The sequence below is a fragment of the Talpa occidentalis genome, unplaced genomic scaffold (assembly GCF_014898055.3).
Source record: "Talpa occidentalis isolate TD23 unplaced genomic scaffold, MPIMG_talOcc4v2.1 talOcc4.5, whole genome shotgun sequence".
In the NCBI taxonomy this organism is placed as follows: domain Eukaryota; kingdom Metazoa; phylum Chordata; class Mammalia; order Eulipotyphla; family Talpidae; genus Talpa; species Talpa occidentalis.
The window spans coordinates 63,923,367-64,067,545 of NW_023604861.1; the positions used below are offsets into that span (position 1 = coordinate 63,923,367).

The 144,179-nt window shown below is 37.7% G+C and overlaps 2 protein-coding genes across 5 annotated transcripts in view; both read left to right on the plus strand.

The window, feature by feature from the left end:
- Positions 1–2,091: 2,091 nt before the first annotated feature.
- MICU2 (mitochondrial calcium uptake 2) lies at positions 2,092–80,296 on the plus strand. Its single transcript, XM_037527342.2, has 12 exons — positions 2,092–2,323; positions 20,025–20,166; positions 33,741–33,772; positions 33,860–33,935; positions 49,249–49,296; positions 50,236–50,318; positions 57,397–57,456; positions 63,115–63,212; positions 68,211–68,382; positions 75,070–75,178; positions 75,604–75,761; positions 78,292–80,296. The coding sequence occupies exons 1-12, from the start codon at positions 2,114–2,116 to the stop codon at positions 78,394–78,396; spliced, it is 1,293 nt and encodes a 430-aa protein (XP_037383239.1). The 5' UTR covers positions 2,092–2,113; the 3' UTR covers positions 78,397–80,296.
- An 18,647-nt stretch (positions 80,297–98,943) lies between these two features.
- The window catches only part of ZDHHC20 (zinc finger DHHC-type palmitoyltransferase 20), a 76,570-nt gene continuing 31,334 nt past the window's right edge, over positions 98,944–144,179 (plus strand). For 2 of the 4 annotated variants that reach the window (XM_037527343.2, XM_037527344.2), the window contains exons 1-6: positions 98,946–99,114; positions 125,822–125,848; positions 128,201–128,304; positions 134,348–134,468; positions 142,450–142,519; positions 143,861–143,893. In XM_037527343.2, coding sequence (XP_037383240.1) covers positions 98,997–99,114; positions 125,822–125,848; positions 128,201–128,304; positions 134,348–134,468; positions 142,450–142,519; positions 143,861–143,893 — 473 coding nt within the window. In that variant the 5' untranslated portion in view covers positions 98,946–98,996. Of the gene's footprint in view, positions 99,115–120,096; positions 120,142–125,821; positions 125,849–128,200; positions 128,305–134,347; positions 134,469–142,449; positions 142,520–143,860; positions 143,894–144,179 lie in introns of those variants that run through there. The other 2 variants (XM_037527345.2, XM_037527346.2) reach the window with 2 other exon arrangements.

Sequence of the window (144,179 nt, forward strand, 5' to 3'; positions counted from 1 at the left end):
TTAGCAATACACTATCCTTTTAACCATGGATTTTGGAAATCAAGAATAAGCTATAAGGTAATATATCCAGGATAGCAAAACAAAACCTAGAAGTATTATAATCACCAGGGGACAGAAATAAGCTAGATCTCAATAATTTAAAAAAGAAATATGCCAAAAAAAGAATATGCCAAGAGTTAGCAGAGTTGAAAAACTGGCCAGAGGTCCACAAGGTCAAACTAGATACAAATAAGCAGGAAAACCTGGGGTTAGACAGGCTGGTGCTGTGGAATAGTAGAGATTCAGTTGAGCTTATTTGTGATGAGAGGGCAGGCATACGCCAGATCTTGAAGGTGACAAGAGTAGTTAACACTACCACATGCCAGGCAGTGGTAGTCGCATCCTATAGGATGTCTCATTTAATCCTCCAACTGCAAACCATGAGAGAGTTGCTCATGGTTGCTCGTGGAGACTCAGGGAGATTAAGTAAATTGCCCCCAAATCACAGTGATCATTCTGGTAGAGCCAGACTCAAACCCTATTGCCTGCTTACACAACAATGGGACCCAATTACTTTACTTTCAGCCTAGAAGGTACATTGAAAGTGGTTTCCGAAGCCGGGAAAACATGAGAACGCTCAGAGTATGGATACATAAAGGCAAGGTGGTTAAGAAAAACCAAGTAAGAACTAAGAGCTGCTCATGATCTAATGACCCAAGGAAATAGATAGTCAAATTAATTAGTAGGGCATGTTTTATTTATTTATTTATTTTGGGGTTAGTTTTACAAAACCTCAATGTGATGATGACTTTATGCTCAGGACTCTTGGCACCCTCGCCTTTGCCTCTAAGTTACTGTATGTTCAAGTAAAGCTTAATGGCTAAGGACAATTCAGAGACTGACAGTTTACTAAGTAAACTTATTCTGAAAAGTAAAGGCCTAGAATAGCAGATAAGAGGTAAAGTCATCTGCCTCAGTGAAATTATTTCTTAAAATCAATGGAACTGCCAGCACTGAGGTATGGGCACTAGGAAAAACATGTGGGGCCCTGATGATAGGAACATGGGGTAGGTGTGTTGGGGACTTCTGACTTGGTCCCCAAATGGAATAGATACCATCAAACACATTATTGGGACAGAGTTTAAATTCATCATTCAGCAAACAGTGATTGCCTATAAGAGTATATTAGTCTGAGTTCCAAGAAAATGTCATCGAAAGTAAGGATATGATTTAGCAGAAACGAAAAGTGCTCTAGAACATGAGGATTAAAAAGGATGAGTAAGCTAAATTAACTTTTTTTTTTTTTAATTTTCCAGTTTCATAAGATGAAAAAGTTCTGCAGTGGTGATGGTTGTACATGAAAGTAATCAGTGCCACTGAGCTGTAAATCTAAAAATGACTCAAATGGTAGTGCTATGTATTTCTTTCCACAATTTAAAAATAAAATGTTAAGTTTCCTTAGCTGCTAACGTGAGACAATTAGGAAAACAGTTTTTAAAAAAACAAGAGTTGCTTTCTAGATATTGAGCGAGCTAAGATTTTACTTCAAATAGCCTGTGAGAAATGTCTGCAGCTTATGTAGATTTCTGAATAGCATGATCTAAATACAGTTTTGTTCTTAATGTGGGTAAACGTAGGGAATTTGGAGCAAATCTAGTTTTCAGGAATATGCTGATTTTTTTCAATTCCAAGCTCCAACCACTTCAGGGGTGGCATTCCTCTCAATATGCTCATTGGAAAGGCGTATCACATGCACTATCACAGTTGCCAAGAGAAGTGCCCAGCTCACTCTCGCCCAGTGCTTTCCTCTCCAGAACCCCAAGCGCCCATCAAGCACTGGAGTCCCCCTTCCTGACCCACAGGATTACACGATTCTCTTGGAGAAAAAGTGGTAGCCTTCGCTCGGATTAGGGGGGCCTGGCACGGTTGTGTTCAGATTCTCTTCCACGCACCCCGTTCCCCAAAGTCCCCCTGACCGGCCCCGATAGAATGAGGTGAGACTAGAGACCAGGCAAGGGTCGCTGCGGGAGGTAGCTGCCTGGATCTCGCGAGAGCTAAGAACGCGCGAGAGCTAGGAGTTTCCCCCGTGGGAAGCAAGACGAAGCCGGCTCTACGATGGGGCGCTTCCGCGAAGATGGCGGCGGCGGCGACTCGAGGCGCTCGGCTGGCGGCCTGGGGCGGAAGCCTGCGCCGGGGTTTCGCTGCCAGCCGGCGGGCCTTCCCGGTCCCCGGCCCCTGGGCGGCAGCAGTGGCCGGCGTGGCCCTGGCAGGAGCAGGAGTGGCGTGGCACCACGGCCGTGTGAATAACGCGGCGTCCGAGGGCAGTCTCACCGTCCTGGCACAGGTAGGGACGAACCCTTCCTCGTAACCCCAGCCAGGCCCTCCGCGTCCGACGCTGGGAGGCGGGGAGGGGTCTCCCCCCGGCGGCCCCAGCTCTTTCCCCGGGACCAGGGTCAGAGCTCGCGGAGAAAGACCACCGACGGGTGGGCAGTGCACCTTCCTCGCCGCCATCCCCAGCGCGCGCCAGAAGGTATCAGAGGCGGGCGACTGGGACCCCGCGCCGGCAGAGCACGAACAGTGGCGCTGAGCCTGGGCGTGTCTTAGCTTGACTTGCGGAGTTCTCGCTGCGCGGGCCCTCCCGCTCGCCCCGTCTGTGCTAGTGCTGCTCGCTTCTGCTGGTAGTGCACGCCCAGTTAACTCACCCGGAACAATCATTGCTAACCTTTACGATGAAAACCATTACGGCTGGTACTTGGTATAGCTTGGAAAAGTCCTCATAGAAGACCTTTTTAATCAAAAATCTCAACCATGAAAGTTAAACAGTTGATAATTTCCGAATTTTGCTATTCGCTGTAGGAACATTATTATATGATCATATAAACCTTGGAAGTCTGCACTTAGTAAAAGACTTTTTTCTAAAATGTTCATGTGTTAAAGGGTAAAGGTCAAATTCTTTAGTTCGGTATAAAATTGCAACGTGAAACCTTTGAAATTGTAAGAAAGCTCTACTTTTAAATATCTCGTGGACATTTTAATTTGAATAAGCTTGTGAATGTTTTTGAAAGGCAAATGCAGTATTTTATGTTTTTTAGGTTATACCTTTGTAATGAAAAACTGAAGGAACCAGTAAGATACAAATGAGAGGAAACTGTTAGGGGGAAAAGGATGTCCTAAAGCTAATTCCATACAGGCTTTGTAGACTCCACCCCTGACTCCAGACCAAAGCCAAAAGACACTGGGAACTCCAAATCCCATCACCACCAAAGGGAAGGTGGCTGGAACCTGAGGGTGGGGTTAAGCAGCCAGGTGTGGTATAAAGCCAGATACGTGGGCTTTGGAGGAGATCCCCCATTTTGACTCCCCGCCAGCTCGCAGAGTTCGGCCAGCTCTGAGAGTGCCTTTGGGTTTCCAGGTCTGCGGATCGGGTAGGACTCATTAAAGATTTTATTTCCCTATTTTCTCCCTGAGTTATACATTTCCTTAATTCCCTTTCCCTTGTAAATAAACCTTTTATTAACCTTTTGTGTGTGCCTGTAGTGGAGTATTAATAAGTCCCTTTTAAGCGCGCGGGTGAGGACCCACAGCCAGGCAACCCGTTTTATTTTATATCGGGGTTGCCCTATAACAAAACCAGTACTTGTGAATTAAAATTTAAATATTGACCAATAATATTTGTATTGGATCAATCTTCTAGATTTGTAGGGTTATGTCAAGATGAAGCAGGAAATTTCCCAAGTCTGCTGGTTGCTGAAGTGGAGATGTTGCTGGGTGTACTGCACTGCTTGTTCGCAGTGGTAGCCCTGGCTACCTTGAACCCCCTTCCCGAACAATAAAGAATGCTTATGCTGTGATGGATGGGATACCAATTTTCCTCATACAAACTGTATAAAACCCTGCCATTTTTACTCTTGGATGCTCAGCCTTTTGGGAGCTATCCCACTGAGCTCCCAGGTGTGACAAGTAAATTCTCTCTCTCTCCACCTCTGAGTGCTGTCTGATTTCTCTGGGAAATTGCCTTAACAAAGAAGTTGAATTTATTATTCATCTTTGGTTTCTCTGGCTCTGTTTTCAGTCACTTAATTCATCCTGTTTAGGAACCTTTGGTTAATCTTCCTAAGAGTATCACTTTAACCACATAATGTACTGTTATTCAGAAACTTAGTGCCTCATTCTGCCCATAATAGCATACACTTTGAAAATTCTCTATAGTTACACCCTGACCTGTAACTATTCAGACACATCTTCCAGTCAAAATGATGCACTGCTTGTCCTGTAAATGTGACTTCAGGGCCTCCCCTGGTGGCGCAGTGGTTGAGCGTTGGGCTGCGAAGCTGCCCACAGCCTCTGCAGCGCCTGGTCAATCTCTGGCTGCCAGCAAGTGTCCCACATGGCGAGGCAGACCTCTCCTGTCTCGCCCGCTGCTCCCCTCAGCAGTGTATTTCCTTAGTCTGCCTGTTCTGTTCCCCGCTCTGTCTCTGGTGAATTCTCTGACCCTCCCGCACTTCTGACTATACCCAGTGCTTGTATAAATAAATAAATATTTTTTTAAAAAAAAGTTTGAAAAAAATTGACTTCCATTTTCCCTCTCAGCAATTTGTAGATTCTCATTTAGGTTCATCCATTCCTGCCCACTTCTACTCTGTGTTTTAATTTTCTGATCTGACACTAAGGAACCAGTCAGAAACAAATGGAGAGGAAACCAGTAAAAACTACAGTGGTGTAGTAGTTTGAATTTTTTCCAGCTCTCTCCTTACTCCCCAATGTTTGCTACTCTCAGCCTAACTAAAGTAATATAACTTTTATTATTGCCAAATTTCCTTTTTTTTTTCTTTTATAAGATCTGTCAACACAGCATATGCTTGATCTGCTGTTGGACCAATTTAAAAGAATGCTTCTCATTCTTTCGTCATCACGGTTGATTGAAGAAGAACACACATTCCTCTCAGCAACAATTGCTGGTGCAACAGGAATTGAGAGAATCTATAGTTTGTAAAACTCCCTCACCTCAGTCATCAGATTCTGATAACACTTCCTTAAGTTAAAAGCCTATTAGTCCTTCCAGCACCACCACAATCACTGCCTCCACTTTGGAGATTTGGGTACATAATTGAAAATGACTGAGTTAGTTATATACCGTTTCTGACATAATTTTACTTTATGTATTGGTGCAGTTATTTAGTATTGCAAAATGATAAAATCTAATAATAGTACTAATGTCTTTCATTTTCAGTGATCACAGTAAGTGGTTTTTCCCCAGTAAAAATAGTGAATTTATATCATTTAAATCCTACCAAAAACTTGCATTTATGTAATGGAGACAGCTTCCTTTCTTTAACCAGCCCTTGCTTTCTTCTCTCAACCCTTCATAGAATTGAAGAGAGTTAGAACCTTGGTCTGGATAAGACTTGATAAGAAATATCAAGATATTTCTTTGATAAGAAATATCAAAACTGGGCCTCCCCGGTGGCACAGCGGTTGAGCGCTGGGTTGCAAAGCTGCCCGCGGCCTCTGCGGCGCCGGTTCAATCCCCTGCTGCTCCCCGGCCACCAGAGGAGGGTCCCACATGGCGCGCAGACCTCTCCTGCCGCCCGCTGCTCCCCTCAGCAGTGTACTTCGGTCCTTCTGCCTGCTCTGCTCCCCACTCTGGCTCTGGTGACCCAGTGCATGTATAAATAAAACAAACAAACAAATAAATAAAAACATGCCTCTATAAAAAAAAAATTAAAAAAAAAAGAAATATCAAAACTGGTTTATGAATACATTATACGTGTGTTCACTGAAGTAGCACTTTTAATTTCCTTCAAGAACTTTCCCTTTGGGGCCTCCCCTGGTGGCGCAGCCGTTGAGGGCTGGGCTGCGAAGCTGCCCACAGCCTCTGCAGCACCGGTTCGATCCCCAGCCACCGGCGAGGGTCCCACATGGCGTGCAGACCTCTCCTGCCATACCCGCTGCTCCCCTCAGCAGTGTATTTCGTCGGTCTACCTGTTCTGTTCCCTGCTCTAGTCTCTGGTGAATTCTCTCACCCTCCTGCGCTTCTGACTGTACCCAGTGCTTGTATAAATAAATAAAATCTTTAAAAAAAAAACAACTTTCCCTTTGCATTAACTTGGTTGACTGGTACAGAGGCCCAGCTTTAGCCTATTATGACTTTTGATATCCCTTCCTTACAGAGTTTAATCATTCATAGACGTGAGAGGTCTGCAACTCTTCACCTTCACACTTAAAGCCATTGTGGGATTATTAATTGGTCTGATTTCAATATTGTGTGTGTAGGATAAGGTAAAAAAGTATCAGGCTTTTCTTTTTTTAAAGATTTATTTTTATTTATACAAGAACTGGGTACAGTCAGAAGCGCGGGAGGGTGAGAGAATTCACCAGAGCCAGAGCAGGGAGCAGAGCAGGCAGAAGGACCGAAGTACACTGCTGAGGAGAGCAGCGGGCGGCAGGAGAGATCTGCGCGCCATGTGGGACCCTCCTCCGGTGGCCGTGGAGCAGCTGGCGATTGAACTGGTGCTGCAGAGGCTGCGGGCAGCTTCGCAACCCAGCGCTCAACTGCTGCGCCACCAGGGAGGCCCAGTATCAGGCTTTTCTGCTCTCCCACCATTAGGATTGATGATGGATCCCTGCAGTCCTGAATGCACGCCTGATGATGGGCACCTGTAGTAGGGTGTGGGCATGCATAAGTGGGTACACCTGGGCTAAGACTGGGCTTATAAGGGCGGCTTCACGGGGACATGAAGAAAGCAGAACCAAAAGAAGCAGAGACCACCAGAGAATGCCAGAGAACCCAGATAGAGTGAAGACTCGGGGACTGGGAGGCCTGCCAGCCTCCTGACCCCCCAGCACCCCTGCCTGCCGTGTACCTGGTTGTAGGGTAGGTAAAAGGTATCAGGCTTTTCTGCCCTCCCACCATTAGGATAGATGAGGGAACCCTGTGGTCCTGAATGCATGCCTGATGGCAGGCACCTGAAGAGGGTACACCTGGGCTGAGAGACTGGACTTTTAAGGGCAGTGTCACAGGGATGCCAGCAGCAGCAGAAACCAAGAGAGAGAGAACGCCGGAGTGCCCAGATAGAGTGAAGACTTGCTGGGGGCTGGGAGGCCTGCCACCCTCCCGGCCCTCCAGTACCCCTGCCTGCTGTGTACCTGGTAAACCCCAATAAAAGCCTGCAAAAAGCCACTGAGGGCTCTGACTCCTCCTTTACCCGGTCTTCTGGATATTAGAAAACCTGCTCAATGGTCCTTCCTGACCCTACAATTGGCGTAAGTCGGCAAGATGATCCATGCAGACGGGTATGGAGCCCTCCGAAAACCTTGAGGGACTAATGGGTAACAGACTGTTTGCCTGTGACGACGCTGGAGGCGTCATGGCGGCACAGGAGATGGACAAGGTCCGGGAGCTGTGGGGTGAGACCTTGCGTGAAGGAGACACCCGAGAGGACCAGCCAACAACCCCTGAGTCAGCAAGAGTCATCAGCGAAGAGAGGACCACGATTTGGAGCTCGCCAGTGCTGATGCAGGGAGAGGCCAACAGACTTGGACTAATGGACTTGACTGATGGACTGACAATCCCGCCAGAAGGTGGAGGAACTTTGGCAAGTTAAGTTTTTGGGACCCTGGGGGAGGATGCTACTGTTTGTACACCCCAGGACATGAGAATCTGGGGGTGGCCAGTGGGCCTTGGTGACCAAAAGCAGCCTGTGTATGCCCAGCAGCTAGGCAGAGGAGAAAAGCCAACTGAGAAGGCAAAAGCTGGTGCTGATGCTAAGTTTGGGAAGCCCTGAGTGTCTGCTAAGCACTAAGCTGAGGAAGGCCAGTGAGTCTCATAAAATCACCTGTGGGTGATGCCCTGCTTGTTGTCGAGTGAGGGTGAGGAGCTGAGGAACCCGTCCTTGGGGGATGGGTGGGGAACATGGCTTGGGGTGGAACCCAAGCCGAAAAGGGGACCCAAGAGAGGCCTCGTGGAGTTTGGATCCCCGACCTATGTGCTTGTGCAGGGAGTTGGCCTGAGTGCAGGGGTCTGCGTGTTGCATTGGTGGCTATGAAGGCCGAATGTTGGAGCGACCGCAGACAGAAACTCTGAGGGGTGACGATTACCTCCAACTGTATAGAATCGCCAATCCCAGAGTGAGTGCATCCTGGGGGTGGATGCCGTGTGTGGCTTGTAGCCGAGACTACAGCCAGAGAAGGCCAGGAAGCCTGACAGCTCCTGGTGTGTTACAGCAGATGCCGTGAGTGGTTCCCCTCCCTCGTATGAGCAGTGCCTTTGGCAGCAGAAGTGGTGGCTCATCTGCTGGTACCAATAATTGTCTTTTGCCACTAGGTTGGGGCCCTGCCTGGACTTGTGTTCTGTTGTATTTTGTTGTTATATTGTGATATATTTGCTTTTGTGGGCCATGGCTTCATTGTTTATGTTTGCTAAGAAAATTGTATATATGTAGATTGTATGGCAGAAAACCCTGGGGGGTAGACTGTAGGGTAGGTAAAAGGTATCAGGCTTTTCTGCCCTCCCACCATTAGGATAGATGAGGGAACCCTGTGGCCCTGAATGCATGCCTGATGGCGGGCACCTGGAGTGGGTACACCTGGGCTGAGAGATTGGACTTTTAAGGGCGGCATCACGGGGATGCCAGCAGCAGCAGAAGCCAAGAGTTAGAGAGAACACCGGAGAGCCCAGATAGAGTGAAGACTTGCTGGGGGCTGGGCCACCCTCCCGGCCCTCCAGTACCCCTGCCTGCTGTGTACCTGGTAAACCCCAATAAAAGCCTGCAAAAAGCCACTGAGGGCTCTGACTCCTCCTTTACTCGGTCTGCTGGATATTAGAAAACCTGCACTGTGGCCATCCTGACCTTGGACTGGTAAATCCCAATAAAGCCTGAAAAGCCACTGAGAGCTCCAGGACTCCCTCCTCCTTTACCCTGTCTGCTGGAATCATAGAAAACCTGCTCGGTGTCCCTCCTGCCGCTACAGTGTGTCTCAGAAAATAGGGAGACCTGAGGAAAGAGAGAGAGATCGTTACTAATTGGTTGGTAGAGCCATCAGAATATACACATAAAGTGATGTATTCATTAAGGTGGCTGTCTTATCTGGAAACAATTTGTGGTGCTCCAAAACAGCTATAATAGTGTAGCGGTGGGAATGGCACAGTGTAGGAGCTCTATGATCCCAGCAGACGAGCAAAGGAGAATCCTGCAGCCCTCGGCTTTTTCAGGCTTTTATTGGGATTTTACCAGTTACCAAGCAGGCGTGGGGGGGGAGGTGTTTAACCAGGAGACTGGCAAGCATCCTAGCCCTTGGCAGTTCTTCACTCTTTCTGGCCTCTGGCGTTCTCTTGTGGTCTCATTCTCTCTCTTCTGCTTCTCTGTTCTCTCTAACACCATTATTAACCTTTAAGCTCAGAAACTATTTTTTATATTCTGCAATATAGCATTCTGCCCAGTATTTATACAAAATACTGTATAAGTTCTTATTAGTGGAATTAGAGTATCATAACGCTCCTGTGCACATATTATATATTGTTCATTCTAGCTGCCCTTATAAATAAAATATTTAACATACTTAAAGTCAGGGCACCTCTAAGAGTCAGGGTGTCTTACAATCCTTTTTGACAGGTGGCAGTCGTGATCTAGTTGTTATTGCCTCAGAATGTGAGGATTTGGTCACATTTCATTTCTTAAATTGACAAAATTCATTACATTCATTGTTTGACAAAATCTTAGTCTTTAGGAGAAGAGAAACTCAGGACATAGAAATACCTTCCAAAGAAACATGAAATAAAAAGGGTTTCCCTCAGATCAGGAAACAGTAATTCCCTAGTGTTCAGGACAGGTGAAATACAGACAAAGCAAGCTAAGAGTGGTCAGGAAAAGATGCTATAGATGCTTACAAAGAGATGCTGTTTGTAACTATTGTCAAATCATGGTAGGTAAACTAACACAATTTGAGGATTAATAAGTAATATTAGGGGATCTTTCTGAATAGATAAAAAGACTGGCTTAAAAGTCCAAAATCTTATAATTTACTTAGTTTTATAACCTACCTGGAATTTAGATTTGAGACTTGTCCAAGAAAAAATATAGCGGAGTTTTCTAGTCATTCCTTCATATTGTAAAGCTTATTTGAGATCTAGATTGAATTTCATAGGATCTCTTCTATAGTTCTGTTACTGAAATCTACTATAAATGCTAAATTTGTTATTTCATAAATTTGACTAGGTGCCTTCATGTTGAAAGAAAATAAAATGCTCCCAATTCTAAGTCTGACTTTGAATCTATGAGGGACAAATCAAGATCCATAACTCATTGAAATTTCATCCACCTTAAGACCACATTTAGTTATTAATATTTTACTGTACAACTACCATCTAAAGTACTTATACATAACATTTAACTTTTATTTATCATTTTACTAACAATAATTTTAAGAAATTTTTAAAAAAATCTTAGCACAGTCCTTGACTCATCCTGGGTACTCAGTAAATAATTGTTGAATGAATAAGCGAGTGAGGGAATGAATGAACAAATAAATGGAGAGAGTGCCCACCTAAAGCTGTGTTTAACATGGCTCAGTGCAGTTTAAAATTAGCATGTCTCTCTCCCAAGCGTCAGGCCACCTTCATTGTCTTTTGCACATTTGCAGTTTTACAGCATTTGTCACCTGTCACTGAGTAGTGGCTAGTTAATTTACAGAATGCCCCTTCGTTTAGATTTGACTGATATTTCTCATGACTTAAGCATTTTTGTTAGGAATAACACTAAAGCCATGCTGTATTCTTTTCAGTGTATCATATTATGAGGTACACAATGTAGATTTCTACTGATGATTTTAATTTTTATCATAGGGAGATACTTTGAGGCTTTCCTGGGCTTTTTCTTCTCTCATTGTATTTATTTACATTAGTTTTTCAGTAATTTATATGTTTGGATTCATGGATTCCTATTTTACCCAAAGGTTTTAATTCACTACCATCATAAATCTGACTAGATTTCGGTCTTCCCATACGTAACCAGTCTCTTGAAAAGTTATGGCTTGGAGTTGCCATACCCAGCTACCATTTCCCCCAGAAAAGGGGAATGAGGGAGAGAGGGACTGCAGCCAGCTCTTCTCTAATTGATATAAGAGAGCCTTTAGCAAAAATAACAGATGGTTTGCCTAGGCTATGGTAAATTATAGTCTCTGACATGTCAGAGAAATAAAGGGAAAGAGGCAAGTGAATACCAGGAAAAGTAGATTCTAGGAAGACAAAGGTCCTAATGCTTTTCCTTAAATTGTATTTAAATGTTTATCCATACTGACATTGATGCTGAAGTGATCTAAAATGGCTTATAAAAAAAAATACCAGATGGTCTCACTTATAGAAGGAATATAGGGGATCAAGGGGAGAAAATGATAACAACAAAACAAAAATAAACAGACAACCATAAATCAGAGACATTCTACAGGGGAGAGGGAGGGATCAAAACGAAGGTGGGAAGAGCACAAGGACTATGGTGATGGTGCACGGGTGATTTGGTGGTGAAAATTCTATGGTAACTACACCTGAGAAAAGAAAGCAAACATTGTAATAATAAAAAACAAATAAATTTTTTTAAAATGCTGCCAATTATAACTTAAATTTGTTAAAAGAACAAATACAAGATGAAGTTATTTAAAAGATTATGAGTGAGACCATCTGGTATTTTTCTTTTTCTTTCTGGCTTATTTTGCTGAGCATGATCCCTTCCAGCTCCATCCACGTTGCTGCAAATTGCATGTGTTTATCTTTTTTGAATGCTGAGTAATATTCCATGGTGTATATGTACCACATCTTCTTGATCCAGTCATCGATTTTTGGGCATTTGGGTTGTTTCCAAAGCTTAGCTATTGTAAATAGTGCTGCTATAAACATAGGGGTGCAGGTGCTCTTTGGAATTGATGTTTCTGTATCCTTTGGGTAAATACCTAGGAGTGGAATTGCTGGATCATATGGAAGCTCTATGTTTAGTAGGTCAAGAAATCTCCACACAGCTCTCCATAGGGTTGGACCAGTTTGCACTCCCACCAACAGCGCAGGAGAGTTCCTTTTTCTCCACATCCTCGCCAACATTTGTTGTTGCTAGTTTTTTTAATGTGTGCCATTCTCACTGGTGTAAGATGGTATCTCATGGTAGTTTTGATTTGCATTTCCCTAATTACAAGTGATGTTGAACATTTTTTCATATGCCTGTTGGCCATTTGCATTTCCTCTTCAGAGAAGTTTCTTTTTAGCTCTTCTGCCCATTTTTTGACAGGATTATTTTCTTTGTTGTTGTTGAGTCTCATCAGCTCTTTGTAGATTTTTGTGATCAGTCCTTTATCATTAGTGTTGTGTGCAGAAATGTTCTCCTAGTCGTTGGGGTTTCTCTTTGTTTTTGTTATTGTCTCTTTTGCTGTGCAGAAGCTCTTGAATTGGATGTCGTCACAGCTATTTATCTTTGCCTTCACTATCACTGCATTGGGTGACGTGTCTGTAAAGATGTATTTGATGTGCATATCATGTAGTGTTTCACCTATATTTCCTTCTATGTATTTTATGGTTTCAGGTCTTATGTCTAGTTATTGAATCCATTTTGAGTTGATTTTTGTGTATGGTGTGAGGTAGTAGTCAAGCTTGACTCTTTTGAATGTAGCGACCCAGTTTTCCCAGCACCATTTATGGAACAAACTTTCTTTGCTCCAATGCATATTCTTTGCTCCTTTGTCAAAGATTAGTTGACCATAAATCTGTGGGTTTATTTCTGGTTTTCAATCTCCATGAGGTAGGAGAGTACCTTGCCTTCTTTTTCGGTTTATTTCTAGTTTGATGACTTCATGGTCAGAAAAGATGGTTGGTATGATTTCGGTCTTGGTGTATCTGTTGACGTTTGTCTTGTGTCCCAGTATGTGATCAATCCTGGAGGATGATCCGTGTGCGCTTGAGAAAAATGTGTACTCAGATTTTTTTGGATTTAGTGTTTTGTAGATGTCTGTTAAGCCCAAGTGCTCTAGATACTTATTTAGAGATTTAGTGTTTTTACTTATTTTTTGTCTCGTTGATCTATCCATTGTTGATAGTGGTGTGTTGAAGTCTCCCACTACGTATGTGTTTTCTCTGATGTCTGTTTTCAAAGATGAGAATAGTTTTCTGATATATTTTGTTGCTCCTTCATTTGGTGAATATGTGTTAATGAGTGTTACTTCTTCTTGAAGTATTGTCCCCTTGATCATATGTAGTGACCGTTGGGGTCTCTTTTTATCTTTTTGAGTTTGAAATCTGTTTTATCTGATATAAGTATAGCTGTTCCTGCTTTCTTTTTTTGGTCCATTTGCTTGTAGGATTGTTTTCCATCTTTTAACTTGGAGTCTATTTTTATCTTTTGTAGCTAAATGTGTTTCCTGGAGCCGGCAAAAGTTTGGGTTTTGTTTCTTAATGCAGCCTGTGACTCTGTGTCTTTTTATTGAAGAGTTTAGTCCATTTACATTTAGAGTTAATATTCATATGTTAGCATCTGTATTTGCCATTGTGTTTGTCTTTCCTTTGATTTTATTTATTTATTCTTTTAATAACTTTTTTTTTTTTTTGGCCTTCTTTCATTGTTATTCGTCCCTCTGAGGTTCTGGCTTTAGGACTCCTTGTAGTATTTTTTGGAGTGGGGGTTTAGTCGTAATGAAATTCCAGAGTTTCTGTTTGTCTGGGAAAGTCCTTATTCTTTCTTCATAGAGGAAGGAGAGCTTTGCGGGATAGAGTATTCTTGGTTGGCATCTGTTTTCTTGGAGTCTGTTGACTATGTCCCTCCACTCTCTCCTTGCCCGTAGTGTTTCTTCAGAGAAGTCTGATGTCAGTCTGATTGGTTTTCCTTTGAATGTTATCTGTTTCGTCCTTCTTGTCAGCTTCATTATTTTTTCCTTTTCTTGGATTTTTGGGAGCTTTACTATTATGTGTCTTGCTGTATTTTTCTTTTCATCATGGAAGTTTGGTGTTCTTCTTGCTTCTTGTTTATCAATTTTCAGCTCCTTCACGTTTGGGAAGTTCTCTTCAATTATCTCCTTGAATATTTTCTCTGTTCCTACATCTCTCTCTTCTCCTTCTGGGATTCCTATAACACTTTTATTTCCTTTCCTCATGGAGTCAGATAGTTCCCGAAGTCTTTTTTTTTTTTTTGGTCTTTTTCCTTTGTACTTCTCTTTCCTTTTCTGTTTTGGTTCTTTTTATTTCTGTATCTTCAAGAGTACTTATTCGTTCTTCCATTTCATCTATTCTGCTTTCATTGCTTTTCCCAGAGTTCTTTAGTGCCTCCATTAATTCTTTGATGTCCTGCATTTCTTTTACTTCCCTCTTTAGGGACTCAGTTTCATTCTTCTGATCGTTAATTATTTTTCCCTTATCATTGTTTTTCTTTATGACTTCTGTCAGTTTTTTAATCACGGCAATTTTAAATTCTCTTTCTGAACGCTCAGAAGTTCTTCCAAGTTACTGTCCTTTCAATCTGGTAGGTGGTTTTCTTTTTGTGGTGTGCTTTTTTCCTGAGGAGTTGCTGGGCTGCATGTGGTTTTTCTACTTCCTACTGCCTGTTTTCTAATTTGCCGTATTCCTTGGGACACTGTGTTGCTAGTACTGGCCGGCATTTTGGGCGAACTTCGCAGCTCACCTCTGGCTCCTCCGGGAGCCTTCTGCTGGTTTTAGGCAGTCTTTACTGGAGAAATGTCCCTGTTCTAAAATGGCGATGCAGGACGCACTCCCTGCATGCCCGGTCTGCCCTGGTGTTGGGTTCCCGCTCCCCCTCTGGGCTCGGACAGCAGGCCAGAAGGGGCCTGGCATGGGCGAACTTCCCAGCTCACCTGGCTCCTCCAGGAGCCTTCTGCCGCTTTCAAGCCGTCTTTACTGAAGAAAGGTCCCTGTTCTCAAATGGCGATGTCTAGAATTAATTCTTAACACATAATTGAGCCAAATGAAAAAAGGGACAAAAACTAACTATATTACATACATAGCTTTGTGAGATTTTTAAATTACAGTCAGAAGCTATAAGTGGTTTTTTGTCTTTCCTTTGGAAAGATATGCAGTGAAAATTTATTTAAGCTCATGGATGGTAGCCAGTTGAATACTGATGGATAGATACACCAGCATACCACGTTGGTTTTAGAGAAATCATGTTAGCCATGAACAAAACTAAGTTTGATATCTTAAATTAGTACAATATTTGTTTTGTACACAGACCAATTGATAATAAAAATATAGTATCAACTAAAGTTTTAAATTGAAATGTTATTTTTTAATTAAGAAATTGAAAATCTGCGTCTCTTGTACGCTCTTGATATCTTTCTATTTAGCTGAAGCTTTTAAATTGTTTCCATCTATTTTTGTTTTAGATAGGATTTTGTTTTTGTGCAGGCAACATATTACTGTTGTTAAAAAAAATAATTCCTATCTTTGGCCAAATTTTGCGTAAGGTTTGATAGAGTATGGGTCTTAAGGAACTTGATGATAGACATGAAAACTGTCAATATTCATCCACAGACCTTAAATTAAAAACTATTTTCACTGTGATTTTCCTTTAAACTGAGGAAGGTTATAAAGGGGAACTTTTGCTGGGCTTTGGGGATATGGAAATATGAATGGATCACCAAAATGTGGTGGGAGGATGGGGAGAAAGCAGTGCAGTGTTATATGAAAGAATCACTTACTTTCTTTAGTCCCCAACTACAAAAAACACCTGTAGACTACACATGTTCCCCCAAAAAGGGATAGGAGGAAGGAGAGAGAGATTCTTTAATCCATCCCTCCTTTGTATCATACTGTGTCACATAGGATACACTATCCTAAATACTGCTATTCTTCATGTCAGCCTTTATTTATGATTCAGCATTCTGATAACAGCACTTTCCCCAGGCTTACTTGAAGTTCTTGGTTACGTATGAGGCAGCCTTTTTGCATAGATGTGTAAGGTTACAAGTGTTAAATCATAACCTGTCTCCCAAAAGCTTCCTTGTTCCTACTGCTATCCTTCTCAGCTGCCCAAAAAAGAGAGATCACAATCAGATAAATATACTGATACCAGACCTGTTATTAGTTTTCTGTGTAAATTTAATTATATAATCTTGAGACATGTTAGTCTAGTACTTATCTTGAAAAGTTGCAAGTCAAAATGTCATGGTTGTAAATAACATTGGAAAAATTTTATCAGAACTTGAAATTATCTTTGTGGGACACCTATGTTTACCATATGCTACTAGTTCCTTTCATATTTCTGTCTACTACTTACTATCTTCTGTTATGCCTCCCCCACTAGAAAATGAGTGCCTCTTCATTTTTCTCATTTATCTTTAAACAATGCTGGGTCATAGGCAGCATGCAATAGTAGTTGATTTATTGATGTTGAATATTTACAGAAAGAGTTCACAAAGTATTTCATTTTCTGTGTAGGCAAATAAGCTAAAATAATTCTGAAAATTTTATCAGAACTTGAAATTTATCTTTGTGGGACCCCTAGATATTCTTTCAATTACACCACAGAAAATCAAGGACAGTAAAGCAATTATACTTTAGCCAGATTAAATAAAGGTCCCAAACTAGTAAGGTTTTACTTAACAGTTTGTCTAATGATTAGTAAGGTTTTACTTACAGTTTGTCTAATGCAATGTGGATATATACTTTAGACGTATTGAAAACATTGTAATCTTTTCCCATTTTCTTACTGAAAAATGTAGAGAACAAAGAATGCTCAAAAAAGAACCGAGAAGTAACTTTTCTAATTTGTTATTTCATGGATAAAAAATAGTACCCTAATGGTAAAGCACCTGTTGCTTTAGAGGCAATAAACTAGTGAATTGTTTTAAAAGAAGTCATCAACTTTCAAAGACCTCTTTTATCCATTTCATATCACTGTTTGCTCTTAATTCCTTTGTCACATTTTTCATGCATTACAAGTAATCCTTGAAATCCATGGAGCATTTTGTATATAACCAGAACCATGTGGAAGATTCTCACGTGTTCAATAGAACTCCAAATCCCAGCATTTCTTCTGCTCCTTCCTTCCCACATATTAAGTTTTAGATGCAGATTTGAGAAGCAAATAGTCATAGTAATAGGAGGAATTCATCCCCACTTCCATCACTTTCTACCTACCAGCACACTCTTGGGTAGGTTTTGGATAACAGAGAGCCGCCAGCAGGCCCTGAATGGCTCTTTGATCTCACCACTGCATTCCATACTCTTCCTAGCTTCCTAAGGAGCTACTTGCTCAGGCAGCTGCTTACTAATGCCAGTCCACTGTTATTTATGTGTAACAGTATATATTTAGCCAATAGAGTGGATTTGTAGAAATATCTTAGGAAGTAGCATTATTCAGATAAGGGTTCTGGTTAGTAATTCTCATTCCACTCCCACGAAAATAGTCCTCTCGAACTACAATAAACAAGTTGGAGTGAGGAGAGGCAAAACAACTTTCTGCAGTATTTCAGGCTGTATAGCTTGACTAAGTTGTCCCTCCTTGTTCTGCTTTTACTTCCCCGTGCAATGTTTAAGGGCTATACATATCTTTTAAGGATAATCTTAGAAAGGATGGGACCAAGGTGGTGGAATAGGGAGAACTTGTGCTTACCTCCTCCCATGTTCACAGTAAATCTATATCTAAGTATGGACTAATCTACACAGAAGCAAACCTCAAACCCAACCAAATAAAGCTTCTATAACAGAATAAAAAGGCAACATAGGGATGGCTAGGAGAGAAAGAAATATGTTCACACTAAAGATGAAACCACATCATAGGGAATACGTGGCTAAGGTGCAGACTTTACCCTGGGGAACTGGGGAAGGACAGTACTTAAAACCTGGCATCTAAACCCTATGATCAAACATAATGGAGACAAACTAAATTCCTAGAACTCCTGCATTGAGGACCAGAGGAAATTAGCACAGGATGGCCAAGGAGAAAGTAGAGGTTAAGAACGTGCCCTAAATAGCCTGTGAGCAGACTCCTTTGCCCTGGAACCACATAATTACACCATTCTGCAGTGCCAGGGCCTATGGTTAAAGGAATCCTAGATACAGTGTTGACCTGGTAGGTGAGGAACACTAGGGAATTATCCAGAGTTAGTCACTGGTAGGCACCAACTTGGGATCCCCTTGCAATCTTGCTAACAGCAGAGTGGGCACCATCTTGGAACCCACCTTTAATACTACCAGAGTCCAAGGGCAATCCTTGATTAGAGCTCCACCCACCCACTGGAAGTGGCCCAACCTACTGCAGAGCCAAAAGACAAGAAAATCCATCCCAGACAGATGAAAAGAGCCCACCCTTACTAGTCACTACCTGCTTTCTGGCAGTAAAACTATACCCCTGAAGCTATGTGAGCACCCCAGACATGTTCCACAGGATAGCCAGCTAACAAAGGACGCAGCTGTCACCTGCTACTCTCCTCTAACCTGCCAGACCCTGCACCCTGCCAACCCATATGTGAGCTCTGCCTCAGCTGCCCCATTTCATTTCATTTCATGCCATCAGCATGACAGGCTTTGGTCCCTGCATGCCTGCAGCAAGGCCCCACTTGAGCTACCTCAGCCACACTCTGGAGGTCCATCTCTTTGTCTATACCACATCAGTCATAGGGCTTCTGAAGTACATACTGCAGCTACTATCACCAGGAACCCAGCTAGCTTCCGCAACCTAGGATTGGTAGAGTGCAACCCTTCCAACCTGCCTAGCAAACTGAGGGCCACACTACCAGTAGCTACCCACCTACGTGAGTAGGTATCATATTTAATCCTCATTTTACAAAAAAAAAAAAACAAGTCTTGTCAAGGTTAACCAATTTGCTTTGATCAACGCAGCAGTTAACTTCTTAGCAGCATAGGCATATAATGTTCCATTCTCGATCACTGTCCTATACTAGTGCCTTTAAAAATTTAATATGTTAGGGGGCCTCCCCAGTGGCGCAGTGGTTGAACGCTGGGTTGCAAAGCTGCCCGCAGCCTCTGCAATACAGGTTCGATCCCTGGCCACCGGGTGAGGGTCCCATATGGCTCACAGACCTCTCCTGCCGTCCGCTGCTCCCCTCAGCAGTGTACTTCATCATTCTGCCTGCTCTGCTCTCCCCTCTGGCTCTGGTGAATTCTCTTACCCTCCCGTGCTTCTGACTGTACCCAGTGCTTGTGTAAATAAATAAATAAATCTTTAAAAAAAAATTTAATACATTAGGAAAATAGAGAAAACAATGTGGGTAATAAGAGTTGAGGTAGTTTCATGAAAAGAGTGGGATGTAAGCCTGGCTCTAGAAGTAACAAATGGAACTAGAAGTAGTCATCCTTATTAATAAGCTGAATGTCTTATTCATTCATCCTTCTGAAATCAATAAGCATCTTTATAACCACTACTTTGAGTTATTCTTCAGGCATTTTGCTCGTATCTTCTTCTCTAGGGTCTTTTTCCAGAGTTTTGTTTTGCTCTTTCATCTGGGGCATGTTCTTCTGTTTCCCCATTTTGCTGCACCATGTGGGTAGCTCCCTGACCAGAGATCGAACTCGTGCTGCAGTGGCTGCTGATAGCTTCATAGGTTGTGTCTTAACCCCTTGTGCCATCAGGGAGGCCCCACTACTGTGTCATTAATACCTAAAGCAGTGCTATGTAGGATACTCAGTAAATATTTGTTAAATGAATAATTTAAAAGTTTGGAAGTTGTTAGCCCTAAAGGCTAAAATTACTCTTTCAAGATTATTTTATAACCAAAGAAAACAAACTGGCAAAACAAAACAAAAATAACTCTTAGGCTCTGAAAACTGGTTGTTACCATCAGAACGGGGAGGGGGGCGGGGGGAGGAAAGCAAGGAGGGGCAAGGTGATAGTGTATGGGAATGGGTGCTTTGGTGGAGGGCAAGTAAAGCATGTGCACATGTTGAGGTGTGAAGTTGAACTCCCAAAATAAATAAATATATATGTATAGTTGTAAACCAGTAGCAAATCAGTAAAATTTTGATGGGAAGGAGAGAAAGATCATTTTAGAAGAAACTGAGTTGGAGGATAAAAATTCTTAAATTACAATCTTTTTGCTTTTAGAAAAATGTCTATGGGAAAATGATAGGAGGATCATCTCTTCGTAAACAGCGCTTTATGCAGTTTTCTTCATTGGAATATGAAGGAGAATATTATATGACACCGCAAGACTTCCTCTTTTCAGTTATGTTTGAGCAAATGGAACGTGAGTTGATTTTTTAATTTTTAAGTAAAAAAATCAAATATTAGAGCTAAAAAACCTGTTTTTCTGAATTAGTAGCCACTTTTTGCTTTATTATCATTATAGTTACCACTTATTAATTTAAACTTTTGTTTAAATTAATGTGTCACAAATGTAGTTATCTAAAAATATGTATTTATCTTTAAATACTTGTTTTGTATGTGGGTTTTTCTAAAGAGACAGGAAAAAAGATGAATTTTTAAATGTCACTAAGTATATTATTAATTATAAATAGAACAATTTATCCAGGATGTTGGTTTTTGGTGGGATTTATGTTTTAAATTGAGCCAAAATATGAAACTAGAGTAATTAGGAGGGCCAGATAATGGAGTCATGATGCCATGACTGAAAAAATAGAATACAAAGCAAAAATCCACTGTTGTAATAATATTTCACCCTTTCTTGATCTTTTAGCACTCTCTACCCTTTATATAAATATATTTCTGAAAAAAGTAGAATGAAAAATAGAAGCAAAAACCCCAAAACACTTATTTCATAATTTTGTTCTGTATGCCCTCAACTTTGCTATTCTAATTCCAAATGATATCAGAAATTCTTAGTTTTATTACCTAAACTAGTCTTTTTCATTTCACAGAGAGTAGCTATGCCCCTGTCCTCTGCACCCTATATTATAGAAATGTTCTATAGAAATGTTTTAGGAAAACTTCTTGGATTGCTGACACCTTTCTTTCAAAGTATGCTGGAAGTTCTACCCTATACTAGCTATATATGGGACAAGTAAAATGGGCTAAGGCAAGGTGAACAGTAAGAAATATGTATAGATTGAATGGAAAAAGACTGAGGACTCTTTAGAATTAATGTTTGTATCCTTTGGGTAAATACCTAGGAGTGGAATTGCTGGATCATATGGAAGCTCTATCTTTAGTAGGTTGAGGAATCTCCACACAGCTGTCCATAGTGGTTGGACCAGTTTGCACTCCCACCAGCAGTGCAGGAGAGTTCCTTTCTCTCCACATCCTCGCCAACATTTGTTGTTGCTAGTTTTTTTAATATGTGCCATTCTCACTGGTGTGAGATGGTATCTTGCACCCCTATGTATATAGCAGCACAATTTACAATAGCTAAGCTTTGGAAACAACCCAAATGTCCAAAAATAGATGACTGGATCAAGAAGATATGGTGCATATACACAATGGAATATTACTCCACATTCAGAAAAGAAAAACACATGCAATTTGTAGCAACATGGATGGAGCTAGAAGGGATCATGCTCAGTGAAATAAGCCAGAAAGAAAAAGAAAAATACCAGATGGTCTCACTCAAACAGGAATCTAGAAAACCTAAATAAGGGACCAGAAAAAAGAATAACTATAAGAAAAAATCAAAATCAACAAACAACTATGAACCAGAGACACACTTTGGGGGGGGGGCAGGGAAAGGAGGGATTGGGGTCAAAATCAGGGGGTTGCAATTGTATGGGGAATATAAAAATATAAAATACAAAGTTTCCACATTAAAAAAAAAGACTGAGGACTTGGGGGGAGCATTATTTATATTGAATGATAACTTGAACAAAAACAAAATAAATGATTATTATGTGTTCTAAGGACACTAAGTTCACTAGTCACTAGAACTAGAACCAAAAGATTACTTTGGGGAATAGTAAGTGATCAAATTGAGAACCCTATGAGGGCCAGATTATATAAAGAATTTCAGTGACCCCTATTCAACCACCACAGAAATGTGTATTTCGTGGAGATGGATGACTTCATCCTCAACCAATGAGGTAGAAATGAAGGTTTATGAGCCAGAAAATAAGAAGGTAAAAATATATTTAGATTATTTTGGTACATCTTTGGAAGGAAGTTTGGAAGTATGTATGAAAAATCTTAAAAATGTTTACTCCACTGATAGAGTGTGTTCATTCCTACAAATTAGCCCAATAATTGCAGAGATACAGAATGATTTCTTTTTAAAAGTAATATAACCGGCTTGTACTATTCTCACACAAATGAAAAAAAAGAAACCTGAAAATCAGCAACTCTGCTTATATTCATTAAAGAATGGAGACCACAGAACACACAGACATAAAAACTGTAGATAGATACAGAGAAACAGAACATACCTGGGGCAGAAACCACCACTGAAGCCAGCATCTGCTAGGAATATTGAAAGAGTCATAGGCACTAGCTACTGGAACCTGAGCATAGACTAGCTTGAGAAAAAAAATACTATGAAGACCTAGCACTGATGGGCCTGTATACTTTTTTGTGTTTTACCTGAAGTAGCCCCATCACCTTCTCCCTGTGAAGGTTTAAGAAAAATATGCTTCCAGTGTGGGGAGGGGAGAAGTAATCATTTTATTCTCGCAAAGGCCTGCACAGAAAGCAAACTATATTACCTAAGTCTAGCCATTTGTGTTTTACCACAGCCTAACCAAATTGGGGGTGGAGGAGTGGGTAGAGTAGGCAGGTAGGAGGGAAATACCCAACGCTCCAGCCTATTTCAAATAAGGGGGATAATTGAAAACCCTTGTGAAGATCATAGCCCAGCAGCACAGACTCACAGACAAACATACTGAATTGTGGGATTGTAGAATATCTCCCCTACCCACACATCTCACAACACATCATTAGGACTCCTGTATAACAAGAGTACAACTGAAAGAACTTAGTATCTCAGACATTAAGAAGTCTCTAGAGAAATGAAAATTCAAGGGATGCAACAATTTTAGTCTCTGACACCTACATTACCAGCAAACAATAAACACACCCTAGTGCTTGCCAGATACAGTCTCACACTAAAGGCCTGTTTAATTCAGTGTTATCTAATATATCATATCTGACTCTAAACAACAAAAAAATCAAGTGGCATGTTAAAAGGCAAAAAGCACAGTCTAAAGAGACAAAGCAAACATGTATCAAATTGAATATAACAAATATTTTGTAATTATCAGAATAGAAATTTAAAATAAGAATGATTAATATACTTAGGGCCTGGTCTTTGTGTACCCCACCCCAGACCACCCTTCTGTTCAATGAAGTGTGAGTCTCCTAGATGCAATATGTATTGGTCTCTATTATCCAGTGGATATTTCAGTCTCACCCTTAGCTATGGTACTCTTTTAGTTTCTGTCTGGTTAACTGTTATGTGTTTCTCTTGGATGGGAAGCAAGGAACCTATTCTATAGCCATTTTGATGATGTCATCACCTACAGTGTGTCACTCACTCTGTCATTTGATTGGAGAGTTTACATTTATGGTGATTATTGAAACATGTATTCTTTACTACTGTGCTAATTGATTTTCCTAGTGTATTAATAGTTCTCTATTCATTTCTTTTTTTTCTTTTCCCTTCATGTTTAATTTTTTTTTTTTTTTTTTTTTGGTGTGTCCAGGTTCCCTTTTCATTTTCTTTCTTTTTTTTTTAGATTTATTTATTTATTTTATAAGCACTGGGGTACAGGCCAGAGGTGCAGGAGGGTGAGAGAATTCACCAGAGGCAGAGCAGGGAGCATAACAGGCAGAAGGACCAAAATCTACTGCTGAGGGGAGCAGCGAGCAAGACAGGAAAGGTCTCCCCCGCCACGTGGGTTGCTCCCTGGCGGGCCAGGAATCGAACTCAACCCGCTGGCGCCACCGGGGAGGTCCCTCCCTTTTCATTTCTTTTGTATTTTTACTATAAGTTTTTCCTTTGTGGCTGCCACGGTTTCAAATATAAAGTCTCAAGTCTGTATTTTATCTGTATTGCATTGATAGCTACTTATATTTGAATGTATTTTGGAACTGCATTTTTGCTACTCCCTCTTCCATTTTATATATTTAAGGTGTCGTATTGCCCCTTTATGTTATATAATTTCCAGAACTATGTATTTATTGTAACTTTAATTAATTTTATTAGATTCATTTTTTAATCTTCACTTTGCTTAAAGGTGTGTGGTGCACACTTTTTCAGTTAGTGTATCTTTTAAAGTGGGATGATATCAGTTTAGATGAGTCCCTTTAGCATTTCTTGCAGTGCTGGTTTAGTTAAGAACAGTCTGGTAGAATCATGCAAAAGCTGGATTAGAGAAAGTTTCAGTGAAAATGGGAAAAGAAGGAAAAAGTGCAAAAGTAGACACTGAGCACTTCGGCATAAAGGGAAGGAAAGAGATGAAGCAGTAGATAGAAGTGGAAGTGATCAAGAAAGGAAATTTTTTAAGATAGGAAAAATAAAAGTATATGTGTTGTCAGATGATAGTGGGAAACTTGACAGTGTAGGAAGGAGAAGGATGAATTTCTAGAACAAGAGTTCTTGAAAAGGTGAGACAGGAGTGAATCTAGAAACACTATGGAAGCTTTTCATTAGAAGGAGCACAGAAAGCTCCTCCAAAATAGCAAGAATTCAAAGCACACTATATGATGTGAGCTGGTAGAATTTATCTGTCTCTTTTTTTCCTCAGTGAATTAAGCAAGACCATCAGCTGAGAGTGTAGAGGAGGAAGGCTATTTAGAGATTTGCAAAAACAGTCCTCTAAAACAGTAAGAAAACTAATGAACTAAGAAATATATGAATGTGAATAGCCTTATTAAAATCCCCACTTGAGTTTATTATTTATATATTTAAAATGAGTCTGATCAACGTGACTCGTTATTTTTCTCAGTCTTCTTCAGCTGCACAAGTGCTGGCATGGAGTAGGGTGAGTTGGCTTTGACCAGAGTTGTAGGTTAGCCAGGAGCACATGCCAAAATGAAATAGAAGTGAAGGAATTGGTGTGTATGCATTGGAATGATTATAATTGTTGACCGTAGAAGATATGCAGGTGGGAAGTTATGACATAAAGAGGTGAGGGATAATGAAAAGATGATGGTATCAAATAGACTCATAGGTTGGTTGGAATTGGCATACATAAGTGAGGAAAAAAAATGAACAATACTTTTATATAGTATAGTTGAGAGTACAGGTCTCTGAGTAGCACAGAAATGTAGAAATGGAGTTTGAGTACTGTAGAATGTAGAAATGGAGTTTAAGTACTTGCTCTGCCACTTAGAGTGTGTCTGTGAGCAGGTTTTTAAGCTCTTTGAGTGTGGATTTCCTCATTTGTAAAGTGGGAATGTAATATATCTAAATGTTAATGTAAAGATTCAGTAATATAAATAGTGCGCTGAGGATTAGGACATAAAAAGCTCTGAATCTTTATCTACTTTATTATTATTTTTACTAAGGAAAATGTAAAGATATTGGCAGTTATATCTGAATCCTCCAATTGTCAGTGATTTTCATTTTTTACTTGTATCTTTGAATGATGTTGCAATGAGCATTTTTATTCCCACAATAGGTATTTTCAGTTGTAACTCAGGTTGTTTCAATGGTAAAAACTGAAAACCAAAAGTTAATGAGTTTATGTAGCTTTGGAAAACCAGAAGTGTTTGGAATGAAGTAATATGGTGATTTTTGTATCTGAAGCACTCTTTCCTAAGACACAAAAAGCATATATCTGTAGCTTTTGTTTATATATCTATACTCCATAATCATTACTGGTAATGCAATGTGTCCACTGTCTGAAAACACCTTGAAAGTTTTTTTTTTTTTTTTCATATCCAAGAGTCCTTTTACAATACAGATTTCATTATGAGTGAGGTCGCATTTTAACCCTCTGTTTAATGACATCTTCATAACAGCAAGGAGTAAACAAAAGTGGGTCACAGTAAAGATGTTACAAAGTTTCTGGGGAAAGAGAGAAATAAGGCCAGTAGGATGATATCAAGGGAATTTTGCCCCATGCTGCTCATGTACTTTACTTCTGTATAATGCATGCCCTTCTTTTCATTAAAATTTGTCACAATTTATTACATAGATTTTGTTGATTATAAATAAGCTAGATTTAGATTAACCCATTGGCATTAACAGTTTATTCTGAAAACTCTGAAAAGGGTTAAATTAGGGTAATCATTATTTTCCATGATACATATACCAAAGTTGATTGTGTGAATTCATGTCTTTGGGGATTGATTTTAGACTTTTGGAATTCCATAAATGAATATAAAAATTTAAATCATTAGTTAAAAATACATATTTCTTATCTTTTCCACTATTATAACTGTTTGATTTGAGACTCCCAATATCTGTTTGATTAGTCTCCTAATATCTGATTGTTTCCTGCTCTGTAAAATTGGTTGTCATTTCATTCTTTTTAATCATATGTGATAACACGGAATTTCCCAAATTTGATCGCGAATTCACATGGCACACTTTTTAAAAATTTTTCAAGTCCTACCTCTGCCTCCCCTGATGATTTTAATTTAGAAGGTTTGGAATAGAGCAATGAAAACAATAACATCCTCTCCCTCTATCTACCTTTCTCTCTTATGTTCCTATATTTTTAAGAGACTTTTCCCATGTGATTGTTTTAATCACAAAGTTTGAAAATTATTTGAATAATACATGTGAAGATGTCTTGGAAAGTGTTGTATCACTATATTGAGTCAAAGGGTAGAAATAGTGAAACCAAACTGACCTGAAGCTAGTTCTTTCTCTACTACTTCATTAGACCTATTGTGACCTTGGGTAAAATAACTAACTCCTCCTCTCTCTGTTTCTAGATCTGTAAAATAATCACATCTACCTCTTAATGTTATTGGGATAATGCAGTTAGAGAATGTAGGGAAACAATGCATAAGATATAATTAATATTCCCAGTTAAAAAACTATAATTGAAGATTAAGGACTTAATCTACCAAATCCACTCTAAGATCTGTTCAAGTAAATCTTAGCAGCTAAATGCTTTAAATGAAGAAGTAACACATTTTTTATTATAGAAATCTATGATTATTTTAGAAACTGAAATACTACAAAGCCAACTGCAGGAAATAAAGTCAATCATAATTCTATCACCAGCATCGAGAAATAACCCAACATTAACACATCTTTTTCTTACAAATTTGTGTTCACACTTTATATACTATTATAGCCTTACTTTTTCTTCATAATGTATATGATTATTTCCTTGTCAGTAGTTTTTTTGTAAAATATAATTTTTATAATTACACAGTTTTGTGTTTGTAAAATACCATAATTTAAAGTTTTCTTTAATATTTCATTATTTTGAATAATTCTGTAATACATACTCTTTTTCATGAATCTTTATTTTTGAAGTGTATTTCCAAATTGCTCAATATACTAGCCAGTAGCCTGCTAGGATATACTAGCTTAACTGGGCAATTTATTATTGATTTTAATAATAAATTGTCTTATTTAAAGAGAAATCTCTTTTTGTATTCTTTTACTACTATTAAATCAATTTAAACAAAGTGTACTTAATTGTGACTTTGTAGAATGAGAGGATGTTCCAAGCAACACTGAGGTTCAGTTCAAACCCCAGCCCATTTTCATACATCTTTTTGTGAATAGTTTTTAAAATCTGTCTCTTATTAACTCAAAATTAGGGCACAGACTGCACCATATTTCCTCCTACTATTTCGGTTTCTCCTCCAGTAAATTCTCCTCCAAAAACTCTCTGAATTTTTTTAATTTTTTTTAATAATTATTTGTTGAGGTAACATTGATTTTCAAATCTGTATATGTTTTAGGGTTATAGGTTCATACCTCTACAAATGTGTTATACCAACCACCACCAATAACCTGATTATTCTTCACCTACCCACTTTGGGACTCTTACCCGTTTTGACCTCACCCTCCCCTCTTTTGATAGCATTGAGAAAGATGTAAAAAAGGCCCCCCCAAAAAAAAACCTGGGGGAAAAACTGACTGCCACTATACACAATAGCAGCATCAGCCTAACAGAAAGGGATGGGAAAACCTAAAAGTGAGCTGTTTAGAGTGATATCAGGACTTTACAAACCACAAAGAGGGAGGAGGGGCTGCAGTGCAGAGCCCCCTACAGCTCTTGACTAGGTCACATGTGAACATTGGGATTCCTAAGACTTGGCATTACACTGAATATAAAGGGGTGCATTGCTGGAGAGCTGCAGAGGTCGGAGCACACAGACAGAGAGGACTACTGACTTGAATCTAAGACTCATAATAAAGAACAGGTGTAGTGCCTCCCCTAGTGGTGCAGGCGTTTGAGCGCCGCACCGTGAGGCTGTCCACAGACTCCACAGTGCTGGTTCTCCTGGCTGGCCAGCGAGGGTCCCACATGGCAAGGCAGACCTCTCCTGTTGGGCCTGCTGCTCCCCTCGGCAGTGTGTTTCATCAGTCTGCCTGTTCTGTTTCCCGCTCTGTCTCTGGTGAATCCTCTTACCCTCCCACGCATCTGGCCTGTACCCCAGTGAGGTGAGTGAGTGAGTGAATGAATGAATGACATTTTTAGTTTGAATCAGGTCCAAGCCCTTGAACTTCCCTCTAGAAGAGGTTACAGCTGAAGCCTGGTTGAAATACCTAAAACACCTGCCACCCCCAGCCCCAGATTGAGAGATCCACACCTTCTGCCCCCTAACCCAAAGGAATAATTCATAACAGGACGTTAAATTTTTGAGTCCACTGGAATTGATCCTTTGATGCTCCTTGCTCCCTTCCTCTTCTATAACTGTACCCCTTCATCGACACCAGTACCAGTCCCCCAACTATTCCAAAAGGTGTCTGTAGGGTAAAGAAAATATCAGGCTTTTCTGCCCTCCCGCCATCAGGATAGATGATGGATCCTTGTCCTGAATGCATGCCTGATGGCGGGCACCTGGAATAGGGTGTGGGCATAGGTAGATGGGATTCAGCTGAGCTAAGACTGTGCTTTTAAGGGCGGCGTCACGGGGACGCCAGCAGCAGCACCAGTAGCAGCAGTAGAAGCGGAAGCAGAAGCCGAAAGAGAAGCCGAGAAGCAGCAGAACGAACGCCAGAGAGTCCAGATAGAGTGAAGACTTGCTGGGGGCTGGGAGGCTGGCAGGCCTCCCTGCCTGCCATATGCCTGGTGAACCCCAAATAAAAAACCTGCAAAACCACTGAGGACTCTGACTCCTCCTTTACCCGGTCTGCATGGGATCAGAAAACCTGCACTGTGTCCTGTCCAGCCCTTACAGTGTCAAAACAACAGTTGAAAATATATTCCTAGTAAAATCCATAGAGTCAAAATGAGAAGATAAAAGAACATAGTAGAAATGCCAGAAAAAAGACCCAGTGTAGTGGCAGGAAGACACAGTGCAGGATCTCTGTGATCCGAGCAGACTGGGTAAGGAGGGGTCCTGGAGCCCTCAGTGGCTTTTGCCGGCTTTTATTGGGTTTACCAGGTACATGACAGGCAGGGGTGCTGGAGGGCTGGGAGGGCTGGGAGGCCTGCCTGCTTGCCTGCCTGCCAGCCTCCCAGCCCCCAGCAAGTCTTCATTCTTTCTGGGCTCGCTGGCATTCTCTCGTGGCCTCTGCTTCTCTGCTGGTGGTGCTCTTGCTCTTTCTTTCCCTCGCTTTCTCTTTCACTCTTCTGTTCCCTCTGCTGGCGTCCCCGTGACGCCGCCCTTATAAGCCCAGTCTCAGCCCAGGTGTACCCACTTACATAGGCCCACACCCCACCCCAGGTGTCCGCCATCAAGCATGCATTCATGATTGCAGATCCATCATCAGTCCTAATGGCAGGAGGGCAGAAAAGCCTGATACTTTTTTACATTACCCTACACCCAGAAAGGAGCCCAGATTCAATAACTGTGTTGTAGACACATGATAGGAGGGGAACTTAGGGCAACAATCCTGACAATGCTGATGGAACTTTAAAAAAAGTGGAGGGGGCCTCCCCTGGTGGCACAGGTGGTTGAGCGCCGCACTGTGAAGCTGTCCGCAGCCTCTGCAGCACGGGTTCAATCCCAACTGGCCGGGGAGGGTCCCACATGACGCGGCAGACCTCTCCTGCCTCGCCCGCTGCTCCCTTCAGCAGTGTATTTCGTCAGTCTGCCTGTTCTGTTTCCCACTCTGTCTCCTGTGAATCCTCTCACCCTCCCATGCATCTGACCTGTACCCCGGTTCTTTTATAAATAAATAAATCTTTAAAAAAAAAGTGGAGGGAGGATATAAAACAAAATAATGATAATGAAAATATGAGGCAGCCATATTCAAAATAATGAAGTTAAGAAAACACTATAGCTGATTTAAAAATATAATTAGGACCTTGTAAAGACAGGAACACAGAGTGCAGGTTTTCTATAATCCAGCAGACCGGATAAAGGAGGAGTCAGAGTCCTCAGTGGTTTTTTGCAGGTTTTTTATTTAGATTACCAGGTACACGGCAGGCAGTGGCGCTGGGGGTCTGGGGCTGGCAGGTCTTCACTCTGAGCTCTCCGGCCTTCTCTCAGCTTCTGCTTCTCTTGCTTCTCTCTCGGCTTCTGCTAGCATCCCCTTGACGCCGCCCTTAAAAGCCCAGTCGAATCCCATCTACCTATGCCCACACCCTACTCGAGGTGCCCGCCATGAGGCATGCATTCAGGACTGCAGGGTTCCGTCATCTATCCTAATGGCGGGAGGGCAGAAAAGCCTGATATCTTTTACCTTACCCTACAGGCCTTATACAATAGCAGGATGGCATAGAGCAGGTTCTCTATGAACCTATGCAGATGGGTAAAGGAGAGTCCTGGAGTCCTCGGTGGCTTTTTTCAGGCTTTTGTTGGGATTTTTACCAGATACACAGCAGGCCCTCCTCGTTCCGGAGGGCGAGGAGGCTGGTAGGCCTCCTAGCCCCTGGTGAATCTTCACTCTTACTGGGTTATCCGGCATTATCTCGTGATCTCGTTTTCTTTCTTCTGCTTCCCTTTTATTCTGCGCTCTCACTTGTTCCCCTTCTGGTAATACCCATGACACCGCCCCCACAAGCCCCAGTCTCAGTCCTGGTGTACCCACCTATGCACGTCCACACCCCACTCCAGGTGCCCGCCATCAGGCATGCATTCAGGACTGCAGGAATCCGTCATTAATCCTAATGGCGGGAGGGCGGAAAAGCCTGATAATCACTTACCCTACAGGCCTCAATAGCAGATAAACAGAAGCAATGAAGAGAATTAATGAGCTCAAAAATGCAGTGCTGGAGAACAAAAGACTAGAACACAGTAGAGGAAAAAAGAATTTTAAAAAAATGAAAAAGGGTAACAGCTCCCTGGGACAACTTAAAGAGAAGTAATATCCTATATCGGGGGACCACAGTTGGAGAAGAAAACGAAAAAAGCATAGGAAACCTATTTAAAGAAATAATCACCGAAACCATCTCAAGCTAAGAAATAAGCCAGAAGTTGTGATTCAAAGGGCCCAAAGAGTTCCAAATAAAATAATATCAGACAGACATACACCAAGACACAATAATAATAAAGCTGTTGAAACTAATGAGAAGAACAGAATATTGTAAAAATCTCAAGAGAAAAAGGTGTCAGTGCAAAGCAAGCACAGGGACAGGCAGGTTCATTGTTGATTTGGGCAAACAGAGAATTTCAGAGCCTTCGGTATCTCTAACATGCCTTTTTCATTTTTTTTAAGATTATTTATGCATACAAGAACTAGGGTACAGGACAGAGGTGCAGGGGGTGAGAAGATTCACCAGACTGAGTGGGGAACAGAACAGGCAGATTGACCGAAATACACTGCTGAGGGGAGCAGCGGGCAAGACAAGAGGTCTGCAGCACCGTGTGGGTAGCTCCCTGGCAGGGGTTTGAACTCGTGCTGCAGTGGCTGTGGATAGTTTCATAGTGCTGCAACTTAACCCCTTGCGCCACCACGAAGGCCTCTCTAACATGCCTTTAATGCTGAATCAGGGGACTAGACTCAGAAGCATACCAGCAAGCAGGGCAGCAAGGAGCAGCCAAGCCTCCCAGCCACCACGATCTCTATGTGCTCTCTGGCTTCTCTTCTTTCTCTCACTTTCAATTTCTCATAATCTCAGGCAGAAAAGAGCCTGAGTTACTCCATTTTCCCTACAAAAGGGGTCACCTGTAAGGAAATCAGACTTTTCAGCAAAAATATTACAAACATGAAGGGAATGGAAGGAGAGCTTTGAAACACTTAAAGAAAAAAAGATTTCCATCCCAGAGTCCTTTACCCATCAAGATTAACAATCAAAATAGAAGGAAGAGTAAGGAGCTTTATTGAAAAGCAAAACTAAAATAATTTGTCAACACCAAGCTGCATGTGAGGAAATAAAAAAGCAGTTATTATAAAGCAACAGAGCAATGAATATCGAGGCAACAGACACCTGGAGAGAATGTAGAGGAAAGGAACCCTATTACACTTTTGGTAGGAATTGCTTTATGGAAAGCAATCTGGATTTACCTAAAAAATTAAAAATGGAAATACCATGTGACCCTGCAATCCCACTCTTGGGGTATATCTATAGAATATGAAACACTCAACGGCAACAACAAAAAAACCACATGTTTCACAGCAGCATTATTTACAATAGCTAGGATATAGAAGCCACTTTCAGCAGACTTATGAATCAAGCTTTGGTAATATACACACCATGAAGTACTATATTGCTGTAAGAAAGAATGAAATGCAGGGGCCTCCCCTGGTGGTGCAGCGGTTGAGTGCTGGGCTGCGAAGCTTCCCGCAGCCTCTGCAGCACCTGTTTGATCCCCAGCCACCGGCAAAGGTCCCACATGGCGCGCAGATCTCTCCTGCTGCAACCACTGCTCCCCTTAGCAGTGTATTTCGTCAGTCTGCCTGCTCTGCTTCCCGCTCTGGCTCTGGTGAATTCTCTTACCCTCCTGTCCTTCTGACTGTACCCAGTGCTTGTATAAATAAATAAATATTTTTTTAAAAAAAAGAAAGAATGAAATGCAGCCACTTTCAACAAAATGGAGGGAATTTGAGAGAATTACGTGCAACAAAATAAGTCAGAAGGATAAAAACAAATTAGAAATTCATATAGCAGAAAATTAGATGATGTAAAATACTTTCTTAGATGATGTAAAATACCAGTAAAATACATTAGATGATGTAAAATACCAGTAAAATACTACTGGTCATCAATAAATATCCTGAGGGTTCTGAGGTTAATGGGGGTTGAGGGAGGCAAGGAGACACAAAGGATGATGATTGGATAAAATAAATTAATAAAAATTTAAATCATAATAATAAAGAAAATGACTGAAAACCTGAAAGAATCTTAAATCTCAGTTATTCAACAGGAAAGCATTAAAGGTAATATCACTTTAGAATGGACAATTTTGTTGGCTAGCCTTTTAAATTGGATAAAACTGTATAAGTTTATAAGAACCTTTTAAGATTTAGAAAAGTAGCTTTCTGAAATGTGAACTTGCAAGTTTTTAATTGGTGAAAGCAGAAAGAGACAGCATGGCAAGAAAGAAGTTCTGTTTGACAAAATTTATTTACACTACAGACAACTAAAGTAAATCAAAGATGGCTTATAAGTGTTCATATGTCAGAAACAGGGTATGAAAAACTGAAATTAGATCTTACAAAGAACTACAACATCTTTGGTATTTATACTTAAAATTCTCTGGCTCATAACTTTGCTTTAAAGATATTAGCTAAAATTGCCCAATATACATATAAGCATTTAGTTGTTTATTTTTTCTTTAAAATGGTTTTCTTTCTTAGTGGAAATTGAGTTTTACCAAGAAGTATAGCCACTAAACAATGTTTCTTTGCTGTAGGTAAAACTTCAGTCAAGAAGTTGACAAAAAAGGTAAGCAATGTATGAGGATTTCTCTCTTAAGGTAGAAAATGAACTTTTATAAGTTAAATTGAAAATTTTTAATATGTGTATTCAAAGGATATCGATGGTGTACTGGCAGGAATCTCAAAAGCTGGTGGTGGAACAACCTTTTTTAGAGACCTTGGAGAAAAAGGTGAGTTTGACTTGTTAGCTTTCTTCTTACGTGTTTTATTCAACTGAAGTGTAAGAAATTATGAAATTTGCAAGTTTATGTTAGAAAATACAGAGAATCTATATAGAAAATATAGAACATATTACTTAATAGGTGTTTCTCAATCACAGTATTCATAGTGTAGGCAACAACTCTCTAAAAGTCTTTAAGTAATTACAGATAAATTAGTAAAATGTTCATTTTAATTAAAACCTGCAGAGGGGGGATGATGAAAAGTATCTACAGTAAGAAGAGAAGACCTCAAAGAGCATCCAGGAGACTGCATTTAATGGATTAGAAAAGGAAGATGTACTATGAAAGCGACTAAGGCTGAGTGATTTAAGAAGTAAAGGAAAATGTTATCACAGAAGCCAAAGGAGAAAGTGCTAAGGGAATTACCAATGTGTAAATAAACAAGTAAGTTAAGTGGATTGAGTAAACTAAGGACAGAGAAATGTTCATTAGATTTAGCAGGGAAAAAGTGTTTTAACATTTCAGCAAGTGCAGTGTCAGTGATGGAATGGCATCTGAAGCTGAGTTATAGAAGGCTGAGAAGTGAGAAAAGTGCAGACCACTTGTGAGACAGGAGTGTGAGCAAAATGAATGAGAGGGCAGTTCTGGAAGTGAAAACAAAAGACCAAAGGAAGGTAGGTTTATTTTTGATGAAGAGACTTGAATATGTTTCTTGTTACTGAGAGGGAGAGGTGGGAAATTACAATTCAGTTGGATTTTTCTTTCTGAAGTAAGAAAAGTTGGGGAGAGTTCTTTAATAATTTTGACTTTGTGGGGCCTCCCCGGTGGCGCAGTAGGTTGAGCGCTGCACTGTAAAGCTGTCTATAGCCTCTGCAGCTGGGTTCGATTCCCAGCTGGCTGGAAAGAGATCCACATGGCGTGGCAGACCTCTCCTGCCTCGCCCGCTGCTCCCCTCAGCAGTCTTTGGTCCATCTGCCTGTTCTGCTCCTGCTTAGTTGGTATTATTTTATAGTCATAATTAAATTCACTCAGTGGTAATGCTGCCATGAATTTTAGAAGGAATATATCAACTTTTTATCAACATTTATACAAAAACTTGATATTTTATCATTTTTATTTTTTACTAAAATGCTTCCTTTTGATATGAACTGTTTCTAAGATATACGGATGAAAGTTCTGCCTCATAATGACTGTTTTATTAACTTAATGTTTAACAGCTTGCAACTAGGGTTTATTTTTCCTTTGCCTTAACTAGATATTATTTAAGATGAATTCATTGAATGTGTCATCATTATTATGTATGTTTATATATAGTTATTTCAAAATATATTAGCTGTAAAATTATAGTTCATTCAAGTAAATAAATATGATCATGGCAGCATTGATCACAATATTCAATTTTTAAAATTTCCCTGCCCTACTAGAGACTATAGGAATGTATCTCTAATACCATGTATGCTATGCTCTGAATTATGAAATTAATTATTAAAATTAGTAGAAATCATAAGGAAGCATATGCTGTGCAAGTAACAATTTAATAATTTTTTGAAGGCACTGTTTTCTTTATATAACAGAACAGTAATTCAATTCTAAATCTGGATCTGCTGGGCCTCCCTGGTGACGCCAGGGGTTAAGCATGGCACTGTGAAGCTATCTGCAGCCTCTGCACCATGAGCTCGATCCCCCAGCCCGCCAGAGAGCTACCCACATGGCGCAGCAGACCTCTCCTGTCTCACCCGCTGCTCTCCTCAGCAGTATATTTCAGTAGATCTGCCTTTTCTGTTCCCCACTCTGTCTCTGGTGAATCCTCTCACTGCTACCCCCCACCCCCCTGCACCTCTGGCCTGTACCCTAGTTCTTATATGCAAAATAAATAAATCGTTTAAAAAAATAAGTCTAGATCTGCTTCTGCAGTTGCATCTTTCCTCTCTATCTTTATTAGTACTATTAGAATTAGAAGTACTGTTCCTTACAACAGAAATAATATTGCCTTTCCATATTTGTTCCAGTCCTCCTCTGTAACCTTCTCGACGTCTCCATTTTGATGTTATTCCCTCTCTCTAGCACATTATCAGTTTTTCTTCTCCACTGTTTCATTCCTATATTATGTAAACCTATAGTTCTCATTTTTAAGTAAAAGGAATTTATCCTTTGACCTACATCTCCCACCAGATGCCGCCATACTTTCTAATCTCTTTTCATAACCAAAATCTTGTTTTGTATTCATTTCATCATTTCCCACATATTCTTCAGCCCACTTCAGTCTGGCACCTATCATCAGTGGACACTGCACTTGTCAAGGGATCACTAGTGACTTCCTTGTTAGCAGATCCAGTGGAGATGTTTTATATGCTCAGTTTACTTGACCCCAGCAGTATTTGGTACTATAATATTATCTATTCTCACCTCAAAAATGTCCCTTATTTTCACTTTGTGACCCCATACCTTCTTCTATTTTTTTTTTCCTAACGTCCTAATTGCTTTTCTCTACTTCCTTTGATGAATTTCAACTAGAAACTCCAAAACTGGGGAGATCAAACAATACCTCATTCTATTGAGCAAGTCTGAAGGCAGGAACTAGCCAGAACTAAAAAGAACAGTGAGAAATTCTATATGCACAGAAATTAAGGTTTAAAGGAAAGATTTAACAAACTTTGAGGAGAAGGAGGCTCCCTAGCAAATGAAGGGCTGTATTTTTGAGGCCTGACGTATTATGTGAGAGTTGAAATTTCAAAAAGCAGCGAGCAAACATTCATTTTCTTGGTATAAAAAAGATAAATGAGTAGTAGTAGAGCTTATGTAAAATAGACTAAGGGAAGCCTTGAAAACAACAGTGAGACAGAAAGTTATTCAGGTTTCCAAACTGCTTAGTCTTAATTCTCCAGAGAGGAAAGAAAAAAAGAACCTATAGCTTTTCTTTATTCATTTCTTTTTTTTAAAGATTTATTTATTTGTGCATACACGAACTGGAGATACAGGCCAGAGGTGCGGAGGGGTGAGAGGATTCACCAGAGACAGAGTGCTGAGGGGAGCAGTGGGAGGGACAGAAAAGGTCTGCTGTGCCGTATGGGTCACCTCCCTGGCCAGCGATCGAACTCATGCTACAGAGGATATGGATAGCTTCACAGTGCTGTGCTTAACCCCTTGTGCCACCAGGGAGGCCCTTCTTTATTAATTTCTTGAAATTGAGACCATCATTCTTTTCTTTCAGCCTCTGCTTCCAGCACCAAAATTTTGAAGCAGTTGTCCATATTGGGAGAGGAGCTAGGAAAGCTGTTCTCACTAGAGATAGTCAGAGGATTCTGGTAGAGTGTGGTCACATCTCCAAATTGTGGTTCTGGTCTCCAGAAGAAAGATTGTGAATCTCTCTATTTTTACCAGCTTCGCTGCTTCTCTACCATAAGAGAGATAAATATTTGTTTTCCGTGGATATTGAAAAAGATTATCAGTAACTTTTTCCCATTAATTTTTAAGTTACAGATATAGAAGTATATATACACCTAATTATCCCAGCAAGTAAATAGATTCATCAACCTACTCACACATTTTCCTCATTGCATAGTTCTTCCTCCCTGGTCTTTCCAAAGCTGGAAGATTATTTATATTTTCAGAATGAGCCAGGGGCAGCATATGTTTCTAATATTTCTTGAAGAATCAGAAGCTACCATTTCTTGATTATTGTAAAGAAAAATCTATAGTTAAGGACTATTAGAAAAATATACATAAAATGAAAGTCCACAGCAAGAAGTTTGATTTTTGTTCCTTTAGGTAGGCTCCCTGAGGATATTACTATGAGAAGTAGAGGAAAGAAAATGACTAGAGAGGGAAATAAGGGTTCTTTAAGAGGAATGAGAAGGAATACATGAATGCAGGAATAAATCGTATTTGTTTCAAAGAATAAAAATTTTGCATTGAACAGCTACTGGAAGAAAATTCAATCTAACTTGCTATCATTTACACAGGAGCTTTCATTAATAAAGGACTGATAGGAAAACCAGGACTTAATGATGTGACTTAATGATGACAAGAACTAAACAACTGACAGGGAAATGAGGCAGAACAGCAGCACTGAAGATTTAGAAGTATCATGAAAGGGCAAAGAAAGAACTCTGTTATCTCACCATTTGTTAAATGCTGACTTCCCTTAACTTAGGCTTTCCTATTCTTGCTTTTATTCCACTCTAAGGTTCCCAACCCTGATCCTTTACAGTCTCCATCCCTCTGCCAATATAGTTTCTTCACCACATTCTACATGGAAGAAGAATTGCTAAGGTTGGGAATACTTCATGGGCTGAATAGTTGGAACTTCATAATAACTGGGTTACTTGGAATTTTATACTTCTTTAAGATCTGTTTCTAGGGTTATAGTGGGAATAGCTAACTTCTGGTACAATTCCTTGAGATCAGCGTCAACAAAAGATCTTCTATTATTAAGCAAATCTGTGTGCCACAAATTTTCTTGATTTCTGTGAAACCACATTGTCCTAATTGTCTTTGTACCTCTCTTTCCTCTTGCTGCCCATTCAGTATTTCTGCTTACTAGGATTCTGTCCTTCACTTACTACTCTTCTCCTTTTAACTTCTTTGGTTTTAGCATCTACCATACTGATGGCTCTCAAATACCTTTTCATTTTTTCCAGCCTAGCTTTTCTCCTAACTAGTAATACTTTCCACCCTGCTCATCAAACCCAGGAAATATCTTTTTTTTTTTTTTTTTGTGGGACCCTCGCCGGCGGCCGGGGAACGAACCGGCGCTGCAGAGGCTGCAGGCAGCCTCGCAGCCCAGCGTTCAACTGCTGCGCCACCAGGGGAGACCCAGCCCAGGAAATATCTTTGAATCCTTTCTCTGTTTGCCTCTCATCCTTCATATGGAAACAGTCTAATTTTGCCTCCTAAATATTTATCTTACAGGAAACAAGAAGAAATCTTGAGGAAGGACTTAACTGCATTTTTTTTTTTCAGTTTTTCTCTAAAATACATGAATTGAGGGCCTCCCCGGTGGTGCAGCGGTTGAGCGCTGGGCTGCAAAGCTGCCGGCAGCCTCTGCAGCGCCGGTTTGATCCCTGGACACCAGAGAGGGTCCCACATAGCGCACAGACCTCTCCTGCCGCCCGCTGCTCCCCTCAGCAGTGTACTTCGGTCCTTCTGCCTGCTCTGCTCCCTGCTCTGGCTCTGGTGAATTCTCTCACCCTCCCGGGCTTCTGACTGTACCCAGTGCTTGAATGAATGAATGAATAAATAAATAAATAAATAAATAAATAAATAAATAAATAAATCTTTTTAAAAAATGCATGAATTGAAATGTACATTTAAAACTTTAAAAAACACTAATGTGAATAGCTTATAGAAAATATTCAACAGTTTTTTTCATATATACTTCTTTATTGATATTAATGAAGTCATTTGAGGAAAAGAATGTAAACTGTAGGTACCTTTGAAACAAAATCTCCCTTTTCCCACATAGAAGAACTATCAAAATTTATACTGTATTATAACCAGCTAAAGGTAATATATTATTGAAATAAGAAAATTCATCCATCATGCATTATTGTAAAGATCAGTAAATTGTAAGTTATGAGTTTATGTATTTTTCAACTGTCCATGATTCTCAATATAGTAACATCCTCAAGGATGTACTAAATATAAATAATATATGTTGAAATATACAAATATATTATGATAGATGTATAATTTCTTTTGGGGAAATAGACTTCACAAAATTGTATTCAGTAGCAAGTTCTATTTTAGAATGATTCCAAATTTTAAATATTTCTAGAAAATGATAGTAGCAGAATTAATCATCTCCTTAAGTGTCCCTTGGATTCTTTGACAAATTTTTAATATAAATTGAAATACGTTGCTATTTGACATGCAGTTTTGAGGTACTACAATTATTTTACAACTAAATGCAATAAATATATATTCAACTGTTTCTCCTATAAATATTCTGAAATGTCAGTTTTCTGTAAAATCACTTACAGAGGGCAGATGCCTAGAATATAATTTAGAGCTATATTGTTTATAATATATCTTAAGAAAGTAGGGTGCTATTATTACGCTATTACATTCTGTTTATTCTAGTTTTAATTTATGTCAGTATTTCAAGAAAGACATTGGAATTTTCTTTTTCAAAAAGTTCACTTGGTATAAAGGACATATACCTATGCCTATAGAGAAAAGAAAACTGAAATCTCCTTTTGGCGCCAAGCCAAGTTCAGCCTAGCTATTTGGCCATTTTTTCACATCACTATATTCCTTTGAAAATCAGGAAAAAAGTCTATTCTGCACTTTTTTGAGTCTGCTAAGGGATGAAATACTTTGATCCTTTAACTAACATTGGAACACTTCTCTCAGGTACAAGATATGACAAAACATATTTAATTTATTCTTGCTTCAGATAAACACTGAATTTTTAAAGGAAAAAAAAAATCAGAAGGCTTACTGTAGGCTTTTTCATTAAAGAGAAGTACACCTGCTCCAAAATAAAAATGAATAAAAAGTAATGCAAAAAAAAAATTGTAAGTCACTAAAAGCATTTTTAATTATTTTTACATCATTGTTCATTTTAAATGAACAACATTTTAAATGAACACCACTCAGGTGTAGTCCCCATGGGGTTTCCTTCACCAGTGCACCCATGCACCATCACGTCAGTCCCCTATACTCCTCCCTCTCTCGGTTTGATCCCTCTCCCTCCTCCTCCTCTGCAGTATGTCTCTGATATATGATTGTCTGTTTTTGCTTTGGTGTGCTTTGTACTGTTATTATTTTTTTATACTGATGTCTTATTTGGTTCCCCTATATTCCTTTTATAAGTGAAACCATGAGATATTTTTCTTTTTCCTTTTGGCTAATTTCACTGAGCTTAATTCCTTCTAGCTCCATCCACGTTGCTGCAAATGGCATGAGTTTATCTTTTTTGATTGCTGAATAATATTCCATTGTGTATATATGCCACATCTTCTTAATCCAGTCATCTAATTTTGGACATTTGGATTGTTTCCAGGTTTTACCTATTATAAATAGTGCTACAATAAACATAGGGGTACAGGTGGTCTTTTGAATCAATGTTTTTGTGTCCTTTGGGTAGATCCCTGGGAGTGGAATTGCTGGGTCATATGGTAGCTCCATTTTTAGTAGACTGAGGAATCCCAGACAGCTTTCCATAGTGGTTGGACCAGTTTGCACTCCCAACAGCAATATAGGAGCGTTCCTTTTTCACCACATCCTCGCCAACATTTGTTGTTGCTTGTTTTTTTGATAGGTGCCATTCTTACTGGTGTAAGGTGGTATCTCAGTGTGGTTTGGATTTGCATTTCCCTGATTATAAGGGATGTTGAACATTTTTTCTTATGCCTGTTGGCCATTTGCATTTCTTTTTTGGAGAAATGTCTTTTAAGTTCTTCTGCCCTTTTCTTGACTGGATTGTTTACTTTGTTTTTGTTGAATGATGTGAGTTCTTTGTATATCTTTGTGATCAGTCCCTTATCAGTTGTATGCAGTGCAAAGGTTTTTTCACAATCAGTGGGGTGTCTCTCTGTTTTGGTTAATGTCTCTTTTGCTGTACAGAAGCTCTTCAGTTTGATGTAATCCCAAGTATTTATCTTTTCCTTGACTATCTTTGCTTTGGGTGATGAGTCTTTAAATATGTTTTTGAGATATGTCTTGTACTGGTTTACCTATATTTTCTTCTATATATTTTATGGTTTCAGGTCTTATATCCAGTTCTTTTAGCCATTTTGAGTTTATTTTTGTGCATGGTGAGAAGTAATGGTCTAGTTTTGTTGTAGAGCAACCCCGATACAAAACGGGGTGCCTGACTGTGGGTCCTCACCCGCGCGCTTAAAAGGACTTATCAATGCTCTACTGCAGGCACACGTGAAAGGTTAATAAAAGGTTTATTTACAAGGGAAGGGGAAATGAGGAAATATACAGCTCTGGGAGAAAAGTGGTACACAAAGTTTTAAATGAGTCCTACCCCATCCGCCGATCAGGAATCCCAAAATGGCGCTTTCAGAGTTGGCCGCCAGCCAGGAGCGGTGAAGCCAGGAGGCGAGCTATCGCGAGCCAGAGAGAGAGCAAGGCCCACGTGTTTGGTTTTTATATCCAACCTGGCTGCCCAACTCCACCCTCAGGTCCCAGCCACCCTCCCCTTGGTGGTGATGGGATTTGTCTTTCCCAATGTCCTGATGGCTTTAGTCTGGAGTGGGGGTGGAGTCCACAAAGCCTGTATGAGATTATCTCAGGACATCCTTTCCCCCTAACAGTTTCATTTTTTTTTTTCAAGTGGTGGTCCAGTTTTCCCAGCACCATTTATTGAACAAACTGTTCGTGTTCCGTTTCTTATTCTTTGTTTCTTTGTCGAAGATCAGTTGTCCATATAAGTGTGGTTTTATTTCTGAACTCTCTGTTAGGTTCCATTGGTCTGTGTGTCTGTTTTTGTTCCAATACCAAACTGTTTTAATTATTATGGCTTTGTAGTACAGTTTGAAGTTTGGAAGTGTGATACCTCCTTTCTCCTTTGTTTTCATCAGTAGGGCTTTGGCTATTCATGGTTTTTTGTGGTTCTGTTATAGAGCAGCCCCAATATTGAATGGGATCCTGACTGTGGGTCCTTACCCGCACGCTTCAAAGGGACTTATTAATAGTCCACTACAGGCACACACAAAAGGTTAACAAAAGGTTTATTTTTAAGGGAAAAGGAAATAAGGAAAATATACAACTCAGGGAGAAAATAGGGAAATAAAGTCTTTAATGCGTCCTACCCGATCCAACGACCTGGAAACCCAAAGTCACTGTCAGAGCTGGCCAGACGCTGCTAGCTGGTGGAGAGCCAAAATGGGGGAACCCCAAAGCCCACGTGTCTGCCTTTTATATCAACCTGGCTGCTTAACCCCACCCTCAAGTCCCAGCTACCTTCCCTTTGGTGGTGATGGGATTTGGAGTTCCCAGTGTCTTTGGCTTTGGCCTGGGGTGGGGGTGGAGTCCACAAAGCCTGTATGGAATTAGCTTTAGGACATCCTTTTCCCCCTAACAGTTCCATATGAATTTCATTAGTATTTTTTCTGTTTCTTTGAAGAATGTCATTGAGATTTTTATTTGAATAGCATTGAATCTGTAAATTGCTTTTGGTAGGATGGACATTTTAATAATGTTAATTCTTCCAATCCATGAGCATGGAATGTCTTTTCATTTCTTTGTGTCTTTTTCTATTTCTTTTAACAGTGGTTTATAATTTTCTTTGTATAGGTCCTTCACCTCTTTTGTTAGGTTTATTCCCAAGTATTTGATTATTTTTTGTTTCAATCATAAAAGGGATGGTTCTCTTGATTTCTTCTTCAGATTGATTGTGTATAGGAAGGCTACTGACTTTTGTGTGTTGATTTTGTATCCTGCTACTTTACTAAACTGGTTGATTATTTCAAGTAGTTTTTCTGTGGCATTTTTAGGGTTCTTTATGTATTTTATCATATCATCTGCAAATAGTGATGGTTTTACTTCTTCTTTCCCTGTTTGGATTCCTTGTATGTCTTTCTCTTGTCTTATTGCCCTGGCTAGGACCTCCAGTATTATATTGAAGAGCAGTGGTGATGCATTGTTGATGCATTGTTGGATTCTATTGGCAAGGATTTTGTTGAGGATTTTTACATCAGTGTTCATTAGGGAGAGTGGCCTGTAATTTTCTTTTTTTGTGCTATCTTTGCTTGGTTTTGGTATTAGTGTAATGTTGGCTTCATAGAACGTATTTGGTAGTATTCCTTCTTTTCAATTTTTTGAAAGAGTTTGTGTAGGATGGGCACTAATACACTGATGAGTGTTTGGTAGAATTCATTTGTGAAGCCATCTGGACGTGGGCTTTTGTTTTGGGGGAGTGCTTTGATTACTGCCTCAATTTCGCTGCTTGTAATTGGTCTGTTAAGGTGTTCTATTTCTTCTTTGTCCAGCTTTGGATGATTATATCATTCTAGGAATTTGTCCATCTCTTCTAGGTTGTTGAATTTGTTTGCATATAAGTGTTCAGGGTAATCTCTAATTATTCTTTTGATTTCTACTGAGTCTGTTGTGATTTCTCCTCTTTCATTTGTAATCCTATTTATATGTGTTTGCTCCCATTTTTTCTTTGTGAGCCTGGCTAGAGTTTTGTCTATTTTGTTTATTTTTTTCAAAGAACCAACTTTTGGTTTCATTAATCTTTTGGATTTTTTTTAATTTCCATTTCATTTATTTCTGCTTTGATTTTTATTCCTTTCTTCTACTGGCTTTAGGATTTTTTTGTTTTTCTTTTTCTAGCTCTTTGAGTTGTGAGATTCAGTTGTTTCTTTGAGTTCTTTCTTGTTTCTTGATGTAAGCCTGTATTGCTATATATTTTCCTCTTATTACTGCTTTTACTGGAAAGTGGAAAAGTGGTGTCCTCCTTGTCATTCAACTCAAATTATTTATTAATTTCTTCTTTGATCTCCTCATTAGTCCAATGGTCTTCCAGCAGTGTGGATTTCAAGCTCATGAAGTGGGAGGGTTCCTTATTTTCTTTTCATGAGTTATTTCTAGTTTGATGCCTTTATGATTGGAGAAGATTGTTGGAATGATTTTGATCTTCATGTATCTGTTGATATTTGTCTTGTGGCACGGTATGTGATCAATTCTGGAGAATGATCAGTGTGCACTTGAGAAAAATGTGTACTTGGATTTTTTGGGGTGCTGTGTCCTATAGATGTCTGTTAAGTCCATGAGTTCTGTGTCTTTATTTAGGGCTCTAGTGTCTTTGTTTATTGTTTGTCACGTTGATCTGTCCATTGGTGAGAGTGGAGTGTTGAAGTCTCCCACTATATATGTATTTTCTTTAATGTCTGTTTTCAGAGCTGATAATAATTTTCAATTATATTTTGGTGCTCCTTTATTTGGTGAGTATATGTTGATGAGTGTTATTTCTTCCTGATGTATTGTCCCCTTGATCATAATGTAGTGTCCGTCTTTGTCTCTTTTTACCTTTTTTAATTTGAAGTCTGTTTCATCTGATATAGGTAGAGCTGTTCCTGCCTTCTTTTTTGGTCCATTTGCTTGTAGGATTGCTTTCCAACCTTTTGCTTTCAGTCTATTTTTGTCTTTTGTGGTTAAATGTGTTTCCTGGAGACAGCAGAAGGTTGGATTTTCTTTTTTAATCCAGCCTGCTAGTCTCTGTCATTTTATTGATGAGTTTAATCCATTTACATTTAGAGCTAATATTGATATGTTGATATCTGTATTTGCCATTTTATTTGTCTTCTTTGTAATTTTATTCCTTGCTTTATTCTGTTCTTGTTCATTCCTCTGTTGGTTTTGTCTTTAGGACTTCTTATAGAATTTTTTGGAGTGGAGGGTTTCGTTGTAATGAATTTCTGGAGTTTCTGTTTGTCTGAAAAGATCCATATTTTTTCTTCATAGAGGAAGGAGAGCTTTGCAGGGTAAAGTATTCTTGGTTGACATTTGCTGTATTGAAGTTTGTTGAATATGTTACTCCATTTTCTTCTTGCCCGTAGTTCTTCTTTGGAGAAGTTTAAAATTAACCTGATTGGTTTTCCCTTATAAGTTACCTGTTTGTTCAGCCTTGCCTGTTTCATTATATTTTCCTTGTCTTGGACTCTTGCAAGCTTTACTATTATGTGTCTTGCTGTAGTTTTCTTTTCATTGTGGTAATTGGGTGTTCTTCTCACTTCTTGTATGTCTATGTTCCTCTCCTTTTTGATGCTTGGGAAGTTTTCTTCAGTTATCTCCTTGAATAATTTCTCAATTCCTTTGTCTCTCCCCTCATCTTCTGGAATGCCTATCACACTTACATTTCCTCTCTTCATGGAGTCTGATAATTGTCGAAGAATGTCTTCATACTTCTTCCTTTGCACTTCTCTCTCCTTTTCTCTTTTGGCTTTTTTTATTTCTGTGTCTTCAAGAGTACTGATCCATTCTTCCATTTCATCGATTCTGTTTTCATAGCTATTCCCAGAGTTCTTTATTCCTCTAGTAATCTTTTAATCTCCTGCATTTCTTTTCTTTCCTTTATTGAGGTCTCAATTTCATTCTTCAGTTCAGTGATTATTTGTCTCAAATCATTTTTTTCCTTTTCGTTTCCTTTCTGCTTTTTAACCATGACGATCATTAAATCTCTATTTGAAAGGCCAAAAAGTTCCTCCATGTCATATTTGAGCTCTGGTGACTGTTTTCCTTTTTATCGTGTGTCCTCCTCCTGCAGAATTGCTTGGTTGTTTATACTTTTCCTTCTTCCTGCTGTTTGCTTTCTAATAAGTTCTATGTGTTAGGATGTTGTGCCACTGGTGATGGCAGGCATCTCTTTGGGGTGCTCCTTCAGTGGTGTCAGAACCTGTTTACTACACCAAGTCCAGCACTGTATGCCAAAACTCCACCAGGGTGTTGATGCTGGGTTGCTTGGAATTGTCCCTTACAGTTCCCTCCATCTGTGTTTACTCAATTCCAGCAGGGAATCAGCCAGTTGGTGATTTTCTTTTCTGGTCACTAGATGGCACCAGAGACCTGGACTTGCTGATCTGTGCTTTTTCCCAGTGGTTCTCTGAGAAAAGGATAGGGAGGGGAGCACCTCAACACAGGCTATTGTTCAAGGTGGGTGCTGTGTCTGCCCCATGTTCATCTGGTGCTGTGCCCATAGCTCTGTGGATCCCATGCCCTGAATTCTGCGCTCTAGTCTCAATTCCAGGGCTATCAGATTCACTAGATGGCACCAGAGACCTGTACTTGCTGACCTGTGCTTTTTCCCAGTGGTTCTTTGAGAAAAGGATGGGGGAGAAGAGCACCTCAACACAGAGCTATTGTTCAAGGTGGGTGCTGTGTCTGACCCATGTTCATCTGGTGCTGTGCCCATAGCTCTATGGATCCCACGCCCTGAATTCTGTGCTCGTCTCAATTCCAGGGCTATCAGATCCAAAATGCTGGCTGTCACCTGTACAGTGCCCACTGTTATGGGTACATCCCACACCCCAGATCGTCACCTGGCTCAGGTCCAGAATGGGGTCTTTTTCCACACCTTGTTTCCCTTCTTACCCCTGTTTGTGTGACCCACCCCCTCTCAGAGCATGAGGGTAGTTTTGTGATCCCTGGCTTCCAATTATCAGGAAGTTGGTGAATTTGTTCTGATCACTAGTTGGCACCAGAGATTTTCCTAGTATCCTTCCAGAACTGTGTTTTTTTTTCCCCTTGGCTCTCTGGGGAACAGAGTGGGTATGGTGTGTAGTGACTCAATGGCGTGGGGGTGCTGTGTCTGCCATCTGCCCCACTATCGTGGGGATTCCACGCCACAAATTTCATGCCCCGGTTCTCAGTTCTGAAGCCCTCAGATCCAGGACGTGGGTGGTAGCCCAGTTCAGTTTTGCAGAAATGGCGGCTTTTGAACCCTGCTCCCATGCCCAGGCGCCTGGTTTTTGATTACTCAGTGAGGGTCATTCACCTCAGTGTCAATTCCCATGCATCTCCCCACAAACCTAGGTCACAGCGAGGGGACCTGGGCAGCTACGATCAGCCTCTCCTTTTCGAGTGTATGTGCTTTTCCACACAAGCTTACCTGCTGGCCTTTGGCTATTTGCAGGTCTCTCCTCGGAGTCCTTACCTTCCTTTAATGGCACCTGGAGCCGTTCACTTACCTCCATGGTGTTTCCCACATTGTTCTCCACAGTTCCCATTCACAGGTGCAGTGCCTGCAATAGTTCCTTTCCACTCAGTGTCCCACTTGATCTCTAGTTTTCTAAAAGCATTTAAAATATACCTTCTATTATGTCCTGCATTCAGTCCATGGCAAGGTGCTAATCCACATATGGAGCAGCAAACCTCTCCTGTCTTGCCCTCTGCTCCCGCTAGCAGTATATTTCAGTAAATCTGCCTGTTCTACTCCCCATTCTGTCTGGTGAATCCTCTCATCCCCTACAACTCTGGCCTAAACCCAAGTTCTTACACACAATAATAAATAATATAACATAACATAAACCTGAAGTCACTTATAGCTGAAATACTGAATTACCTAGACATAAAATCCTTACCTGAACTACTTTTCACTCTGAGATTCTGTTTTAATTGGAGCTGTTAGGGAATATTCTTCCTACATGAAAGGATAAATACTTACTACCTTTACCCGCTTCACATTTTTTTCCCCTGGTATTATCCACATGAGCATTATTTCAGACAATCACTTTTTAAGTTTCATATTCAGCCTCCTCTATCTCCTGTGGCTTTCCCACTTACAGCATTCCATCTTAACTGAAAATTTTACCCACTAGTCATAGACCATTTTTGGATTTACTGCCTGTATGACGTACATACCTGATCATCTAAACTGTGGAAATGATTTCATCTTTTGGTGTATTCCTGTAACTCTTACATTCATACCCCTCATTGGTATTTAGCATTTTCTGTAAACATTTGTATTTTGGCCTCCTGATGGAAGTATACAGCACCATCTATTAAGAGTTCTTGTCAAAAATCAATCTTGAATCTGGGTGCCTCTGGTTCTAAGAACCAGTTTGTAGGAAATTTAGCAGTTAGGCGAACATGTAAAATGACACAGAGTAGATACAGTTAGCAAAACTTCTAAGAGTGCAATAAACTTTACATGATAAATAACCAGACTTCTTCAACAATTAAGAGGGCGGGTGAAGAATGAAAAGGCAGGACTATAGATTTAAAAAGACTTGAGATACAGGGCTAGCAAAAGAAAAATTTTAAACTTGTGAATCAATGTACTTCCCCATTCCTGCACTAATTCTACAGGAATGTAATTATTTTCTTAAGATAGTCAACATCTACCTCCAAAAGTGAAGATGGGTCATCCTATCTAAACTCCATGTTTGAGGATGGGGAAGAAATGGTTTCCCAAATGAAAATCAAGTTACTGCTATAGGGATTTGATTATTTCATTTTAAATGATAGAATTTGAATTTTGGTATATCTAAATCTGAAAATCAGCTTACTGCTACAGAAAACTTTGGATATCCAAATGTGTTGTTATACTGAACTTATAAGTTTGTTTCACTTGAGATAGTATGAATAATAAAATTTAAGTAGAAATTATGTAAAAATTATGCCAGTTATTGGATACCTCTTATTTGCTGGTCAGCATCCATTCCCCTTATTAATAATAGTAACCTATTAGACTTTTTTTTTTTAATATTAGTACTGTACTTCAACTCTCTATTATAAAAGTTTTCTTCTGTACCAAAGAGAAGTAATTTAAAATAAAAATGTGGGTGTGTTTTATTAGATGTTTTTGTATAGTATCTATATATGACTTCTGAAACATTTTCTGATGATTTTATTTTATCTCTTTTAGGGCTAATTTCATATACTGAGTATCTTTTCTTGCTTACAATTCTCACTAGTAAGTATCCTGTAATTTTTTTCAAAGATCATCTGGAATTTTCCATTTTTACCAAACAAGATTTTGCAAGTTTGGTATTTCTGTGTTTATTATTGAAAATATTGTTGGTAGTTTAATTTCTATATCTGTAAAACAGTAGTATTAGATTAGATTATCTCTTTAGGTCTCTTCTTCCTCCTTTGAAGTAAGGAACCCCATAACTTTGTCTTTTAAAACAAAAAAGTTTGATCAACCAGACTTAGCCTTCATTTAGGAATATTTAAAAACTCTCACCTAATAGTCTATAAAATTTTCAAACTCAGTGTCATGAAAATCAAGGAAAGATTGAAGAACTTTCACAGCTTAGAGGAGGAAAAGGGGACATAATAATTCCATGCATCATCATTTCTTATATTTGATTCTAGAGGTGAGTGACAGAGGAAAACCATCAAATTAAATAGACTATAACTTAGTTAATAATGCTATACCAATGTTAATTTCTTAGTTTTTGTAAAGGTACTGTGGTTATGCAAGATCCCTATCATTAGAGGAAGCTGGGTAATGAGTATATGAGAACTTGTATACTATCTTCATAACACTTTTGTAAGTCTAAAAATATTTCAAAATTAAAAATTTATTTTAAGTCTTACTTTGAGGAAGGGAAACAAAAAGTAATAGTCAATATGAAATGGCTATGGTACTATAATGATTACAAGAAAGTTCCTAGTAGAGCTAAAGAAATTAAGTTCTCAAATTAATTTTGCTTTGACGGGCAGAACACTTAATAGCAGAACAGCACACTATTGGGAATATACCACCCTTTGAAAATTGTTATAAGAAGAGATCAGTTTTTTCTCAGTTCAGGCATTTACTCAATTTCTAGAAGCTTATTTCAAAATTTGAAGATTATAGATCTGCAAACAATTTATATTTAAATTGTTCATATTCACTTGATTGCAGAACCTCATTCTGGGTTTCATGTTGCTTTTAAAATGCTGGATGCAGATGGTGATGAGATGGTTGAAAAAAGGGAATTTTTTAAGGTAAGTAGATTCTAGTTATTTTTGTTTTATAATAATGGCACCTAGATTTCTGTGTGATAATTTTATTTCCATAAAAATTGAAATTATATCCACTGCTTACATATATCATCTCAAAAAATTATGTATACATTTAAAAACATTAAATTGTTTTTATAATAAAGCCTTGAGGAAACTGTTAGGAAACAGTGCATAAGATTCTGAAAGGAGAAATAAGGTTAAGCTTCTACATTTTTTAGTTTTATTTTTATGATTTTAGCTAATAAGAATACAATATAAATATCTTCCTAGATATGTTGAAAGTTATTCATATGTCCTCCACCCCCCCCCAAAAAAAAATGAATGAGAGAAATAAAAACTTCAGCATTTATAAAGAATAAATAGGGGGGACAATAAAAAAAAGGGCAGGGGACATAAATAGGCACATCTCCAAAGAAGACATACAGATGGCCAGCAGACACATGAAGAAATGTTCATCACTTACCATCAGGGAAATGCAAATCAAAACCCAGTGAAATTACTGCCTCACACCTGTGAGAATGGTCCATATAAAATAGACCAGAAACAGTATGTGCTTACAGAGGTGTGGAGAAAAAGGAACGCTGTTGGTAGGAATGTGTAGTGGCCCACCCTCCAGGAGAGAGTGAGGAATTGACTGCAAAGATACATGCAGGAACTCTCTGGAGTGCTAAAAATATTTTAGGGCTCAATTAGGATTGTAGTTACATGTGTATATAAATTTGTCAAAACTCATTAAGCTGTACACTTTAAACAGGTACATTTTATTGTGTGTATATCTCTCAGTAAATCCCTTTGACAACGTTCATACAATGGGCTTTGCAAATATAATTTCAGAAATACTGGTTTCATATATAAGAAACTACCTCAAAGAGTAGAAACAAAGGACACAACAAAAAATGTCCTAAATAGAGGAAAATGCGTAAAACAGTGGGATCTTACAAAAATTAGGTTTATACATATAGCATGTTTAGAAGTTATCTGGAGGAGAATGTATAGTGTATCAATCCAAGCCTATAAAATGTACTTTGTGCTGATCTTAGAAATAAAACACTAAGCTTGATAACCCATGGAACAGTATGTCTATTTAAAATAGCAACGTAGAGCAGAAAATGCTTACATTATATTTTAATAATTATTGCCATTGGGACCTCGCTCGTCACTCAGGGGTTAAAATCTCAGTGCTGTCAAGCAGTTGGCAGGAGGTGCTGCCTGAGTTCAATCCCCAGCCAGGGAGCTAACCCAAATGACGCAGCGACTTCTCCTGTGTTGCCGGCTGTTCCCTTTAGCAGTGTATTTCAGTAGATCTGCCTGTTCTGCTCCCCAATCTGTCTCTGGTGAATACTCACCCCCCGCACCTCTGGCCTGTACTCCAGTTCTTGTATGTATAAATAAATAAATCTTTAAAAAGAAAAAGATACAGCAGTGGATGAGATTAACTTAAAGGAACTTATATTCTAGAAAGAAAGATTGATAATTAATGAATAAATGTATAAAATAATGTAAGATGTTCTCTTATGCGTAAATAAGTAAAAATAAATCTTTTTAAAAAGTAAAATATTACCATTGTCATTGTATTAGAAAACTTAAGTATATAGTATCTTATATTTGGAAATGTAAGTATTTCTTAAAAGCATATTTGAAGGGTCAGGTTTTGTTTGTTTTGGAGTTTTTGTTTGTTTTTATAGCTTATCTGAATGTTTCCCCAGTAAATTTTATTTATTGCTCTTCCTACCATAAGTGCAAGAAATGAGAATTACTTTTATACCAAAATGTAGATGTAATAAAAGTGATTTGAAAGCAAATGCAAAGATAATGTTAAAATACATCAATATAAAGTCTTGTGAAAACCTTCTAAATCATAAATTGACTCAGTTTGTTACTTTTCATGTTTGGTGGTACATTCATGTTCTATTAAAAGCCAGATCTAGAAATCGTGTTGATAAGTGTATTGCTTGGTTCTTTATCCTAAGAATAAATAAAATGGCAACTGTACATATAAACTGTTCTCTGTGGATAATAAACACCACCAGTGGTGATCAAAACAAGTAATAGTTAATCCATTTAATATGGATTTACCACTCCCCACACCTCTGGCCTGTACCCCAGTTCTTGTATGCATAAATAGATAAATCTTTAAAAGAAAAATCTCCTTTTTGGAATCAATGCCAGGGTTTCAGTGTGATTTCTTTAAACAGTAAATTAATGACAAATGTATTTTACTAGTATAAATTTCTCCTAAGGTGATGCTTTTATTTCACATCACTTTCATACAGGTAAGAAGGACTGTGCTCTTAATATAGCAGTGTTATAATTTTATTATGCAAAATATATGTGCTAGAGTTACTGTTAACTAAATACAATACCTTCAGCATAATTTATTCTTGAATTTGGAATAATCTTGTTTCAGAATTTACACAATGATGCTCCTGAAAGTGAAATAAGTTAAAGTGATTGTACATACCTTTCTTCATTTTTAGCCTGAAATTAAATATGAACCAGTATGAATTTAAATGGTTGACTTGATAGTACTTCTTCATTCAAAATTTGTCTTTGGTGAATTTGTCCTCATGCTTCTTTTACCACCTGTGTATAAAAGCTGTACCTTCTTTCTGTTTTTCTAACAGAACACCCCAATTTCTACCAGAAACTTTGCTCTTCCTTCTTTGAAACCCTTTCCCCAATTCTTTTCATAGCTTTTAATAATTACATTCTTAGCCCAAATGGCATGTCCTCAAAAGAACCACATAAAGTAAGCCTATTTAACAGTAACTCTTCCACTGAAGTCTCTGAATCATGTTACCCTACCTTATTTTATTTTAATTGGTCATAACACTTTACTATCTGAAATTCTCTTAATTAATTGTTCTCAAATTTGTTATCTCTAGCCCAGTATTATGGTAAGTTCACTGAAAACAAGGACACTATCTACCCTTAAGGGCAGAGGACTATATATAATCCTTAAGGACTATATTTGCAACACTTAGAACAGCACTTTCAACCATAATAGGCACTTAGTACATTGCTTTCATGAATCGATTTCATGTACAACTGTTTTAAGTAACTTAGTAAACCAGGGAAACCTTTTAGCTTAAGAAAATAGCTGGGCACACAACGTTTGTCTTTTTTTTTTAAATGGAACTATTACTATAGTACTGTATATTAGAACATGTCCACCAAAAAAGGTTCAAGAAAATCTATGGCACAGAGATCTGTACAACATAGTGCATATAGTCAACAATATGGTGTTATGTACTTAAAAACTTAAGAGGGTACATCATCACAGGCTAAGCATTTTTACCACCAAAAATAAAAATCAGTGGCTAACAACTCTTTTGGGGTGATATGTTTGTTTCCTTGATTACAGTGATGAATCACAGGTGTGTGTATATGTCCAAAGTCATCCAAATATATGCATTAAGTATGTGCAGTTTTTATATAGTAAAGCTAATAAAGAGAAAATGTTTATGGTACCTTGATTCACTGTAGCTGAAGACAATGCAAACATCAATCAGGAGGTGATGAATGGACAAATAGTTATCTTCATATAATGGCATACAACTCACCATTATAAATAGAAACAAACTACTGATACACAAAGGACATGGAACAATCTCAAAACCTTTATGCTGAGTGAAAGAAAGTGCACAGGGACTTTTAGTGACAGAATCAATGTGCCAGGCAGTGAGGAAATAGCCAGGGACCATGGGGCTTGGGCTGACAGCAGGTGACTGAGCAGGCAGCAGCCTCCATGTGGGTAGAAACATATGCAGAGGGCCAACCTAGCCACAATGCACCTGTTAGCATGGACCCCTTTCAGTGCTACTGTTCTCAATGTTGGCCAATTTGCCTATCTGAGAGTGAGCTTACAGAGCTCAGATTCCTGTGCCCATGACTCATGGACAGGAGGAAGCTGAAGCACATGCATAGAAGCCTTGCTCACTCCTTGCTGAACAGGCAGAACAAACTGGAGAGAGGGAGCACACTACCATGCTGCACAAGCTGCTCATCTGCCTGCGCCACACCTACCTGCTATGGCACCAGAAGAGTGAGACATGAATGCAGCATTTGATATATATATATGATGATGTGGGGAATGCTGAAGAAGACTGATTTGTCAACTTTTTATTTTATTTTATTTATTTTTATTCAAGGACCAGGGTACAAGCCAGGTGTGCGGGAGGGTGAGAGGATTCATCAGAGAGAGAGCAGGAAACCGAACAGGCAGATAGTGGAAATACACTGCTGAGGGGAGCAGCAGGCAAGACAGGAGAGGTCTATCACCCCATGTGGGTATCTCCGCGGCCGGCGGGGATCAAACCGGCACTGCAGAGACTGCGGACAGCTTCACAGCGCTGCGCTCAACCACCTGTGCCACCAGGGAGGCCCTCAACTTTATTTTTGTAAAGATTTATTTATTTATGCATACAAGAACTGGGGTACAGACCAGAGGTGTGAGGGATGAGAAGACTCACCAGAGACAGAGTGGGGAACAGAACAGGCAGACTGACTGAAATACACTGCTGAGGAGAGCAGCAGGCGAACCAGGAGAGGTCTGATGCGCCGTATGGGTAGATCCCTGGCTGAGGATAGCTTCATAGGTTGTGTCTTAACCAGTTGAGCCACCAGGAAGGCCCTAATTTGTCAACTTTAAAGTGTCTGACACAATAATGTCTCAGTGAAGTATCCGAGGAATCTGACAGCAGGTGAAGGAGACTCACAATCTGAGAGAGAACACCAAGAGACGACATGACCACCTGTCTCCTGGTGAAGACTCTCAGGGCCTCCTAGATAAACTGGTCAGAAGAGTAATCAGCCATCCGAGGACCTCTGGAGGGAGAATGGGAGCAGGACCCACAACACCAGTGTCATCGAACTCAGACAAGACAGGTCCCAGAAGCCCCCTAAGGTCCCAGGTGCACTTCTCCAGAGGACTGGGGATCAATGCAATCTGAAGTTGGATCCTCTCCACCAATGCTGATAAAATGCCTCCCATGTACCCAGCACTGTAAAAACCCAGCATTGAACATGATGACAGCCCCTTCTCTCTACCAGCCTCCAAATTGAAACTAGCATTTATTGAGCAGGAGGACTTTTGGGTACTGGAATAAATTTAACTTACTCCTCATTTTTACCCCTGGAAGAGAGAGTGTGGTGTTACCATTAAATGATTTCCTACAGGAGAGAATTTTGGAACCATGCATCCAGCACGTAGAAGAAACCTTAAGAATTTGCAGTTATTGTCGTTGTTATTCTGTAGGTGAGGAAACAAGTTTGGAGGTTGAGAAGCTGGGGGATAGTCAGAGTAGTAGTAACAGGAGAGTGGAGGTTGGCAGCAGCACTGTTGGACACCAGAACCCATATTTGTAGCCATTCCACCACTTTGCTATGCCCATAGATATCCAAAGGTTCTGTGACTGTACCAGGGTGGTGAGATGGGGGTAAGATGCACCTGTATTTGGTGTCCAAATGCCTGGTGTACACATGCTCCAGTTCTTTGCCCTTGAGTGAATTGAGTCCTCTTAGACTCATAAAGTTGGGAGAAAATTGAGGTACTGATGCACCATCACCACTCTGCAGATGTTGATCCTCAGAATTATGATTCCTGTGATTTCACAGCATGGTATTATTTTGTATCAAGATCACTATCTTTCCGATAACAGAATTGGCAAGGGAGCTGGATCCTATAATTTTAAAAGGTAATATTTTTTCCTCCCACAGAGGAGTTTGTAATCCTATTAAAGCCTTTATAGTTAGGCAAGTGGGTGGGGGGATGGGACAAGAAAGAAGGAAATACCAAAAAATACATTCTATTTAGTATCACATATTTGGATTTCTAAATTAAGTGAAACTAATTTAGGTAGGGGGGTGGACTGTAATTCAGCTTCAGTAGGGGATGTAGAAAGAAAGGAATGACTAAGAAGAGACAAAAACTTGTTCTAATGTCTAAAAGGAATATAGATTAATCAGGTGTATACATTTGTCAAAATTGTATGGCCAAAATTGTACACTTCAATGTATGTAAGTTTTTCCTGAGAGCTACAAATAATTACAAAGAGAACAGGAAGTAAATAAAAGTATAAATGAACCTTGAATACCAAAATACCAATAATTGTTGAAGTTGAATAATGCGTATATGGTTGGTTATTACAGAATTCCTTTACTTGCTGTGTTTGAAATTTTGCATAATAAAAATATTTTAAGGAAGATACAGTAAAATAAGGGAGAGATGTCCTAGAATAAGTATAGGGGAGTCGGAGTTGAAAAGTTGAGTAGGAATTTAGAGAACTAGAGATACACCATTTCCCTAAAACAAACAATAATAGTAGCAATTTGAGATAATTAATTTGGAATTTAGATGCAGCAATTTTCAAAGAAATACCTGTTAACATAAAAATTGCCTACAAGAAAATGGGTGAAGATTTGTCTCCTAATCTAAATTTGTAGTCAGAGGTTTTGCCATTTGATTTTTCTTAAACCTTTTTTTTTTCCACTTGCTATCACATGAGGATTGGTATAAATGACTCTAAAAGGTAAGGTAGGTTTTTTAATGTACTCAATCTCGAGGTGCTGTTGACAGTTTTATAATTAACTGAACTATAGGTCTTTAAACTCTGTTAAATACTTTATAAATGCATAAAATGAAAAGGAAGAACATTTATATGCTATAAATAGCTTTGGCTATTCCAAGATGCAGTTTGAAAATGTGACTATAAATTATCAGTGATACATGAAATTAATTATGAATAAAAATTCTCTTGCAAGTAGGACACAGGTAAAATCATGGCTCAATAGAGTGATGCCTTTATAATACATGTTAAGTAAGGCAGTTTTCTTAAGGGGAAAAAGATGACCCAGAATATAGTAATAAACATTAATACTTGAATATCTATTTCTCCTTTTATTCTTACATAATTTAGTAAAAAATATAGTAAAAAAAATGTTAGGTGTTGTATTACAAAAAGTTAACTAATATTTATAATTAAAACTTGGCATCTGTTTTTTAGGTTGTTTTGAAAAATCAATAGATGTACATCTAAATATATGTTTATAATCTTTTTAGCTGCAAAAGATCTTAAGTAAAGAAGACGATTTGAAGACAGCTAATGAAAGAGAATGCCAGGTATGTACAAGCTATTTCCAAATGGATGATGATTATAATAGCAGCTCTGTTCTGTTTGTTCAAATAACTCTTCCCAAATAGTTGGGAAAATTATCAGTAACTTAATTTGTGTGTGTGTGTGTGTGAGTGTTGGATTACATACTTATTTGTGTTTTAGAAGTACAGGATCACCCCCTTCCTTCCTTCCTTCTTGTCTCCCCCCCCACCCCCACCCACTTGCCTAACTATAAAGGGATTGGCTTTAATAGGATTACAAATCCCTCTGTGGCAGGAAAAAAGATTACTTTTTAAAATTACAGGATCCAGCTCCCTTGCCAATTCTGTTATCAGAAAGGTAGTGACTTTGATACAAAATAGTACCGTGTTGTGAAATCACAAAGCACCCACAGTCCATTCCATTCTCATATTCCATTGTGCCCCATATAGGTGTGGGTTTATTTCTGGGCTCTGGATACTATTCCTTTGGTCTGCGTGTCTGTTTTTTGTTCCAGCAGCATGTTTTAATTTTTGTGGCTTTACAACATAGTTTGAAGTCCGGGAGTGTGATATTGCCGTTCTTCCCCTTTTTTTGGTTAGGATTGCTTTGTCTATTTGGGGTCTTTTGCAGTTCCATGTGAATTACAATAATGTTTGTTCCATTTCTTGGAGGATGCTATTGAGGCTTTGATAGAGATTGCATTGAATCTTTATATTCCTTTTGGTTGGGATGCCATTTTGACAATGCTGATTCTTCCAATCATTAGCAAGGAATAGCTTTCCATTTCTTTATGTCTATTTCTTTTAGCAGTGTTTTATAGTTTTCTTTGTATAGGTACTTCACCTCTTTTAAATTTATGCCTAGGTATTTAATAAATTTTTTGGTGTTACCGTGACTGGAATGGCTTTCTTAATTTCTTCCTCTTTTAGCTCCTTGTTTGCGTATAGGAAGACACCTGATTTTTGTGTATTGATTTTGCAGCTTGATACTTTTGATAAATTGATTTATTGTTTCAATTAGGTTTTTTAGTAGAGTTTTTAGAGTTCTCTGTGTCTATTATCATGTCATCTGCAAATTGTGATAGTTTTACTTCTATCCTAATTTTCTTTTACATAGCTCTAGCTAGGATTTCCAATACTGTGTGGAGTAAGCTGTAAGAAAGTGGACATCCTTGTCTTGTTCTAGATCTTAGTAGAAAACCCTTCAGGTTTTCACTGTTGAGAATTATGCTAGCTAGGGTTTGCCATGTGTGGTCTTTATTATGTTGAGGTATATTCCATCCAGGTATATTCCATATAATGACATATATATATAAATACCCAGGTTTTTTGAGGGTTTTAATCATAAATGAATGTCGAAACTTAAAAGTGCTTTTGGTGTGATCTTTATCTTTCCTTTTCTGATGTGATAAATTATATTGATTGATTTTCAGTTATTGAACCATTCTGTGGCTCTGCTATAAATCCTACTTGTGTATTGTTGAATTCAGTTTGCTAAAATTTTGTTGTGGCTTCTTGCATCTGTATTCATTAGGAAAATTAGTTCTATAATTTTGTTTCTTTTTTTTTTTTTGGCCATGTCTTTGCCTGGCTTGGGTACCAGTGATATTGGCCTCATAAAATGTGTTTTGAAGTATTCACTTTTTCTTAATTTTCTGAAAGAGTTTGAGCATAATAGGTATTTGTTCATCTTTCAAGGTTTGATAGAACTCACTAGTGAAACCATCTGGTCCTGGGCTTTGTGTTTTTTGTTTTGGGGGGGTTTTTTTTGATATGGGAGATTTTTGATTACTGTTTCCATTTCATTGCTTATAATTGTCTATTCAGATTTTCTATATCTTCTCTGTTTAGTCTCAGATGATTATATGTTTCTGAGAATTTGTCCATCTCTTCTAGGTAACTGAACTTACTAACATACAAATGTTCATAGTCTTATAATCCTCTGAATTTCTGAGATGTCTATAATTTCTCTTTGGTTTCTAATCCAATTTGAGTTCTCTCCCCTCTTTGTGAACTCAGCTAGAATTTTGTCTATTTTTTTAATTCTTTCAAAGAACCAGAGGTATGGGCCTCCCCTGGTGGCGCAGCGGTTGAGCGCTGGGCTGCAAAGCTGCCCACAGCCTCTGCAGCGCCAGTTCGATCCCTGGCCACCAGCGAGGGTCCCACATGGCACGACAGACCTCTCCTGCCGCCCGCTGCTCCCCTCAGCAGTGTATTTCATCAGTCTGCCTGTTCTGTTCCCCGCTCTGGTGAATTCTGGTGAATTCACCTCTGGTGAATTCTCTCACCCTCCCGCGCTTCTTACTGTACCCAGTGCTTGTATAAATAAATAAATAAATCTTTTAAAAAAGAAAAAAAAAGAACCAGAGGTATTGTTTTCCAGCATTTATGATGTGTTCTTTTATCATCTGGTTATATCAAAATAACTTCCAAATGAATACAGATTTCAATGTCAAAAATCAAACTTTGGATATACTATAAGAACATGCAAGTAACTATTTTTATATTCTTGAGATATGTTCTGTTCCAAGGCCATTAAAGAAAATTTGACTACTGTTGTTTTTGTTTTTGTTTTTTAACAACTAACATCTCAGTAGAAAATAGGCGAAAAGCCTAAAGAGGCAATTGGCAGAAGTAACACAAATGATAACAAATGTGAATAATCAAAGAAATGCACTGTGAAAAAATAGTGTTTTGGTTTTGTACTTTATTTTTCCTCATTGATTGGTAAAGATAAATGATTGATAATCTTTGGTGTTCTCTAAGATTTGAGGGTGTTTGCAAAATTCAAGCACATATCCCATTTGACCAAACAGTTTCACTTCTCGGAATTTATAAATGCAGACATATAATGATATATATATAACAATATTTCTCAGAGCAGCATGTGTATTTTAAAAATTTGGAAACGGTCTAGCAGTAGGAAAAGAGCTCATTACATTATGGCAGGCATTCTTGGCTAGCACACATCTACTGTGTGAGATTTCCCTACTGCCAAGAGGAAGGGGCAATTTGGGCCTTTTCATTCTGTTCACTGATAAACACAAGAATGGAAAAAAAAGGAATATATATTTAATAAAAAGAAATAAAGTAACATTGCTTGCTGTAGTGAAAAATGTTACACATAGAATAACACATATAATGCAATAACCATTAAAAATCATGGCATATCTATATTAAGAAATATGCTCCATTTTAAAAAGAAAAATGTATAAAATAATTTTATTTGCTTAAGTCTCTTCAACAAATGATGCTAGCACAGTTGGATATCCACTTGCAAAAGAATGACAGTGGACTTCTACTTCACACTGTATACAAAAATTACTGAAATGAGTCAAAGACTTAAATGTAAAAGCTAAAACATAAAACTCTTAGAAGAAAACAGAAGAGCAACTTCATGATTGGATTTGGCAGTCATTTCTTAGATATAACACTAAAAACACAAGCAATGGAAGAAAAAAGAGATATGTTGGACTTCATCAAGATTAAACATTTTTTCCATCAAAGAACACTATTAAGAGAGTAAAAGACAGCCTACAGAATGGGAGAAAATATTTGCAAATCATATATTCATAAGGGTCTATACTAGGATTTACATCAAGAACCCCTATAACTCAATAGTAACAGTACAAACAACCCAATTAAAACTTAACAAAGGATTTGAATAGACATTTACCTAAGAGAATATGTGCAAATTAGCAACAAACACATGAAAAGATGCTCGACATCACTAATTATTAGAGCAATGCACCCATGATTGCAAGGATGCAAAGAAACTGGATCATTCATTCTTTTCTAGTGGGAATGTAAAATTATACTGCCTGTAATGAAACACTGATTGTACTCCTGGCATTGATGCCAGAAAAATGGAAGCCTGTGTTCACACAAAAATCTCTATAGATGTTTTTAGTAACTGTTTTTTAACTTTATTTTCTCAAACTGGAAATAACACAGATGTCATACAACTGTAGTGATCCATATAATGGAGTACTATTCTGCAATATAAAGGAACAAACTATTGACACAGCAACAACCTGGATGGATATCTAGAGAATTATATTTTTAAAAATGCCAGTACAAAAGGTTACATATTGTTATGATCCATTTTTGAAATGACAAAATTGTAGAAAAGGAGAATTGATCAGTGGTTGCCAAAGGATAAAGAGGGGTGGGGGGGGGGAGGGATCTGTGACTATAAGAAAGCATTATGAGGAATCCTTATGGTAAAGGATTTTTTCTTTTTGTACACTATCAAATTGACGTGCTCTTTTGGCATATGTCACCATTGGAGGACATTGAGTAAAGCGTGCAAGAGATCTTTCTGCATTGTATCTTAATATTGTGTGTGAATCTGCAATTACCTCAAAATAGAAAAAATAATTTTGATATAAGGATTCATAGGGATAAACATTTGATCCTTAGACTATGTGTTCTCCTAGACTGGATTGTTTGTGTTCTTCTGCTTCTTGCTGCAATGCCTTTGCTTAGTTGTCACATCATTTTTCTTGCTTGTGTGAATACTCTGTCTAGACCTTCTCTTTACACTGGTAGAGTCTGAATAAAATTCTCCATGATAGTCTTCCCACCTTACTTGGAACTAATTTACCTTGCATTTTGATTCACTCTTCTGTACACTGAAGAAATAGAGGCAAAGAAGAGTTCTTTGGGCTAAATGCAGCCTTTGCCAAATGTATTTAAGTTCTGTCCTCTCTTCTGTGATCCAGTAAAAGTCCTAAACCACAGACTACTACACCCCTCCAAAGTATACCCCACTGTTTGGGCTTCTGAGTAGTCCCTCTATTTAACATCATGTCTTGGAATCCCTACCTCCCACTGCCCAAGTCTCATGAAGTTATATAGCAACTTTTATTGGAATTTTTCCATGACTTGTTCCAGGGTTACCTTCTTTACCCCACTAACGTACTTGTTGCTAACTTGAAAGTTTTTACACAGTTAGTTCTAATAATAATCTCACTTCCTACTGCTGTTGCTAAGAAGTAGAGTTAAGTATAGGATTAGGGGACATACTAGACTATACAACATGTAAATCTAGTTTTCTTTATCTGATATTTTTCAAAATATTTGTCTTAAAATTGTAGCCCTTTTTTGTTGTTAATCTTTTAGCAGTTTTTCTTGATTGTTTTTGTTTAAAGATTTGGAGGAAAGACTTTTTGAATCTCTTTTACTTATTATATTTAATGAAATTATAATTAGAAAAAGCAAATGTATTTCTGACATTCAGCAAAAACTCACTTTCCTGATTTAATTTGCTGTGCTGCTTCATTAAAAATGCTTTGAAAGTACATTTTGAAATGATTTATTTCACTATTCTCAACACGTTTTTTTTGTTTGTTTGTTTGTTTTGCCTCGCCTAAGATTTCATTTGCTATTGAAGTCTACAGTGAGTATTTTGTTTCAAACCCTTGTTGTTTTTCTCCTGCTTGAACAAAGATGATTCTAGAACAGTGTTAGGCAGTTACGGAGTGGTGGCTGCATATCTCTTTTCCACCTTGTGGTTGTTACAAGAGTCTTTTATGGATACTGTCCTAAGAGTCCCAGATTAAGTCTATATTTCTTCTTGGTTACAATTACATGAAGTCATTGTGTGTGTGTGTGTGTGTGTATGTATGTATGTGTATATATATATATATATATATATATATATTTTTTTTTTTTTAATAGAACACAACAGTGAAAGATTGTGATGTTACCACAACCCTTGAGATTCATTTCTTTGGAAAAAGAGGAGAAAAAAAACTTCATTATAGAGAATTTCGAAGGTAAATGCCAATATTTTCATTTAAGGAAATTTTACAAGTAAGAAGTAAAGAAACTGAATATATTCATTTCCTGCAACTGCAGACCATAAAACTAAATACTATGTGTCAATCTCTATGGTATTCATCTCTGAGAACAAAACCTATGAAATACATAGTTTTACATGTTCAAAAATATATCTAAACTATTATGAAAGATAATATGTTTTATAAAATAAAATATTTATTTTTAGTAACTTAATGTTTGCAGCCACATCTATCAATTAGTTTCATAATGTAAAACAAAACAGCCCAACTTAAAACATTGATCATTTATTATTTCCATAGTGGTTTTTTTTGGTTTTTTTTATAATAAATTTTATTTTTATATTCCCCATACAATTGCAACCCCCTTATTTTGACCCCAATCCCTCCCCTCCCCCCCTACCCCTCATAGAGTGTCTCTGGTTCATAGTTTTTTGTTGATTTTGATTTTCACTTTCTTATAGTTATTCATTTTCCTGGTCCCTTATTTAAGTTTTCTAGATTCCTGCTATGAGTGAGACCATCCGGTATTTTTCTTTTTCTTTCTGGCTTATTTCGCTGAGCATGATCCCTTCCAGCACCATCCATGTTGCTGCAAATTGCATGTGTTTATCTTTTTTGAATGCTGAGTAATATTCCATGGTATATATGTACCACATCTTCTTGATCCAGTCATCTATTTTTGGGCATTTGGGTTGTTTCCAAAGCTTAGCTATTGTAAACAGTGCTGCTATAAACATAGGGGTGCAGGTGCTCTTTGGAATTGATGTTTCTGTGTCCTTTGGGTAAATACCTAGGAGTGGAATTGCTGGATCATATGGAAGCTCTATGTTTAGTAGGTCCAGAAATCTCCACACAGCTCTCCATAGTGGTTGGACCAGTTTATTATTTCCATAGTGTTTTAAATCAACTGGGTGGTTCTCCTGTTGGGGGCCAGTAGCTCTTTGGACATACTCATGCAGTTGCAGTCTGTTACTGAGTTAATCTGGCAGCTGCAACAACTCCAGCATCTCCTAAGATGCCTCAGCTGGGACAACTCGCCTATGATCCATATAATCTCTGATTAACACATGGGTTGCCAAACATCTCTACAAAGCTCATATAGTAAATTTGGTCTCTGTCACAACTACTCAACTCTACTATTACTCTGTGAAAGTAACCACAAACTCTGTATTATCCAGGGGACATGTCCATGCCCCAGTAAAGCTTTACACCAAGGCCAATTCTAAGCACTTACTTATTACTCTGAGCTCATTTCTTTTAACTGTAAAATGGGAATGATGATACTTAATATAATTTTATAAACATCAAAATGAATTTTTCTCCTCACTAAGAATAATTCCATGCTAAATGAGACAATGTGCCTCTCTACTAACCAGATTCTTAAATATCAGAAAACAGTACAGAGATTACATGGAAAAAATTACACTAATTTGGGCGGTAGGAGACTGCATCTTGTTTCAACTCAATGTAGTTCAAGGAATATTTCATCTAATTCTTTGACTCTGGCAAAAAATTTTCCCCACCTGGGCCTCCCTGATGGCACTGTGGTGAAAGTCTCAGCACTATCAGCTATCGCCAGCCACTGTGGCACAAGTTCGATCCCCAGAGAGCTAAACCACATGGTGCAGACCTCTCCTGTCTTGCCCACTGCTGCCCTAAACAGTATACTTCAGTAGATCTTCCTCTTCTGCTCCCCACTGTCTCTGGTGAATCCCCAACCCCCTGCCCCACCAAAGGACATGACAAGGAAACCCCTCATCAGATTTGGCAAATTTATTGAGGAAATCAAACAAAACGTTAGACTATGGTAGTAACATTGAGGATAAAGAGGAATGGAAGAAACCAAGAGATTATTTAAAAGTAGGAAATTAATAGTATATGGTGACTGACTAGATGAAGAAAGTGAGTAAGGGAAAAATGAAATTTGTGACTGGAGCCAATGAATCGGGTGAGACATAGTCACTGACCTAGAAAGTACAAAGCAAAACCAGTTTAGTAAGAAAATGAATGTAGCTTAAATATTGTCACTGAATACAAAAGCCTGATTGCGGTAGAGTGAAGAATGAATGAGGGGTAAATAGAAAAAAAAAATGCAGATACTCTCTTAAGCAGATTTACTGCAAACAAGGGGAAAAGAGAGGGTACTAGCAGGAAGCAAATGTAAGACAATTTTCCCCACATGTTTAAATGATGAAAAAAAGAGAAAAAGACTGAATACAGGGGTGATGGGGCCTAACTGAAGGAACAAAGTCCCTGCTGAGAAAGAAAAACAGAAATATGGGTTGAACTCAGAGTGTAAGTAGATAAGTTAGCCATCAAGAAGAAAAGGGACTCCTTTTTCATAGGTGTTATTACAGTTCTGAAGTGATGGCAAGAAAAAATTTTTAAAAAGAATGAATTTACTAAATTATGATTTCTGCTTTCTCTGAGAAGTTGGGGCAGGATCATCTGCTGAGGACAAATGGAAAGCCAAAGCAGTAGGTGTATAAATAGTGTAAAGGGGTTGAAATAGCTATATAAAGTGAAAAATGTTTCCAGACTCAAAGGTGTGTCTAGAAGGGTTGAGGATCCAATTTGAAAGTACAGGGTGTGAATTTATGCTGGTACCATTATGTATAGGAATTGTATGGTTTTCTTTTAATAGCACTTGAAAAAGCAAGTGGCTGGAGCAATTGAAAATAGAGCCTGGGCTTGAGAAAGGATGAAAAGGGAAAGATAGTTATCCACAAGTGCCATCACAACTACTGTCTATTGAATATTTCACTGTGTGGCTATCATTTGTCTTAGGTATTTTACATATATTATTCCACCTGTTCACAAAGTGAAATAGGTAGTCATTCCTTTTTATAAAACAATGGATTGTTTGATTTAAGGAACTTGGTTCAGGGTCATATACCTTAGGAATTGAAAAGGTGATATTCAGACTCACAACTGTCTTAAAAGGTTTGATTGACCACAACAATCCTGAAAGAATTAGTCCCACAGTTCTCTGGTAGGTAGTTGGGTGCATTGAAAGGCTTTTAAGGAAAGAGTGATAGATTAGTGACCACGGCACAAACATTAAATATTACCATGTCAAGAGAAATTCATCAGCTAATGAGTGAACTTGTGGATATCAATAGATTTTGCAAATAAAATCCTGAAACTCTTAAAACTTAAGTATAATTTTTAGTTCTGTCTCATGGAATTTTGCTGTTTATTCATTGTTATGAAAGCAACAGCTTTCATATTTACTTGAGAAATTCCATTCTTTACCAACAAATACATCATTCAGGAAAAATGGGACTGATGATCAGGCTAATCAGGCAGCTGTGTATGACATTTCCCCGCTCTCCATCAGTACCTCTTTGTTTTACATTTTTTTTCCTGTCTTGTTTCCCTCTTCTCTCCCACTTTATTTGGAGTCTTCTGCCTTTTTCTTCCTGCCTTTCAATCTCTAATGGTTAGCCTTAAAAATAGTGACCAGAAATAATCTGGGAGTTTGATGTCAGGAAAAATTTGGAGGATACTGATACTGATGAACTTTTTAGGAATGGAATTTTTTTTAATTCTGAAAAACCAGTTACTAGTTGAGGCTCATCTAAATTCATTCATGACTGAAACAGTGGTATACTGGGTAAATGTGTCATAATAAAATATAAAATTTTAGTTAAATTATTAACATAAATATACTCACATTCTTCAAAAGTCTAATTAGTTAAGATAAAAGCAGCTTAAATCAAAAAATGTGTAGTTTAATAATTAAGTTTCTTATATTTCAGCCTGAGAGACTAAAGAAAAAGGAAAAGAATACATTAATAATGTTTTTAGACCATTATTTTTTACTTCCCTGATTCACTGTATTCTCTTCTTCAGTAAAGCATTGTTTTAACAGTCCTAATTAGAAAAAATTGAATGTTATCACAGTACATAGTACAATAAAACTCAGTAAAACTAAGGGCAAAGACTATCTGTAAAAGATTATGTTGATCCATAGGTACAAACTTGAAATGCTTCAAATTTTAGATAAAATTCTGCTTTGACCCAAAAAGACACATGGCATTGATTAATCTGTGTCTAATATATTCAGGAAGTACTGCAGGCAACAGACCCTTAGCACATAGAAAGGAAACTAAAATCAAACTTCCAATTCATGTTTTAAGGTTAATGGGATAAATTTAGAATATAAAGCAAGTAATTTTTTAACAATGACAGTACTTCATCCATTAAACTGATATATATCTCTCTTTTGTCCCATTTATATTCTTATTAAATTAAGGCATGACAAATAGTAAAACTCATAGAAATAATAATACTTTTCACATGGTATTGATTATAAATAGATAAGGTGCAGCATTTCTGGGTTCTTGCTCAAAGAAAATATTTTTAACTTGATACACTTTCAACTTTCACCTTTCTCAGGAAGCCATCAACAGTTTGGTCAAAGTGAAATGTTTTTATTACCAAAAAAAAAAAAATTAGTCATAAAAGTCATATGTTATTCCGGAGAGTACAGCTATTTTTAAGTAAGTCTAAGCTTTTGATGCAAAGCCATTGATTACAGAGATCAACTTTGGTATCTGAAATATATTAGAAACCATTAATTATGATCAATGTTCTAAAAGTTGTTTCCCAACTAAAATACAAGTTTCTGCAATAATTGATAATTTTTATATATACAAAAAGTAATTTTCCATGTGATTTTATTTTCTATGGTTGTATCAAAACAACATGTTACATAAATTTTAAATATTTATCATGATTTTGGTTGTCAAGTATAATTTGCAAAAATTAAGTACAAGAAGTCACAACTTAAAGCAATTGTTGGACTGAATAATCTTTTCACAGCCCTTTGCACAGCATTATTGTTCCATCCAAACTACCTTATCAAGAGTCTAACCACTCAACTGGTGATGCTAAAGAGCTGCAATGCCATATTGCAACATTATAATATTCCACTAGTTACTTGTATCAGTCTTGTATTTTAACATTTAGGTTTATGGAAAGTTTGCAAACAGAGATCCAAGAAATGGAATTCCTGCAGTTTTCTAAAGGTTTGAATTTTATGAGAAAGGAAGACTTTGCAGAGTGGCTACTCCTTTTCACTAACACTGAAAATAAAGACATTTATTGGAAAAATGTGAGAGAGAAGTTGACAGCAGGAGAGGTTGGTATGCCTTTTTGTTATGCTTGTGATAAGATGACATAATAAATTAGACATTTTTATATAATTAAAGTAATTTCTAAATTAACCAAAACTAAATTATTCTCTATTATTTATGTTATTTAAGTATAAAATCTAGTTGAAGAATATACCATTTTCAAATGGATGAACAGTTAATTGCCTAAGAATTAGCATAACAACCATGAGTTTTACATTTCTAGTAAAGTCAGAAATGAGACAGTAATGTTCACTGTCAACACTACTGCTTTCTACTCTGGAAATCTTAGTGCAAATTAGTAATATAAGAGTATGAAAACCTGAAAGAAGGTGACATGTTTGCATGTGATGAGATTATATACCTAGAGAACACAAGGGAATTATATGGGGAATATAACCAAGATGAAAATGCATAAAATGTGCAAAAATGTAAAAGGATGTAAAAATATATAAAATAAAAAAAAATAAAACAAATTTGGGCCTCGCTGGTGGCACAGGGGTTAAAGTCTCAGTGCTGTTGAGCTATTGCAAGCCCCTGCAGCCTAAGATAATCCACAGCCAGGGAGCTAACCCACCTGGCACAGCAGACCTGTCCTCTCTGGCCCACTGCTCCCCTCAGCAGTGTTTTTCAGTAGATCTACCTGTTCTGCTCCCCATTCTGTCTCTGGTGAATCCTTTCAGCCCCCCACACCTACACCCCAGTTCTTGTATGCATAAATAAAAATAAAACTTAAAAAAAATAAATCTAATGAAGTGCCTGTTAAAATGCTAAAGAAGTAACTGTCCAGTGTACAAATTGCAAGGCAGAAAATGTAACGGTATATATGTGTGTATATGTATGAAGCGATGTTTGTCAAACTGTTAATAATGACTATTATATTAATATTGCTAATAATATAATTATATATTAACATAATGATTAATTGTAAGATTTCAACTTTATGTATAATTTTCACTTGATACAAAAACATTTTGATATATGTGTATTTTTATATAATTTTTTAAAGCTGGTAAGAAATTGGCATTCATAATTGAATAGAAATATATAACAAATCAAATCAATTTAACAAAAAAATATGAAAACTTTAAAGCCTTGATTGATGTTAAAAGAAATATCTATTTAGAGACATCTATTATTGAATAGAAAATCTTAGTATAAATACAGCAGTCCCTTAAATTCATCATTGATAAATATAATGATATCAATATTATATTAATCAGAATAGCCTAGGTTTGCTATAGTTAGTTAAGTGCCCATGACTAACACAAGGTTTCTTTTCTTGCTACATTTTCATTATGGGCTCGGGGGAGGCTCTGCCAATATTAGTAACTTAGAGACTCCGACTCTGGAGACTCTACTATCTTGGAATTTCACCATCTAGAAAAAACACCATTCTAAGAGACAGTGACAGAAGAAGAAAGGAGTGAGTCCTTTAAATGTTTTGGCCAAGAAACATCACTACACTAAATTAGTGACCAGACTAACCTCATTAACTCCTACCTAACCACAAGAAGCATAATCTTTCAGATATACAGGAATAAGAAGAGAAGTAAAACTATCACTATCTGCATGTAACATACATAAAAAACTGTAGTCTCCACTAAAATACTAATTAAAATAACAAGTCAGTATAGTAAAAGTGACAGGTTACAAAATCACTTTACAAAAATTAGTTGTGTTCCCATATACAAACAATGAGCTTAGAAGAGAAAGAAATCAAGAAAACAATCCCATTTACAATCACATCAAAAAGAACTAAATACTAGAAATAAACAAAAACAATATAGGAGGTAAAGTACCTGTACAATGAAAACTATAAGACATTAGAAGAAATAGAAGAAAATGTGAAGAAATAAAAAGATACTCCCTGTTCATGATTGGGAAAATTAACATTAAAATGGCCATGAGTGTTTCCTTTGCCCACAGCATGTACACGGAATGGGGAGTGGGGAAAAAAAAACCAGCAGCTGGACCTCAGTTTCTCACCCCATTTAATAAAGCCCCAAGACCTTCACCATGGACTTCCAGCACTGCCTGGGGGAAGAGTGGGGTTAGGCCTCCTCTTCTGAGAGCAACCATGTTGCGGGGAGCATCTCCATCAGCTGACCCTAGTGACCATCAGCATATCAACATCAATAGGGTACCTTTATGAAAAATCACCTTGGTTCCTACAGATGCAACCTGTGCCCGACACAACACAACAGTGAGGGCAGTTACCTCACGCACAACCAAGGAAAAAAGCATAAAACCAACTTGGCCAGTGAGCAGCCAAGGAGGTACCTGCCCAACCAGCACCAGAGAAAGTTAAGGTGAAGCTAGAGAAGTTTGTGAAGATTGGCTGCCCCAACTACAAAGTGACCAAAAGAGATACAGACCTGTGCCAGCAGTCTCCTCTTTCAGATTGACCTCCCTGAGATAACCAAGGGCATTATGCCCTACCACTCCTTCATGTCTGCCTATGAAGAGACAGGTGCTAGCACTACCTGCGGATCACCACCGCATCCTATAAGACTTCCTTTCAAGCTGCCTATCAGGGCAATTGACAAGGCCAAAGGCAAGTTTTGGACTCAGTGGAATAGGGAAACGAACATTTCTTTCTGCAATTCCACTTTAAGATGAAGAAACCCACAGCCCCTCTGAACCTTCCTGCCTTGTCTCTTAGGGTGAAGTATCCCCACACCCCCACTTGTCATGTACTACCTGAGTCTCTGTCTCCACCCCCACCAGGAAGCCTGCCACTGCTACCCAGGCCCCACAGTGGGACTGCCTCTTGGGGTCTGTGGGCACTCCCCGCTCCTGAGATCCATCCCATCAATTTCTTGTGTCCAACCCGATGCTTCCAGGGTCCATCCTCCAGCCCCAGGGGTGCACCCACCATTGCTGCAATTCCCCTTAGGTTCCTGGGGTCTATTGTTCAGCTCCTGAAGTGCACCCACCAGCCTTAGTGATCCAACCCAAATGCCTCTAACGCTGAGGCCCCCACTGACCTCCAAAGTCCCTGGCAATATTCCTCCCCCCAACTACTGAAATGTTTGTTCTTTTCCCCTCTCCCTCACCCTCCAGCAAGCCTCAGTTTCTTTTTTCCATGTGCTTTTCCACCATGCAAGGATTGGTATCTCAAATCTCACTAAACTGTCACCCTTGGGGGGGGTGCCTATTACCCAAAGCAATATACAGATTCAGTGCAATCCCTATTAAAGTTTCAGTTGCATTCAAAGAAATGCTAAAAACATTCTGAAATTCATATGGCATTACAAAAGTTCTGGAATAGCAAAAGCAATATGACAAAAAGTAGGACTTCAAACTTTGTGCCCAGACTTTGAACTATGTATTTGATAATAATCAAAACATTATGATACTGAAACAAAACCAGATACAGATCAATGGAATAGAATTGTTGCACAGGAAGTGCCCCCACATTAAGATGAATAGTTAGTCAATGACAAAGGGACCAAGAGTATACATTGCAGAAAGGAAAGTCTTAATTGAGAAGTGTTGGAAAAACTGGACAGTCACATGCAAAAGAATGAAACTAGGCCACTATATTACACAAAAAAGTGACTAAAAATGGAAATAGGCTTGGATATAAGACCTGAAATCATAAAATATGTAGAAGAAAACATAGGCAGAACACATCACAATGTAGTCATCAGTGATGTCTTTGTAAAGTCATCTCTAAAAACAGGAAAAGCAAAAAAGATTATAAACATAATCTTCATCAAGCTAAAAAGCTTCTGCAAAGCAAAAGAAACTAAAACAAAAAGGCACCCTACCTAATGGGAGAAAATATTTTCACACTATACATGTGACAAGGAACCAGTGTTCAAGATCTACAAAGAACTCATATAGTTCAAAAAAAAAAAAAGAAAGCACAATCAAAAAAAGATGGGCAGGGGCCTCCCTGGTGGCTCAAAGGGTTAAGCACCGCACTATGAAGCAATCCCCAGCCTCTGCAGCACGAGTTTGATTCCTAGCCATCAAGGGAGTAACCCACATGGCGCAGCGGGCCTTTCCTGGCTCTCCTGCTGCTCCTTCAGCAATGCATTTTGGTCAGTCTGCCTGTTCTGTTCCCCACTCTGTTTCTGGTGGGCCCTCTCACCCCCCGCATCTCTGGCCTGTACCCCAGCTCTTGTATGCAGAAATAAATAAATCTTTAAAAAAAAAAAAAAGGATGGGCAAAAGCACTAAACAGGCTATTCTCCAAAGAAGACATACAGATGGCCACAGGCACACGAAAAAGATGCTCATCAACACTTCTCATCAGGGAAATGCCTATCCAAACCACAATGCAATACCATCTAACACCCATGAGAATGGTGCACATCAAAAAGACCAGAATCAGTAAATATTGATAAGGGGGTACAGAAAAAGTAACCCTCCTACACTGTTGGTGGGAATGTAGACTGGTCTAACTTCAGTGGATAACAGTATGGAGGTTTCTCAAAATATTAAAAATAAATCTACCATATGATCCAGTGATTCCACTCCTAGGGATATCTACGCAAAGAATGCAAAAACACTAATTTAAAGGCATATATGCACTCCTGTATTCATTGCAGCACGATTTACAATAGTCCAGTTATGGAAACAACCTAAGTGCCCAAAGACAGATGAGTAAAGATGTGGTACATAGTGGAATACTGCTCAGCTATTAAAAACAAGCTAAACTCTTCCCCCCACACATACATTTATTGAGGTAAAATATGTTTACACCTTTGTATCTGCTCCAGGGGTTCTAGTTCAAACTTCTACAAATGTATACTTTCACACCCTGCCTACTATCAGTGCCAAAACAATCCTCCACCATGTTCCATTGGAGTTCCTTACCTCCCCCATTTCCACCTCTCCAAACTCCCCCTATTTTTGCCTCAGTTTTGCAGTCATGTTAAGAGCTTATTATTAGTATGGTTTTGACTGTCCCTTTACTACATTTCTCGATATTCCACATGTAAGTAAGACCATCCACTAGTATTTGTCTTTCTCCTTCTAACTTATCAGTTAGCATTATCATCTCTAGTTCCATCCATGTTGTCACAAATGGCAAGAATTCATCCACTTATATAGCTGAGTAGTATTCCATTGTATATATAAACCATATTTTTCTGATTCACTCTATCCTTGGGCACTTAGGCTGATTCCATTACTTTGCTATTGTAAATGGGACTGCAATGAGTATAGGAGTACATATTTCCCTTTCAAATTAGTGTTTTTGCACTGGGAATGGAATTGCGGGGTCATATGGCAATTCTGTTTTTAATAGAAAACTCAATACTGTTTTCTGTAGGAGGGTTACTTTTTCTCCACACCCTCACCAATACTTGCTTCTGGTGTTTTTGATGTGGACCATTCTCATGAGTGTGAGATGGTGTCTCATTGTGGTTTTGATTTGCATTTCCCTTATAAGAAGTTTTGATGCATTTTTTTAAGATTTGTTTTTTTTATTTATGCATACAAGAACTGGGGTGTAGGTCAGAGGTGCGGGGGGGTGAGAGGATTCACCAGAGACAGAGCAGGGAGCAGAACAGGCGGATTGACTGAAATATACTGCTAAGTGGGGCAGCAGGTGAGACAGGACAGGTCTGCTGCGCCATGTGGATTAGCTCCCTGGCGAGGATTGAACTCATGCTGCAGTGGCTGGTGATAGCTTGATAGCACTGAGACTTTAACCCCTGTGCCACCAGGGAGGCCTGATGATGAACATATTTTCATGTGCCTGTTGGCCATTTATATGTCGTCTTTGGAGAAGTGCTTATTCAACTCTTCTGCCCATTTTCTTTCCTTCTATCCATTGGCTTAGTTGTTTTCTTTTTGTTGAGTCACATGAGTTCTTTATATATTTAGAATATTTGTATTCTTTATATAGTTAGATGTGTTGTGTGAAAATATTTCCTCATCCAGTAATGTGCTTATTGTTTCACTGATAGTTTCTTTCACTGTACAGAGCTTTTTAGTTTGATGCTATTTTTTTTTGGTCATATTTGTTTTACTTCTCTTGCCATTGGAGAAGAATTCCCAAAGACCTTTCTGAAGCCAGTGTTGTGGAGCATTTTGTCTATTTTTTCTTCAGTGTATTTTATAGGTTTAGGTCTTGTATCCATGTCTTTAATCCACTTTGAGTTATTTAAATTGGGAGAGGGTGATCTAGTTTCATTCTTCAAATTAAGAATTTATATACTTGATTTTTTTTCACTGGAAAAAAAGTCCTGTAGACTTCTCACTGTGTCCTCACATACATGACCTTTTCTCCGTGCTTATCTGTAAAATGAAAGCAAACTCTGGTGTCTCTGCTTCTTACCAGGAAATCAGTTCTATTGGGCTTGGCCATACTCCTGTGACTTCATTTAGCCTTAATTACCTTCCTAACAGCCCTGTCTCTAAATACAAGGGCTCAACATGGATTTGGGGGAGGATATCTCAGTCTGTAACACAGGGCCACCCAAAATCTTGAAGGGCACAACTCAGATCCAATTCTCACAGTGTACAGTCAACATAGTTTATACATAGTGATCCTGCCACTTAATCTCTTGGGGTTTCTCCTAATTTCTAAAATCTATAATTCTTTTTCCTCTCAAAATTTTTAATCGACTCAGAAAGGTGTTTATAGGTTTATGATAAAGTACTTACACTTAGAGTCATAAGATTATTTAATGTCTTTATAAAATTGTGATAAAAACTTGGTTTTATTATTTTAGAGCATTAGCTTGGATGAGTTCAAGTCCTTTTGCAATTTCGCCACCCACCTGGAAGACTTTGCTATTGCCATGAAAATGTTTACTTTAGCTCATCGCCCTATCAGACTCCGTAAGTTGCATAAATCATTTAATTTGTGTTATCTATAAACAGTATCATTCTATTCTTTAAGTACATTAAACCAATCAAGAGGCCAGTTATAAAAAATAACCTTTACATCAATGTGGTTATTTTGATTTACATTACATTTCTAGATTTTGAACACATTTAACAATAATTTTATTTACCTTTTCTTCTTATTCCCCTTAAAAAAGGCAGGAAATATTTAAATATTTGTATTTAGAACATTTATTATATTAAAATAGCCTGCTTATGCATTACTTTATCATATTTCCCAGCCAAATTTATTACTTGAATACATTCTTGATGGGTATTTTTGGTTTTGTTTCACTTCTCAAATAATAAAAATTTAGGTTAATTCCACTTAACACTATTCCCCATAGTTTAAGAGTTGTTTTATGTTTACTGTTTTTTAGCGGAGTTTAAGAGAGCTGTGAAAGTAGCAACAGGACAAGACCTCTCAAACAATATTTTGGACACAGTCTTCAAGATCTTTGATTTGGATGGTGATGAATGTCTCAGTCATGGAGAGTTTCTTGGAGTATTAAAAAACAGGATGCATCGAGGCTTATGGGTAACAGATTTGGAATTTTTAATGTATATGTTTATGTGTAATTAATGATATTAAATGATATTAAATCTAGAATTTGAGCAAATGTATAGCTTTAAATGGGGATTTTATAATTTATTAAGAGGTTGTGAGCTATAATTACAACTTACACTGAAATCTCTCATACAGATGAGATCCAACATTTTTCTTTGCTTTTTTTTCCCTCTTAATCTAAATCTAATCAGAAACCACTATTCTTGGCCTCCCCTGGTGGTGCTGGTCATTGAGCGCAGCGCTGTGAAGCTGTCTGTAGCCTCTGCAGCGGGGTTCAATCCCGGCCTGCCAGCGAAAATCCCACATGGAGCAGCAGACCTCTCCTGTCTTGCCCGGATGCTCTCCTCAGCAGTGTATTTCAGTCAGTCTGCCTGTTCTGTTCCCCACTCTGTCTCTGGTGAATCCTCTCACCCTCCCACGCATCTAGCCTGTACCCCAGTTCTTGTATGCATGAATAAATAAATCTTTAGGAAAAAAAAAATTTAAAAAAAGGAAACCACTATTCAGTAATAATAGCCTTAGATTTTACTTCAGGTTCTGTAGTTTGATACATCTAGATTCAAATCCCCAGCTTTATATCATACATACTAACTGCTGAATCTTTAAAAAGTCACTTCATTTTTCTGAACCTCAAATTATTCCTGTATACAATGAGAAAACTTTTTTATTTTTAAGATTTTATTTATTTGTTTATACAAGCACTGGGTACAGTCAGAAGCGCAGGAGGGTGAGAGAATTCACCAGAGACAGAGCGGGGAGCAGAACAGGCAGACAGACGAAGTACACTGCTGAGGGGAGCAGCGGGCAGCAGGAGAGGTCTGTGCACCATGTGGGACCCTCGCCCGGCGGCCGGGGATCGAACTGGCACTGCAGAGGCTGCGGGTAGCTTTGCAACCCAGCGCTCAACTGCTGTGCCACCAGGGAGGCCCCAATGTGAAAACTTAATAGATTCTAACATTGAAAATTTTTGTGAGAATTGATTGTAAAATACTATTTAACTAAGTGCTGAGGCACAAATGTTAGCTTTAGTCATTACTGAAATTTACATATTGGTCTGTAACTGTGGGACAAATAAAAATATTTTGTTTAGATTAGAATCTTCTAGAAACATTCTTGTTAAAGTAGTCTTAAGGTTGAAAACAAGTCCAAAGAGAAAATATTGGTATTTAGGCCAGAAGAAAGGAAAAAGGAAGAATAAGAGATTAGTAGGTTCATAAGACCCAGACTTTCTAGAACCTAGAAAACCAATTTCAACTGGAAAAATGCAGCTTTCCTGCTTTTTAAGCAGTTTTTTCTTTCTCTTTTTCCGAATAAACCTGTCCTTTTAAAATGTAAAAAAAATGAAAAAAACAATTTTAGTTGCCTGCTACAAACATTATGTGTGGACAATGAGCAAATATATTTCTAGTCGCAAAGTAAAACTTTTTGCAGTCATCTAACACCTCAGAGTTATACAGTCATATTCCTAGAAATTAAACCAATTTGTGCACTGAACAATTTAATATATCCAGGAAGCTCTTTGTCATTTCTCAAAAAATATTAAGAAAAGAGCTATAAATCAATAATATTATAATGAACATCCATATAACCTAAAATGGACTTTTGTTTCTATTTGACTCATTTCCAGCAACGCTGTACTTTTGATCACCAGTATCTAAATGTTTTCTAACCTTTACGCTGTCACTTAGTTGAGAGGAATGATAACCACACACTACTTTTAATTCACAAAGCACATACATGAATTTTCTTATTTCTTCTTAAAGCTTCTCATCAAATATAGTTGTTTGTGTGTGTGTGTTTTCTTTTTTTAAAAGATTTATTTATTTATGCATACAAGATCTGGGGTACAGTCCAGAGATGTGGGGGGTAAGAGGATTCACCCGAGACAGAGCAGGGAACAGAACAAGCAGACTGACTGAAATACACTGCTGAGAGGAGCAGTGGACAAGACAGGAGAGGTCTGCTTCACCATGTGGGGTGCTCTCTGACTGGCAGGATCGAACTCGTGCTGCAGAGGCTGCAAATTGCTTCATAGTGCGGTGTTTAACCCCTTGAGCCATCTGGGAGGCCCATGTTTTTTCTTTTCATTTTGACCATGGTTAAATCAAAATTATGAATTTATGATTTTTATTCCACAGTTAAGTTCACCAAAAAAGGGAAAATATAATAAAATATTATGAAATAGAAACATTATCAGATAATTATAATTTAAAGCCAATTTATGAAAGAAAATTACTCAAACCCTTCATTATCATCTTAAGGAGGAACCTCCATTGACATATAATTAGTCTCCCTTCATTCCCATGGTTATCCTAAGCATATTCTTACATGATATTCACTTTGTATCTTTTACCCTTACTTTACAGTTCTGTTGCAGTCATCTTTTACAAAATTCACCTTAAATCCTTTTTGGAGGAATGTGGGAAATAAACAGTAACAAAGTTAATATGAAATCATGTTCAGCCTTAAAGAGAATAACCCCCTTACTTTTGGTTAACAGGTACCACAACATCCAAGCATACAAGAATACTGGAAATGTGTGAAAAAAGAAAGCATTAAAGGAGTAAAAGAAGCCTGGAAAAAAGCTGGAGAAGGTCTTCCTTAGAAAAAGATAATTAGGGAATCATATTGCTACTAATGTCAAAATTTGGAATTTTTTTTTAAATACTAGATGTTTATCTTTTAAGCTTTCATTAATTTCCTTTGTGATATAAATATGCCTTGTATTCGCTTTCTGATTCAATGGATTAATAGCATTTCATTGAATAACTTAGTAAAAAAGAAAGTAATATTTCGTGAAGACAAGTACTAGATTCTGTCAGAAGAACTAAGATTGAAGTAATGCTTCGTAATTTAAAAAGATGGGGAACCTAGTTATTCACTGATTTCTTAGATACAATAGCACATTATACTTTCTGGAAGGGTAAATTAAAGCTTACAGGGAAAAAATAATTGATGTCCAAAAGTATTGTCAATTCCACGTACTCCTCATAAGACAAATTAAGTTAATAATATTTCAAGTTTTCTCATCTGTATCATACCTCATAAATTTCTTGTATAGGTTATTTCAGCTAGCTGTGTGTTAGATGGATATATTCTCTCTGAAAACAAAATAAAGTATTTTAAAATGAATTTTAAATGTTTTATAAAAGTACACATTTTTAAAAATGTAAATACTCTCATCCCTTGACAACCTCATTAGTTTCTGTGCTATAAAACTTGTTTAATTGGGAGAATCTTGATCACAAGATCAGGATCTCCTGGGAATATTGCACTGTGGTTAAAATGGCACTAGAAATTAACTGGCATCTAATACAAAATTATATTTTTTGAAACTTGGTAAATAAAAATTATTTTATAAAATGTTCAAAAATATTTTCAAAGAAATATATTGCAAATATTTCAAACATGTTCATCTCCATGGGTAATTGTTTAGTATAAGAGTAGGGCAGAGAAGATACAATATAAGCCATAACATCTTGTGCCTAAAAGTAAGAAAATACTCAAAAACTAATAGGGACATGTCAGTGGACAAAAGCCAACTTGAATGGGGTGTCGCTGGCCAAATCTAGGATAATTTGAGCATTAAAATAATGTTGGTAATGAAGCAACACCTACTGAATAAGAATCAGTGAGCTTACACTGAAAATTGATTGTTTAATGGTGTGAGGGAAAACTTTCCCTTATGGTCAATAAAGAGTTAAGGCCTTGAAATATGTTCATCTGCTAAATTGGAAAGCCTTTGTTACAATGTAATGCCTGACATTAGCAAGTGGTAAAGCTTTTATTTAGTTTTTCTAGAAATATTTTGCTGCTGATTAGAAAACTTAAATTTGTCCTGTTTTCAAAGTAACTGATATTTTTAATTTCTACATTGCAAGACCAAACCAAGAGAAAAGTAGGCAATGCAAAAAAAGTATAGGAGTGCATCCGTCACCACTTTCTCACTTAGCCACAAAAATACTGACTCTTTTCCCTGTCTACCCAGATGAACTTACAGGTGAAGATTAGGGGTATAAAAGTGTAAAAATGAGGATTGTTTCTGGCATCTTCATCTTCTTGCCCTGACTTTTCCAGTCTACTCACCTAGAACCAACTCTCCATGCCCCACTTTGCGCAGCATCCCATGACTGCAGTACTCCACCTCGAAAATTCTTGGCTTTTCCTTGCATATACCATGTGCTTTACACCTATTCCCTCTCCAAACCTTCACTCAAACAAGCTTCTGACCAGGATGCTTTCCCTCTCCTGCTGAAATTCTTGACATCAAGTTGCCATTTACATGTCAAGTTTGTCTCTACTAAACCATTAAATCAAGAGGAAAAAACAGTGCCTTTGTCATCTTTATATATACCATTCTTGCCGAGTACCTGGCTTAGAGAATAGCAGCTAACAAATTCTTGTTGAACAAAAGGAAGGGAGAGAAGGAAGATGAGAAAAGGACACAGATGAGAAGACAGGGTAAAAGAGAAAGAGGCATGTAAGACTTTAAAGTCAGGCAGTCAGCTGTTAAAGATTACTTAATTTATTTCAAATATTCCTTCATTCCAGATTAATTTTTTTAAAGTCTGGTTGTATTGCTTCATTATTGACAATCCTTTAACACTAGAATCACCTACAAAATAAAAGTCAACCCCAACATTGTTTTGTCCCCCTACCTTTCTGGCCAGATCACCTAACACTTGCCCGCATACTCCTTATACTAAAATTACTTACTGCCTCTCTAGTTGGTCTTGTTCTCACTTTCCAAGTATTTATCCTTACTGCTGTTCCTATCAAAGATAGGACTTACAGGTGAAGATTAGGGGTGTAAAAGTGTAAAATTGAGGATTATTTCTGGCATCTTCACTTGTGAAGCTTTCCATTTTCATCCATGCTCCCTCAAACTCCTTTAACCATGTCCTCTTAACTCACTCAGCATCTTTTTGTCCACCTTTCAAACTTTACAAAGTGTACTGGAGGTTTTTTAAATCAGTTTGCTTTAATCAGTTTCCACTCAACTATGAGCTCAGTAAGAACAAGGACTCAGTTCTTTTAACTCTTCCCATTATATATCAAAGAGTTGACATGCAGTGGTTGTTCAAAATATTGGTGACATATGAATGAAAAGGAAAGTGAGACAAATAATATCCCCATATGTGAAGGAATTCTCCTGATACTTCAGCTCCTCTGTTACAAGACTGAGCAGAAAAAAAAACAGGAGAGCCCTGGGAACTGTCTTACCTCTACTTTGGCCTCTGCCTTAAACACAGGAAAATGTGGGAAAAGCCTGGCCAGAGTTCTAGTATGGTTGGAAAGAAGAACAGGTGATAGACATGCAAACAAGTCAATCAACTCCCCAAAACTTACAGATAGGATTACCCTCTTAGTATTAAATTGTAATTAAATTAAAATTAAAGCAATGTAGAGAGTGATTTCAGGAAAGATTGCAGAATAGGAAGCTCCAGTAATCTTTCCCTTCACCTAAAACATCTATTGAACTGTCAGGAACTCTCTAAAGTATTTTGTAACTCAGGCGTACAGTAGAACTAGTCCAACATCTGTGGAATAACTTGAAGACAGTGGTAAATTTTGGTGAATTTGGCCTTTTGTAAGTTTGTAGCTACCAGCACAGCAGCATGTAGCTGTGGAGCTGGCGACTCACATTCCTGGTTTAGCTTACTGGAGCCAGAGTGGGCAAAAATAGAACATTGAGCTTTGATAGCTGATAGCCGCTTTTGATCACTGAAAGGCCAGCGTAGAGATCTGCCATTTTTCAACACCCACACCCACAGACTGAAGTAGTTGTCCAGCTTCAAGTGTTTTAAAAAGACGATTTTTTTCCACCTCTTGGGTGCCTAACATTAAGGAAATGAGTGAACGCTAAGGTGCAGAGAATGGAAAGAAATTTCAGTCCCCACGCAACAAGAAATACATATTTTGCAAAAATAGGAAAAAAACACAAGATGGATCCAGCCCACAAAAAAAGCTAAAACAAGCAATCCCTGAGGAGTGAGAGAATTAAATTTCCAGATTTCTTATAGCATACACTTAGAAAGTCCAATTCTCGACAATAAAACTATAAAACAAAGAACAGGCACGCATAGTCCAGTCACAAGAAATGATTTTAGTAGTCATCACTGAAGAAGCTCAGACACTGGAATTAATAGCAGATTTAACCAGGAAGAAGAATCAATGAAATTGCAGGTAATATAATCTAAGGAACAAAGAAAAACGACTGAAAAACAGTATGAGGAACCCATGAGACACTATAAAATATCAAGATAACATAAGAGTCAGACAAAAGACTGAAAAAATGATGGATTATAAACTAATTGGAATACTACTCAGCTATTAATAGAGATGAAATGTTCCTTTTGGAATAAAATAAATGGATCTTGAGATGATTATACTAAGTGAAAAAGTTAAAGACACCAGATTGTCCTTTCTTGCAGAATATAAATAACCAAAGAGAACTGGCAAAACAACAATAATAATTCTTAGATTCTATGAATAATAGAGAATGGGAGTGAGGGAGAGAAATGGTAAGGTTGTGGCACTGAAGAAATGGTGGAAGGTGAGTGAGGCACATTCACATGTGGATATGTGAAGTTGAAATTCCAAAATTATATACTCAGGTAAACTGGTGGCAAATTAGCATGAATATAGAAAAAGGGCAAAAAAAAAAAAGTTTAAGAAATAGGACTGAAAACATCCCAAATCTAATAAAAAGGCATGAATATACTCATACAAGAAGCCCAATAAACTATAAGCAGGAGCTAAAACTATAAAACTGTTAGAAGAAAATATAGGGGATAGGGTAAGACATTGGATTTGGCAACAACTTCTTTAGATACAACACCAAAACATAGGCAAAAAAGACAAAATTAAGGCCTCCACCAGTGGCACAGACGGTTGAGCGCTGCGCTGTGAAGCTGTCCGCAGCCTTTGCAGTGCCAGTTCCATCCCAGCCGGCCAGCGTGGATCCCACATGGCGCCGCAGACCTCTCCTGTCGCGCCCGCTGCTCCCCTCAGCAGTGTATCGTCAGCCTGCCTGTTCTGTTCCTCGCTCTGTCTCTGGTGAATTCTCTCACCCTCCCGCGCATCTGTACCCTGGTTCATGTATAAATAAATAAGTAAATAAATAAATCTTTTTTAAAAAGACAAAATTAATAAATTGATCTTCATCAAAATAAAAATATTTTGTTTATTAAAATAAACTATTGAGAGAGAAAAACACAAAGTGGGAGAAAATATTCACAAATCATATATCTGATAAGACTTAATATACAAAATATATAAAGCTCTCCTACAACTTGACAACAAAAAACAAACAACCAGATTAAAAAATAGGCACAGGATTGGAAAAAAAATTTCTTCAAAGAAGGCATACAAATGATAACCAAATAAAAAAGATGCTTAATATTATTAGCCACTAGATGAACATGAATAAAATCAATTTACACCCTCTAGTTGGCTATTTAAAATATATAAAATACAAATTTTGGTGAGGATGTAAAGAGACTTGGAACTCTCCAACATGGATGAAAAAAAAATTTATTTTCTTACATCATTGTTCATTTTTGTACAATATTTGACTTTCCCCCTAAGGGGTAGTAGTCCCCATAGCTCTCCCACCACCATAGCACCCATTGACCCTTGTGCTCTTCCCTCCCCTGTTTTGACTCCTCTTCTCCCCCCACCCCTGCTACATGTCTCAGATCTATGCCAAGTATCTTCTCTGACCATAAAGACAACAAACTAAAATCAACTACAAAAAGAAAACGAGGAACTTCTCTAATACATGGAGACTGAACAATATACTACTAAAAGACCACTGGGTTAATGAAGTTATCAAAATAAGAAATCAAAAAGTACCTAGAGATAAATGACAATAAGGACAAAACCTTCTAGAACATGGGACACAGGAAAAGCGTACTAAGTGGGAAGTATATAGCAATACAAGACCACATCAAGAACCAAGAAAGAGCCCAAATTAACCTTATCTCACATCTCAAGTAACTTGAAAAGAGTACAAAAATGTTCAGTCAGTAGAAATCAGTAGGAGAAAAGTCAGTAGAAGAAAAGAAATGATAAAAAATCAGAGATGAAACAGAAATTTAAAAAAAGAGTTCGAAAGATTACTAAAACCAAAGCTGGATCTTTCAAAAACTGAACAAAATAGATAAACCTTTAGATAAGCTCATTAAGAAAAAGAGGGAGAAAACTCAAATACATAGAATCAAAAAAGAATGAAATTACAAAAGACTTCAAAAATTCAGAGGATAATCAGAGATGACTGTGAACATTCGTGGGCAAATAAATCTGACAACCTAGATGAAATGGAGATTTTTAGAATCATACAATCATCAAAGCTGAATAGGGAAGAAATAGAAATCCAAACCAACCAAGCACAAGCAAGGAAATTGAAGTATTAATCAAAACTCTCCCAACAAAAGTCTAGGACCAGATGGCTTCACAAGCAAGTTCTACCAAACTTTCAATGATTAACTAGTTCCTATCATATTCATACTTTCAAAAAATTCATAAAGAAGGAGTACTTGCAAATACATTTAATGAGGCCAACATTATAACCCTCTCTCTGTGGTGTATTATTCCCCTGTAGGACACATGTGGCAGTCCTTGCTGTTGTAGGTGTGGCTTCTGCTGGATATGGCTCCACATCCTGACCTGGACTGTGGTCCTCATCAATGGGCATTTGCCACTCCCATGCTGAGCTGGATGTCCAGACTCCTTACCTGTGGGTCTGCTGGGTCTAGGGGTTTATAGCACCTGGACAGGGCACTGGGGCCTAATCTGCAGGTCTCTGCTGCCTTCCTCACGCTGGGCCAGTGTCTGGGTTCCTTACCTGCTGGATTGGAGTTTGCTGGCACCCCAGTGGGGCTGAAGGCCTGATCTGCCAGCTTGAGTTGCTTCCCACACATTGGGCCAGGAACATGCCCATTTTTCTTACGTTATGTTCACCAATGAACCTTCAGGTAATCTGGTTCCAAATTATCTGCTAACAGGGAGTAATATTCTGGTCAGGCAAACCTTTTGGCTATGGTGTGAATTTGATGTGGGCCTTTTCATATTTATATATTAAGACTCTTATTACTAAGCAATGGGGTCCTCTATTCATTGTGCAGAGATCAGATTAGAACATTAGGTATTTGAGACAAGAAATCAGGTTTATTTGTGAATCAACTTGCAAGGAGAATAAATTCAACTCTATGTCAACAATTAAATAAAATTTATTTAATTTTTAATGAATTAATTGTTTAATGAAGTACCTTTTGCTAACATCCTTGTTAATTTTCGACAGTATATGATTTCTCCCCTCAGGTATGGTCAGTATAGTTCTCCCGCTACCAAAGCATGCATAGTCCATCATCATAGTCCATTGTGTTTCTCTACCAGCTCCACCCGCTCTGTTGTTTTCACCAGTGCCCCTCACCCCTCCCCTCCCATCCCCCTCCTGAATGCCTCAGATCTATGGTCAGCTTTCAAGGTTTATCTCTGACCCTTTGTTTGGTTTCTCTAAATTCCACATATAAATAAAACCATCTGGTGTTTATCTTTCTCCTTCTGACTTAAAGGAAAATAAAATTATACAAGTTTTGGGAATTGGAGTTAAGCACAAAGGAGTTAAATTTTATATTCTAAAAAAGCAGGTTAGAGGCAAAGAAATGTGGATTTGGCTGAATTTTATTGACTAGTGTAGGGTAAAGAAAATATCAGGATTTTCCGCCCTTCCGCCATCAGGATAGATGATGGATCCTTGTCCTGAATGCATGCCTGATGGCGGGCACCTGGAATAGGGTGTGGGCATAGGTAGATGGGATTCACCTGGGCTAAGACTGTGCTTTTAAGGGCGGCGTCACGGGGACGCCAGCAGCAGCAGCAGTAGCAGCAGCAGCAGTAGAAGCCGAAAGCAGAAGCCAAAAGAGAAGCCGAGAAGCAGCAGAACGAACACCAGAGAGCCCAGATAGAGTGAAGACTTGCTGGGGGCTGGGAGGCCTGCCAGCCTCCCAGCCAGCACCCCTACCTGCCATATGCCTGGTGAACCCCAATAAAAGACCTGCAAAAAACCACTGAGGACTCTGACTCCTCCTTTACCCCGTCTGCATGGGATCAGGAAAACCTGCCCTGTGGCCAGTCCGGCCCCTACAACTAGCTATTGTGCAGTTCATATGTGAACAGGTTTTTCTTCAGGTAACTGGAGCTTTGAATTTCTACTGATGGGCCCCTTCCTCTGCTTTTCTCAGTCTTCAGCCATCCTTGAAGCTTAATTTAAGATTATTTTCTTCAACTTGTTGCAGCTGTGTCAGATTAGCTGTTTGCAAATACAAGCCTTAAACAGAAATTTAAATAAAGGTTTTTTTCCTCTCCTTTATATTCTTGGAACCTAAGACCAACTTAACCATTTAAACTGTGTCACTAAGACCCAAGAAATAAGAAGGATTATTGGAAAGATAGAGAGGTATGTCACATAGTCAAGCCCAGGAAACATCAGTAGAGCAACTAGGACTTACGAACATTCCAAGAAAGAACTTGAAAACCACCAGGACACTTACAATCCTTTTCTATGCTGCTTGCTCTGCATCACTTTCATTCTCTTTCACTGAGACCAACTCTACTCTCTCTGAAATGTGAACATTCCTGGGAAAGGTGATGATTGGTTGACCATCTGGGTCTGGGTCACTGCAGACCAATCAACTGTTTTCAGAATGGCAGGGTTTCTGAGAATATGGTATTTTCTATGCCCCTACATGGTTATAGTGTGGTGGAAAAGGTACATTTTTTTAATGGGTTATTAGTCCCAGAAGAATGCTAGGGTGCTGGGTTCTTCCTCCTCAAGTTGAAATTCTGTAAGCTGAGACCAGTTTAGGGGCCTGTAAGGGCCTATTTCTCAATGCCAGAGGATCAGCATCAAAGTGACAAATATGTTTCAGGAAAACTTTCAAGAAGTTGGTTGTGTGGCTGAAAAAGCAAACTTGCCATTGAGCAAGTTACACTAAGTATTTTATATAATTAACCCTTCTTCACCAATCCATTTGAAAGTATGGACAGCTTTAAATAGCTAAATTAATAGCTATATAAAAGATGTTAATTTGATTTGTATTTTTATTTTGTGGCATTTTTTTAGACTTTAATTTGGGGTTAGGAGGTAAGCAAGTAAGGAGGTTTGGGTAAGCAGAAAGAAATCAGCCTGGTTATCAGCTGCCAGTCCCTTGAGTTTTGGAGCTCCCTTTTCTGAGCCTAAGCATGCCATATTCCCTCCATGTCTCTCCTTGGTCCATGAGACGGTAAGCATGGAAACAAGAAACAGGAAAGACAGTACCTATCCTAAAATATTAGTGACTTTGAATTATTCTCTTAATGATATATCACAACTTTTTCCAGCTCCCAACCTTTCTGCCAATAATATACTACAGAAAAGTCAAACGAGTGTTAACAAATGCACACGTTGGATTGTAACAGGGTGGTCCCCAGGAAAAGGGGAGGTTCCAGGTTCCCTGACCCACCCAAAGGAGGGTGGAGCTGAGCAGGGAGGAGAAGAAATTGGAGAGGAGACTGGAGAAGGAAGGAAACAGGATGGAGAGCCAGAAGGAGACCTGGAAGAGGCACACGGAGCAGAGAGATATGTGAAGAGGCTGCACTTGCTTCTTGGTCCTGAACTGGTTGGAACAGATATGGGTGAGAGACCCGTGGGGAGGTTACAATGGTAGTGTCTATCTTGGTTTTGATTTTGCTCTTTTCCTCCCAGACTTGTTTTACTGCTTCTGACCCTTTTCAATGGGTCCCCACCTGAAGGTGCTTTAGACTTGTGGCAGCTTTAGGGACTTGATTTGGGCCAACCCTGTTTGGCTGGACATTTACCCATGAGGGGATGGGTGACTTTGGGTGCTTGATTTAAAAACTATATTTTCTGTCTTTTCTGTGTTGCACACTAATTATATTAAAGTTCCTTTCCATTAAAGGTCTTATGTGTTTTATCTTGATGCAGCAGATGCAGCAGAACCTATTTAGAGCAGGCAGGTTTGAGAGTTCTGGGGTGCCCCTCTCCCTGCCCTGTAACAGGATGTCAGAATGAAACCAGGGTCAATTAGTAGTAATGGTTTCCATGCTCAGAAGATCTTCCTAATCTTTGAAGTGTTCATTCTACATACTCCCCCATCTCCTCTCAAAAAGCAGATATTTCCTCTAAATTATAATGGTTAAAGATATTTTTTAAATAAAATTTCCTGACATTCCTTGGGGGAAGCACAAGGCACGCCTGAATCAAAGTTTGGAACAAATAAGGAAACGAAATAGACAAAGGCAGCATGGGACATCAGTTGGATTAAATAATAATGGAAATTGCATGTCCTCAAAGCTGGGGTGTAAAATGAGACTAGTACCACCCAATGTCATAGAATAAGTGAGACAAAAAGACAAAATCCAGGAGGAGTGGGGGTTATATTGACCAAAATGAAAAAAAAAGCTTCAAATCAACAATAGTTCGTATAAAAAAACAAAAACCAAAAGACAAGACCCACAAATGTTCCACAAGGTGGCAGTCTTGCATCTCTAAAATGTTTTACCTTCCTTGTGCATGAAGCATTTTTAATAGATAAACCAGGTAAATATACAGAAAATTACAGAATACTTCAAAAATCGATTTCCTTATTGAAGGAGACACATTGTGGGAGATTTTTGACTGACAGTTTTTAGCTAAACATTTACTCTTAGAGAAATGAGCACAGAGCATTAAATCCGCATTTGCCATTGACATAATTTTGTGCTTGGTTACATTCAAGGAGGAAAGAAATTAATCGTTGGGATCTCTAAGAATATTAGGTAAGACATATTTTGGGTGGGTTATTTCTACAGAAGCATCAGTATCAAATCTTTACTGAAACCTGCTCTAGTCGATGTACTTGGCTAGGTGCTAGACTTCCTTCTATGAGAGTTTTCTTCCAAGGGATGAAACGGGAGATGATGGTTTTTTTATAGCATTTTTAACACCTAAACTTACATACTATTTAGCCATTCAGTCTTGGGGGAAAAAATACCTTGGGGAAATGCCATACAGGCTTTTCCCGACTATAAAATCTTAGAATCCAGAGAACTAATGGTTTATTTATCGCAACATCATTTCAAATAATAAAAATTTGGAATCAATTTGAATGTTCAGCATCATGAAAATGAATAAGTAAAAGGTGCTATAGTTCTACAGTGGAATTCTAGACAACTGTTAAAATGGTGAATAATTCAAATGAAGTTATAAGAATTTGCCAATTTAAGCGATTGTCTCTCCATTCCAATCCCTCCCTTGCATACATACTCTGCTTTGTGGTGCTGTGTCAGGCTCTGCAAGGCTGAAGGAGTGTATTCCTGCTGTCCTGTTGTCCTGCCAATGTCCTCAGAGTGACAATGCCCCTCTCCCCCACCCCGCAACAGTAGGTACCAGTCTCTGGCTTTTGTTGTTGTTGATGTGGCACTCCCAGAACCTGCTTCTTCATGTCAGCCTAGGGAACCAGCACCAACAGGCAGCTGTCTTCTTCCAGAGCAGGGCAGGCTCTCTCCTTGAGCTTCCACATTCAAATACACCTAATCTCTTCTCTGTGCCCCTAACCTTAGGAGTAATAGCTTTCCCCGCAGGTATTTACTCTGTGTTACCTCAGTGTCCCCATTGCTTTTGTAGTTCTGTGACACCTGTTTAACCAATTCTTACATTAGATCTTCTTTGTTGAAATACTTGATGTGGGCAGTGACTGATATAATAATCATATGCCAGGAAATATAGATATGTAGTATAGTTAAATGATAGCCAGGTATGTGATAGCAAGATAAATAGGTAGGCAGGTAGCAGGAGAGAGAGATTAGAGAGATTAGAATACATGACTTATATACATTTGATATATAGGTGCATGTATTTGAGTATATATTTTTATCTATATGACATATATAGACCTACAATGCAAAAGTTGCATATAAAAGTTTGATGTAATCCTACAAATTCTGTAAGATAATGATGATATCTCTGTTATGCAGAGAAAGAAACTAAGTCTCAGGGAGCATAGATAAATTCTACTGTATTAGATTCCTAATAAGCAATGAAGCTGGGATTTGAATTCAAATGTCAATGACTCCACCATCTATCTTTTTTCTCGCATGCTCAAAGTAAATTTATCTTTAATAGTGTTCAGTTCAATCCCTAGGTTAGTCCAAAAATTTTTTACCTCATGATATAAATAAACATTAACATTATTCTAATGATACTAGAGAATATTTTGTGACTGAAATTATAGATTTTGAGAAAACTAGGAAAAGCATGGACAGCCCTAATTCCGGTCATTGTCATTCACTTGTTCAATTAATGGGATTTTACATCTTTTATATGTCTGGCAATGTGCTGGCTTCCCAAGTAAAATGCTCTCAGCCCCTGCTTCAAAAAGTTTACTGTCTAGGGAAAGTGACTGCTTTCAATTAAATAATCATGCATAGGGGAGGTACTGTAGTGGGTTACACAGGGACTTAATGTATACAAGCTATATGGCTACACGGCAGTTCCAAATGCTGAAACACACACACACACATACACTCACACACTCCCATAAGAACTTAACATCTTCCCCACTGCTGTCTGGAATAGCATAGCTGCTGTGCTTTGGTTTACAGGAACTTATTAATTCTCAATACAAAATGATGGTAGAGAGAGAGAACAGAAAAAGAGACAGTAGAGTAATGTTTCCTAAAAACCTGCTCTTCTCTGGAAAGGAATCAAAAAATTATTTCAATGGGAGCAGTCAAGCCCAGACTTTCCTTGTTGCTTAAATTCAATCAGGAACATGAGACTAGACTGATCAATGAACAAGTGGGCAGGAAGCTTTCTAGGGGACAGGCTTCCAAATATGCAAACACCAATCTCACCAAATCAGAAACTCTTGCAGTAAATCAGTGTTAGGAAATCTATGGATCAGCCCACCAGGACAGCTAAATCTCAGTAACCCCTCTTTTGACTGCATTTATTAGTCAAGAAACCGACCATTAATCAACCAAGCAGTAAAGATAAAGACTGCAGTCAAGGTCTGCTGGTGGATGTCAAAATTAATGGGAAAAGCTTTATAGAAAAACAGGATATTTACATAGCTTTCAAATACAATACCTATTAATTATTTTGATGGCTTGAACAAGTATCTACAGGGCCTCCCCCGTAGGGCAGTGGTTGAGCGCTGGGTTGCGGGGCTGGGTTGCTGGGTTCCATCCCAGGCCACCGGCGAGGGTCCCACATGGCTGTCAGACCTCTGCTGCCACCCGCTGCTCCCCTCAGCAGTGTATTTCTTCGTCAGTCTGCCTGTTCTGTTCCCCGTTCTGGCTCTGATGAATTCTCTCACCCTCCCGCGCTTATGACTGTACCCAGTGCTTACGTAAATAAATAAATAAATATTAAAAAAAAAAAAGAACAAGTATCTACAAATTCTTTGACAGTCCTCCATCCAGGTGGTAGAACGTCTTTCCTCTCCCTTTGAGCGCAGCTGAACTGAATAACTGTTTTCAAATGAGTAGTGGAGGGGAGGGGGGAAATCGTGACTTCACAGTGAAAACAGCACCTTAACCTGCTGTGATCAAGGCCAAAATCACCAGTAAAAAGGGGTGTTGATGTCTTGTCCCCACTGACACGGTGTGAGGATGATGGCATATCACCTTGTTTTTTCTTGCCCCAAATCCATAACCCAAGTTTATTCATGGGAAAACATTAGACAAATCCACATTGAGGGACATCGTACAAAATATCAATACTTCACCAGGTTTTTTAAAAGTGTAATTCCATGTAAAGCAAAGAAAGACTGAAAGATGGTCAGCAATTAGAGGAGACTAAGAAGACATGATGACTAAATGCAATGTGATCTTGAAACAGAACAGGACATTAGTGGGAAACCTGTTAAATATCGGCCTAGAGTTTATTTTATTTTATTTTATTTTTTATTTTTATATTCCCCATAAAATTGCACCCCCCCCTTATTGTGACCCCAACCTCTCCTTTCCCCGCCCCCCCCATAGTGTGTCTCTGGTTCATAGTCGTTTGTTGATTTTGATTTTTTCTTTCTTATAGTTATTCTTCTTCCTGGTCCCTTATTTAGGTTTTCTAGATTCCTGTTATGAGTGAGACCATCTGGTATTTTTCTTTTTCCTTCTGGCTTATTTCGCTGAGCATGATCCCTTCCAGCTCCATCCATATTGCTGCAAATTGCATGTATTTATCTTTTTTGAATGCTGGGTAGTATTCCATTGTGTATATGTACCACATCTTCTTGATCCAGTCATCTATTGTTGGGCATCTGGGCTGTTTCCAAAGCTTAGCTATTGTAAATAGTGCTGCTATAAACACAGGGGTGCAGGTGCTCTTTGGAATTAATGTTTCTGTGACATTTGGGTAAATACCTAGGAGTGGAATTGCTGGATCATATGGAAGCTCTTTCTTTAGTAGGTTGAGGAATCTCCACACAGCTCTCCATAGTGGTTGGACCAGTTTGCACTCCCACCAACAGTGCAGGAGAGTTCCTTTTTCTCCAAAACCTCGCCAACATTTGTTGTTGCTAGTTTTTTTTAATATGTGCCATTCTCACTGGTGTAAGATGGTATCTCATGGTAGTTTTGATTTTCATTTCCCTGATTACAAGTGATGCTGAACATTTTTTCATATTTTTTTAAGCTCTTCTGCCCATTTTTTGACTGGATCATTTTCTTTGTTTTTGTGAGTCTCATCAGGTCATTGTAGATTTTTGTGATCAGTCCTTTAGCATTAGTGTTGTGTTGTGTGCAAAAATTTTTTCCCAGTCAGTGGGGTTTCTCTTTGTTTTGGTTATTGTCTCTTTTGCTGTGCAGAAGCTCTTCAATTTGATGTAGTCCCAGCTGTTTATCTTCTGTAGTTTATTTTAAAGCACTGCACTAATGTTAATTTTGTAGTTTTGATGACTAGTCCATGGTTTTATGTAAGATTAATTTTAACATTAGGGTAAGCTAGTGAGGCCTATCTAGAAATTCTTGTGCTGTCTTAATAACTTCTGCAAGTTTAAAATTATTTCAAGATAAAAAGATTAACAAAGAAAAGTTGGGGGGAAAGCCTCCATAAGCTGGAACCCCATCTATTGATACAGGTAGCATTGCTGCAGTTTAAGTGAGAGCAAAGGAGTTTTGCTTTTACATTCTGTAAAATTATGGTCTATAGAGAAGAGGTTAGTACTGTACTTTTTAAACCAAGCCCTTAGGAATCAAGCCAGGAGCAAGGGGATTCAGAGAATGCTCCTGGGGCCAGAAATGAGTCAGATCTGCAGGAAGGACAGGAAGCCCCAGAGGAAGGGAAGGGGATGAACACATACATGCAGAGGCGCACAGAAGGGGCAGCATTGACACGACATGAGGAACCTATGAAGCAGTGGACAGCACTAGGTAGAAAACTGCTTAGCCTTCAAATCTGAAAGTGTCTTTATTTTGCCTTCATTCTTTGTGAGTGTGACTGTGTGTGTGTGTGTGCGTGTGTGGCAAAATATACATAACATAAAATTCACAATTTTTAAATGTGTAGTTCAGTGGCATTAAGCACTGTAAAATGGATAAACATGCATCTTGATATGCAACCATCACCATGATCTACAGAACTCCTCATCTTCCTAAATTGAACCAACTTCCCCATTTCTTCTTTCCCCAGACCCTGGCAACTGCCATTCTATTTTCTATCTCTAAGGATATGATCACTCTAGGAACCTCATATAAATGGAATCATACAATATTTGTCTTTTTGTGACTGGTGTATTTCACTTAACGTTGTCTCTTTAAGATTCATCCATGTTACAACATGTGTCACAGTTTCCTTCCTTCCTTAATGCTGAATAATATTCTATTGTTTCTATACACCAGTTTTGTTTATCCATTCATTTGACAATGGACACTGGGTTGCTTCTACCTTTCAACAATTGTGAATAAGGCTGCTATGAATAGCACTGTACAAATATCTGTGTGAATCCCTGCTTTCATTTCCTTTGAGTATATATACCCAGTAGAAGAATCGCTGAGTCATATGATAAATCTATGGTTAGAATTGAGGAGTTGTCATACATTTTCAAAAGCGGCTGCATAATTTTCTATTTTCACCAGCAATACACGAGGACTCCACTTTTCTTCACAACCTAGACATTTGTTATGTTCTGCTTTTGTTGTTATTTTTTTAAATTGTTAATGAAATGTTTTTTTTTAAATAATAAATTTTATTTTTATATTCCCCATACAATTGCAACACCCCCCATTCTGACCCCAATCCCTCCCCTCCCGCCCCCCACCCCCCAAAAAGTGTCTCTGGTTCATAGTTTTTTGTTGATTTTGATTTTCACTTTCTTATAGTTATTCATTTTCCTGGTCCCTTATTTAAGTTTTCTAGATTCCTGCTATGAATGAGACCATCCGGTATTTTTCTTTTTCTGTCTGGCTTATTTCGCTGAGCATGATCCCTTGCAGCTCCATCCATGTTGCTGCAAATTGCATGTGTTTATCTTTTTTGAATGCTGAGTAATATTCCATGGTATATATATACCACATCTTCTTGATCCAGTCATCTATTTTGGGGCATTTGTTGTTATTTTATTGTAGCCATCCTAGTGGGTGTGAAGCAGTATGTGTTTTGATTTGCATTTCTCTCATTAGTATGTTGAGCATCTAACTGTGTGCGTAGTGGTCATGTGTATGTCTTCTTTGTAGAAATGTATTTATAAGTCCCTTGCCCATTTTTTAGCTGAGTCGTTTGAGATGTAAACATGTGTGTGTGTGTGTGTGCAAATGTTGTTGTTGTTGAGTTGTAGGGGGTCTATATACATTCTAGATATTAATTCTTACCAGTCATGATTTGCAACTAAATTTCTCCCATTCCTTTGGCTGCCTTTTCACTTTGCCTTCACTCTGAAGTGATTATTTCTCTAGTTATAAAATTTAATGATACTTCCCTCAGCACTTTGAAAATATTACTTCATTGTCTCTGGGAACTTGTTGCTACTGATGAGAAGTCAGCTGTCAGCCTAATCAATATTTCTTTCATAAATTGATATTCATTTCTGAAATTCTGTAAGATTTTTCTCTTTAGCCTAAATGTTCAAAAGTTTTACCACTTGTGTCTCATTACAGGTTATTATTATTTATCCTATTCACTACCCAAGTGTCCTTTTGACAGAGGACTTAAGACATGCTTTAATGCTGTAATATTCTCGTGTATTATTGATTCAAAACTTGTCTCTTTGACATTCTTCTCATTCTCCTTGTCTATAACTCTATAGATGTATGTTGAAACTTGCCAAAACATCTTCCAACTTAAAATACATCTTTCTGTTGTGTTCTAGGTGAATTACTCAGCATACTCTCCCAACTTGGTAAGCTTGTCTTCTCAAATGTCCAGATTAGAATTTTGTCTATTGAGTGTTTGACAATGTTTTGATATTTTGAAGATCTCTAAATGGTTATTTTTCAAACCTGTTCTTTTTCTGGTTTTGTTTATTATTTGCTTGTTTCACGTTTTCTTGTTCCTGTGGTAAAAATTATTCTTTCATTTACCTCTTTGGGAATGGCAATGTACTATTCTTAAAAGTTTGCTTCATAAATTTAATTTCATTTTGAATGAATTCACATTATGATTATTTTTGTTTATGTTCTTTCTTAGATTTTTTTGCGTTTTAGAATTGTAGTTTAATCTGAATTTATTTCCCCCCTCATTCTTTCGGTCTCTATATCTATGTGGTTTCCATTAAGCCCCACCTAATGGTTTCACAGCTGCCTCTAGCTAATTTTCTTTTTCCCAGCCCTCAGTTCATAACTAGAACTTAAAATGGCATTTTGAGGTTTCTGGTTGAATAACAATGGAGAAACCACAGGTCAAGTCACCAGGTCTGCTGGGAGTTTGGTTCACTTCCAGGTCAGGGAGCTACAGTGTGTTCTTTGGTTTCTGTTAGAACCCATGAACTCAGGGATTGATTAGTACAATTTTTCCTGCTCCCACTGTTGGAGCTAGGGAGAATAGAAGTTGGTGATAGAGGTTTGAGCCTAGATTTGTCGCTTTGGTTTTCTGTATTTAGTTTTATCTACTATTGGTAATTTTGAAGCAGCATCAAAGTTGATCAGAAGTCCTAAATAGATCCGTTATCACTTTCTCAACTGGCACACTCTAGTTCTGGCCACCACCACTTCTTGCCTAGCTCCCAGCTGGTTCCTCTGTCTCTTGCCATTCTTCCCTCCAATTCATTCTTTCCACCACAGTAAAAGCAACTGCTATAAAATAGAATTCAACTCACAATATTATGTGTCTAATGCCATTAAGTGATCTCTGTTGTCACAATCAGTAGCAGAAATAGAGTGAAATCACCAATGAGGAAAAGAAAAGGAGTTTAGCATGTTGGCTTCTATTTTCAGGCAAAGGAACAGTAATTCATGTCTGGTCATTTAAGATAGAAACATTCTCAAGAGAATGAAATGTTATTGCCTTCCTGAAAATGTATGTCCTCACTGGATTAATGTTAAAACAATAATCAGGAACTGTTTTCTAGAAGCCATATTAAATCAACACCTTCTTAGAATCTGAGAAAAAAAAATAGAAATCAAAATTTCATCTTGTTGGTAACTCCAAAAGTTAGGAAAAATAGCTACATCACAACAGAAGTCTTAACAAATATTTAACAAACATTTCCTACTTGCAAACCACTATGGAAAAAGAGGGTGTGTAAGAAAGGATCTCCTAATGTAGTATGCCAAATAACATTATCAAAAATATTTATTTGTGTAGTTGTGGAATGAATTGTGTTCCTCCAAAGATACATTGAAATCCTGACCCTCAGTATTCAGAATGTTATGTTTTTTGGAAATAGAGTGGTTGCAGATATAATAATTATTCTGAGGTAAGTTGGATTCTAAATCCAGTATGAGAAGAATAAACACAGACACAGGAAGGGAAAAATCATGTGACAAGAGGCAGAGATTGAAGTAATACAGCCCAAGCCAAGAAATGCCAATGACTGATGCCTATGACCAGACCTTAGGAAGAGGTGTGGATTCTTCCTTACAGGTTTCAAAAGCAGTGTGATCCACTATCACCTTCATTTCGGGCTTCCAGCCTCCCAAACCATGAGACAATAAATATCTGCTGTGTTAAGCCATCTAGTTTGTGGTACTTGGCTATGGCAGTCCTTGACAACTAATGTGTTATAAGCAAAATGACTTAACAGAAATAATTTCCAGCTCATGTGATCAATAGACTTGGTGGACATGAGCTAATAGGAGGGTGATTTTGATAAGTAGCGATGGCGAGAAGGAAAAGGCTTTATATTTTGGTCTTTCATGTCAAACATAATATAAAGGGTTAAGCTTAACCCATGCCCAGGGCAGCCTCTTTGGAAAATAAACTAAATGTCATCTACTTTAGTGCCTTAAACCCATTATCAGTTTTTGCGTGCTGTCAACCTGTGGTACTACTGCTTGTTAGAAATGTATTCTGAAAAACCGCTGAGCTGGCAGCTGCAGAGGCTGGAAGTCAGCAAAAAGAAACACAAAACAGTTTTGTTGAGAAAATGTCATGCAGCCAAATCACACACCAAGGCCACCCTTCCCCTCCCCGCTCATGCTGCAAGTTGCTGGAGGAAGCAGAGATAAGTTGTACAACTTGACCTTCAATTCTGCAGAATCATTTTCTAGGATAGAAATAAATCATTATAAACCTCAAGTCTTGTGCTATTTCTACAAACAATGCCTCACTCTACAGAATAAGAGATCTTTTTTGATATATATGCAACATTTCTCCTTTTTCATTAACCAGAATGTAACCAAATGTTTTTTTTCCCCTTTGCTATTGAAGAATTTTGTGTCTCCCTCTGTGCACTTCAGTACACCTGCATATCTGAAGGGCAGGGCCAGAGCTCGAGAGAAATCTGATGCATCCTTTCTGGTTTAAATCCTCTGCTCTCAATAGTCTTCTTATTTCTTTATGAATTGCTTCACAGCAGTGATTGTTTTCAGCCAACACTAATAAAGACCGGAAAAACTATTTCACACATACTTTATTACTTTCTAGCACTAGAAATGTGCGGCAGTTACATATTATTTGCTTCCAGTACCTTTAAATCACAACTATAAAAGGGGTAGGAGACCTTCATGGAGACCTTAGTGGTCAGTAGCTAATTAAAATCTCATTCTACCAAAACGGGCATGATAGTAAGGGGAAATGCGGTTTGGAATTACTGGTAATGCTTCTGACCTTATATTATGATGTTTTCACAGTGATGCTTCTAGGTTCTATTATAATTACTGACACTGCGTAGGAAGATTTCTCCAGTTGTAAATAATTTTTCAAAATTTCAGTGATCATTTGAAGGGTAGTGAGAAGGCAGATGCTCCTTTTCAAACAAATCAATCTCATATTTGGGGTTTAAATCAAAGTGACAGACTGTGATTTTCATCCTAAATCGTTCATTAACGAGTTCCATTTTCGAAATCTGGAGTGGTTTGCCCCAACATGTAGCAAATTATTTGAAATGACAAGAGTTCTTAAGCAGAGAAGCACATCGGGATACTGGGGCAGCCTCCTAACAATATACCCTCGCCTGCATCCTGGGCCAGCCCTATGTGAACCCTCACTACTCCGGGTCCGATAGTCCACAGAAGGGCAAGTTCTGCCCGAGTTCCACGGTACGCGACTCAGCTAAGGAAACATTTTCATGAGTCTCCTCTCTCAGTCCTCGGTCCACAGAAACCGTCCCCTGTTCCTCTCAAGTGCCGAGGCGATGTCTTCCGCCTCGGGGCCCGCCCCAGCCTCACTTCCTGCTTCCCTTCCGCTAGCGCCCCGGCCCTGCAGTTCCTAAGCAGCAGGCACCGCCATTCTCCGGGGGCGGCCCCCGACACAGGCCACGCCCCTCCATGGGCCGCCCCCTCCGGCTACGAAGCCCCGCCCCCTATGGCGCGACGCCGAATGCGGGCGGGGGGGCGGGGCGGTGGAGGGTGGGGGACCGCAGGATGAGGGGCGGGGGCGGGACCTGGCGGGGCGAGGTGAGGGGCGGGGACACAGAGGGGCCTCAGACTTCGGCTCGGGCCGGCGGGGCCTTCGAAGCTGGGTACCGGCGAGAGGAGCCGACCCGACCGCCCGGGTTCCCGCCACCGGGGGCCTGGCGCTCCCTTCGACCGCCGGGCGCCGGGTGCTGCAGTCGCCGGCCGAACATGGCGCCGTGGACGTTCTGGCGCTGCTGCCAGCGCAGCGTGGGCTGGGTGCCGGTGCTCTTCATCACCTTCGTGGTCGCCTGGTCCTACTACGCGTACGTGGTGGAGCTGTGCGTGTGTGAGTACCGGGCGGCGGGAGTGCGCGGGCCCCCACCGGCCTGCCCCGCTGAGGCGCCCGGGCCGCGGCGCCCGAGGCTTGGTCACCGCGGCGAGGCCTCCAGGGTTCCGGGTCCTCGCCCGCTCGCGGCTTCGCGGCCAGTGTCTGGTTGGAGAGAGGCAGGAATAGCGGCCCGGGGCGCGCTCCCCTGGCAGGTGCCTGGTTCTTTTGAAAAGGAGTGCTTGCGAGGGAGGGTCTTGAAACAGGGACGGCCGAGCCCCGTGGAAGTTGTCTGTGTGTGTGTCTCCTCTTTTTGCTTGTGCCAGTGTTTTAGAAGAAAGAAATCTGCTCCTCCTCCTCGATTGTTTTTTGTCTAAACAGCAAGAGAAGAAAAACGTGCTGCCCGCAGAGCCGGCTGCAGGGATGGGGGAGGCAGGTGGATTTTTCCGTGTATCCTGAAGGCAGCTGAGCCAAAAACAAATGAGCGCCAGCTTCTGATTTTTGGTGGGACTTGGCCCGTTTTGAAGTTCATTTATTTCACTTCTGAACGCAATTAATTCATACAAAACGAGTTAAGACGGAACTAGTGAAACTGTGTATATCCATTTTTTTCCTTGACAATTTATTATGGAGATTTATATTTCATCCTCAGATTTTGCGATCTCGTTTTAGATTTCATTACTTCCGTTTTCCTCCTTACTTCTTAGAACCCGGTTTCTCACCTGATTCCTTGAAGGTAGGGAGTAACATTGCAGTACTCTTCAGGATTTAAGATACTGGTTTGGGTAGATTGTCTTTAATATGGAAGGAAAGTGGTTATCAGTTAAAACGTTTCGGGACTTATACTATGTTTTCGGTATTGATTGTTCTGACTTAATTGTTCATAGACGTTGAGTATGCAGCAATTTTAGTCTCGAGACTCAGTCCACAGTTATCTAAGGACCGCTTTTTATTCTTTAAGAAAAAAGAGAACTATCAAGATAGACACTATCTGTAAAAAAAAAAAAAATAAAGCTATACCACTCACTTCACTTGAAAGTGGAAGAATCTCGATTAGTTACAGCTCTCAAATAAGTACATAGTTAAAACCACGTTCTTCAATGGAAGATAATGCTTTTTGGCCCAGAAGGTTTGAGGAGGGTAGGATTTTTAATGACTATTGTCAACCTTTAAGGACATTATTTTGTACTTACAGAATACTCAATTTTGAGGAAAATAATCCTTACTAGTAGACACATTTCTAAATAATAATCTGTCTCATCCTTTTAGAGATCAAAATGTTTGCCAAAATGATGTTTGAATCAAAATTGATTAAATTTAGGCATTTCTTGCTGCTACCTCCAGAAAGTGATAATGATCATAGGAATCTCATTAGCTTATGATGATACTTTATCATATTTAATGTAAAGTGATCCTTTATTTCAAAAGTTATAGCAATCCTTAGTTAATTCTGATCTAATAATGGTTTTGAAGTAAAATTTCTGAAGGAATGCTAAAAATGTGCATATACGGTGAAATTATACAGCTTAACCTATAGATAGTTTTCATGAAAAATATCAAAAAGTGATGTCAAACATGAAGGGAAGTGAGCATGAATTGAGATGTGCGGTGTGCTATTCAGGATGAGGGGATATTTCATTCATTCTCTCCTTTAATTCTCAGTATCTCTGAATGTAGGCTTCTCTGTGAATATAGGAAATGAGGCTGAGCAATATTTCCTTTGGTTAAGTCACACAGTTGTTGAATGTCTATTGAAATATGACTCACACCTTTACACTCTGCAGATAACTTTTAGTGAGCTGTGAAGGTCAGTGAAATTGTAATTGTTTAGTCCACAATGGGGAAGGGTGGGAGGAGTAAGTGGTTGCCCTTTTAGAAGATCACTTCAATTAGAGAACCAGGATTTCATTAAGTTAAAGCTATGCAACAATTAAGAGCCATTGTAGAATCTTAAAGTAGTCAATGGTAAAAGATCTTAGAGTCTATATTTAATACTTCTAAATTATCTGAGTTTAGGAAGATCTTTGAAACGTCTGCATTTTCACTGTGCTATGTAGTTGAACATCAGCTCTTACTAACTCTTACTAAAACTATCCTTTAAATTACTTACATATATTTATGTTTTCATGTTTGAAATATATTGATATATAACTATGGACACTTAAAGTGTGACAAAGTGTTGTCTTTATAACATATATAGAATTTCTTAGTTTCTGGTATTCTTTATCAAACAAAATGGGGCAGGAGGATAATAATTACATCTTTACATGTGTTTATTTGATCCTCAAAATAATCTCTATAAAGTTAAATGATTGGACCAGGGGTCTTATATCCAGTAAATGTCATAATGAGAATTGGAACTTGAGAGGTTGGCTTCAGAGTAGTTAAAATTAACTACGATGCAAGACTAACCTACCTGGTTTTCCAAATCTAAACTCAAGGTAGTTTTCACTCTTTGTCTATGACCTAATTATAGGAAAGTAATTTTCTCCTAAAAGGTAGCAGCAGAAGATTCCTAAATAAGAATGCCTTGCTCACAGTGAACATTTGAAAAAAAAATTGCTTGAGACCTGTATAACTTCCTAATTTTGTAATCCCATAGTGTTTCTCTCTCTCTCTTCATCTCTCTCTTCCTCTCTCTCTCTCTCTCTCTCTCTCTCTCTCTCTCACACACACACACACACACACACACACACAAACTCCTTTTACTGGGAATAGTAATATTGAGAACAAAACTGAGTAAGAAGTGATGCATCCAAATGACCATCTGAGGGCCTCCCCTGGTGGTGCTACAGTTGAGCACTGGGCTGCGAACCTGCCCGCAGCCTCTGCAGCGCCCGTTGGATCCGGGCCACTGGCGAGGGTCCCACGTGGCGCAACGGACCTCTCCTGCCGCCCACTGCTCCCCTCAGCAGTGTGTTTCTTCATCAGTTGATCTGTCTGTTCTGCTCCCCGCTCTGGCTCTGATGAATTCTCTCACCCTTCTGCGCTTCTGGCTGTACCCAGTGCTTGTATAAATAAATAAAATAAATCTTAAAAAAAATACATATATATGCACAATATCAAATATGTATTTAAAAAACAAACAAAAAAAATGATCAGCTAAGATGTTCCTCTCACAGAGGTGATAAACAGAAAAATAAAGTTAAAATTATTAGTAATAATAGTCCTTGATTTTAAATTAAACTGAAATTCACCTTCAGTTTCTCCCAAGGCTGATAGTTAAACATTTGAATTTCATTAGGGATGGACTAACTTTTCCTTTTTGGTCAATTACTTTTGAGGAAAGTGTTAATTTGAGTTCCCAGGATTATGTCAGAACTTCTTATTCAGGTCATTTAGGGCTATTAGTGATAGAAATGTACCTCTTACTTGACATATAAAGAGCCTTAGAGCTTAGACAGTTTTTTGAAGATGATCTAATTTAGTCCTTTTGTTTTACTTCTGAGAAAACTGTTGCCTGAAAGAGTGGTTTGGTTTGTCCAAAGATGGATAATCTTGTATCTTTCTTCATAGAAAAACTTGTGGAGAACTGTAACCTCAAATATTTATAAACTTCCTTTAGCTTCATAATTTCTTCAAATTTAGAGTGAGATAAAATAGTTTAAACATCAGTCACTGTCACAACACTTTTTTAAAATCTATTTTTTTCTTACAATGTTTGCTTTCTTTTCTCAGGTGTAGTACTCCTAGAATTTCTACTACCAACTCAACTGGGCACTATCACCATAGTCCCTTGTGCTCTTCCCACCCTCATTTTGATCCCTTTTTCTCCTCCCCTGCAGAATATCTCTAATTTATAGTTGATGGTTTATTTTTGTTTTGTTGTGGGTTTTTTTGGTGGTTGTTATTTTTTCTTGTGCCCCTATATTCCTCCTATAAGTGAAACCATCCAGTATTTTTCTTTTTCCTTCTGACTTATTTCACTGAGCATAATCCCTTCAAACTTCATCCATGTTGCTGTGAATGGCATTAGTTTATTTTTTTTGATTGCTGAATACTATCACAACACCTTTGAGTCAAGAATGTTGATTTCCAAGGAACTAGCTTCTGATTTTATTGATTTTTTTTCTTTTTGTTTGTTTGTTTTCTATTTCATTGTTTTCTTCTTTTACTTTGTACTTCATTCTTTTTCTAGTTTCTTAATGTGGTAGCTGAAATCATTGATTTGAACACTTAGTTTAGTCTACAAATTTTTCTCTAAACACTACTGTATTTACATCCCATCAATTTTAATGTTATATTTTCATTTTCAGTCAATTAAAATTATTCCCTAATTTCATTTTTGACCCATGTTTTACTTTAAAACTATGTCATTTAATTTGCAGCTATTGGGGAGGTTTTCCAGGTATTGTTACTGATTTTATTTCTAATAAAAAGGTCAGAGAACATCCCCTTTTTGAGTCCTTTAAAATGTATTTACATTTGTTTCATGACTCAGAAAGTGATCTGTCTAGGAAGTGTTCATGTGTACTTGAGAAAAATTTATTATGTATCCAGCAGTATATTATGCTGTTTGTTGCTGGGTAGAGTATTTCATTATGTCATAAAGCTCCATAAATGTCAGTAAGACAAGTTGGTTCATAGTGATAAGTGTTTTATGTTTCTTGACAATTTTCTAATCAATTAGTGAGAGAGTTATGGCTATAACTGTGGATTTGTCTATCCTTGTAGTTCTGTCAGTTTTTCTGTTTCATGTATTTTGCAGGTCTGTATTCAGGTACATGAAATGTTGAGGATTGTTGTATCTTCCTGATGAATTGACACTTCATCAAAGGTCATGAAATGTTTCTTATTCTTGGTGGTACTTTTTTGCTTTGAAATCTACTTTGTGAGATAGTAATGTCTCTTTTTGGTTAGTGTTAGCATGTTATGTCTTCATTTGACCTTTTACCTAACTTCTTTATGTGTTTTTGATAAGTAACATATAGCTAGGTCTTACTTTTTTACTAATTTGAAAATCCCTGTCCTTTTTTTCTAAATTGAATTATAATTGACATATAACTTTAGTTTTAGGTGTATCCATGGTGATTCAATATATGGGTCTGTTGCAAAATGATTACCACAATAAATCTAAGTAACACCTATCACCACACAATTACCATTTTTTACCCTTATGATGAGAACTTTTAACATTTGCCTGTTAGCAACTCACAAATATACAATACAGTATTATTAATTATAGTCACCATGCTATATACTTTCTGCCTTTTAAATAAGGTGTTTTGACCTCATTTAAAAGTGATAATTGATATTTCTATCATTTTTTAAAATCTGTCTTGCATGTTCTTTGTTCCCTTTTCCTCTTGCTTTTTAATCAATTTTTAAGTGATTTTTAAATTTTGAAATTATTTTATGATTCAGTTTTCTCTTTGTTGGTTTTTTAGCTGTAATGCTGTTATTTGTCTATTATCTCCCTTAGAATTTATAGTATGCATCGTTAACTTGTTATCTATAAGTGATAAACTAACTTACCTGTAGTACCTTATGAAAGCATTCTTCCATTTCTTCACTTCCAACTTTTATGCTGTTATCATGCATTTTATATGATACGAATCTTATACTATATTGTCATTTTGTTTAAACCAGCTGTTATCTCTTTAAAGGTTTAAATAAGAAAACAAACCATATATATTTACCCATGTAGTTACCATTTCTGGTATTCTTCATTCATTTCATTGGATACCATATTTTCATCTGGTATCATTTTCTTCTGAGGGTTTTCTTTAACATTTATTGTAATACGAGTCATTTGGTTGAATTATTTCAGATTTTGTATGTCTTTAAAGTTTTTCTTTTGAAAATACAACAATTTTATCAAGATATAATTTATAGGTGATAAAATTCATTCATTTAAGTAATGCAATAATTTTTAGTAAACTTAGGCCAAGTTGTGCAATCACGAAAACTTTCTGTCAGCCTACTCTGATCACTTGTGGCCAATTATGGGTAATTCCTATTTCTACCCCCAACCCATTTTTACTGGAGTTTTAATAGTTTCATTTAAGAATATATTTCTAGGGCCTCCCTGGTGGCGCAGCGGTTGAGCGCTGGGTTGCGAGGCTGCCCACAGCCTCTGCAGCGCCAGTTCGATCCCGCAAAAAAGAATGTATTTCTAGTAATTTCAAGTCATTTGTGTGTTGAATTAAAATATAAACACTATGTACTTCATTATATCATTTATTTATGTATTTGAAAATGCCTGCTTAAAAGGTTTATGTTTTGATTGGGTCTGATTCATCTTTGTATCCACTAAAGAGTCTAGTTACTTTCAATTTGTTGAATAAAATCATTATTGTAAATTCATTTGAATCATGCTTTTGTATGTTAGAACAAAGAGAATGATAATTAAATTATAATTATCAAATATATTTCAGGAGTCATTGGGGTTAAAGACTACTTGATGTTACTTATTTCTGCAGTCTTTGTTTGGGATTATGAAAGTAGTTCTTTGAAATTATGCTGGTATTGTTATAAAAAGAAACTGCCTCCCTTAATCTTATCCTCAATGGTTGGCAAATTTATAGGAAAAGATAAGATGCTAACTAGGGCCTCCCTGGTGGTGCAAGGGGTTAAGACGCAACCTTTGAAGCTGTCTGCAGCCACTGCAACACGAATTCGATCCCTGGCCAGGGAGCTACCCACATGGTGCAGCAGACCTCTCCTGACTCGCCTGCTTCTCCCCTCAGCAGTGTATTTCAATCAATCTGCCTGTTCTGTTCCCCACTCTGTCTCTGGTGAATCCTCTCACCCCCCGCACCTCTGGCCTGTACCCCAGTTCTTGTATACATAAATAAATAAATCTTTAAATAAAAAAGATGCGAACTAGATTTTTTAAAGTCTTTTAATCAATTTTGTCATCAGATGCTGGGCTTTAGTAATTTTTTATGTTACTTACCTTTTCAGAGCTATAATGCCCCACTGGACTCTTTATTTGCATTCTACAGTTATTCCGAACCCCACCCACCTTTTTTTCCGTTGGTTTTTTTTTTTTTTTTTTTTCATATGACTTCTAGTTAGTTAATCTGTCCTGGTTAGGTTTCTGTTGATACCAGAAAGCAAACCCAAATGAACAAAAACAGCTTTATGTTTTCTTCCATGTAAACTCAACCTTTCTGCTTTCTTATAGGCTACAAAATAAGTAAGGAAAATGTGCTGGACAATCTAGAAACCAAGTCAGAGTACTTGAAAGAAGAATGTTATGGCCTGGTCATACAAATGAAACTTTCCTTTTCCTCTAGCCACTTCCACTTTATGGCAAGGAAGACATAACATGTTGAACTTGGGACTAATAACTGTCTACGTGACTTGTCTGCTTAGATATCTATTAGGTATCTCAGACTTAACATGTCTAAAGCAAAACTCTTGAGGTTACTTTTTTTCTTACCTCTCTCCTGAACCTACTCTTCCTATGCTAGTTAGTAAATGACAGCTTCATCCTTACAGTTCCTTGGATGAAAAATTCCAAATCCAATTAATTACCAAATCCTGTCATTAGTATACCAAAATCTGGCTGCTGCTTACCACCACTGCAGCTGTTTTTGTTCAAACCGGCATTAGCTCTGCTTTGTACAGTAGATTGAAAACCATGGCCATGATAATTTGTGCCTCCTGTCTTCAAGAGGTGCAGTCTGTTTACCTAGCCTGTGAATCCGGGCTGACCTAGTACTTGCTCTGGCCTGTAGAATGTGGTAGAAGTACTGTGTGAGATTTGGAGCCCTGGCCTCAAGACAGCATGCATCTTTTTCCTTATCTATTTTGAAACATTCTGGTTACCATGTGAGGGAGTTCAGTATTAGAGCACATGAAAAGAGAGACCCAGCCAAGATCAGCCAAGATGAGCTAGGTGCCCAAATCCCAAATGCGTGAGTGAGGCCATCTTAGACTCTCCTGCCCCAACAGAGCTGCCAGTTAAGTGCAGCTAGTAAAAAAAAAAAAAAAAAACTCATCTGATTATAGTCCAAACTGCTGACCATACAACTGCCACACTGGCTTCCTTGCTATATTTAAAACTTACTGAATGATCTTCAAAAATTATTTAACCTCTTTGAACATGTTCCCATGCCATAATATGGGATCATAATGATTATCTTATAAAATAATGTAAAATTCTTAGCAGAGTAGTATGCTTTCAAATTTATTGGGAGTGAAGAAAAGATTTAAATAGCCACACTGTACTTTTTATTGCTTTCCCTTTTTTGTTGGGAGTTGATTATTTTGTTCTTATAGCTAATGTTCTTTCTTTCCCCTACCCCAATACACACTCTTTAGTGAGTGAAGGAACATATTCTCAGTATTAAAAAAAAAAATCTTAATTGACTGTATTTGAAGATCATGTGTTTTGAAAATCAAAACATGCACCTATTTTGCTGGTAGGTCTGGAACTATGTGTATTAAGAGTTTGTTGCATCATCAATATGGGATTTTGTGAACTTAGTACCTTGCACTATTTCTTTAAGCACATAAGCAACATAGATTTAGGTATTACTAAAATATGTTGCATGTATTCTTACACAGATAGGTAGCTACAAAAAGATATAGGCATCCTTTCATTCATTGCGGCATGATCTGTAATAGCCAAGTTGTCAAACAACCTAATAATAATAATAAAAAAACTGAAATAGTAGGTGATTATAGAGAATAGATTTCTCTAAGAGGATGATGTAGTGGGCAGGAGTCTAGGTTAGCTCAGAATGGGTTGTGGAGCAATCCACAGAGACTGAGAGGTTAGAAGCAAAGCACAGTTTTATAAAAGTACTTTCCAAGGGAGAAAGGGCAGAAGTCAAGCAAGCTGTCTACAGAAGTTAGCAGCTGGAATCTAGCTTATTTATTCCTTTGCTTTGTGGTTTCTTTTTGCTCACTTACGAAGTACTGGTTTAACAAGTGCTGGGTACATGAATTTTTTGTTAAGACTGTGGCACAGGAAATGTTGCAGATAGTTAGGGTGTTGATGGTGCTGATGGGGGCAACTAGCCCTCAGGACCCAGTTTTACTTAATCTCGTCAGTAGAGATCTATAATCTAGATGTTATTTTTTTAAATAAATTTTGAGGTATTTCTGTTCTCTTTTTTTCTCTGCCAAGTGCTTCATTGTGCTACTAATGAGAATTTTTGCCCACCCAGTTGGAATAACAGGAGGAGTAAATTTTAACATACTAATTGAACAAAATATAAAAACAAAGATGAATTTATTAAATGTGAAGTTTTCAGGAAGTTTTTTAAACTATTTGTATGGAAAGGATACCATCAGCACCTGAAGGCACTAATAGCAATATCTCAAATTGTAAATAGTGTCTGTAACTGGTGTGAAATCATACTGATTTTTTTTTTCTTCCTGATATTTATGATTCCCATTTTTTTCTATGGATAACTGGTATACTTTTTATATGTATAAATGAATTCCAGACCCAGTAGTTTTTTCTTTTTCCTTAACCCTTCGTAAGTTGCTCCTAAAGGTCATATGGAAAAGTGAATAAGAAAGAACAATCAGGAAATCCCTGAAAATTAAAATAAGGAAAGAAAAAAGGGATAAGGAAGGCATGTGCCACCAGATTTTTAAATATTTGTTATCAAACTTTTTCATTCTCTTACATTGTTTATTTTTGCACAGTTTTTGATTTCCCCCGTCAGGTGTAGTCCCTGTGAATCTTCTACCTCTATATCACCCATGAACCATTACATAGACCTTTTTACACTGCCCTCCCCTGTTTTGATCCCTCTCCTCCCCCTTATCTGTTATATACCTCAGATCTATAATTTGCTGGCAATTTTTTTCTTTTTTTTTGACACTTTATTCAGTTCCCCTATATTCCTCCTATAAGTGATACTGTACAATATTTTTCTTTTTCCTTCTGGCTTATTTCACTGAGCATAATCCCTTCCAGCTTCATCCATGCTGTTGTGAATGGCATGAGTTTATTTTTTTTTTGATTGCTGAGTAATATTCCATTGCATATAGAGACCACATCTTCTTGATCCAGTCATCTATTTTGGGGCATTTAGGTTGTTTCCATATCTTAGCTATTATAAATAGTGCTACAATAAAGAGGTTTCCTTTTGAATTAATGTTTTTGTGTCCCTTGGGTGAATTCCTAGGAGTGGACTTGATGGGTCATATGGTAGATCCATTTTTAGTAATTTGAGGATCCTCCACACAGCTTTCTATAGTGGTTGGTCCAGTTTGCATTCCATCAGCATTGTGAGAAGGTTCCTTTTTCTCCACATCCTTGCCAGCATTTGTTGTTGCAAATTTTTTTTTTTTTAATATGGGCCCTTCTTACATATGTGAGGTGGTATCTCATTGTGGTTTTGATTTGCATTTTCTTGATTATAAGTGATGAACATTTTTTCATATGCTTGTTGGCTATTTGCATTTCCTCTTTGGAAAAGTGTCTTTTTAGTTCTTCTGCCCATTTTTTGACTGAGTTTGTTTTTATTGAGTTGTGTAAGCTCCTTGTATGTCTTTGATATCAGTACCTTATTAGTTATATAGAGTGCAGATATTTTCTTCCAATCTGTAGGGTGTCTCTTCACTTTGGTTATTGTCTCTTTTGCTGTGCAGAAGCTTTTTAATTTGATGTAGCCCCAGTTGTTTGTTTTCCTTCATTTTCTTTGCTCCTGGGAATAAGTCCTTAAAGATGTTTCTGAAGGGCCTCCCTGGTGGTGCAAGGGTTTAAAGCGCAGCACTGTGAAGCTATCCATAGCCTCTGCAGCACAAGTTCAATCCCTGGCCAGGGAGCTACCCACATGGCACAGCAGACCTCTCCTGTCTCACCCACTGCTCCCCTCAGCAGTGTATTTCAGTAGATCTACCTGTTCTGCCCCCCATTCTGTCTCTGGTGAATCCTCTCACCCCCTACATCTCTGGCCTGTACCCCAGTTCTTGTATGCATAAATAAGTAAATCTTTAAAAAAAAAAAAAAAAAAGATGTCTCTGAGATGTATGAGATGTATGCCATGAAGTGTTTTGCCTGTGTTTTCTTCTATATATTTTATGATTTCAGGTATTACAATCAAGCCCTTTATCCATTTTGAGTTGGTATAGTATGAGGTTGTAGTCTAGTTTCATTCTTTTGCATATAGCAATCCAGTTTTCCCAGCATCATTTATTTATTTATTTTAAAGATTTATTTATACAAGAACCGGGGTACAGGCCAGATGGGCGGGAGAGTGAGAAGATTCACCAGAGACAGAGCAGGGAACAGAACAGGCAGACTGAGGAAATACGCTGCTGAGGGGAGCAGGGGGCGCAACCAGAGAGGTCTGCCACGCCATGTGGGACCCTTTCCGGCTGGCTGGCCAGGATCGAACCTGCACTGCAGAGGCTGTGGACAGCTTTACAGCATGGCGCTCAACCACCTGCACCACCAGGGGAGGCCCGCCAGCACCATTTATTGATGAGACCTCTCCTATTCCAGTGCACATACTTTGCTCCTTTGTCATAGATTAGTTGACCATATACATGTGGCTTTATTTCTGGGTTTTCAGTTCAATTCCATTGGTCTGTATGTCTGTTTTTGTTTCAGTACTATGCTATTTTAATTATTATGAAGTACCACCAGATTTAAACCTCAAAGCCACTATAATTAAAACTGTGAAGGCAGTGGGGGAGGCTATATGAGAATTCTATCTACTCTCAATTTTTTGCTGTGAACCTAAAACTGCTCAAAAAAGTCTATTGTAAAAATAATTGTATGGTATGGTACATGGATAGACATATTGGTTAACAGGACAGAACAGAGTGCTCAAATTTTATCAGTAACTGTAGAAATTTAGAATATGATAAAAGTAGCATCTTAAAGAGTAAAAGGTGAAATAACTGGAAAGTTGATTTGGTAAGAGATAAAATTGGGTCCATACCTCACACTATATTCTGTGATAAACTATAAACGAGTAAAAATTTATTTTTTCTTTTTATATTTTAAACTTTATATTTGAAAATCCTTTTTAAGTTTTGTGAAAAATAGTACAAAGATTTTCATATATCCTTCATCAGAGTCTCTGTTATGATTTGCTAGATGTGCTTTGTCATTTATTCAGTCTCTCTGATGTTTGAGCATAAGTTGCAGAGGTAATGTCCTTTTACCTATAGATACCTCAGTTTATTTCCTAAGAACAATAATGCCTTAGTCTGTTCAGGCTTCTATAAGAGAATGCCATAGGCTAGATGTTTATAAACAAAAGTTTATTTTCACAGTTCTAGAATCTGGGAAGTACAAAATCAAGGTGTCAGCAGATTTGGTATCTAGTGAGGGGCCCAATTCCTGCCTTACAAATGGCAGAGTTTTCACAGAATCCTCCCATGGTGGAAGGAGTGAGTTGTCTCTCTGATGTGGGTCTCTTTTATTAAGGACACTAATCCTCTTAATGAGGGCATCACCCTCAAAGGCTTTACCTCCAGATACCATCACCATCACATTTGGTGTTAGGATTTATTTTTAAATATTTATTTATTTATGCATACAGGAACTGGGGTACAGGCCAGAGATGTGAGGGGTAAGAGGATTCGCCAGAGACAGAGTGGGGAACAGAACAGGCAGATTGACTGAAACCCACTTTGAGGGGAGCAGCGGGCGAATCAGGAGAGGTCTCTGCGCCATGTGGGCAGCTCCCTGGCCCGCCGGGGATCGAACTTGTGCTGCAGAGGTTGTGGACAGCTTCCTAGGTTGCATCTTAACCCCCTACGCCACCAGGGAGGCCCCTTGGTGTTAGGATTTAACGTGAATATTGAGAGGACATTGAGGCTATGGTGAAGGACATTGGCTTACATATTCAATATTGTTATTAAAATCAGGACATTAACATTGATAAATTATGTCTCTAATCAGTAAGCATTATTCCACTTCACCAGTTGTCCCGCTAATCCCTTGTTGTGCTCCACAACCCAGCATAGCATCACACATAGCAATTAGTTGTCATATCTCTTTACTGTCCTCTTATCGGAAGCATTCTTCAATCTTACTTTGTCTTTAATGGCATTTTTAAAGATTATGGGCTTGTTTTGTACATCTTAGATTTATGTGATATTTCTTCATGATTAGATTCAGAGTATGTATTTTTACCAGGGATACCACAAAAGTGATGCTGTGACATTGATTGTACCTTTTGGGGGACTACTACTTTGAACATCATTTAACATGGTATCTGTCAAGTTTCCGCATTCTGTCAAGATACAGTTTTTCTTTGTAATTAATAGCTATGATTGTAGACTCAGATATATCACACAGATATCCCTTCAAGGAAGGACTTGCTGTTCAACTGTGACAAATGAAGTGAGCAGACATCTTCCAGCGGTGAGCTCTTTTAGTGTCATTGGCCTTACTAGCCTATATCCAGTGCCTGAAAGAGAAGGGGCCAAACTGCTTCTGAGTTCCCTGCTACTGGCCAAGGCTTTGATAGGTCTGCATTGCAGTTCAACTTCTCCTTCTGCCATTATCTGCTCCCTCCCGCTTCCTTTCACATAAGTTGGCCACTAGTAAATATCTTATATTCATATTACTGCATACGATTCCAGAGAATCCAACCTTAGATCATTTCTTTATGGGGAAATACCTTGAGACTATAAATCTGTACCTGATTACATGCACTTATTTTTTTACATCTACTGAGGATTCTTGCTTGTAACAATTGTTATTGTGTTTATTGTCAAATAGTGATTTTTCCAATTCCATGATTTCTTGTACATTTAATAGAATTCTACTGAAAGATTTTCCCTCCTCTCCATTAGTTCTTTCACAGTAGCATGCACACATTCTATTTCATGTGTTATAGCCTATCATTTATTTTATCTTGCAAATTGTGTGATTTGGTCATAGAAGCACTTTCAGTTTGTTTTCTGTGTCCTTTTGTGTGTCTCCATCATTTTGAATACTTCTTACATTCTGGCACCACAAACTTTTTCAGTCTGATCTGGTAACTTTTCTTGTCTCTGAGATCTGCCATTTCAAAAAGTACTCTATCTATATGTAAAAAATAAAAATATTAAAGTACTACAAGAAAACAGGTATGGGTAAGCTTATAATCAGTAAGAGAGGAAAGCCCAACAGAAAAAGTGACATAAACAGTTCACAGGAAAAAAAAGAGAATAGCTCACAAACATATGGGCCTTCACTTACAAAAAAATGTCAAGTAAAATTACCCTGTGACTCCAAAAGTTTGAAAACACTTCATTGGTTAGACCAGAAGTAGGCAGGTTCTTGCTTCACTGACAGGCGTGTAATATGATATAACCTTACCCTATAACAGGATTTCAGGAAAAGATTTTCTTTTGGTTTAGTAATCCCACTATTAGGAATATACCCTAAAGACAAACTTCCACAAATAAATAACATGCATAAAGTTATCATTACCACAGAAGACTGGAACAGCAGAAGATTGGAGTCAATCCAAACATCTATGTATAAAAGCCTGATTGTATTACTAAAACACACACAATGGAATACTGTGCAGTGCTTAAAAAAACAAACGATTGGCTGTATACTAATGTGTAGTGGCTCCTAGGGTATGCTAAGTCACAAAAAATAAAGTGTAGGCAAGGATATATGAAGGACGAAATTAGAAATACATACTTGCTTATTTTGCTAAATGAAATAGAAGGTTAAAACAAACACTAATAAAAATGATTACCTGACGTGAGTGAATGAAAAATGAGAACCCTGAGTATCTTTTAATATAATTTGTGACTGTTAAACCATTTGTATTTTTTACATATCCAAAAAATAAAGCACAGGGGAGAAACTATAACATTTGAAATCATGAATTAATTTTATATAAAATTGGTATTATAACTACACAGAGAGAGGAAAGAATTATTTCAAGTGCCTTTGACTATAGTAGTTGTAAGTGGGATATAGTCTGAAGCCAAAACAAAAAAGAAAAAGACTGCAAAGAAATCTTAAACTAGTATGGAGGGGGTTGGTTTTTTTTTTTGGTTTTTTTTTTTTTGAAGATTATTTGTACAAGCACTGGGTACAGTGGGAAGCGCGGGAGGGTGAGAGAATTCACCAGAGCCAGAGTGGGGAGCAGAATAGGCAGAAGGACCGAAGTACACTGCTGAGGGGAGCAGCGGGTGGCAGGAGAGGTCTACGCGCCATGTGGGACCCTCGCCCTGCAGCTGGGGATCGAACTGGCGCTGCAGAGGCTGCAGGCAGCTTCGCAACCCAGCGCTCAACCACTGCACCACCGTGGAAGCTCAGTATGCAGTTTTTAAAATATCTTACATACCTTTTAGAATAAACTTAAGTGAATAAATTAGAAACTAAAATTTTCTTTGTAAAAACAAAAAGATACAAATATGCCAAGTAAATTAAGAAAAAGCCATAGAATCTTCTGGAATTGGAAATTAACTCTGAAGTAAATCTAATTGTATAATATTCCTTTGTCAAACCAAAGGACCTAAAAAGCAATAAAACTCTGTAGTTCTTAGGACTTCTAGTATTCAAAGCTTGGTGGGGTTTTTTTGTTTTTTTAAGATTTATTTATTTATTTATATAAGAACTGGGGTACAGGCCAGATGCACGGGAGGGTGAGAGGATTCACCAGAGACAGAGCGGGGAGCAGAACAGGCAGACTGAGGAAATACACTGCTGAGGGGAGCAGCGGGTGAGGCAAGAGAGGTCTGCCACACCATGTGGGACCCTTGCTGGCCAGCCGGGATCAAAAAGGCACTGCAGAGGCTGCAGACAGCTTCACAGCGCTGCGCTCAACCACCTGTGCCACCAGGGAAGGTCCTCAAAGTTTGGTTTCTAAACAGGGTGAATAGGAACACCAGAGACACACTACGGGTGGAAGGCAGGAAGGATTAGGGTCAAAATAAAGGAGGGTGCAATTGTATGGGGAGTATAACCAAAATGAAAATGCGTACATTGTGCAAAAATGAAAAAAATGATGTAAGAATTATATAAAATAGCCTATTAAAAAAAAAAAGGGAACAAATGCCTCTTGGAAGAAAGTCCATTTTCAGGCCTGGTGATGGAAAAGTGAGCTTGGAATGGCTTATGCTAAAAGGATGTGTTCAAAGACTAATGGGGATGAAAGAGAATATAGTTGAAAGAGGTATTGTTAGCTAAAGATTTAAACTTAAGAAATGAATATAGTTGACAAGACATTGAATAAATAAATCCACAAATTTCCTTCTTGGTATTCAAAAACTAATTCATTTGCTGATGGTGGAGTTGAATTTATATCATTTTACCCTGAAAATGGGTAATTAAAGGGACATAATTAACTTTTTGTGCTATTTTAGAATCACTCTTAGTCAACCTCAGTTGAGGGAAAGCTCTTTACAGAAGAATGCCAGCTTAAAAATGTAGGAATAGATAGTCAAGGCTTTTTAATGGTGATCATCTAATTCTATGAAATTGTTGATTCAGGCAAGGATTATCAGTTGCTGCTAAGACCATGAGGTGAAAAGGTTTGGGGAAAGAAACTATTCACATACTCCTAAGATTTTACACCACAAAAATTTCGTGATTGTCAAAGGGAAAATGTACCTTTACAAAGAAGTAAAATTGATCTGCTGGTCACCACCTTACCTATATATAGTGCCACTAATAGGGACAAACCTAATAATGTCTTTCTTGAGGTGATAGACTATATTGTTGTTTAACCTATCCTCCCTCCACCCCCCACTCCACGAATTACACTCAAGCCTTTAGACTTTGATTAGAATTATAGGAAGAAGAGGTTGGGGGAGAGGAAATTAATGGCACCAAAAAGAAACAAATACAGAATGTAGCACATGTCATAGGATATCTGACCCGGTCTCTTCAAAAAGTCACTGTCTTATGGAATCTGGGAAGACATTGGTAATAGTGTTACTTTTGAGTCTCACCAAATCCCTGAATAAAGCAGAACAGCTTGATTAATATCTACGATAAAACCAATTTGCTAAAGAATAAGACTGAGCTTTAGAAAACCATATGGTCACAGATATCAACTTAAACACTGATATGACATTAAATATGTGTTTTCTTATACCTAGGTAAATGAGGATTACAGCAAGAAAGAATATAGTTTGTCATGGGTACAGATACAGATATATACTCTTACAAAGTACAGTAAAATTATTGAGAATTTGCCGGGGACCAGCCTCCGGCAAAATGCCATGTCAGGGGTTCCTGAAAGGATGAGACAGCCTCGGCGACTTGTAAGGAGCTGAAACTTAAGGGCTGAGGGGAAGGGGATGAGGTAGAATGAGGAGACACCCGACACTTGGTGAGGTGTTAGTATCTTCTGCTGAGAAACTCAGCAGGTCTTTATTTATTCATTATTAGTAATAAAAAAAAAATACATGATCATGTGTAAAGCAGAAACAATTAGTGTATTATATTCCCATAGACTACTGGCTCCTACAGGTCCCAGCTAGACGGTAGCCTTCAAGGTTAATAGATAAAAAAACCAAACCTAACACTAAAACTTATTATTTCAGCTAGACAATTACCTAAGACAGTGGATAGCCACCAGTACATCCCTATCAGCTAAAGCCTAAGCATCAAAAGACTATTCTATTCATATGACCTTCAGCCGGAGACCAGCTGCTGCTCAGCTATCAGAACTTTTTCTACCTACAAACTTCTTAACACAGTTAACTTCATTTAAAAACTTTCCTAAGAAACGTCTAAATAAAAAGGAAACTTCTAAAAAACAAAAGAAGGATTTACTATAATTGTTATGCTAGATTGCTTGTCAGATATATACAATAAATTGTCTCCCATTGTTAATTGGGCCGAATTGTGTAGTAACTAATTTCTTTTTTTTTTTTTTTTTTTAAAAAGATTTATTTATTTATTTATTTATTTATACAAGCACTGGGTACAATCAGAAGCGCGGGAGGGTGAGAGAATTCACCAGAGCCAGAGCAGAGAGCAGAACAGGCATAAGGACTGAAGTACACTGCTGAGGGGAGCAGCGGGCGGCAGGAGAGGTCTGCGCGCCATGTGGGACCCTCCTCCGGTGGCCGGGGAGCAGCCGGGGATCGAACCACGCTGCAGAGGCTGCGGGCAGCTTCGCAACCCAGCGCTCAACAGCTGCGCCACCGGGGAGGCCCCTAAACAGGTAATTTTCTGTGCCAATTGCTTGCAATCTGCTGATACATATAATTTATAGCCTAATGTACTTTTTGAGAAATTTTGTCTCTCTTTATGACCAAGAACAAAAAATGAAGGAATATTAGATCTTCAGCCCCACGGTGTGAGTCACAAGGAATCTTCAGCCCCACGCCTTTACCTTCAGCCCCACGGTGTGAGGCCCTTTAGCTTCGCTGCTTGCCAGTGTCTTATCTGCCTGGGGCATCAAGGCCTCCTGCAGCAAGAATTAAATAGCATATGTGAAAAAAGTTAGTTGAACTTTTCAGTAATCATGTTACTGGCAGTAGGATTGCATTCATTATCTTAAAATTATTGTATGGAAATATGGGATAAAGCAAATGAATAGTATGTGATATTGTAATTCCTTCTTATTTGTGTCCTTGAAAACCAGTTTTCTTGGGGAAAAAAGGAGATACAAATAAAAGAAGATACTCAGTGAAAGTCCTGTAGACTAGAATTTGAGTTAGAATTATTAGTATGAACTCATGGGGTATTTTATCTTTAAAAAAAAAAGTGTGTGGGTAGTTAGCAAAGTTGCAACCTCAACATCCAAGCAGCAGCATCACAAAATAGAACTTTGACACTTATATTGGAGATAATGTAGGTGCTATTTTATTGGCATCAAGCAGTTACTGCAACAAGAAAAGCTATACATGATGAAGTCAGTGCCTTGGCATCAGGGAGGTATTTGTGTGTAACAAGAATCCTTCCTTTAGTGACTCCTAAAGATACTCATGCAAACTAGCGTTGAGAGGAAAAGTTAAGTCATTTGGATAAGGAAAGATTCTCTTCTTTCTGCCATCATTTGATCTACCACATTTTTTGCTCATTCTTTGTAGTTCCTTTATTATTTAAAATTTAATATACAAAGTTTCTGATTGCAGAATGGGAATGAATTTCTGTCCTTGAGAGTATAGTAGGAAATGAGCAAGTGTTTTTCTTGACCTTTGAAGATCATTTTATAAACACTAACCTATACCTCCCTGTTATAAGTATGAAGCTAAAGTTGTGCATTAAAGAAAAGCAGCATTGGAGTTGACATTAGGATCAAGGTAGCATAAGCTATTTCCTCCTTTTTCCCCTCTTAAATTCATAATGAATTGATCAGCAATAAATAGGATTAATCTGTTCATTACCTTAGGATGATAGAGAGATACGTACATCTGTGTGATGAAAGATAGATGGAGAGCAATTAATGAAGGTTCTATTCTGGGGGCTATAGAGACAGCAGGACTGCCGCCTAGGCCAAAAGTCTTGGGGAGGGGAGTGTAGAGGCCCACATTCCTTGGTCTAGGTGAATCCCAAAGTGAATCAAGATAATCTGCAAAGACTGGGTCCCCAACAAGGAATTAAACAGAGAAAATGCTCTAGACTACAACCTCCTTGCCCCCACCATAGGATTTGTATAGACACCTTAAAGTGTACTAATAGTTTGTAAGCAGTTGAGTCTCACCTGGGAACCCAAAGAAGGATAATATCAGGGCCGTGCACATGAGCCAGTTCTCCCCCCAGCACATCCACAGCAGTGGCTGGCCCCTTCAGTGACCTTCCCTTCACCATTGGCACTATAAGTTTATTCCCACTCCTAGGTTGCTAGAGGTCCTGTAGCAACCAGTAGTAACCAAAAAAACCAAGTTACCTACTTGGGAAATAAACAATAAATGGGTAATTAGAAGATGCTGACAAATTGTTAGATAAACCAAATGTGCAGACAGCAATGCACCAATAAGCAACTTGAGACTTCAAATAATATGACATAACAAGACAATAACAGCTCTCCAGAAACCAAACTTAAACACATGGAATTCTATCACCTAAGATATGGAGAAGTCAAAGTAGCTATTATGAAGTAACTAAAATAAAAGCAATTCAGTGAGATCAGGAATAAAATTTATTAGCAGAAGGAAAAGATTAAAGCTATAAGTAAGAACTAATAAAAGTTGAGGAGGTACAGAGCTCAATATAAACAGGTACAGAGCTCAATATATAAGATTCAGAATGCTATAAAAGCTGTGGAAACAGTGGGCCTAATGGAGGGATGAATCAGGGAACCTGAAGAAAGGTTCCTAGAATCATTCAGGTAGAAGAAAAATAAGATGTTTAAAAAAAATTGATGTAGATTTCCAGGATCTAGAAGCTAGGTGAAAACTAAATAGGATAAATGTGATGGGAAAAAAATCCATTCCAGGATGTATCACAGCCAAATTTCTAAAAACTAACAAAGAGACAAAATCTTGAAAACAGTGAGAGAATATGCATTACCTGTGGGAGGAAGTATAGAAAAACAGCACACTTGGGCCTCCCCCAGTGGTGCAGCGGTTGAGCGCTGGGTTGCGAAGCTGCCCGCGGCCTCTGCAGCGCTGGTTCGATCCCTGGCTGCTCCCCGGCCACCAGAGGAGGGTCCCACATGGCGCGCAGACCTCTCCTTCCGCCCGCTGCTCCCCTCAGCAGTGTACTTCGGTGCTTCTGCCTGCTCTGCTCCCCGCTCTGGCTCTGGTGAATTCTCTCACCCTCCTGCGCTTCTGACAGTACCCAGTGCTTGTATAAATAAATAAAAATAAATCTTTAAAAAAAAAAAAAAAAAACAGCACATTTTTCATCAGAAATTATGAAGGCATGAAAGTACTGGCACATTTTTCAAGTTGTGAACAAAAGAACTGGCAATTCAGAATCCGATAGCCCATAAAGATTGATCCTCTCACAATTTTAAATTGGCAACTGTTGATTCAGATTGCACACTCTTAGAAGTATGCAAAGCAAAAGCTGAATATATGCATTACTATGGTTTTCTCCTCACGTGTTTCTCATTTTTCAAGGGGGAAAATAATTTTCCCAGTAACTCACCTTGCCAAAGATGTACCCATAAGCAAGAACTCTATCATGATAAAGTAAGAATCTGGCATTTCAATTGAAATAAGTGGAAGACAGGCAAGAAAAAAGGACCATTAAATTGAGGAAAACAGGTGACTATCTCGTCAAATAGAACCTTAAGTTTAAACTATATGTATATGATATATGATCTTGCCATTTGGAACATCATGGATGGAACCAGAGTGGATTATGCTAAGTGAAATAAGTCAAAAAGAGAAAGACAAATACCAGTGGCTGTAGAACTGTGGCTACCAAATAGGGAAGAGCGCAATGGAATGTGGTGAACTATAGGTTCTTTGGTGGTGGGTGTGGTGTAGTAACAACACCTAAAGGGGGGAGATCCTATGCCTTTAAAACACACAGTTGTAAATCAATGTTACCTCAGTAAAAAAGAATAATTAAACAATTTGCAAAAAGTTATGTATAAATGAAATTGTACATGGCCACTGATAGGGTTGGTCACTGATGTTTACCACACCATCAAAAGTCATATGTAACTATTTTGTGTGCTTAATATTTTTTGTAATCCTAAATTTTGTTATCAAAACATTTAAAATTTATATTTGGAAGCAGAAAATGGAATAACTGTTTCTTTCTGAGAGTTCTGCAGATAGTCTAGTGTTTGTTGTTCTTACCATGCCTTAGCCTGTGTAGTTAGAGAGGTGGGTTGACAGATTTTGAGAGCTTGTTTCATGTCTCCTACTTCCGAGAAAAAAAGCCTTGAAGGAACTACACATCATAATTTCCAATAGTAGGAGTGTTAATGAAAAGGAAAATATAAGGTCCTATGGGAGTGTATACTAAGGAATTTTATTTAACCCACTCTTGTGGCCAGGAAAGTTCTCTGTGAAGAGTGATTCTGGTCATTTTTTCAGTTGTCTACCTTTGATTTGGTAAGAAACAGTGTATTGTTTCCTGCAATTGCAAAAGTATCTTACAGGAAAGTTAGAAGATGCAGTCTTCAGAAACTCAGATGCAGTTTTGAATCAGAAATCTTTACTCTGATTTGATAGCATAGTATGTTACCAACTTTAGATTTTTACCACTATGATTATTAAAAATCATATCCTTGGGCCTCCCTGGTGGCGCAGGGGGTTAAGACGCAGCACTATGAAGCTATCCTCAGCCACTGCAGCATGAGTTTGATCCCTGGCCAGGGAGGTAACCCACCTGGCGCAGCAGACCGCTCCTGACTTGCCCACTGCTCCCCTTGGCTGTGTATTTCAGTAGATCTGCCTGTTCTGCCCCTCACTCTTGGCACTGTGAGTCCTCTCACCACCCCACACCCCCACCTCTGGCCCAGTTCTTACATGCATAAATAAATAAAGCTTTTTTTTTTTTTTTGCTTTTTTTTTTTTTTCTTCTTTTTTTTTTTTTTTTTTTTGTGGGACCCTCGCCGGTGGCCAGGGATCGAACTGGTGCTGCAGAGGCTGCGGGCAGCCTCGCAACCCAGTGTTCAGCCGCTGCGCCACAAGGGGAGGCCCAATAAATAAATCTTTAAAAAAAAAAATCCTTGTTTAGTTTTACTTTGGATTTCTCTTATGAAGTTCACCATCTTTTTTTTGTTTGAGATCTTCATATTTCCTTTTCTGTGAAAAGTATTTTTTAATTTTGATTTGTAGGTACTGTTTATTAGAGGAATTAACTCTTAGCTGTACAGTAACCATATGAATATTCTTTTCTAGTTTTTTGTTACTCTTTACTTTTTTGTAGTGTTTTTTTCCCCCAAGCATTTATTTTTATCTATTATGTAATCATATATTTCTTTTTTTTTAAATACTTATGCATACAAGAGCTGGAGTGTAGGCCAGTGGTGCAGTATGTGAGAGGAATCACCAGAGACAGAGTGAGAGCAGAACAGCTGGATCGACTAAATACACTGCTGAGGGGAGCAGTGGGCAAGACAGGAGAGGTCTGCTGTGCGATGTGGGTTAGCTCCCTGGTAAGGGATCTAATTCCTGCTGTAGAGGCTGCCTATAGCTTCGCAGTGCTGAGACTTAACCCCTTGTGCCACCAGGGAGGCCCTGTTTCTGTTTTTTCTTATGGCTTCTAGGTTTATGTTATACTCTGAAAGTACTACTCTAAAATCATATACATTAAAATTTGTTCCTGATTTCCTCTAGTATATACATGGCTTTGCAGGGTTTTTTTTGTTTTTGTTTTTGCATTTAATTCTTTAATTCATCTGGTACTTATCCTGGTCTGTGTTGTGAATCTTAGTGGTATTTTTTTTTCTCCTTGGCTACCCATTTGCCCAACTGCATTTTATGTCTCTCTCTACACTACTTTGAAATCCCATATTTATCATATACTGAATTCCTAGATGCATTGGGGTTCATTTGGGGGCTTTCCATTCTGTTTCACTCATCTGTTTATTCATGAACAAGAGCAATTATTTTAATAAATTGAGGGCATTTATAGTACATTTAAAATACTTTGTTTTAATATTTGGCATAGCTAGTCTTACTTTATTATTCTTCTCTTTCAAAAATTTCCTACTTCTTTAAGTTTTATTTTTCCAGAAATGAACTTTAGAATCTACATAGTTAATAAAAGTATTTTGTTGAGATCACACTAGTGATTTTAGTGATGACTCTTCTGTGTAAAAGAATAAGTCTTTCCATTTGTGTAGATTTTATGAGTGTCTCTGAGAAACATTAAAATGTATGTAGATCTTCCTCAATTCTTATATCTATTCCTAAGAATTTTGTCTTTTTAGGTAGCTTTGTAAATAAACTTTGTCTTTACTTATAACTTCTACATGGTGATTGCATATATTGATATAATGGAAAACTATTGATTTGTGTGTACTTTCATTTTGTGTGTTACCACCACTTGTTTTAATAGTTTTTTAGTTGCTTTTCTTTGACTAGCAAGGAATATAACCATATAATCTGCCAATAGTGGTACATTTGCCTTCTTTTCAATTTTTATGCTACCAGTTTACTTCTTTTATAATTGTGTGGCTTCTTACAGTATTTCCCAGTCATTTTCACAGCATGACATGAAATACTGAAACATTGAAAATAATGGTTTTATGTGTAGTAGTGTAAATGGGAAATGCTTTGTGAGGCAAGAGGGGACCACATCAAGATTTACCTATCCCAGGCTATACCCAGTTGACCTAAGATGGGTTGAGAAGAAGCGCTATACTTCTCTAAAGTAATAAGTGCTTTTTTTAAAAAAAATAATCATTGTAAATTCACATGTATTGTTCCTGGCTTTAGTAGGAATACTTCCATAGTGTTTTCTCATTAAATTGTGCTGCTTTGGGGATTGAAGTAGTTATAGTGTAGTCTATTAAGGAAGTATACTTGTACTCCTGTTTTATCAGAGATTTTTAGTAAAAAATGAAATTTAAGCATTTCTTAATCATTGGTACTGTATGCTAGACTTGGTTTCTGAAAAAAATAATAAGATGAGAGACATGGTACAGAAAAGAACACAATTCCAAATAGACTTAAGATATTATCTACACTATATGTACTAACTCTGTAACCTTAGGCAAGTCATTTAATTATTTTGACCCATAGTTTATTTATCTGTTAAATGGAATTGTAACTGGAAGACTGGCCACCTGTTACCACTGAGTACCAATAAGGTAGAGACAAGAATTGAATCTTTAAAGTGCCCTTTAATCAGACAGCCAGCAATCTGAAGACAGTGGTGGAGGCTTTCTTTTCTAAGGAAACGCCTTAACATTTCATTTCCAGCTGCCTTTTTATAGTGAGTTAGACAAAGAGAGTTCAGCAGTAGGCAGGCTTTCACCGCTGCCAGGAGATTGTGATGTCCAGCTCACAGAGTTCCTTATTGCCCTCCTGGAGACCAGGCCTCAGGCTCATCCCACTGTGCTGAGGCTGGTCTTCAGATAGCTCTGGCTCCCCACACTCCTCCAGACGTGTCCTTGGGCTGGAAAATTCACTCAGAGCAGACAGGCCATAAACAATGTGTGTGTGCAGATTTCTACTGTACCAGCTTAGTGTCTCACCCAATCTATTCCCCCTCCCTAACTCCTATCAGAACTAATGATAACTTGTATGATTGTTACTGTTCTGAGATATGATTTTGAGCTTAGGCAGTCTAGTAGAGGTTGAAGAGCCAGATGTTATGAAGGTGTGATCTGCTGTGCCTAAAGAAGGAATCAAGGCTTTACAAAGGAAGTAGTTTTTAAACTGGGCCATGAAGAATGTATAGGGAAGACACATAGCACATATGAAACTGCTTGATTCATCTATGAAACTGCAGTTTGTTCAGATAATTAGACCATCCCTGTGGGCAAATAACAGAAGAGAGTAGAGAGTTAGCTTATGGATTGCAGAATGCAGACCCTGAAGATTTTGGACTTTGTTCTGAAAGTGACTGGGGGATGTTGAGTCATCATTCATCAGATTTTCTAGTGGTTTAAGAGTGTATTAAATTAATAGTAGGGAGATGCTTTACATTACTGTACTTGAGGAGAACCTGAAATAAGGCAATGAGAGAAATTGGAAATAGTGGACAGATTGGTGACTTAGTAGAATCATCAAGACCTAGATGCCATTGGACTATCTCGATAGAAGGAATAAATAGCAATTCCCAAGGTTTCAGGCGTGAAGGAAATAGCACTCCAAAATTTATAGGGATAGATTCTTGTATTTTTCTGCAGGTAAAAGAAAGAGCTAAAGAAAAACATCAGGATTGTAACCATATTGATACACTTAAAGTTAACAAAAGTCAGAAAAAAATTATTTTTACTTTTTTAGCCTTCTTTCTTTTGATTTATATATATTTTACATCCCTGTTCATTTTTTTTAATTTAAATTTTATTTTTATATTCCCCATACAATTACAACCCCCTTATTTTGACCCCAATCACTGTTCATTTTTAAACAATGTTTGTTTTTTGGTTTTTTTCCCCCCTCAGTTGTATTCCCCATAGAATTTCCCTCACAAATTCATCTGTGCACCATCACCACAGTCCCCAGTGCTCCTCTCTTTCTCCCTCACATTGTGCTCCCTCCCCCTCCCCTGCAGATGTCTCTGGATTATAATTGTCTCTTTGTTTTTGTTTTGTTGTGTTGTGTTTGTATTGTTATTTTTTTATGTTTTGATATGTTTTTTATGTCTTATTTGGTCCCCTTATATTCCTGCTCTAAGTGAAACCATCCGATATTTTTCTTTTTCCTTCTGACTTATTTCACTGAGCATAATTCCTTCTTGCTCCATCCACATTGCTGTGAATGGCGTGTTTATCTTTTTTGATTGCTGAATAATATTCCATTGTGTATATATACCACATCTTCTTGATCCAGTCATCTATTTTTGGGCATTTGCGTTGTTTCCAGGTTTTACCTAATACAAGTAGTGCTGCAATAAACATAGGGGGTACAGGTGTTCTTTTGAATCAATGTTTTTGTGTCCTTTGGGTAGATCCCTAGAAGTGGAATTTCTCAGTCATATGGTAGGTCCATTTTTAGTAGATTGAGGAACCTCCAGACAGCTTTCCATAGTGGCTAGACCAGTTTGCACTCCCACCAGCAATGTAGGAGAGTGCCTTAAAAAAAAAAAATTAAAATAGGATTTCAGTGTTAGTGATAAATAATTTGAATTTTAGTGTTTTCAGAGTTTTTTTAATGTTCTGAATTTGCATTACTGTTTACATTTTAACTAAATTTTATTTTTATGAAAGTACTACTAAGATGAATAGTCAACCTTAAATAAAATAACCTTAAAAAAAGTTTATATACAAGATGCTTAATATATATTTATTCACTATTTTTTCTTCTATTCTAGTTACTCTGTCTGGAAATGGAGAAAACGGTAAGATACTTTTAATCTCAATTTAGTAGAATACAACCAGTACTTTTTGTATAGTGATAATGTTGTGTGTTTTTGTTTTCAAAGAGAAATTTATCTTTAAAGCTTAAGTAATTAGAAGGAGATGTGGTGTTGGGTTTATTCCTATTCATTTTATATATTCTTGTGTTATTTATATAAATTGAAGTAGCTATAATTTTGTAATGAGCTAGTTTCCTAATTTCTTTGATATACTTACATAAATATCTTTGCCATATATTTTTCAGAATGCTTTATAGTAGTTGAAGATTTTTTAGTATAAGTTCTAGGTAGAGTTGAAGAGGGCATTTTACTTTCATGATATATAAATGTTATTGATGGGTCTCAATTAGTAAAAAATTGTACTTTACTACATGTAGACATTTAATAAAATAGACTGTAAATTTGTATTACTAATTGTAAATTTGTATTAATAGTTGTAAATTGTATTACTAATTCATTTTCAAAAGGAATTTAAAGTTTCTGTAATGACTAGTCAAAAAGACAGTGAGTGACTAGAAGGAAAAATCATTGCTCAGAATTTCATCAATAAAAGAACATTTTAAGCCTGTTAAGAGCAAATTTCCAAAATGAATTTTTGATGTATGAAAATCCAGAGGATTCTCGAAACAAGGGACAGAAATTATTAATACATATTCTTAATATTGGAAATAATTAGGCATAATATGGAGTTATTTCCCAAGAATTTCACAGCCAAATGGGGAGTGAAACTAATCAACACATTTTATTGCCCATTAACATGGCGTTCCATAAGTTTTACAGTAACACAACTATTTGTGAACTGTTGCACTGGCATTGAAAATAATGGTAAGGAGTGTACTTTGAAAGAGACTTTAGGGGCCTCCCCTGGTGGCATAGCAGTTGAGCGCTGGGCTGCGAAGCTGCCCGCAGCCTCTGCAGTGTTGGTTCAATCCCCAGCCGCAGGTGAGGGTCCCACATGGCGCGCAGACCTCTCCTGCCGCGCCCATTGCTCCCCTCAGCAGTGTACTTCATCAGTCTGCCTGTTCTGCTCCCCACTCTGGCTCTGGTGAATCCTCTCACCTTCCCGCGCTTCTGACTGTACCCAGTGCTTGTGTAAATAAATAAATAAATCTTTAGGGAAACCAAAAAAAAAAAAAGAAAGAGACTTTAGGAGCTAGAATGTGAGATACTTTGAGCTATGATTATACAGTAGGAGAAGTCATTGAGGCCAGGTTTCCTGCATCCTTCAAGTGTCTGACTAGTACTTCTTTCCTTTTAGGTTAGACCTGAACTATTATAATTATAAAAGAAAATGTTGGGGTTCCAATGAGTTGTTAATTTTTATTATCTTATTTTAAAAGAACATTTTTTAAACCAAAAACATAAGCAAATATAACCTCAGACAAAAAATAGAGTACTTCAAATTGAATACATAATGTTAACTATGTAAAACTTCACTGCATTGTTCTTTATGCAGACCAGTGAAACCTTTATCAGTCCTTAGGCTTGGGAAAAACAAAAATAGGGAAACGCACAAAAAAGAGGCAAATTATAAGAAGAAATGAATGCATATTAGTATTAATAATAGTAAGGAAGAGGAAGAGAAGTAGTAGATTTAATATATGCCACTGTTCTAAGTGTTTGGGATATATGACCTCATTCCCACAGAACAACTAACTTTACTGAACACAATTAAGTGCTTTAATTGATGTCTGAGCAAATTATTTGGGGAATATAGTATGGAGGATAACAAATTCTCAAAGTAATGGAGAAGACTTTTGTAGAAGTAATATTTGATCTCAACTTTAAAAATGAATAGAATTTCAAACTTTTATGCTTATCTATATTTTGTTTTCTTCAATTGATTTGTGCTGTTGCATTCCAAGCTAAAAAAAAAAAATAAAGCTTAAACACCTGGTAGATAGTTTTTCCTTCTTGAGGAAACCAATCCCATTTTTCCCAACTTGAAAAACTATAGAACATAACAAGCTTTATTAGTGTTTAAAAGATGTTTGAAAGTTTGAAGATGTTTGAATGAATGCTAATCCACTTGCTGTTAAATTTTTAATTAACTTTCTGTTAAATCTTCAGCAACTTAATTAAATCAAATTCCATCTCTGACTACAGTCTTTACTTTTAAATCAGGTAATAACTTTTAAATGCTGAAACAGAGTGTTTCTTCATATTTTAATGTTAGTTCATACAGATAAAGGAGTTTATATATTTAATATTTTAAGTGGGTTTTAATTAAATTTTTATTGGATTAAGCCTCCTGATCCTAAATCATATCTAATATTATACCTTTTCCTGTTTTCACCTAGACTCAATGAAATGTTATTTGTTTTTATTTACCAGGAAAGGCCGTTGTTTACCTTGTGGCTTTCCATCTGTTCTTTGTTATGTTTGTATGGTCCTATTGGATGACAATTTTCACATCTCCCGCTTCCCCCTCCAAAGAGGTAAATTCAATGTTAGTAAATTTCCAAATGCTACAACTAATTATGGAATTATTTTCCCTGTGTTATCTTTGTTAAAACTTTATTGCGTAATGCATTTGTTTTGTTTCCATTCATGAAATTGCTCAGTTAACTCTACATTGTGAGTGTGAGTCATAAGCATATTCTCAGATACAACCCACTGACATTTCATAGTAAAAGATTGATAATTGTGCTAATGTTTAACCATACTGATATTTTTCTGCCATGTGTATTTTCTTAAAGACACTTTATATATTACTAGATTAAATAAATTTAAGAGACAGAATAAATTAGGAAAGTAGAGTTTATTTTTAGAAATCCTTTTAACGTTGCTATTTTCTCAGCCCTGAACAAGTATGTTACAGCTAAAGGAAGTGTTTGTGGGAAACAAATTATCTAGGCTATTGTTCATTAACATTAATATAGCTAGTGCTTTTTCTCTTTGGAAGTACCATTTGGAAAATATTATGAGTAAATATTTATGTGGAGTAAGTTTTAAGACCAGTGTGTCTGTGGCCTTGACACAACCAGCTGAATTCACCAAAAGTTCAGTAGAGTTAGATGGTTAAGAATGTATTTTCTAGAGATAACTCACCGAGTTTTATTTTCTCCTTTCACACATAACTTAATAAACTCAATTTCCTTACTGGAAAATGGAGCTAACAATAGTACCTGTCTCTGTAAAGTGTTTGTGAGGATTAGGTAAGGTTGATTCATGTAAAACTTTTAACATAGTAACTGCCATATACTTAGCACTTAAATGTTTGATGATGATAATGATGATAATGATAAATTATATCCCTTCCCTTTAAATTCATTAAAAATTATAGATTATATGTTTAAAAATAATAATTCCCATTTAACTTTTAATAGAATATATATGGAGAATAATACACATATAGTAAATACTTTATAAATTTTCACAAATACAAAACTTTTGAATAATTACCATCAGTTTAAATAAGAGAGCTTTATCAGCATTCTGTCAGCCTCCTCATGCACCCTTCCAGTCAACCACTGCATGAGAAATCCTCTGCTGCCTTTTAATGTCATTGACTGGTTTGGCCTAGCTTTGTACTTCTCATAATGAATTCACACAGTCTGTATGCTTATGTCTAGATTCTTTACATTATATTTGTGAGATTCATCCATGTTGTTGCATATAGTTGTGGATCATCTCTTTTTTTGACATCTAGAAGCATTTATTTTATGCAAAAAACTTAAATATGATTATGTGTACACAAAAGTGTACACATTACTATGCTGAACAATGCCAAGAAACAATATATTGATGCAACAGTTGTCTTCTAAACTAAATAAAAACTGAGCCCAGACTGATAGACAAAAGCAAAACACTTATTTCCCAATAGCACAGTGCTGAAAATTGATAGCAATCCTAAACACCTCCAACTTTAAAGGTCTTTTACGCCTATAATTATGTTGCAGTATTTGGAATTTTAAAGGAGTAAAGACTGTCCAGCATTTGGTTTTATAATGTTTGTCACCAGATTTTTATTATTGATGTAAAAAAAAAAGTCAGTTTTTTTCAGATCATTTCTTATTGTTATTATTTAGTATTCAATTGTTGCATGAACACAATGTATTTATCTGGTCTGCTGGTGATGGGTATGGGCATTTTGGGTGACTTCAGTTTAAAGTTGTTACAAATAGGACTGCTGTAAACACTGTAGTATTCACATACAAGTATATACATACATAAGTAATTCTTCTGGGTGAATGCCCAGGAGTAGAATTGCTGGATCATGTGTTGTGTGTACATTCAGCATTAGTAGATAATGCCACACAGTCTTGCCCATTTTTTTCTATTGGATGTTTTGGTTTTAAGAGTTAATGTAAGCCATTAATCAAACTTAGTGTTTCTTTTCTGCCAACATTTGATAAGTCAACTCTTAAAGTTATTTTACAAACTGCCATTCATATCTAAGTTGAAAGGAGGCTTAATTGTATTTAATCAATTGGTAATAGTAATGAAAAACATAGTACAAAACATAGTACATAGTACATATTAAATAGTTCTCACTACAGGAAATAAAAAAATAAGGAAAACATTTGTTAATACTTTTGAGAAGTAGTGTAGTAAAGACTTTAAAAACTCAGAATCTGGTGCCAGTTTGCCCAGATATTACTCATCCTTTGTCCCTTACTAGCTGTAAAACATTGGAGACTTTCTTTAGCTATGCGTACCTCACTTCTCTCCTCTGTAAAATAAGGATAAGAGCAGAATATACCTAGTAGGATTATTGTAGGAATTGAATAAATTAATATATATGATTAGTAGTATTTATTAATAGTATTTATTAATAAATAGTAGTATTTATTAATAGTATGTAGTTTATAATGTAATGGTGTTTAGAAGACTTCACACATAATATGCCATCTAAATAGTATTTTTTTTTCTTTTTTCATTGTTCTGGCGGTTTTTTAATCTATTTAGTATTCAGCCTAGGTCTTAAGCCTTTATACTACTCACTTCATCCTTCATGCTTCTATTTCCTTTGGGTTCAACTTACTGCCTAAGCCTGAACCTGGTGGCCCTGCTATGGCATGTTCTACTTTCCATGTCATAGAATTTATCACTGGTTTTTTTGGTATGCATCACCTTATTGTCAGTTTTTTGAAGGCAGAGATGATTTCTATCATGTTCTCCACTATATCCTTGTGCCTACTATCTAGCACATAGTAGGTGTTCAACTTATTTTGTATGAATTTAATATTAAATCATTGAGGACTGGCTAAACTAAGCTGCACTGATGACCTAGAACAGGTATTTACATGATCTTACTGTGTGCTAAGAAAGGTCTCCATAAGTAATTACAAAGCTGAGAGACAGGTTCACATATAAATGCATTACAAGCACTCTATAAGCTCAGAGGTTACAGCAACACTTGGGAATTAAATATAGAGGAATTGACTGTCTAAAAAGCAAAACTGTACAAATATAAATATGTGTATTTTTTATTTCAGTTAGAATACTTACTGAGCAGCTATTGTTTGTCAGACTGTGCTAGGCTCTGGGAATAAACAGAAGAACAGACAGACAGCCTTCCATTTTAAAAGGAAAGACAGATGATGAACAAGTAAATAAACAAATAAAATAATTATAAATTGTGATAAAATTAGAAAACTTTAGAACATGCTGATGTGTGGTAGAACATAACAGAGTAGAAAGATACTTTACACAGTATGACCATAGAAATTTCTGAGGAAGTGTCATTTAATTTGAGACTTTTATAATTATCTCTTTCACCAAAGTATCTGCTTGTTGAAGGAAGAATTCTGTTATTTGTAGCTATGTCCCTATTGCCTAGAATTTGATGTTGTAAATGACTGAATAAATGATGAGGAGAAGGCAGCATTTGAAGGGCAAATAGGCATCTTACATAACTAAGCATTACCTCCCACAAAACAAAATAGTCTCATCACTTCTCTGCCAGCTTTACAGAGATAGCTACAAGATAAAATTAAGTTCATTTGTTTGGCCTTCATGAACTAACATCTTGTAGCTTCATCTCCATTCTTCTTTCTGAAACTCTGTATCAAGTAAGTTATTTCCCTGAATATATTTTAATATTTCCACATTGTTATACTTTCCATGTGCCCTCCATTTGCAAAGATAATCTTTATCTCTGTCTTCCTGGAAGATTCCTGTTTCTCTTCCAAAACCCAGCTTAGGTACCACTTGTTGCAAATAACATTCACTAACAGCTTTTTTCATATTTTGTAATAAACTGTTAATGTTATGTTTATTTGTAACTCAATTCTTTGTTTACATAGTTAACATTCCTACAATCCAATGGGAATGTACTTTTGAAGGAAAGGGCTATATTTTTACTCTTGGATCCCTGGTACCCAGTACATGCCAAGCTTTTGATTGATACTTAATATATGTTTAAATTGAACCATCTGAACACTGAATTTAAGATAATGGCATTTCATAGTTTGAATTCTGTTTGGTAGGGGTTTTTTTTGTTCTTTGTATTTTTTTTGTGGGACCCTTGCTGGTGGCCTGGGATCGAGCAGCCTCTCAACCCAGCACTCAACCGCTACGACACTAGGGGAGGCACTGTTTGATAGTTTTTAATAAAAAATAGTCTAGTAATTTCAAAAATCTCATCCATTTAAAATTTTGTTTTATTTCATTCTTCACATAAAAATTCTGGTATCACTTGATAGTTCCATTTGGTTTATGCTTTTCAAAATTTATAACCTTAGTTCTTAAAGAAATGAAGGAAATTAAGGTCTGGGATACTATGGGACACTAGTCATAGACCAAACCGAGAAATATGTTCAGATTTTACAAAGAAACTGTAAACTTTGATTGGAACATCTCCTATCCAAATATACATTTAACATCATACCATCTGATTTTTAAATTCAACTATGAATAATTCAGAGATGTTTCATGTCAGAAAAGAATTTTCTAACAAGTTACATTTCTCGAAAAATAGAATAGGCCATCTTGCAAAGTATGAAAATATTTTTAATACCTGAAAGTAATCAAGAGGGGTTGGTCTAAGAAACATCTGAAGATTCCTGTTTGATGGAAGTTAAATAAGTGGCCTCTAGAGTGTCAGCTATAAGATTGTGTGAAAATTTTCTGACTTCTTTATGTCCTATTCATCTGACTGTGTTACTTCTAGTCCCTTATAAGTAACTTGGGGTTTCTTGTGCCATCAAGATTTAATAGTAGGAGGCAGGCTAGGTAATTAAATAGATATTTCTATTTCCTAAACCATGGTCTTTTGGTCAGATTAGACTAGCAATCTGTAAAAAGAAAGAAAATTTATTTTACTTTAGCAAAATAGAGGGAAATATAATAGAGTAAAACTCAGAATACATGAATTTTAATTTTAGTTCTGCCAATAAATTATACAGTCTTGGCTAATTCCTGAGCCTCCTTAAGGCAGAACTCTTTCTCCTATACCATACTGTTGCCTTGTTTGTAACAGAATAGGGTACATTACAAGCTAATATTGTTATTGATAATGAGATATAAAGAGTATGGGCAGTGGTGTTGCAGATAGACCAAAATACTTAAATATAAAAAAGGTAAAATTCCAGTCATGATTCCTAAGACCTTTTCAAGTAAAACCCTATAAAAGGTAAAAAATGAGAAACAGTATTATTAAAGTATAAAACATGACTAAGTTTCAAATGATTTTTCATTCTAAAAAATGTTCTGTGAATAAAGACCCAAAGAAACTTAAAGTTTCTGGTTATATGGTTATATGAAATAGATGAATAAAACTGAATGTCCTTATAATACTGCGGTAACACAAGAAAAAGAGTAACTTTCCTTTGTAGGGAAAATACTATGTAAAGAAATGAACTAGCATGAATTCTCACATCCTGGAAATAAAAATTTAAAACTGGAATTTAAAAGCAGAAACATAAAGGAATCTCCTTGTGAATAGGTGACCATATTTGCTTTGACAATCCTTAATAATTCTGGAGAAAGTATTCCCACTGGTTAGCTTTTTAAATGTTGAATCAAAGTAATAGAATAATTTGTTGACCTCATTCTGACATTTGGCCAGAAAATAGGAGGAACCCCATGCCTGTGATTTAGGCAAGTGTGTCTTTGGATAGCCTTCCAAAAATTAAAAATTTATTGACAGCCGGCGAGGGTCCCACATGGTGCAGCAGACCTCTCCTGTCATCTCTGTTGCTCCCCTCAGCAGTGTATTTCGTCAGTCTGCCTGTTCTGTTCCTCGCTTAGTCTCTGGCAAATCCTCTCACCCTCTCGCTTATCTGGCCTGTACCCTGGTTCTTGTGTAAAATGAATAAATCTTTAAAAAAAAAATTTCTTGACACTAACTTTCAATCTCCTTTGATATGTCAAAGGTATATAGTTTTGTTAAAATGTAGTTGATACAGCTTCTTAAATTTGAAGGCAAATTTTGCATTCATAGAATGCAATAATGTTCTAGATAAAACTTTTTTTTCTGATTGTGATAGTAGTCGTAGGATTAAAAAAGAACTAATAGTTATTTCTTTTTTATAGTTCTACTTGTCAAATTCTGAAAAGGAACGTTACGAAAAGGAATTCAGCCAAGAAAGACAACAAGAAATTTTGAGAAGAGCAGCAAGAGACTTACCTATCTATACTACGTCGGCTTCAAGGAGTAAGGAAAACAAATCTTATATCTCCCAAGGAATTTTTAGAATATGATCATTTCTGCCAAGATATGTTTGATTTAGTGGATATTGTAATTTCCATAAATAATGTCTGCAGGAGCAAAATTTTCCTGTTTCCTATATTTTCTGTGATACTGCAAATACAGATAAACTTTTTTTTTTTTATAGAGGCATGTTTTATTTATTTGTTTGTTTGTTTGTTTATACATGCACTGGGTACAGTCAGAAGCGCGGGAGGGTGAGAGAATTCACCAGAGCCAGAGCGGGGAGCAGAGCAGGCAGAAGGACCGAAGTACAATGCTGAGGGGAGCAGCGGGCGGCAGGAGAGGTCTGCACGCCATGTGGGACCCTCCTCCAGTGGCCGGGGAGCAGCCGGGGATCGAACCGGCGCCACAGAGGCCGCGGGCAGCTTCGCAACCCAGCGCTCAACCGCTGCACCACCGGGGAGGCCCTGAATCACTTAAACTTTACAATAACCATATTAGATAGATACTGTTGTCTCTAATTTATAGATGAAGAAAAGGAGACATGGAGCAAATACAATAATTTATTCAACATCATACAGGTATTCTCTGAAAAAATAAGGATTTAAGTCTAGGTTTTCTGGCCCCAGAACCCACTATGCTTGTCAGCTCTAATGGCAAATCACAAGCTCTACCTTTGTGTAGTTATACACAGGTTTTGACTTAGAAAAATTTAAAGGTTGTACAAGATTTTAGAAGGAATATTTGACCAGCTTAAGTTTTTTTGCATTTAATCCATCCTTTTGCATAACTAATCTATTACCATATAGAATAAAAAAGTAAATTCCAGGGCCTCCCCTGGTGGCGCAACGGTTGAGCGCTGGGCTGCGAAGCTACCTGCAGTCTCTGCAGCTCAGGTTCAATCCCCGGCCGCAGGCAAGGGTCCCACATGGCACGACAGACCTCTCCTTCCCTGCCTGCTGCTCCCTTCAGCAGTGTATTTCGTCAGTCTGCCTATTCTGCTCCCCGCTCTGGCTCTGGTGAATTCTCTCACCCTCCCGTGCTTCTGACTGTACCCAGTGCAAGTATAAATAAATAAATAAATATTTTTTTTTTTATAAAAAAGTAAATTCCAGGTCAAATCGGAGGTTTTACATTACTGATATAGTGAGAGTCATTAACTTTCTCATCCCTACTTTGCTCACTTTACAATGAAGATAATATCTATATCTCTGGGTTAGTGGAAGTATTTAATTAGAATGAGATACATACTTAGTATAGGTCTCAGAATATAATAATAAAATACCAGTAAATGATAGTTAATTTTAAGTAATCTTTTTTATATTCAATTATGAAAAGTCTAGTTTACAATAATGATTAATAGTTCTGTTAATTATATAAATTAAATGTTTTAACCCAAAGTCCAAGATTTCAGAGAATTTATGAACTCCTGAGATTATATGCAAAATTTTGGGTACAGGGAATTTTGGAAATAGCCTATTCACAGCAAAATGATCTAATTTTCGGAGTAGTACATGTGTCCAAAAGAGATAAGAGCCACTTAATGCAAAGTGGCTGCATGTAAAGCTTTGCCCCTTTCCATTATTATAAAGGCTTTCCTCTTATCTTAATAATAACTTTCATCTGTTGAATTATGCTAAGCACTTACTGGTGCCAGTTTAATCCTTAGAACAGCTCTGAGATAAGTGCTCACCTCATCTCTATTTTAGAGATAATGAGGCACAACCAAGTCCCAAAGCCCCCAAGTAGCAAGGTCTAGGGTTCTCATACTTTATCTCTGATTACAGCAGAGTACCTACTCTTGAATACCATCCTGTACTGCATTTGTGTTGCTTAGAATTCAAAATTTTGAGTGTTTGGGGAAAGTGGTGATCATTCTTTTTTATTACTATAGAAGTAATACCCATTAATTTTTAAAAAAAACAAAATTAAAAAGAAACTTCATTGACCAAGATTAGTACGCACAATGGAGCTGCCTTCACGGAGTTTGGCAACAACTGGGCAACAGTGATGAATTCCTTTTTGTGCTCTTTTGAGCCATACGGACACATGATTATCTATTCAGGAAACACAATGAGCCCTTCTAAACCTTCTCCCCTCCACTATCTAGATCCAGCCAGTGTTTTTCTAGCTTTGTCCCAACTATTTCCTTATGTCAGCTCTGTGCTAAAACATCCTGTCCTCCTCCACGTTTGTGTGTATGTGTGTGTGTGTGTGTGTTTGTGTCTTTTCCTCTGTTTAGAATAATTGCTTCTTCCTTTCTAAATAGATGTTAAAGTTTTAACTCAATATTCACCTATCTTCATCCCCTTTCCATTTATTTTAACAAGAGTAGTCTTTATAAAGTCTGCTCTGAAAACTTCTCAAATTAATATCTTAGAGATATCTGGGGAGAGATATCTCACAGTGATTTCTCACAGAATCACTGCCTTGTAGCTATTTGTATTCATCTCACCTCTTCAACACCCTCTGTTAGAAATTTCTCTCTTGATCCTTAACACCATATCTCACCAAATAGACACTCAAAGATATTTGTTGAATGAATCTGTTCCTAGCTATATTCTCTATAATGGCTGCTTATATACTTTTAATCTTCCTAGTTTCTCCTTCCCCACTATTTTTCCCATCACAGAATCTGATTTTATGTTTCATCAGAGATAACTGTATCGTCATAATGAGAGTAACTGCTTTATTGAGGATCTACTATATTCCAAGAAATACATTTTTAATCTGTATAATAATCTTAACACTTGTTATTATTTGCATTTACAGAAGAAAAAAATGAAACTTATAGAGTGTAGGTTAGGTCACAATTTAGTGAGAATTAAAATGGAACCTAAATGATGATAGTCCTTGCTGCTTCTGGACATGTGTTGCCAGTGCTTCTTTACAAACTCTGACTTTTACTTACTACATTTCTTTTTTCTTCCTATATGCATTCTTGTCCTTTCTTTTGTTTAGAGATTGCTGACCTTTTCTTCAACCCCAGTTTCTCTTAAAAATCTTGCTTCTTCACTCAAATTCCAAACAACTTTTTCCCTCTGTTACCAGGTATACGTCAAAATATATTTCTTCTTAAAAACAAAAATAAAAATTTGATTCTGATGCTGTATTAAGTACCATTCTAATTTCTCTTCCCTTGGATTATAAATCCTCTTCTTCCCAGATAATTCCAGACAATAGGCTTCCATTCTCCCTAACCAACTTCAGTGATTTTTTTGTCATTTTGACTTCGTAAAAACTTTCCTGCTTGTACTTGTCAATTCTAATTCTGTTTTTTTGCATCCTTGACTAGGTATTTATTTTTAAAAATTATTCCTTCTTTAAAATTATAAATCTCAATTCCGCAAAGGTGCCTTGCCCCCAGTTCTCTCCATACTGTTCCTTTAACTGTTGTTTTAAAATCATGGAATTCTGATACTGCAGTATTGTGATCATTACTGATAGTGTTTTAAGCAGTTTGTTTTCAGGAATAAGTTACTTTTTTATTAACATTAATTAGAATAAATGCAAGGATGCTGTCATGCCAGTACTCACTTGTATTCCAAACTTTTTCTTGTGTGTCAGGCTAAAGGATGTAATTGCAGCTACACACACAAAGATTATATGACCTGCAATCTGGCTGCAGCATCATTCCTGTTGTTTCAGGAAAAAGAAGCTCCAAACCTCTCCCCACAAAGCTCAGTAGTTATTACTAAGACTTTGTAACTCATCTTGGCATGGCCTTTCAAGTCAGCATCACTGGCTCTCACTGGAACTCCACACTTGTATTTCCAGCTTCAAGGGATAGCTGTGCTTGAATTACCTACTAACCAAACCTTCAAACTCAAAAAAAAAAAAAAAAAAAAACCTGGATTTATTCATTTAAAATGTAATTCCATGGAAACAGGAAGCGTGTCTGTCTTAATCACCTTTATATCTTAATATTCTCAGGAACAAGTAGAATTTGTCACATAAAGGAAGCTCTAAATATTTGCTGAATGAATGAATGAAAAACACCCTATCCTAGTCCACGCCCTTCCCCTTCCATTGAGCATTCTGTAAATCACAAAATCATTCTCGCCACCCAAGACTAGAAACTAAAGTTTTCTTTGATTACTACTTTTACTTCAGTTCTATCTACTCAGTCATCAAGGCCCCTTAAAGTCTTATTAAAAGGTCTATTTGGTTTAATCTCATCTCAGGCAATGTCAGAATTTTGTTTGTAGGAAGTATAGAGAGAAAGGAAAACAAGATAATGTAACTTCTGATCCTTCTTGATCTTACCACTCGTTTAGCTTTATATCCTTGAGGAAAATACTTCCTCTGTTTGTTTAATCTATAAAATTAAGAGATTGTCCTAGGAAATTTTGACAGTCCCTTATAGCTCTTTTCCTACATTGTATAATTTTATCTCCCTAGTGGCCAACCCAGGAGAGATAATATAGAAGACGCTCAATATGTTAGCTTACTCATTTACTAAGTGGATATTTGTATAAGTTCCCCCCAGTTTAGAGAGAATTTTAACAAATTGTAAAAGTAATACATGCCCATGAATTTAAAAAAAAAAAAAAAACAGAAGAAACAGGTTTTTGTTTTTGTTTTTGTTTTTTGTTTTGGAAAGATTTATTTATTTATTTATACAAGCACTGGGTACAGTCAGAAGCACAGGAGGGTGAGAGAATTCACCAGAGCAAGTAACAGAATAGGCAGACTGACGAAATACACTGCTGAGGGGAGCAGTGGGTGCTGTAGGAGAGGTCTGTGCACCATGTGGGACCCTCGCCAGTGGCCGGGGATCCAACCGGCGCTACAAAGGCTGCGGGCAGCTTTGCAGCCCAGCACTCGACCTCTGCACCACCAGGGGAGGCCCAGAAGAAACAGTTTTTAAGGGTGAGCCTGCATAGCTAATCCTGGCACTATTCCCTAGAAGTTCCCACCCTTCCTTGTATATCCTTGTAAAAAATTTCTTATAAAAGCAAAGTATTACAAAACTTACATAATTAATTAACATAACAATCTTAGTGGATAGATTTTAAACAATACAAATTTGGTTACCTGGATAGTGCCTTTTAGCAGATGTAACGTCTAGTATTGCTTCAAATTAAAACTTTGTGGCTTTCTTATATATGTTAATTCATATCTGGAAATGGATGCATGTTATTGAGCTTTGTAAAGAAAAAACTATATACATTCTCTTTCTCCTTAAAGATATGAAACACACTACATCTTCAAATTTTGCTACAATATTTTTTCCTTTTAATGTATTGGCATTCTTCTAATTTAAAAAACATGTATATTTTATTTTATTTTATTTTTTAAAGATTTATTTATTCATTTATACAAGCACTGGGTACAGTCAGGAGCGCGGGAGGATGAGAGAATTAACCAGAGCCAGAGAGGGGAGCAGAGCAGGCAGAAGGACCCAAGTACACTGCTGAGGGGAGCAGCGGGCAGCAGGAGAGGCCTGCGCGCCGTGTGGGACTCTCCTCTGGTGGCCAGGGAGCAGCCGGGGATCAAACCGGCGCTGCAGAGGCTGCAGGCAGCCTGGCAACCCAGTGCTCAACCGCTGTGCCACGGGGGAGGCCCTAAAAAACATGTATATTTTATTTGGAAAATTCTTGTTTAAAGTCTGCACAGTAAATCCAACATGTGAATAAATCATGAAATGCTTAACCGTTTTCATAATTCAATTTATTTCTTATGTTTTGTCATTTAAAACAATGCCATAGTGAACATGTCTACAGAATACATTTTCCAGAAATAGAAATCCTGGGTCAAACAACATAAATTTTAATAGATACTACCAAATTTCCTTCCACAAAGATTGTAATACACAATATGGCCCACTTGTAAGTTCTTATTTAAACCTGTCTTCTGTGCTGTTACTGTGTTTGTTAGGGCTTACAACCTCAAGTAACAGACAATAATTTAAACCTTCTATGCTTCCTCTCTTCCCCCCCTCCAAAAATACCAAAAAATATGGGATGGTATAAGGAATTACTGATGGGTATTTCCTCTAAGCTAAGGCAGGACTATTAGAAACAATTGAAACCAAAGTTAGAAAGCCAGAACTCTCTACAACTGTTTCTGCTTATTTCTGTGCATGTTTCATTTTTGATACTGTCTCCTGTCAAAAGATCTTTCATTTCTTATTCAATCCACAAGGCAAAATATAGCTATCCTTTGTTAACTAGTTAATACAGCTCTAGCAACACAGAATATAATCCACTGGATTATATCTTAATAAGGAAGGAAATGAACTAGAAGAGGATATATGGAACCTCCTTGGTGGCCTAGGGGTTAGAAGTCTCAGCACTATCACCTTGATGGCCTGAGTTCTATCCCAGGCCAGGTATGGCACAGTAAACCTGTCCTATCTTACCTGCTGCCCCCCGTTAGCAGTATATTTTAGTAAGTCTGCCTGTTCTGCTCCCCATTCTGTCTCTGGTGAATCCTGAATCACCTCCTGAATCTCTGGCCTACACCCAATTCTTCTATGCAAAAATAAATAAATAAAATCTTTAAAAAAAAAAAAAAAAGAGGAAGAAGAGACTGGAAATCTCATGGTAAAAAGGGAGGTAGTTTGAAATCATTTCCCAGAGAAAAAACTAACTTACACATCAGGCAGATAGACCCAAAAGAAGTCTACTACACTTATAATAGGTGGACTATTTACCAATCAAATGCTCTAACTCTGTAAAAGTTATCAGCTATTTGTGAAAGATCAGTAGTTTGTCTTGCTAAGACACTGCTTTTTGTTTGCTTTGGAAGTTCATCATATGAAGAAAGATTAGCATTTCACTTTAATTTTATTGTTCTCTAGTTATCTAAAATACTGATTTTAAAGATTGATTTTATTGGGCCTCCCCTGGTGGCGCAGCGGTTGAGTGCTGAGCTGCGAAGCTGCCTGCAGCCTCTGCAGCACCACTTCCATCCCCGGCTGCCAGGGAGGGTCCCACATGGTGCACAGACCTCTCCTGCCACCCGCTGCTCCCCTCGGCAGTGTATTTCTTCAGTCTGCCTGTTCTGTTCCCCACTCCGCTCTGAATTCTCTCACCCTCCTGCGCTTCTGACTGTACCCAGTGCTTGTATAAATAAATAAATAAATAAATAAATAAATAAATAAATAAAACTTTAAAAAAAAGAATTGATTTTAAAGAATTGATTTATTAAATCTTAGGATATTTCTCTTATGAATCTCAATCTATATTGTCACTTACATAATTCCAAAACTAAAATCTCTGATTCTGATTGTACTCTTATTCCAGTGGACATTTGCTGTTTACTTTTTTTTATTAGAATACTTGGAAAAATAAGTCTTCTTTGAACTGACATCCTGTTTCTCTCTGCCTTTTTACTCTGCTCTCTTCACATAGAGCCTTTTGCTATTCCTTGAACAAACTGATTAATACTCCTACCCCAAGGCCTGTTCTCTCTGCTTAGAATCCTTTTTTTCCTAGATATGTGTGTGACTCACTAACTCTCCTCTTTCAATTTCAGTTTTCTCAAATGTCTCTGAATTTATAATACCCTAATACTTCTTTCATGCTTTATTTTTCTTAACTGCCACTAATATACATACTATTTATTTTGTTAACTTGTTTATTACTCCCCATCTGTTTTTGATAGGACTTAAGTTCTGTGAGGTCAGGGACTTATGCCTAGAACAGTATTTGGTACCTAGAAGGTGCTCATTATGTTTTGAAAGAATGAACATATAAATTGGGCAAAAGAAGCATGTATTAATATTTATTAATAATGGGAAGACGTTCTCCATTTTGCTATTTATCCAGACAGGAGTTGTATGGTTTTTGTTTCTTAAAGCTATTTTAGAATTTCAAAAACAAAATCCTATAGCATGCTTTAATGTTTAGATACATTCATTTTAAAATTATAAGTTGTTAATTTTCCAGAGTTGTTTATAAAAGAAATGAAAGCAAATTTTATAGTTAAACTAAATTTGTACATTCTTCAACAACTTTCTTTTAATTCGTAAATACAGCCATCAGATACTGTGAAAGATGTCAGTTGATTAAACCTGACCGCGCGCATCACTGCTCAGCATGTGACATGTAAGTGTTACTCATTTGCTTTCATTTAAGTCCATCACTGGATGTTGGTGAAAGGAGAATGCTAAGGGGAAGGAACATTTTATATGCTTAATACATAGTATAAACATGTCATCTTCTCCAGTTACTTGCTATGTATGCAGGACAAACAAAACTATGTATATAAACTAGAATATACTTTAAAGTAATTTTGGTAGTAATTCCTGATCCAGTTGATAGAAATTTCTTTAAATATACTTTCATGTTTATGTTTAATACAATATTGATAAGCAAATAAGTTGCAACTCTTGGAAAAAATAAAACACTATTTCCATGGTTAAAAAGGCCAGAATGATGTTATCTTTTAAAACCTAAAAAAAACACAAAAATACTGTTTTCAGTCTCTTGTTTTTTTTATTATATTTTATATGTTTCTTACATCATTTTTCATTTTTGCACAATGTATACATTTTCATCTTGGTAATATTCCCCATACAATTCTCACCCCCCTTATTTGACCCTAATCTTTCCTCCCCCTCCCCCATAGTGTGTCTCTGGTTTATAGTTGCTTGTTGATTTTGATTTTTACTTTATTATAATTAGTCTTTTTCCTGGTCCCTTATTTAGGTTTTCTAAATTCTTATCTGTGACATTGTCTTAGAAAAATTTGAAAGATTTAATTCTTTGTGCACTTGCGAGAAGGTAATGTGTTGAAGAAAAGATCCCTGGTTTGGGAATTTCAACTAGTCCTGAACCTTAGTTAGATAATCTATTGAACCTTCTGGGTACTAGTTTATTCATTTGTTATTATTACTTGAGACAATCTGTCGTTTTACTTTATAGAAGTATAGATTACATATCCACTGCTAGGGAGGCATATTTTGGTGTGTTTTTTCTGATTATAAAAGTACAGTAGCGATTATCCATGGGATAATCTTGTAAAATATGTGAAATCTTATAAAATTTTATAAAATATGTGAAAAATGACCATTAGTGTTAATACTTTAACATATTTGCTGCTAAGATTTTATTTTTATGACTTGACCATTTTTAAAATAATAGAGGAATTGTCTATATTTACTTTTATTGCTAGCTGATTTGTAAACTAGATCTAGCTAATATACCAAATGCTGTATGCATCATATCTGAATATTAAAATTTATCTTAATGTGACCTAAGACAACATCATTATCCCTTTCTTATAAAAATACTTGTGGAAATATCAGGAATTTTCTGTAATGTTCACTGGGTTATTTTCCCTAATATGTATTCGTAAAGGGAAAATTTTAACTCCAAAAAAAAAAAAAACTATTAGAATTAGGTGAATTTTTCACATGGATTTTCTTATGCTTATTTGTTTTTTAGATGTATTCTTAAGATGGATCATCACTGTCCTTGGTATGTATAAAAAATAGAGGAAATCATATTGGGGGGTGGAAAGACAAGAAGGAGAGAATTTACAGTGATTTACCTTGGTCTTCTAAATTTGGAAGTTCAATTTTACTACTCATCATAAACAAGATTGATCTAGCTTTAAATATATTTATTTATATACAATGTACATGGATCCATACATGTGTAGGGTACATGTTTATATTAATGTTTTATTTTAAAAACATAATGTTATTAACCCAAATAATTATATATTTAGAATTAACATTAAAATTCCAGATTTTGGGCCTCC

What these genes read in the sequence shown, in the direction of transcription:
- MICU2 (XM_037527342.2), top strand. Translation starts at nt 2,114, where the DNA reads ATGGCGGCGGCGGCGACTCGAGGCGCTCGGCTGGCGGCCTGGGGCGGA. An exon ending in TATGTTTGAGCAAATGGAAC is followed by an intron (nt 20,167 to 33,740) that starts GTGAGTTGATTT and finishes TCTTTGCTGTAG; the next exon opens with GTAAAACTTCAGTCAAGAAG. An exon ending in GGATGCATCGAGGCTTATGG is followed by an intron (nt 75,762 to 78,291) that starts GTAACAGATTTG and finishes TTTGGTTAACAG; the next exon opens with GTACCACAACATCCAAGCAT.